The 144179-nt window shown below is 40.3% G+C and overlaps 1 protein-coding gene and 1 pseudogene across 1 annotated transcript; both read left to right on the forward strand.

Annotated features, from left to right (window-relative positions):
* The first annotated feature begins 24071 nt into the window (after positions 1-24071).
* On the forward strand, positions 24072-64434 carry fam83c (family with sequence similarity 83 member C). The gene is made up of 5 exons (XM_041783795.1): positions 24072-25014; positions 39781-39948; positions 42735-42859; positions 58729-58977; positions 59646-64434. The coding sequence occupies exons 1-5, from the start codon at positions 24505-24507 to the stop codon at positions 60460-60462; spliced, it is 1869 nt and encodes a 622-aa protein (XP_041639729.1). The 5' UTR covers positions 24072-24504; the 3' UTR covers positions 60463-64434.
* A 51562-nt stretch (positions 64435-115996) lies between these two features.
* Positions 115997-116883, forward strand: LOC121506745 (annotated as a pseudogene).
* Positions 116884-144179: the final 27296 nt, after the last annotated feature.

Here is a 144179-nt window from a genome sequence, read left to right on the forward strand (position 1 = left end):
CATGCCCCATCTCTCCAGGTACCTTCTCAGCTGACCCCTTAAAAAAACATACGGTCCAAAGATGTTCAACGATACCCAAAGACATTTAACGATATCCAAAGATGTTCAACAATACCCAAAGACATTCAGCGATACTTAAAGACATTCAACGAAACCCAAAGACATTCAACAGTATCCACAGATGTTCAACGATACCCAAAGATGTGCAGAAAAGAAATGGTCACAACGGAGTCCAACCTCTGGCCAACACTCAACATTGAGGCCTCACAAGAGTAAAGTAAGACCATGAGGACCAAGACTGAAAGACTGACTTTTATCCACATCCTCAGTTACCAAGAACGCCACACTGTGTTGCTCAGCAAGCCCATCGCGCAATGCAGAAGTCCAAGTCTGCAGTTGATCAGCTGATCGATGGATTACGCTGCTAAGGTAAGCTGCTCTACAACCTATGCTTTAAATATTACAAAATAATACCACAGTTAAATGTTTTTTTGTCAGGTAAAATTATGTTTTCTGATGTCTCTTTTGATAATAGCCGGATAGAGGAGATGTTAATATACTTTTTAATTCTGAAACTGTCATTCAAAGCAGCCTTTGATCAGTACCACAGAGCGGCATGTACAACAACCTTAAACCCACTTAGCCTGGTTTGATTTAAGTATCAGTTGAAATTGGTTCATTATCGGACAAAGTGTGTAAGAAACAATGAATGTTTTCAATCAACAAAGATGCAGCTGCCACGGTAGAAACGTAGTGTAGATAATCTGTGCGGGATGAATGAGTGCCTGCTGTATTTCTAAGTAGAAGTTATTGTATATTCTTTGCCTTTCATGTAATTGTGCACCAGATCAGCCCGTAATTTAAAAAATAAAAACATTTAGCAGCAGCTGGATTCAGTCACTATATATATCATTAATACAAAATGTAGAATTTAAATACCTTGTGCTCGAATGTCAAGTTCTGGACCCTAACTAGTCAACAGTACTACTAAATCCCCATGAGCATAGGTTTACACCCGAAAAAAGAAGTCTTATGCTTTAGGTACTCTTTACATCAGAGTAAAACCACCAGGAAAATTCAGGGACCTGCAGCACCGTAAGTTTTAGTGCAGCAAAGTTAACTATAATATTAATAGACAGTCAGTATGACTGCCATGGACTTTCTAGTACTATTCCAAACAGCATCTATAATCCTGAAATCACAGGTGATTTCTGTTTCTGCAGCCTTCACAGTCATCTATTGTTCCTGCTTCCAGCAAAAGAGAGAGATTAGAGAATCTCTTATGAAATTCAGTCATTCACAGCTCAGACGGCTCAGTTTCACACTGAGTCTGCCTTCATGATCATTATGTAACTTCAGCTCCTCTGACTTCACGGTGACGTCGACGTGTTTGCTGTTGTGTGAAGGTTTACACAAATGTTCAAACCTCCAATTTAACAACAAAAACTCACACTTCTACAAAACGGCAGTTTCATTTTTCTTGTGGACACGTTCACAGAGTGTGGACTTTGTAGTAGAGTAGAGTTACAGTGAGGGGGAGGATGAAGACAGAGGGAGAGGAGCAGCTTTGTCTCTCCCTGAGGTGGGGGTCATAGCAGCAGGTTTAACCTGATCTGTCAGAGCACGACACTTCTCCTCTGTCACCATGCCACACAAAGACATGTTAGCATTTCTGCACATTTGAGGATTCTACATGCCTTCATATGCACTTTAACCCTTTAACACCAACTAAATCAGTGTGGCAAGATTAAAGATTAAAAATTACATCAATTACAAATATCACACTTACTGGATGACTGCAAAAGCAGGGCCATAGCATTTATAAATTAGTGAGGTCTTTCTTCCTTAATAAATCATATTCAAACAATATTAAAGCCTGCAATAAACCTGCTAAATTTACACCTCCAAATGCAACCCAAGCTACACATCCAACACAAATTTACTTTATGTTTTTGTTTTTGCCAGCAATATTAATCATGGAGTAAAAGCAAACCAACACCTATATCATTTAGAGTTTTTACATATCAGCTGGTTTAGTGGTTGGTCAGTTTATTTTGCTTTGTAGAGCAGTGAGACCTCCTACAGGTGGCAGCATAATCTGTTAAAGGAGCATAAAAGTAATTCTTAATTGGTCAACAAAAGAATGACGGAGCGGGGTCAGCAGATGCTGAGGCGCAAAGTATGCAGAGGTCGCCAACTTTCTGCAGAGTCAGTCACTACGGACCTCCAAACTTCATGTGGCCTTCAGATTAGCTCAAGAACAGTGCATAGAGAGCTTCATGGAATGGGTTTCCATGGCCGAGCAGCTGCATCCAAGCCATACATCGCCAAGTGCAATGCAAAGCGTCGGATGCGGTGGTGTAAAGCACGCTGCCACTGGACTCTAGAGCAGTGGAGACACGTTCTCTGGAGAGATGAAATTCACTTCTCCATTGGCAATCTGATAGATGAGTCTGGGTTCAGCGGTTGCCAGGAGAACAGTACTTGTCTGACTGCATTGTGCCAAGTGTAAAGTTTGTTGGAGGGGAGATTATGGTGTGGGGTTGGTTGCTTTTCAGGAGCTGGGCTTGGCCCCTTAGTTCCAGTGAAAGGAACTCTGAATACTTCAGCATACCAAGAGATTTCGGACAATTCCATGCTCCCAACTATGTGGGAACAGTTTGGGGATGGCCCCTTCCTGTTCCAACATGACTGTGCACCAGTGCACAAAGCAAGGTCCATAAAGACATGGATGAGAGACTGGCTGGCCTGCACAGAGTCCTGACCTCAACCCGATAGAACACCTTTGGGTGAATTAGAGCAGAGACTGAGAGCCAGGCCTTCTCGTCCAACATCAGACATCAGACCTCACAAATGTGCTTCTGGAAGAATGGTCAAAAATTCCCATAAACACACTCCTAAACCTTGTGGAAAGCTTTTCCAGAAGAGTTGAAGCTGTTATAGCTACAAAGGGTGGACCGATGTCATATTAAACCCTATGGATTTAGAATGGGATGTCACTTAAGTTCATATGCGAGTCAAGGCAGGTTAGCGAATACTTTTGGCAGTATAGTGTATATTGAAACAGATAGCTTAATGGTATAAATGTACTGTACTATAATCATGAAAACTCCATGAAGTGATGATGTGTGTGCCACACAATGCAACAGAGAAAGCACAGCATACACACAGAGGGAGGATTAATGTGTCAGACTAGTTTTCTGCAGCTGCTTGAACAGAACAAAGAAAAGCTGCTGATGCAGCAGCTCCTCGTCTGAGTTTAACACAAAATGACACGAGCAACCACAGAGACAGAAAATAAAGGTGAAGTTATGACTGTAATTTTTCAAATCAATGCACATCTGAGTCAGCCTGTGAATAAAGTTTTCAATCCAAAAAAGTTTTAATGAGTCTTATAAATCATATTCTATCAGAATGAAGCAGAGCATAATTGATATGTAATGGCTCTGGGTTTTAATGGTGCAGGAAGTAGCCGATCTTTATAAGGCCAGAACATGAATCCTGTGTTTGTATAGTTTGGCACTGAGATTGACAGACGGTATTTAAAGTATCTGACTGACATCCAGAAGTGGGCGTTAACCTTCTGTAATCACTGTGAGGTTTCCTTCAGTGAGGGGACTTTGAGTCTGAGCATAGCTTAAGATCGAAGGCTGGGCTCAAAGACAAAAACACTTCTATTCAATAGCTGGAGGAAATTACTGATAAAGCAGCTTCTTTGTTTTCTTCTCTTACAAAAAGTGATTGCCAGCCAAGAGCAGCTCTTCGCCTTAAAGTTGTACCCTTGAAAAAGCGAGTCTTTGGGTGTAAGACCTTGCAAGGAAAATGACTAGTTTCTACCTACAGTATGTTGGCTCCTTTTAAGGCTGGGATCTTTGAAGGTTGCCAACCTTGGTTTAGGACTTGGCCTCACAGTAAAGTTGTAGAGTTGTGTTGTTAAAATATGCACAGAAAGCCTTGAGATCCAAGTGGTAACTTAATAAAACCTCATTGTTAGGCGACTGAAATAGGACACCAAAAGATTGCATGGTCTCCTCCTGGCTTTCTATCAGCAGAATTCATTGTTCAATCTTATACATTGCGGTCCAGGTCCTGAAGCAGCAAAGCAGCACCAGACCATCACCATCACAGCTGACCCTTCCCATCCCTGCTCTCCTGCATATGTCAGCATTAGACACACAGTCTTGCCAGCGTTACCCAAAAATGTGCTGAAGGACACCACGCTGAGGGTTGCGCTGGCAGTTGGAGTTGACCGCCCCCCTGATATTGGAGGTAAGGCCTGTCAATGAGTGTTTACTGCATGTGAGACTGACCCATCATCGGGCTTGACCTTGTTCATCGTAGTCTACACTCACAGGCATGAGTGAACTCACAAAGGAAGTGTTCTACACCAGACTCAACTCAGCCGTCCAGTCCCAAGGGATGATGTCTTGGTCATTCATAGTGACTTCAATACTACGAGGCTGCTCAGGGACTGCAGGGTTTTTAGGAGTGTCCAGGTCTTTAGTGGTGGCCATCGACTTCTGGTTTCATGCCTGAAATTTCATCTGAGATGCCCCAGGAAGGCTAACTCTGGTCGAATCAGACTGGGTGTCAGTCGCCTTGGACCACCAGAGGCTTCTCAAGATCCTGAGTCTCTCTGGGCTGACTTCAGGTCCAGTACCCTGGCTGCTACCAGTGAATGCAACCCAAACCTCAGCTTTCCAAAAAATGTAGTTAAGGAGGGGCAACGACCTCTTCACATAAGCCAGGTAGGTTTGGATGACTTTTTTTCCTTTGATGAATGAAATCATCATTAAAAACGGCACTTTGTATTTGCTTTAGTTATCTTTTTCTAGAATTAGAATTGTTTGATTATCTGAAATGTTTAAGTGCAGCAAATATATAAGAAAAAATAGGAATTCTGAAAGGGGCAAATAATTTTTCACAGCAGATCAACCCTTTCTCATTGGCTGGGGCAGGAAGAACTCTTTGATATATGACAGTCTTGAATGCGCTGACACCAGTTAGTTGAGTGCTGTCATGGCACCTTGGTGGTTGTCGGCTCTGGTTAGGATGACAGTTACGATCTGTTCAGCAGAGATAGGAGCAAACAAGTTCAAACCGTGCAAAACTGCCAAACTTTGTCGCATTACTAGTGCTTGAAGATTATTAGCGTGTTATGCTTTGTGATTCAGACCTTAAGACGGTGTGGTGTGTGGTGCCATGATAAAATCATAAATATATGTACAGATTTTCCTCAAAATCTCAAAACATTGCATTCCATTCCTCAGAAGTCTGATGTCAGCACTGGGAATGACGTCGCACCTGAGCAGTGTTAATTTTGTTGACTGAAACTATGACTTAAAATGTTCGTCGACAGCCTTTTTGTCCATGACAAAAACTAGACTAACAAAAATAGATCTGTGATGACTAAAACTGACAAAAGTAAGTTTAGATTTTGTCAAGATGGCTAAAACTAGACTAAAATATCTTAAATTTACATCAACTAAAACTGGACTAAAACTAAAAAGGGTAGATATGACTAAAATGGGACTAAAACTAACAGACATTTCGTCTAAAGACTACGACTAAAGTAAAAAAACCAAAATTAACACTGCACCCGAGTTGAATGCGTTCCATTTGCTGCAAGCTCATAAGAGCAAAGGTATGTTTTGTTTAATCCTGGAACTCGGCAATTCAAAGCCGCCAGTTGGATACGTCATCAAAAATGTACTCCGAACTTGAAATTCCAACTCAGAAAGTCAGCGCAACCTCTAGTACCCCCAGTCATGAACTCCTAGCAAATGGAACAAACTGAACTCAGGTGCAACATCATTCCCAGCCCTGATATCCAACTTCAGAGGTTCATGACAGACCCAGAAAACAACTGGACTTTTTTGAAACATGCTCACCTGCTACACCTGCTCCAGCATCCCTGATCAAAGTAATTTCTCTTTAAAGCACGGCTCTGTGCTCATGTTAAACAAGATAACGCAGAAGATGTGTCACACATTGCTGCTAGAATTATTCTCTGAGAATTCATGGTGTAATTGCTGTTTTTGTCAGCTGTAGTCAACAGTGCTGTGTAAACATATTTGAATGTTATACGAAAGAGGGAATGCTCTAAAACTTTGTAAATAAGTCAAAAGGCACAGCTTTAACTCTCCTCTTATCTTGATGTTGAACCTATCACTGCTTATACGCACCAGAGCACAGAGACACTGAGTCATCATGCAGTTATTTGGGGAAAAAACACCCCACTACATGCAAACTGGCCTTATTGCATTAAACATCCAATGATGAGGACAGTAAAATCATGGCATGACAAACTTTCCAGAAATTAGGAAACAATCCCTCCACTGTATGACTTAAAAATAAATAATGATAAATGATGTGTGAATAAGGTCAGAAACATGACTTTGACATTGCTATTAACCCATAACCAGAAGTTAAATCAGTCTAAGACACCCAGCTTTTTTATCAATGTGGCTTCTTAAGTGTGCAATGCAGTCAAGCATGAGATTCATAATCTAATACTGCCTATATTTCACTGTTTGCCATGGGCTAGTGTAAAATGAACCAAAGGCTGCAGTTTGAACACCACTGCTCTATCATCTTCTATGTCTGTAGAAAAACAGCAGAGAATCTTCAATAAAAGTTTACCATTAAAGCCACGGTAGTTGAGGGCTGGTTATTATTATAAAGACTCTGATTGTGACGTAACAAGGGGATTCTGAAACGATTTTGTGTTTCCAGACTATGGATGACTGGCTGGGTTTGCTTATTTCACACTGTATAGTTCAGTAGATACTAAGAATACCCAATTCTATGTGCAAAACCATGAAAATGTTGTTATTTTAAATAATAAGTGTCCTTTTTGAGTCTTGTATTCGGTGTAACAGCCATCACCTGGTAGAAACGTGTTATTCAGAGCAGGACTGACAGCTTCTCAAACAACAAAGACCAACCATCTGATAAAGGTGAAACGGCTTTTGTAAGACATCCATCATCCGTCTTATCTGTCAGCTCTGCCTCTTTCATAATCCCACTGTGTGTGTCATTTTCATTTGAATGTTTAAGACTGGAATGAGCCTCATGAACAACTTGAAGTCCTTCAGTCAGTGCCAGAGACGATGGTTTAGAGAACAATGCAGCAATTCAAGTTCACTGCCAGTCTGTTGAGTAATCACCTCAGTCAGCCTTTATACCTTTACTTTATTTATACCTGCTGCAGCTGTGATTGTATTTACAAATGATAATTCACCAATTAGACTTAATGATCCTGCAGACATCGTTAGATCACATTCATTTATAAGAGGAGCTCTTAAAGAAGAAATATTTCTTCATTGTTTTGACATCTTATGTTATTTCACAACACATGAGGAGATTTTATCAGAGCAGAGATGTTATCTATACTGATCCAAAAGTCAAAGAGAATTTATAGAGGGACTTTACCATCCTTATCTTTGTTACTGCTGACCTGGAGCTAATTCTTCCTCCAAAATAACCTCAGTGCAGCCGTAAATACTCCTTCTGTTTAGAAAAGCGCTTACTTAACTAAATCCTTTGGCTGACATCCTGCACATGTGCGTTTAGAGTACTTTTGGACCTGCTTTGGGATATTACTGGTCCTTGAGGTCAAATCAGGAGAACACCCTTATTGTTTCAGACCACAGTGATATTTTAGACAATAATGCTCGTCAATATTTATGGAAACAGTGCTTCTGCTTGTCCTGTTTTAAAGAGACAATGAAAGCAGGACGCATTGAGGGATCTATGAATACGTCTGTCTGCAGGCCCATGAATGTTTTTTCACAGGTGGCCAGATGGGGCCCATGGAAGTCTTTGGTTCAAATCTATACACTAGAATTCCCTCATGGATCACAAAAATAGAATATCACAAAAAAGTTAAAAAAAAAAAAAAAAAATCCTGTAATTTAATTCAGAAAGTTCCATTATTCTAGATTAATCGATGACCAATCTTTTTTTTTTTTTTTTTTTTTTTTTTAACCTCTTAAGACCCTGCATGCACATTTGAGGACATTACAGTCTGGCTAACAGATTTCAACTAGAAAACTGCCCAGAATGCCCAATGAAGTTAAAGTTATTTGCAGGAAATGCTGGGAGAATTTGCTGGTTGGGTTTTTCAGAGATTTGCTTAAAATTTCCCAAGTATTTTCATGAAAATTTTGCAGGTATTTTTATATATTTTGGAGAGTCTCAGCGGAACTTTGGGGGAAATTTGCTTTTGATTTTATTTGGATTGGGAGGTAACCTTGCAAAGCAGATAGATACGCCCATTTCAGTGTTTCTCACTGGCGAATCCATCTTGCAAAGCTCCCGTCTGAACAGTTTGGGCCCAGTTAGAAAGTGACAGGACCAATCAGCGTCGAGGGGCAGTACTTTTGTTGTGACATTGTGATGTGAGCATGCATCGGCCTCTTGTCGCTGCTTGCCAAGTGTAAGTTTCATCCAAACTTGACAACATTTCTTTGTTAAAAGAAGAATGAAGAACAGCAATGAGTTGTTTTCTTTTCAGAAACGACAAAATTCGTGTACTGGCACGTCTACAGTTGCCATGGTTAGTGGCGTTAATGCCGTTCTTTATGGAGTTTACTCCTTCGATAGAGGTGCAGCTCGGTAGCAGCTATGTCATGTATTTTGTTGCTTTGATTGGTCCGTAAAGATGTGACAGACAGAACGTTCATCCAATCACCCTCCGAGTTTTATTCAAAGGTTCTGCCCTTTCCTAAATGCTGTCCATGAGTGCTTTCCCAGATGGATGTGTGAAACACATCTATCTGGCATGCCAGGTTAATTTGGAGGGTGGTCCTTTGTCATTTTCAGGAATTTTCATGGGAGTTTCTGAGAATTTGGATGTTTCCGTCATTTTATGGAATTTTAGGAACTGTATACTAATTTTTTCTCATTTGCTTAAAATGTTAGGGGGAATTTGCTTGACTGTTTTTAGGAATTTACATGGAACTTTTGGTAGAAAGTTTTGAAATGTTTAGACTTTATGATAAAGTTTCATGGAAACACTTTGTGACTACTTGAAAAAATGTAGGGGTACTTTTTTAAGGGAATATTCTCTAACCTATATTTAAGAATTTTCATACAAAATTTAAGGATATTTCGTAGAGTTTTTACAGATGGATTTTGGAGGGCAAACTTTCCAAGAAATTCCCGTTTAAAGACAAGGCTGATGTTTTAACTTATTACATCCTTCTTATTCTAAGAAAGTGGGAGGAACTAAAGTGCATTTCAAACAAAATCTCAGGTTTTAGAACGTTAATCTTGATGTTCATTTATGCTCTCAGTACTAGGTTGAAGCTCCTTTTACATGATGTACTGCATCAACATGCCATAGAGCCAATCAGTCTGTGGCACTGCTGGGGTATTATGAAGCCCAGTTTCTTCTGTTAGCAGCCTTCAGCTCATCTGGATTGTCGAGTCTGCGGTCTCTCATCTTCCTCTTGACATTTCCCCAGAGATTCTCTTAGGGGTTCAGGTCAGAATCAAACACAGTAATACCACAGTCAGTGAACCAGTTTCTGGTAGTTTTGGCTTCAGTGTAGGCAGGTGAAAAGAGAATTAGTTTCTCCATGAAGACTCTCAGCAGATGGAAGCATATAGGTCTTAAATCTCTTGGTAGATGGCTGACAGTGTTGTCTCTTGACTTGATAAAGCACAGTAGACCAGCAGCATATGACATGGCACCTAAAACCATCACTGACTGTGGAAACTGAAAACACTGGACTTAAAGCACTGAAGGATTCTGGGCCTCTCTGAAGCTTCCTCTAGTCTAGTTTGCATGTCCTCTAGGACATGGTAGTCATACGCCCAGCCATGATCAGCTGACGGCCAGCTGATCTAAATTATCACTCCTACAGCCAATCACAGCTCTTTCTCTCAACACAGCGATAAATTCAAATATGACCTACTTCTCACTAATGCATTAATACTGATGCACCTCTGCTGCTACTGCTGGAAAATCTTAACCTCCTCCACCCCAGCCTCCTCTTTTATAGCATAAAGCATGTTGCACCCTGATGTAATTGCTATTGAACTATTTTTATGGTATTCAGTATGCATTGTCATAAATGTATCTATTCATATGGGGGTTCTAGCTTTGCCCTCCTAGGAAAGTCAAAGCATGTTGCTTAACTGACCCAGGGAGCATGTTTTGAGCAGAGCCAAGTAAAACTATATTCCCATTCTGCAATAAAATGGTGAAATGTATGATGAGACTGTTCCTGACTGAAATTTAGTTTCATCTGAAAAGAGGACTTTGAACCACTACGCAATGGTCCAGGTCTTTCTCTCCTTAGCTCAGGTGAAAAGCATCTGACATCCGTGGTTCACGATCAGCTCGACGCTAAGACCACAACACTTGTAGTCTGTTTCCTGGACCCATCTCTGTGGTGGCTCTTGATCCACTGACTCCAGTCTCAGTCCACTCCTTGTGAAGCTCGCTGAAGTTCTTGAATCTTTTTTGTTTGACAGTCCTCTGAAGGCTGAGCTCATTCCTGTTGCTTGTGCTCCTTTTTTTACCTCACTTTTCTCTTCCAGTCAAATTTCAATGAAAATGCTCTGATACAGCCTCTGAGAACAGCCTGTCCTTTCAGCACTGACCTTCTGTGGCTTACCCTCCCTGTTAAGGATGTCAGTGATTGTCTTCTGGACAAAAGTCAAGTCAGCAGACCGGGAGAAACCTTATCAAGTCCAGCTTAGTATAAACTGAATGACTGAACTGACATTGAGATTGTTTTTGTAATGCACACCTCTGCTGTTTATCACATTTTTACTGTGCTGATGAATGCTGAATGAACCAACTATGCAAATGTTTGTCAGAGTGTTGGTCTGGTAATGGTTTTGTCTGTAAAACCAATAAAGAGAATATTTAAAGAAATCTACAACTGTAGGTCTGCAGGTTTATCAGCTTAAAGAGGAGCAGTAGTTAAACTTCTGGATGAGATGTTTAAAACCAGTCCTTCCACTTCTTCTCCTGATACTGCTGTCATTTCTGCCTGCAGCATGAACCCTCCTCTCAGCTGCTGTCTTTAACTAATCTTCACCTCCATCTCACTGTTTTTCTGCCTCAGGAGTTCTACTATTTCTCACTCTCTGTTTGAAACTCTCTGACACTCATCTCTGTTGGTTTTTCATCCTGATGTTCAAGTACGGTGTGAATTCTCGAGTAGTGGAAAGTTACTGACTCACGTACTAAAACTCCAGAAGTTTTTATCAGATTTTTAGATATTCTCTGAGTATTTTGAGTGAAATCAAATCATTGCAAGCATTTTTCTTATATCTAGTAAAAAAAGAAAAAAAAACTCATTAAGCTAAATATATAAGTGACATATCAAGGTGCATAATCTTAATTCCTTTTGTATAACAGGTATGATTGTTTCGTACCATGCTCAGGCATAACTGCCTTCCTCACTGGGTCTGTTTTCATATTACTGATGTCATTCTGTGTCCAAACACTTGCATATTTACAGTCTAATACAGTAGTTGTATACAGAAGCTGGTTTGCAAATCCGGTAAAAAGACAACCATGGTAAACGTTTACATTAACATTTGTTCATGCTCCTTGTGGACATTGGAGTCCATCCTGCAGGCTGCTAAGAATGTTTTTTATTATTTTTAACAAAGCAAGCAATGACACTCCACCTACTTCCATGTCTACGGTGAAACTCAGAGCTTGAACTGGGTCCGTGCTGCAAAGATACCATGGGTTTTTGAAGAAACACCTTGTTAACTCTAATTGCTGATGAGTAACCTGTGCTTGAGCACGGTTGCCTTCACGTCTCCCCAGACCATACCTCACTAATCCTGCCTGGAAATAAACTCCTGTTCAAAATTTTAAGACCTGTGGAAAAATTGCAAGAGTTTACATTTCACTGTTGGATCTTTAGAAGGTTCTAAGTAGAGCTTCAAAATGCAAAAAGAAGAAATTGGAGTGTGACAAAAGAAAAATTGAGTAAGCAATTCATTGAAAACAACAATTAACTGAAATAGGCTGTTCATCAGCTGATCAAAAGTTAAGACAGCTCAAAAAAACTGAAAACCCCCTCAATACAGAAACAAAAGTTTCAGAAAAGGACTCAGTAATGAGTAGCTCCACTGTTCTTGTTGATCACTTCAAAAATTCGTTTCGGCATGCTTGATGTGAGTGTTTCCAGGGGGCTTCCCTTGCCATCCATCCCCAAATTTTCTTAACTGGATTTAGATCGGGGGAACATGCAGGATGGTCCATAAGGGTGACATTATTCTCCTGGAAGAAGTCCTTTGTCAGGCGGCCATTGTGAAGTGCAGCTTTGTCCTGTTGAAAAACCCAGTCATTACAACACAGAGGAGGGCCCTCAGTCATGAGGGATGCCGCCTGCAACATCTCAGCATAGCCAGCCACTGTTTGACGCTCCTGCACAACCTGAAGCTCCATTGTTCCATTGAAGGAAAGAGCACCCCAGATCATGATGGCGCCCTCTCCACTGTGCCCCGTAGAAAACATCTCAAGTGGGATCTCCTTGTCATGTCAGTAACATTGGAAGCCATCAGGACCATCAAGGTTACATTTTTTCCCATCAGAGATAAAACTTTCTTCCACCTTTCAATGTCCCATGTTTGGCGCTCCCTTGCAAAGTCCAAACTGGCAATTTCGTGGCCTTGAAGGAGACGAGGCCTTTGAAGATGTTTTTGTTTTTTAAGCCCTTCTCTCGCAGATGTCGTCTGATGGTTATTGGGCTGCAGTCGGCACCAGTAACGGCCTTAATTTGGGTCGAGGATCGTCCCGTGTCTTGACAGACAGCCAATCGGATCCTGTGATGTCAGTCCCAGCATAGACATTGACTTCTGAGGTAAACAGAACCCAGCAGAATTCCTGAAGGATGACTTGGTGCAGCACTATGGTCGTAGTTTCAAATCAATACATGGCAAATCAAGACAGACACACAGGCATACAGACTTGCCACCAATTATAGCAGTAAGATACACAAATAAATATTTGCCTCCATCCTGATTTTTCTTTTTTATTTTTGTGTATTTGTCACACTTAAATGTTTCAAACCATCAAACCAGTTTTGATATTAGACAAAGATAAGCTGAGTAAATACAAAATGCAGTTTTTGAATGATGGTTTTCTTTATCAAGGGAAAAAAAGCCATCCAAACCTACCTTGCCCTATGTGGAAAAAGCCATTGTCCCCCCTCGGTAAATCATGAACTAACTGAGACTACCTTCATTTTTTGTAAAGCTGAGTTGAATTTCTCTAGCTGCACCCTGGCCTGATAGCTGCTGTTAAATCCAGAATTCCTTAAGTAGAACCAGATAAGAAACAAAGTCATTGTATATCAGCCTGGAAAGGCTTACAAAGACATTTCTAAGGCTTCGGGAATCCAACCAACTGCAGTGACAACACTATCCACAAATAGGGAAAACTTGAAACAGTGGTGAACCTTCCTAGGAGTGACCAGTCTACCAAAATGACCAAAAGCTCATTGACGACTCATCCAGGAGGTCACAAAAGAACCCAGAACAAGATCTAAAGACCTGCAGGCTTCACCTGACCCAGTTAAGGTCAGTGTTCATGATTCAACAATAAGAATCTGATTCACTTCATTTAACTTGATACTTTAAGTAGATTTTTCATTATATGAGCATCTTCAGACTAGTTCTGATTGTGGGACCTCTTTTTGAGTATATCTACAGTTATGTATTAGTTCTCTTAATGAGGTGTAAGATCTGAGAACTTCCTCCGCCGCTGTCCTGCTTCCAGCTGTGGCTCACAGTCGTGACTCACTGGTTTCAACCAAATGCTCATTAAAGTGGAAATGCCTAGAAGTAGTTTCCATTATGACTCTGACTCAACGGTGACTTCCTCACAGCGCTCTGACAGCTGACTCACTTAAACACACAAACACTGACATGTGAGTATGATTCTCTAATTAATACACCTGCAAACAGGAAGTCATACCATATAAGAAAACTCACTTGTCTGATGTTGTTTTTCTGTCTACATAAATGTGTATAATGGAAGTTTTGGTTTCATTCTAACAGCTAAGATAAGAGCATTGGCTAACATAATCGATTTTCCTCATGTTGAACAAGATAACAGTGACAGAAACATTTAACTATAGAGAGTTCAAATAAAGGCATGAATAAGAAGATAAGGCAGTGAAGACAGATGGTTGCTTCTTATTAATTATTTAGGGTTTTTTATATTAAATGTTGATATTATCTGTCATTGATCTCCATAATTAACTCAGAAAATGAAATTTTATCCATATGTTGTCATCATATCTTGAAAACAAGACTGTATCTGTATTTGTTTCTCTTATCCCAGGATTTATCTTTATGCAATTACTCTAAATAAAGATCAATAGGTTTACAGTATGAAGGCTGATAAAGTGTTGTCAAACTGGTGCTTCTAGTTTTTAAAATAGTTTCCTGACGTCTTCAGTGCAGACAAAAGGCTCTTACCTGTCTGAACTCTAAACTTAAGATCACACGTCAATCAAAGTCTATGTGCCATCAAATGTTAATGTCTTCTTCGTTGGTGTTGAAAGATCAGCAGGACGCCTGCCACTCAGTTTTATTATCACTTATATAAACCAGCTGCTTCAATTACAGATCAGAGCACTGAAATTTGGCACCAGCGAGTGTTTTGATGTGTGCTTGTCGGAGCAAAATTTTGAAAAAATCGACCACAGTTCGAAAAAAATATCCGCCGTAATTTCACTCAGGGAAATTACGTTGCAGGTGTAGAAGCTTGCATTAACTCGCTACAGATACAAACTAGAATGGCAGTCTGAGGCGGCAGACCCACGCCTAAGCAGCGCCACAGAGGAACTCATGCTCCCATTGATTACTATGGTGTTCAAAATTCGAAGTGCAAGAAAAAACCGAACGGGTGCGTGGATCATCACCAAAATCTAATCGATTCTTCCCTGTCACTATCCCAATATTCCCTGAAAGTTTGGTGAAGATCCGACTTTCTGTTCTCGAGTTATCCTTTACGCATACAAACAAACAAACAAAGATACGGAACCCTTTACATAAACCCGTGCCGATTTCATCGGCGTGTGTAACATTAAACGTTTTGTGTGAAGTTTTTGCATGAAAAAAATTGCGTCTGGTGTGCGAGGACCTTAAGTTTATAAACTGGATTTTATATTTTGTAAATTATTCAATTTGATCACCCTAAAACCCAGAGAGTCTCCCCCATGGCAGGATGGTTTGACCCACACTGGCACATACCTGTCAATCACTGTATTCACAATCAGTCCATTCATATAAAGGTTCATGATTTATTTTTTGTGAAAAATGTTGATCTACAACTAAGCCCATGATTTCAGTTTGAGGAGAGATCTGTATTATGATCCCAAAATGGGGCACTATTTTACCTCCGCCAAGGAGGTTATGTGATCGGGTGGGTTTGTTAGTTTGTTAGCAACCTAACTCAAAAAGTCATGGACAGATTTTCATGAAACTTTCAGGAAATGTAAGAAATGGCATAAGAAAGAACAGATTAGATTTTGGGAGTGATCCGGATCACCATCTGGATGCAGGAATGTTTTTAAAGGATTCTTCACTATTGGGAGATAGGGCTAATGGCGGAGGTCTGCGCTCTCTGAGTGCTTTTTCTAGTTTTAATTGAGTTATTATTTTTTTTACAGGTCTTCAGTTCTTTCTAGTTCTGTTTTTATCTTCTGCAGCTGATCTGTGTTTTGCACACCGATGGTTTTAAATGGTTTTATGCCTGTCTAGTCACTGTTTTCACTACATTAGTTTGAAAACACACATTTAGTGATGAGAAGATTTGCCATGAATTTTGTCATGCATTTTTAACATTTAAATTGTTTGCTACAAAAAATCTAACATTTGAAATTTGAAAGTGTTTATCTATCAGACGTTTGTCACAGTGCTGTTTAATGTCTTTCTTTTTGGCCAAAAAAAACTTTGCATTGTTTAGGGGGTACTTGGCTAAAAAATATTTCACAGGGGGTACATCACTGAAAAAACGCTGAGAACCACTGATCTAGACTACACTGACAGCAAAATATTACATTTCTTAATCAATTTTAGTCCTGATTAAAACCATTAGATATTCACTTCTTGTAAGGAATTTATTGTTAGAAACAAAAGTTGGTGAATAATATTATTATTTTATTTTATTTTCAATGGCTGCAACATTCCCAAATTGGAGGATTACAAATTATCAAAATAAAGTAGAGAAAAAAAAATCTTTTTTTTTTTTCAAGGAAAGGGGATTTAAGTGACGTTGAACATAGCCTGGCTGTTGGTGATAGACGGGCTGGTCTGAGTATTTCAGAAACAGCTATTTTTATAACACTATCATCTCTGGGGTTTACAGGGAATGGTCCACAAAAGGGAAACTATCCAGTGAGCAGCAGTTGTGTGGATGAAAATGCTCTGTTGATGTCAGAGGAGAATGGACAGACTGGTCCAAGATGATAGAAAGGCAACAGCAACTCAGATCTCGTTACAACCAAGGTCTGCAGAATACTATCCAAGCACATCATGTTGAACCTTGAAGCGGATATACTACAGCAGCAAGAAAATTGGACAACTGGTCTGACCATAGAGAATCTCTGGGGAAATGTCAAAACAAAGATGAGAGATGCAGACTCAAGACGAGCTGAAGGCTGCTATCAAAGCAACATGGGCTTCATAACACCCCAGCAGTGCCACGGACTGATTTGCTCCATGCGTTGCATAGATGCAGTAGATCTTGCAAAAAGCAGCTCCAACCAGTCACTTAGTAATAATCGAATATTCTGAGATTGTGGATTTTCAGTTTTAATGAGCTGGAAGCCGTAATCATGAAAGCCCAATTAAAAAGTCCTGGCAGTTCAATGAACTGAAGAAATAAGGTCTAACTGGGGCAGAGAGTTGAAGAACTGCAGCAATACAGTTTGCACAGAAGAACAATAAAGAAGTTGCACATGCACTGATTACACAGTAAGCTTAAATTCAACACCTGCAATGGAAACAGTTTACCCTGAACATACATCCTTTGTTCATATAACCTTATTTCATGTCTTGAAATCTATCTGTGGCCTACATTCGCTGCATGGAGGATAAATGCAAACAAGGTTGGTTGGCAGAATAATACCATTTCCTTATCATCCTGTAGATAATGCTTAAGCACATGTTAACCTGCTGGTCCAGTGTGACCGCTCTCTTTCCATCCCACCTCATGACTGGGACAGATTATGACAGCGAAATCCCTCTTCCAATAAGCATCAGCCTTTGGTCTACACAGCCAGCCTGTTTTACTTATTCAAATACGGCGTGATGATGTCAAACAGCAGCTCATGCATGGCAGACGTGTTTGTCCTGAGCACCTCCACCTCACCCTGTTGGATAAATATGAAGTCACACGTTTACATGAGCCACTCACGGATGTTTACCACCAGTTACGGACATCAAACCCTCCTCTGCAAGCATATGGAGAAGCAGTCCTTATTTTATGACTCCTCTGTGAACGTTTGACCCCGTCACTCCACATTAACCCAGAAAACTAACGAGGACAGCGATATCAGAAACAACCTACATTTACCCATTAATTTTGTCATGTGACCCAGGGGAGAAGAGGCAGAGATGATGAACCCTTCAGCCTCTGTCAAACACTCTCTCACTGAGACACAGAGCATGTTTCATGGGCTTTGGAAGAAAATATAAATTGAAACCAGTTTGATTTGTCATCTTATTGAATTCAGATATCCCTACACTAAAACAGCTGGAATCCTTCATACTGTTGTGGGTGTCAAAAATGAAACCAGTGTGGTAATGCAGAGAAGTTCCAGGTCCTTGAGTGCCCACTTGAAGCAGGCAGAAAATCCCAGGATTTCTTATTAATACCCTTTAAGTTTGGACATAAATACTGTAATACTAACCTGACACGCCAGATGAATATGTTTCACACATCCATCTGGGAAAGCTTCAACGTTCAACGTTTGAGAAAAGGCAGAGGATTGAATAAAAAATTGGAGCGTGATTGGATGAACGTTCTGTCTGTCACATCTCTACGGGCCAATAAGAGCAACAAAACACGTGACGTAGCTGCTTTTGAGCTCCGCGTGCACAGCTAGTCAGGAATAACATGAAACATGGCGACTATAGACATGTAAGTACTTGACTTTTGTCGTTTTTGATAAGAAAACAACTCACTGCTGCTCTGTGTTCTTCTTTTCATGAAAACATGTCATCAAGTTCTGATGAAACTGGCGCTTTAGCAGCATCCACGCTAATCTCTTCCTCCATAGCTCACCAGCTCCTGCTGTTGTTTGTTTACGTAACAACGCTGCTGCGCCTGAAAGTACTGCCCCTCGTCGCTGATTGGTCCTGTCACTGTCTAACCGGGCCCAAACGGTTCAGATGGGAGCTTTGCAAGATGGATTCGCCAGTGAAAAACAAGGAAACGGGCGTATCCATCTTCTTTGCAAGGTTACTTTAATACCCTATCCAAGGATTTTCAAAAATGTCCATGATATCTCTTTAATTACTGCTATGAAAACCCTGCTGCATAAAATACATCTGTTTATAATAAATGCCTTCAGATTGTGTGTTTGTTTCCAGCAGCAGCACCACTGTCTGTGTTTGAAGATATTATAACAGCGATGACAGAACTACTCATTTGACAAATAAAGAACCTGTAAGAAAAGGGCGTACTTTAACACGGACTCACACTCACGTGCCACGTGATGGAAAAGCACCATGGCAGTGACACTCAACCTGTGGCCCTTTTGTGATTATTTGTGGCTCCTTTATGTCTTAATTTGAAATATTATTAAATATTATATTATGCAGTTTTTTGAAGATCTGCCCTTATGTGCCACTTTTCTCACAGTGTTAGCCACTTTAAGCCCATTTTTTCCACTTGTTATTATCACTTTTTACCAATTTTTGACACTTTTATCCTGCTTTTTGCCATATTTTCCCCCTTTTTGCCCATTTTCCCACCTTTTTTTCTGATTTGTGCCCATTTGAATCACTTTTCACTCATTTTTGCCACACTTTTGGTACTTTTGGACCATTTTTGCCACCTTTAACTCATGTTTTGGTCAATTCCCACCAATTTTTGCCACTTTTCTCTCAGTGTTTGCTGCTTTTTGACCATTTTTGCCACCTTTAACTGATTTTAATTGCCTCTTTTTACCACTTAGATTGTGGCTCTTGCAAATGTATTTTCAAAAATTTGGGTCTTTGGTTGAGCAGGGTTGAGTAACACTGATCTAGTTCTTACTGGTCTACTGACGTCATCTTTAAGTATTATTCAGGAAACACACCTGCTGCTGTTTTAAAGTTATTACCCAACTTGTGTTGAAACTGTATCTGGAGGCAGAGCAGATATAGCTCAGTGGCTGTAAAGTCTTGTAAACACATTGTTCTTCCATCACTGGTTTTCAAATCCCCTTCCTTTTCTTAGGAAGCTGTCAGTCACACTGTGCTGCTCTTTTCTTCAGAGAAACTGTCCAAACAGTCCTTATCAGCAGCCTTTGTTCCTCTGACAGTGATGGTTTCTGCTGAAGATGTAACATGACCTGCACTTGGCATCTGTGTCAAGCTTCACAGTAAGACAAACACAGCGATGGTTTAATGATCAGATCTTGTTAGCTAGTGTCAGGATGGTTGTCCAAATAGCCCTTTCTCTGTGTTGCATGCATTCTGATGCAACAATTGCTCATCTCTGTGTGTTTATTTACACACAGCACCACATCTCAAAAAAGAAGGGACAAGGCAACAACAGGCTCGAAAAGTAAGTTGTACTATTAAAAAACAGCTTGAGGAATATTTTGTAACTCTTTAGGTTAAGTGGCAACAAGTCAGTAACATGCAGTGTTGGGTAGCGTTACTTTTGAAACTAACTCATTAGAGATTACTGAGAAAAGTAACTTGTTACGTTACTGTGTTACCTACTTCTAAAACTAACATGTTACAGTACTTTTGCTTTACTAAATATTAAAACCCTTTGGACACTCGTTCCACTTGGCGGTTGTAAAAACAACAGATAAAGATCGCACGTCTGCATTTGAATGTGCAGACTGTAATGTCAATGTGCAGCCTAATTTACAGACCATAATCTGTATCTCTGCAGCCTGAGAACACGACTAACAGACAGGAAAACCTTTCCAGCTCTTTAACATGCTCACAATCTGACAACAAGCTGAATAGAAGCAGACAGAATCCCTCCAATGCTGTGTGTAATAACAGCGTGTAATTGTAACGGCTGCACAGCTGATTCAATAACAGCAAACTGAGCTCTTAAACTTACATTTCACCAGGATAGTGTTATTGTCCTTTTATCCAAAAATCCATCATAATGAGGATAATTCTACAGTGTCATGCTGTCCTCTGTCATCTCGCTGGTTCAACGAGCTAACAATGCGCTCATAATGGTACAGAATGTTTACCTTCTACTGGCACGGCGCTACGTGACTACAGGAAGAGAGAAGGACAAACAGCAGATGCTTCAAGGAGCTTCCTTTTTTCCTTCTCTCTTTTTGAAGCCACGGAAGAGAGAGGAAATTTGGGATTTTTCTTTCAGTAACGGATTACTTTTATGAAAATGTAACTAATAACAGGATTACTTGAATTGCAAAACTAACACGTTACTTTACTCATTACAATGAAAAAGTAATCTGAGTACTCTAACGGATTACTTTGTAATGTGTTACCCCCGACACTGGTAACATGAGTGGGTATAAAGGGTCATTTTAAAGAAGCAGAGTCTCTAAGAAGCAAAGATGAACAGAGGTTTACCAATCTGTGAAAAACGGCAAAGATTCTGAAGAAATCTCTGTTGGCAAAGACAAGGTTGAAGGTCAATTCTAGTGATTTTTGGGCCTTCAGGGCCAGCGCATTAAAAACAGCACGGTTCTGTACTAGTACGAGTCATAAAGGAAAAAATCCAGCAAAGAAGACCCAGGACTGTTCAGCAGGTAGAATCCTACATTAGAAATGAATGGGACAACATTCCTGTCTCAAAAACTCCTCACTCTTAGACATTTACAGACTGTTGTTAAAAGGAGAGGGGATGCTGTACAATGGTAAACACGGCCCTGTCCATACTTTTTTTGAGATGTGTGCTGCTTCCATCAAATCCAAAATGAGCTAATATTTTTCATGAAATGGTAAAATGTCTCACTTTCAACATCTGATATGTTGTTTATGTTCTATTGTGATTAAAATCTGGGTTTACGAGACTTGACTCATGCATCCCTATGGACCATAAGCCACCATTAATATCTGCCCTACACTGGAGTATTTCCTCTGCTGGTTGTGTTGTATTTTTTATGTTTTCCACAACTGTAGGCCAAGATCCGTTAGTGACGTTGGTTTCATGTTTTTCCTTTTGCTCTAACCTCCCAGACATTTTCTAACAGAGCATTCATGGAGCTCACAGGGGAGCTGAACCGTCCAAAAGTCAAACCAGGATGCAGAACAAAAGCTCTGGAAGTCTTTGATGCTCCCTGACTGAATAGATCAGCTCACCTCAGACCTGCTATTCAGTTTTCTGTCATTATCTGTCATTATTGTTCATTAAATAATGATCGCAGTGTGGGTGACTTTATATGACTGTTCAGTCTAGAACAGCTCCTGGGTCAAAGGTCATTTTTCTATTAACTTTCATATCCCAGCTCTGGTAAGAGTTGAATATTGCATATTGTTATGATGGTGCCAGTCCATCTCATGCCATCGTCAAGTATCTCCATTGCCCAGTTCAGACAGAATATCACAGTTCACATAGTCTAAGTGTCTCAAAGTCATTACTTTTGTTTTAAAGTTTTTGAATTAGTGATGTCTGAATATGAACTGTCTATCAAATGGTAGTTAAATGTAAAAATATATAATTAAGCTCCTAAATTAGAGAGTTTATGTCTGTGAGATATTTAAAAGAATAATGAGCACAGTGGGGGGATGCCAGGCTGAAAAGTGCTGTAATTTAGAAACAAAAACACAACAATAAGTGCTAAGACTGTAATCTCTGTCTGCCTGATGATTACTTGATCTGCTCATGACAGATGGAGGTGTGTGTGTGTCTGTGTGTGAGACAGAGAGAGTATTTGTTAAAGTAAGTCTTCTAATCATCTTATGCAGGAATTAGCCATCAGAAGAAGGGAACACTCATAAGGGGATAGACATGGTCAGTAATGACACTGCAATAGGCGGTGGCTTTTAAACAACGCTCCTTTGGTACTAAGGCACCCCACATTACCATCACTAGCAGTCTGAACCAATGATACAAAGCAGAATGATTCATGTGTTAATGTTGTCTCTTAAATTCCCCTACCGTCCAAATCTTGCAGCAAAAATCAAGACTCATCAGACAAGGCAATGTTTTTCCAGTCTTCTATTGCATTACTAAGGGATGAATGTGTGAGTGAGTGCCCTACAGCCCTTCTAGTGAGAGGGGTCTGCGCTAGACCGCAGGCTCTTGCAGACCACTGCTGTCAGACGCTGTAATTTCCTGGTACAATGTATCTCCCATTTTAGATTTTTTTTTTAAACTTAAAGACTTTGCAAAGTAAAATCCAAAATTAGTTTTTTAACAATAGATATGTTGGAATATGGTTGCTGTAAACATGTGAAAACACTGAGATCTATTTGGGATTGAATTTTGCATTTAGACTGTTGGAAAGTTTTTCACCTCTTTCCTGGCTGGGTTTCATGTGGGCGGGGCCAATATGTGGGCTCATGGGGAGTGACCCCGCCCCTCTAACACTACAATATAAAATCACAGAGCAGTTCTTCTCAGTCGTAAGCAAGCAGCAACAAGAGGCAAATATGGTGGAAGACATTAGCATGGATGCTGCTAAAGCTTACGTTTTATCAGAACTTGACGACATTTCTTTGTTAAAAGAAGAACAAAGAACAGCAGTGAGTTGTTTTCTTTACCAAGACGACAAAAGTCGTGTACTGACATGTCTACAGTCGCCATGGTTCTGGTTACACAGCTATCTGTGGAGCTTACTCCTTCGGTAGGGGCCTAGCTCTGTAGCGGCTACGTCACATGTTTTATTGCTCTGATTGGCCTGTAAAGATGCGACAGACAGAACTTTCATCCAGTCACCCTCCAAGTTTTTTTTTTTTTCAAAGGCTTTGCCCTTTCCCAAACGCTGTCTGTGAGTGGTGCCAGTTTAACACTTACCATGACCCAAAGCGAAAGTTTAATCCAATTTTATTTGGAATGTTTAAGAGTGTGTTTTTATTCTGACTGAAGCGGCGTCTTACCTACAATAAGGTATGGTCTGCAAGAGGTGGTGTCTGAGATCTGTGGTCTGCAGCCAGACTGTTTTTCCTCCAATGGACAACACATGATAGAGTTCCCTCTAGAGGTCACGCGTCCTTAGTGGAGAAAATGTAATAAAATGCTACATTCCCTTTGGTATAAAGTAAAATTTCCCTGACATCTTCTCTTGTGTGTCTTTGTGAAATAAATGTTTGAATGGTTATAATTCCCTGTCTGTTTTATCGCAGTTACAGTGGGTTTAATCACAGTTAACAAGTTAAAAAAGATTAACCTTAACCAGGGTTTCTAACTATTTCACTGTAAATGTATGACAACTATTGTGCACTGGTGCTTCATCACATATGGAGGTGCCCTTTTGATTATTTTTGCCCCTTTCCCCCAAACATCCTGAGACCTCCACTGACTGTACTGACCCATCACATTTGAATCACTGCTAAAGACCCAGCTTTTACCTCAAACTTGTGCTGTGTGCCTTTATGATGTTCATATGATGTTCATATGAGCTTTGTGTAATGCTGCTGCTCGTGTTGCCTGGTCGTTTTTTTACTGCTGCAGTGTCTTTGAGCATCCAAACTATGACATGACACCCACATCAGCTGTCTCCCCTCACTGATAGTTAATTCTTACATTTCTAACCAGCTGTAGCTTCTGTTGTGAGTTGGTAGGCTTGACAACGAGCAAGGAAGAAAGGGGGGAGGGAGGAAGTGGGAGGGGCCTGTCCACGTTGCAGACCAATGGCAGCACAGGTAGCGACAGGTGCGCACAAAGCACACGCCTCACACGTACGCGGATAGACAGAGCTGTAGAGAAAGGAGGAGGAGGTGTATGTGGAGCTGAAAGGCTCCTGGGACTCAGATCTGTCTGACAGGAGAGGGAATTAGAGAAGAGAGGACCATTACAGCAGCTCTCAGGGAAATACTGGCTGGATTATGAGCTGAAAGAGGGACAGACGTGGACAAAACCCGACCAGAAGGACTTTAGAGAGAGAGAGAGGCTCGGTGGAGAGTTAGAGACTTTAGAGAGATTTATTTGACTTCATAAAGACAGTTTGTGTGTTTAGCGAGCAGCTGCCTGTATTAATGCTCTCCTGTGTTTGTGTCGCTCAAAATGCATTTGCGATAATGTTTCCATGAACCATAGAAGGAAGTAGTTTGCATTGACAGGATATCCAGAGTCATATCGCTCGTTTTGTGGGAGTCATTTGAGTTTGTTACCGGGGGATCGGACACTTTGATCCGGGCACTATGATCAGCTCAGAGGGTTTACGGCCGGCCACCTCGGGCAGAAAGCCCCTGGGTAAGCTCGCCACCCGGCTGGAGGAGGTGAAGAACCCGTGGAGACAGGGCTCCACGCTGGAGCTGAGCCACAACGAGGCGGCCCGGCTGGCCACGGACGCGCTGCTGGAGCACGGAGAGAAGGAGTACCGCAGGGTTCTGGCCGAGGAGAGGGAGCTCAACTTTCTGTCCCCGCTGGAGATCCGGTACATCACCAAACATGCAGCCAAAGCGGGCGGATCAGAGAGCAACGGACTGGGACCAAACGACCGGGACTTCGGGGACGGGGACGCAGTGTCCGAGCTCACCTCCGGGACTTACTTCCCCATGATGTCCGACGAGGAGCCGCCGATGCTGGAGCTCGGATGGCCGGACTCCCCGGCGAGATACGGACCGTCAGAGACACAGATCTACTTCCAGAGAGACAAGTCCCACAATGTCAAAGACCTGATCAGATCTCTGATCAATAAAGCCAAAAAGGTAAGCCTAACAGGCTAATTATGTCGACCTTTGACCTCATCAGGTCACAGAAACTAAACAAATAGTAACTTTACTCATTTTACTGCAATGGTGCTGCTTTTTAGTCACTATCAAACTGAGATCGCCTTTGTCCCTGTAGACAGGGCCGGTTTTAGAGATTTTGAGGTCCCCAAAATAAAATAATAATAACACTCCTCATTTTGGCAAATGCACTCATGGCAAGAGAAGAAAATATTTTATATGATTATACATAGCCTAATATATCTGCACTGGTGGACTCAGAGCTGGGCAGGGGGGCATCCCCCCGCCCTGATGATGGGGAAAGAAAAACACAAACTAAAACAAACAACAACACTGAAACCCTGCTAACCCTTGCCCTCTTGGATGATGTTGTAGTGCAAACACATGGTGAGTGCCTGCTCAGTAGACAGAATGCACTCTTTCGTGCTTTCTGTGTGGAAAAAATGGACAATATGCCGTCTTTGTGGCCTTAGGCAGTAGTTCCCAAAGTGGGGGACCCCCTCGGGGGTTGTGAAAGCCTGTCAAAAAACAGAGTATTTTTTAAATGTATTTTCTTTTTTTTTTTTACATATTTTTTGTAGAAATTTGCATAAAGTTGGTTCAATTTAAACTGAAAACATGCTCATTTGGTTTATGTTTATGCTGAAATAAATGTAATGTTGAAAAAATCCTTACTTTGTTAGTCTGACCACAGCTATTCTTGAATTTGAAAGGCTGCCTTCATTACACTGCAACTCCCCTTCAGGACAGTGGGGGGCCTGGTCTCTGTCTCTGTTTTTTTTGGGTTGCAGGCTGAAAAGTTTGAGAACCCCTGCTCTTAGGGTCAAAGTGCCGACTTTGGTGCCCTGTAAGTGGACAGAATTTGACTAAATGCCCCCTATGTCGCCCTCCATATGGACAACATCAAACAAAGAGCCTTCTTTGACGCCCTGTAATTTGATAAAACTTGTCAGAGTGTATCCAGGGTGCCCCCTATATTGGACACAATTTGACAAGACACCCTCTTTGTACCCTTTTAGAGGAAAACGACTGGACAAAATGTCCCTGTTGTGTCTGCTAAGGGGTCAAAATCTGACAAAATGCTCTCTTTGGTGCCTTAAACAAGCACAACATTGACAAATGCGGTCTTGGTGACCTATAATTGGATAAAGTTTGATGAAGTGCATGGGGGGGGGGGCTGAAAATTTGACTAAATGATCACTCTGGTGTCCACTAAGTTGACAAAATTTGACAAAATGACCTCTCTGGTGTCCTGTTAATAGATAAAATTTGACAAATTCAACCAGGGTGCCCCCACCCCACTTGCTGCCATCCAGCAGGTGCCCTTTTTATTGTTTTCACCCCTGGCCCTCAAACATCCTGAGTCTGCCTCAGAGCACAGGACATACCCAAATGTGACATATGGTTAACCACACAGCCAACAGTACTCATCAGCTCTCAGCAGAGCATCATAACTCACCACATTGTGATGTTTTAACATGTCTCTCTTGGAGCTTTAAGGGGACTTGGACGTTGTTGTTGATGTCTTTGGATGATCAGAAACTATTATGATGCTATTTTTTGGCCTTGGCCTCTTGTTTACACTTGTAATCCATGCATTTATCACCTAGAGTCATTTCAGATGTGTACCTCCTGCACGCCTATGATGACTTTATCGTGAGGCTCCTTGGAGCATGAGGCCCCAGGAAATGTCCAACCTTTGCCTACTGATAAAACTGCCTCTATGTGTACACAATAAGCTTTACAGTACAGCAGGAAGTTACATCTTAATTAATCCATGTTTATGGCAGAGGCGGACTGAGGTGATAATTCAGGTCTGGAGTTTGACAACCATGTCCACATGAAGCACTCAGTGTAGGCTGACTGAGCCCCAGAATGCTTTGTGTTAGAGGTGAACACTAATCAGTAAATGCATATTACCAAGTGCTGTCATTATTGAAAAGACTTCTCAGTTCATAAAAGCCAGGAAGGATATGGAGGTGAGCAGAGCAAGCCTGCCACTGTGCATCCATGGATGGATTCAGTGGGGTTGTGCAGTTAGGATGGGGATGTACTAGCTCAGCTCAACAGAAAGACTGACGAAGCAACTGATTAAGCAAGTCCACAGTTATCCACATCTGTACATGTGTCACATTCACTTTAACCTTCACAAATATGCCTGTCAAAAGAGTTGGGACAGAGAAGGTCCATTTGAGAAGTCATAATTTAAACCTGTAGCTAAATATAACCAGTGTATTGGTTCAAAGAGTGATTGTGTAAGCTGGTGACCTACAGCTAAGTGGCTGTTTGTATCAGTTAAGTTTTTCACACAATACATATCTGATGATTTTGACAATAAAATGAAAACTAATAACTAATTATATCTTGCATCCTACAACAAAGAGAAGTGGACACTGATACCCACAACTCCACTATTGTGCCTTTCATCCAGAGCCACCATGTTTGTGTCCCATTTCTAGAGTCGTGGCAGACCACCAAAAGCAGATATTTGCACTGAACACACAGAAGAACGTGACCATGCTTTCACTGGGAATGATCAAACAAGTATGTCACGTTAGATGACACAGCCAAGCTAAAAAAAAGAAATGAAACAACTAGTTCATTGGAAAGGTGCAGGCTAAGTGTAACATGCTGTCTGAAATGCAACAGATAACTCAAATAAAAATGCAGTATGTTTGCATACTCGCTATGAGGCACAGTAATGATGCACAACACAACATTTTTGCCAGTTTCTTATACGCTGGGTTTTACTGCTTCTTTTTAGGTACCAACACAGATATTCAAATGTCATCCGGACTTAAAACTTAAGTCCTTAAATCACACAATTTAAAGTTTAAAGATCAAATCAACAATTTCAGTCCTCAAATTACACTTTTAACTTTATGGAATGAGAATGAAAAAAACAAAGACTTAAACTGGCACTGCTCTTTTGGAACTAAACCTCTGCTAATGTATTTATACATACCACCAGTATTTACACCCAATATAGACTAATATTTACATACCTTACAGGCTTCATGGGCTTATATTTACAGATTACCTAAGACCATACTTACAGCTGTTATAGCCCGATATATACAGCTGTTATAGGCCAAAATTTACAGCCTCTATGGGCATATACTTACTATTGATAAAGGCCAATATTCACAGCTGTTATTAGCCGATATATATACAGCTATTAAAGGCCAATATTCGATGCCTCCTTGGGCTAATATTAATGCATGATATTGGCCCATATGTACAGCTTTTATTGGCCAATATTTACAGCCTCTGTGGGCAAATGTTTCCAGATGATATTAGCCAATATTTACAGCTGTTATAGGCCCATTTTTTTAGCTGCTATAGACCCATGTTTACAGCCTTTATATGCCCATGTTTGCATCTTTTATAGGCCCATATTCAGCTTTTATAGGCCAGTTTTGATAGTCGATATAGGCCAGTGTTTACAGCTGTTATATACCCATATTTCCAGCTGATAAAGGTCAGTGTTTACAGCCGGTTTACTTGTTGAAAATATCTGCAGAAATATTTACAACTGCTAACACCCATAAATAACTTTCAAAGCCATTATATACTAATACAGATATTATGTTGATAGTATCGTTCATCCCTTCAACCCAGTAACATTGATAGATAGCACTGACAGCATTTCAAAAGATCAGTGCTTGAGTGTTGAGTGGTCTGTCCCTTGAGGGTTACCGTAGCTATCAAAAAGCACTTGTTGTTGCTGTAATCTTAGCTCACTGAGCTTGTACAGGAGTATGTATTTTATTTTGTATTTTGTTTAAGTTTGTTTAGTTAGAAAAATTTGGAAAGCTTGGTTACACATTCAGAACTAAATGAGGTGAAATATTGTAGCCTAAACCAGTGTGCACTGTCCATGAGTTAAGAGACATGTCTAGAATACTACTCTACTTACTAGAATGACTACATCAAGCACTCCAGTATTCATATCCCTCCCTAACGATTGATAAGATTTGAACTTAGTCTCCGAGGAACATCCGTTATTCTTAAACACAATCAGAGCCTTTCAGTGGGAAAAACAAACAACTTAATAAGACATTCTTTAATAGGGAGCATTTTCCAGCAGCCGTTACTACCTGTTTTGCAGCTCCAGGCTGAAACCATTTACTTGAGCTATTAAAACTCTTGCAGTACCCATGAGTCATTTAGAGTCCAACATGTAAAAACAGGGCTCAGGTTTACAAATAAGAAAACAACTTTTTACATGTGTTGGCAGGGGATTATGAAACAAAACGGTATGAGCCAAAACCACATGGTGACATTGGTCTGAAAAACATCATGACAGAGACTTCCTCTGCAGTCAGCTGATTGTTTTTTTTTTTGTTTTCCATCCTCCCCACCTGAGCCCATCAGTTCCTCCCTCTAGTGGTTTCCGCTCGGTTTGCTTACAAACAAATGCAGCAGGTCTGAATCTGCCCGCCCTCCTGTCGTGTTTGATCAGCTCTTATCTCCTGTGAGCGCCGAGGCTGACCGCCGGCAGACCGCTCTGTCATTCATTTAACAGACTGACCTCGCTCACAGGTGGGGAAAGTTTGTCTCTCTAATCAGCAGCTTAATAGTGGGAGGGATGACCACAGACAGATAATGAGACTAGAGATGGAGCTCTTCATTCAAGACTCCCTAACAGAAAAACACCACACCATGTTGTTTTCTCTGTCAGACTTTAGTTTCTCTGTAATTACTTTTTATTTTTACCTCTCTGAGGTATTTTGAATCTTTAGTCTCACAGTACCAAGTTTTACACTTCTAGGAAAAATCAAACAATGCCAACTCTATGGCAACAAAAATGAAGTCCTAGGAACCCAGTGCTGGGTAATTTTTGTTTTTTTATTACCAGCTAAAACCACTGCCCTTGGTTATATGCCTCTGTAATTTAAACACAGCCAGTGAAAGCAGAGTGGTGGATCAAAAAGAAGGGCTGCCCGGCTGTATTTCTTGTTTTGAACTGAGGACTGATCAAGAGAAGCGGCTCCAGATAAGGCATGTTTAAGAAACAGAAAACCAACATTTTTTTCATTCATAAATTTCTCATAACAAAGGAGAAGTGCACTTAAAGGGGCGTCATGTGCTCTGGATTGGTGCTAGAGCGCTACGCACACCATAGGCACTAATGCAACCTCACTCCATCAGAGATGCAGGATTCTGAACCTGATAACAAGCTGGATTATCCCTCTCCTCTTTAGCATGGCATCCATGGCCTCCAAAAAGAATTTCAAATTTTTACATCATCTGACCACAGAACAGTTTTCCATTTTGCCTCAGTCCATTTTAACTGAGCTTTGGCCCAGATAAGATGTCTGCGTTTCTGGATCCTGTTCACATCTGGCTTCTTCTTTACATGATAAAGCTTTTACGGTCATGTGTGGATGGTACAGCTGACTGTGTTGCTAGACAATGATTCCTGAGAGTGTTCCTGAGCCCATGCAGTGATTTCTAGTACAGAATCATATCTGCTTTCAATGTAGTGCCACCTGAAGGTCCAAAGATCACCAGCATTCAATACTGACCTTCAGCCTTTCCCCCTGTGCACAGAGATTTCTCCAGATTCTCTGAATCTTTCACTGCTATCATGGACTGTAGATGGTAGGATACTTGAGTTATTTGCAGTTTGACTCTGAGGAACATTTACCTGAAATTTCTCCACAATTTTTAGAAGCTGTTCTGTTCTGCAGATTGTTGAACCTCTTTTCATCTTTACTTCTGAGAGACTCTGCCTCTCTAAAATGCTCCTTTTAAGCCCGTTCATGTTACTGACCAGTTTCCAATTAACCTAAATAGTTTTAAAATGCTCCTCTAGTCTCTAGTTTTTCATTAGTGCTCAAATTACATTTCATTACCACTTACTTTTCCAGCCTTCTGTTGCCCTTTCCCTACTTTTTTGAAATGTGTTGTGACCATCAAATTCAAAATGAGCTAATATTTTTCTGAAATAGGTCAAATGCTCAGTTTCATGTTGTTTATTTCTATTGTGAATAAAATATGGGTTTGTGAGATTTGGAAATCATTGCACTTTTTATTTACACTTTACATGGTGCCCCAATTTTTTTTAAATTAGTGTCTCAAGGAGGCCAATCATGAGTCCTGAACATTTTGAATGAGGCTCCAAACGTAAAACAACTACCCGACTGTCTACTTCTATACTCCTCTCTTTGCTCTTCAGACATGTGATGTTCTGTTCATAAAATAAGGTCTGCATCATATCATCTAAAATGAGCCTAAAATATCAGCATATTTTATCTGCAAAAATCCAGTATTGTGCATCCCAACTTGCAGGTATCCTATGTCAGGAATTTTTCTCTTCCAAACTTTTGAGCTTCTTTCTATGATTATTGTTCGTCATTTTTACAAGCCTGACAGTCAGTTTGTGCCGTGCTGTTTCACATCTCTGCAGTGATTCTGTCACATATTGTAGTTTTTCTACACTTGCAGTTGTTTTAGCAACATATTAGCCTCATTCTAACAGTCTTTGGCCTACTGTGCATCCTTTTTGTATGTTTTTACATATTTTTGAGTTTATTTGTTGTCAGAAAAAAAGAAACATGCTTGGCAATGAAAAGCCTCATAGATATTTGCATCAGTAAAGGAAGCTTTTTGCTCGTAATGAGCCATCATCTGCAGAATATTCCTAAATGCGTGAATGTGACCTTAAATCTGGTCGCCGTGTCTCAAAAGAGTGTTGGCGAACCGTGTCCTGATCACTTCAGCGACCACATCACAGCTAAATAAGAGCTGCCGTGCTGTTGGCAGACAGTGGAGCACACGCTGCATGAGTCACTCTGCACAGACACTTCCTTGTTCTCAACGTGTAAATAGACGTGTTTTATATGCATGACGGCTGAGTCTGCTGCTGCTAAAAACTTAAAAACAGTGAGAAAATTCAAACCTGTTCTGTCCTGGAGACAGATCAGATACTAGCATGAATAGAGAAACGCACCAAAGTTTAGAGGCTGTTTTCTCCCTACAGAGCAGCAGCGTTGACCTCTTTCTCACGTGTTTGTGCTGAGTCAGCAGGTTTAAGATCAAATGACACTGAATGTAGATCATCAGTCAGTAGATCCTGTAGATAAAGAGCTTTCACCAGAGCTTCACGTGGTTCTCTCACTTCTCTTGGTTTAACTGGTGTCATTCAGGATTGTTTTATAGCAGTAGGAGCGATCTCGATGCTGAAAAGGAGACTTACAATAAGATTTAATGCTTCCTGCTGATGGGATATCAGCCCAACTTAGGCTCATTGCTTCTGCTGCTTTTCTGTCTCCTTTTATGAAAAATGAGCAGATATAAGTTGGCTCAGAGGTTTTTATAAGTATGTTTTTCATGGGCAGGCTGGTCTGTCTAAGTGCCTGTGGGCAGGAACATGTCAGTACATATGTCAGTGTTTGCACAGAGCCGTGTGTTCAAACACATTCTTGGTGCATATGTGTGAATACTAGCATTACATAACTCAGACCACATGGAGGACCCTGAAATTTCTAGACTTGATAGACTAAAATGTCTTCTTAAATGAGACCATTTGGGTTAATGCTGATTTAATGTCCACTTAGTAGCAAGGCTGCCCAAAGGGGGGGGTAAAGAGGAGAATATTGTGGAGCCAGTGGGGGGCTGAGGGAGGTCAGCAAAATCATGTTCCATTGAAAAGTTAAGCTGTGATAATATTTTAACCAGAATAATAACCAGTATTATCAAAGCAACAACTGTGATTTTTTATTCATATTATAGCTCATTATAGCCATTTTCATAATGTAAACCCCTTCTGATTAAACACAAAACCTTTTTATTAGTGATGTAGAGAATGTGGATTGGCAAATTGAAATAAGTTATTATGAAAGTAAGGTCTGAAGTGGCAAAAAATGGGCTAAAAGATGCAAAAATGACATTAATGATACTAAGATGGCTAAAGTTGGTGAAAGTTTTTAAACATGTGTTTTGCAACAAGCAAAAGTGGGAAAGAAGTGGCAGAAATAAGTCAAAAATGGCAGAAATGGACAAACACTTCTAAAAAGAAGTTGCAGGAATGGGCAAGAAGAGGCATAAAGAAGTGGAATGAATAGGCTTCAAGTTGCAAAAAACAAGGCAAAAATGGGCAAAGTTGCAAAAAATGGTGGCATCGATGGGCAAAGTGGGTACAAAGCGACAAAAAAATGGCGTAAAGTGGCAAAGCATGGGTGAAAAAGCGGTGAAAAAGGGCAAAACATGGCAAAATGTGGCAAAATGGGCAAAAGGTGGTAGAAATCTAAGAAAAACATCAGCAAAAATTGGTGAAAAACTGCAGAAATGGTCAAAAAATGTGAAAAGTAGGCAAATGTTTTATAAAAGATGTCAAACAGGAGACCCCCCAGGCAGAAAAAAGTTTAAAGAGGCATAAAAAAGAGGGAAAATGCAGTAAAAGAAATGTGTCCTTTATTGTTGTAAAGGGCAAAAACAGGATAAAACTGGAAATAAATTTCATAAAAGAGGTTAAAAATGGTTGAAAAAGCAGCAAAAAAATTGACATAAAGTGGGAAAAATGGACAGAAATGGCAATGGACAGTTAATATAGGCAAAAAAGTTGCAAAAAGCAGCAAAAATTGGTCAAAAGTGGCAAAAAGATGTGGCGATGTAGTTTAAATAGATCACAAATAAAGAATTTTGACTTCAGCACCCACTTTTCAGCTCTAACATGAAGTAACTAGCCGGGTTGCTAGCACCAATGCTACTGATCCAACACACATGCATTGACATCATCAATAAATCACACCTGGGGAGGCCCATCCTCTCAGACAGTTCTGTGGGCGGCCCTGACTCAGACCTTATGAAGGACCTTGAAGTTTAGGTGACAGTTTAGGTTAATGCAGATTTAATGTCCACTTAGTGGCATCTCTTATTGAAGTCTTTTCATCCTCCCTGAGGTATTGTGGGACTAATTGGATGAAACACTATTGAAAGAGGTTTTCCACATGCCAGCGCTGTTTATTAAATGTTTTTTTTCTGCCCATCAGCCTCCACGGTTGAGTCGTGGGGGTAATTAGGGGCATAACTGGGTTAGAGATTTCCTCACTGAGTATTTATCCTCTCATTAGGGCACACGTATCTCGTTTACTTTAACACTGTTCATTCAGCAGAACAGAGCAGAGTTTGTGTTTTTCATAATCTCATAAATCTAAAAAAAAAAATCCCATTAAAAGAGAAAAACAGAGCAGACTCTTGTTTTCTCCTGTGTGTGAAATACACTTTTGTAGGAATTTGTGCCACTTGGGTCAAAATTCACGCTCTAATTCTGAAGCTCATTAGGACTTAATGTCTAAACTTTATTAGTTTTAATCCTGTTAACATGCTGCAGTGTTGCTAATAAAGTTCTGCTTTTTCATATCCAAACTATCTGGCATACAGAGAAGCTTAATCCAGAGGGTTTTTTATATGTTAGAAAAAGTAATGAAGATGTGAAATAAAGTGTTTTCTATGTTGGTATGAGGAGGTATCAGGCGACATCAGGCTACAGGAGTTTTGATTAAATAATCCAGAAGAAATCAGATTTATGTCCTTTGCTCAGTACGGACCTTTGGCCCAGATTAGCTGCTGATTTGAGGAGTTTACAGGCTCACTGTTGACCTGTGCTGATGACGTTATCAGAGCAGACCTTGCTGCAGAGCAGCCGTAAACATGCTGACCACCTCAGCTCAGGTCAGACCAGATTCACCATGAGGCATGCTGATGCTCTGTGTTTAACAACTATGAAACCAGTCTGTCCCTACAGGAAGAACAGTACAGCACAGGCACTGACAGACAGTGTGTGCATGCAGATAAACAGTCAGAGATTCCTCAGAGATTTCTATTTGTTATCTTTGTCTCCATGATAATGTGTAACTTTAGGCTGTATGACTGCTGCATGAGGCTGATTCATCACTAGTTCCCATTATTAAAAAATGCTGCATGCATGTTTCTTGTCATCACCATTGCTGCATAAAACCACAATTCAGCTGCACATATAAACACAAAAATGCTTGTTATAGGTAAGATATCTTCTAAAATTAGTCATTTTTCATGGACACATTTATGTGTGCCCTGCTGACATGCAGGTTTCACCACACATAATGTGGTATAAAATGGCATGCTACCTCTGCTTATTTAGTAATCATGTTAAGTCATGTAAGTCATGTCTGGTACTGTAAAAATAATAATCTTGTTACTTGTGTTGCTTTATATTCTCCAATTTCCTATTGAATGGGAGCATGGAGAAAGCAAATCAGGCATCCCTTTAAATGCACGCTCACCTGCTGATTCAGGGGATGGATGCATTAGCGTGAGTCCACGGAGAAGGAAGAGGGAAACGGCAAGGTGGATCAAATTACTGCATCTTTAGATGTGTGGCGATATTCTGAACTCTACTTTGGATTTGTTTTACAAAAGGACAAGAATGTGACAGGGAAGTGTAAACTGAAACAACTCTCTACTGTTGTGAACTCTGCATTAAAATCTTTCCAAACACCTGCAGAGGCAGCAACACAAATCTAGAAAAGACCCCCTGAGTCTGAGCCAGGGTAGATAATCGATTAGACCGATACCCACCAGGCAGCCAAAGCTTGATTTTAAACAGCAGCAGCAGGTAACCACAAAAGCTGAGATAAAAAGGCCCTTTGGCAGCAGGTATCAGGAGGACATGCTACCTAATGTGACCTTGTTCTTGATGTATTTTCCTGTGAGATACTGTTTTGGTCTGATTTTCACCACTCTGACAGAGACTGTCTTTAGTTGACCTTGTTAACATGACTTGACTTAACATGACACATATTTGCTGCGCTGCGATCCGCCGACAAATCTCCCTCGCTAGTCAGAGCAGTTTCACTGCTCGCACTCCAGTTCAGCACCGGCGCGTCCCTGAAGCGCCACACTGGGGATATGCTGCAGGCCTGTTTTCAGTGCCAGCCGCTGCCAAACTGTGTCAGTCCCCATCGGTCAGAAAGCTCGAAAAAGGAAGTCAAAAACGCAAAGTATCTGGTACTTTCAAAACAAAACACAATACGCAGACTCCCGGTCATAAATCATCCCCATATCAACATCACGTCTCATCCTGCAGCGAGAGCAAAGGGTCACTAGGATGTCAGTGGGTCAGAGAGCTACAACAGCACCATCGATGAGGAAGAGTTTACTTTTGAGGAAATTTAGCCAACGTTTTTTTTTTTTTTTTGGCATAAAACCACAGATCCTTTAAGCAACATTAACCTTTTAACTTCCTTATGTACTCACCCATGGCATAAGCAATTATATCATGGACTCATGCTGTATGAACTCACAGTTTTCCCATGATCTCTGCCCACTGATCAGAGCCGCGTGTGTTGGCACAGCGCTCTAGACACGCTTCCAGTGGCCGGGGTCGCTTCCCTTTGGTCGCAGCAAAACCGTGGTGCTGTGGAGCACGGCGCAGACATTGTGTATAAAAATTGCGGGTAACTCCTCCCGGAGCACATTTTAGTGGTGTTTTAAATAATCATTTTCACGATGCATCACATCTGACTGTACGATGATGAACTCTGACCTCTCTGGTCTCTCAGTCTCTGTCACTGTTTGTGGCAGTAACGTGTTTCTATTTGACTGGTATCTTCTTATCATCGTGTAATTTTATTAATGCTTCAGGATGCTGAGGGCTTTTGAAAAATATGCTGCAGCAAAGATGTGAGGGTGCTGAATTTCAAACGAATCATTATTAAATATATAGCATGCACACATAGAATAGAGAAACAGAGCTCACCAAAATGGCGGTTGAATCGTAAAGCCTGTCGCTGCTCTTTAAAACTGTCAGGTCAATCAGTGAAGTTCGTGAAGTCCCCTGGTCTTCAGACACAGGCTGACCGCTGTCCTGTATGAGTGAGCCAAGCAGGAAATGCTTAAACTCAGAGTTCAGCATAGTTTCACCCGTGCAGTCTCTTTACTCTCTGTAGAAAAACTTTTTTATTTATTTAAACCTTTCATCACGACACTGCACCGCTACAACGCCTGCCATAATACCACAGTCAGTAGATGCGGGAAAACATAGGACGAATACCTAACAACATGACTGCATCACCTTTTGTCTCTTCCCTCATGATTTTCACACCTGTTGCATTATGACAATAGTGAAAACAAGTGCGTCGTGCTGCACAAATAACCAGCTGTGTAAAACACAGCAGGCTGTGGGACACAGCGCGATGTCCAGGCTTACACCATGGGCATGTACAGATACATATACAGCTACAACTGTCTGGAATTTCTTGTCATAACTAAAACAAGGTTCAGACAAACTCTTGGTCTGAGCCACACAAAACAACAAGACAGTGTTTCTGTTGCCAGTGTTTTGTTAATGTGGATGTGTGAAGGAGTTTGGCTGCAGTTTTGAGTGACTTATTTCTCTCCTGTGATCCTGTCCTATGGAAGAGAAAAGGTTTATTCAAATTTTGGGTCATTTTCAGCACTTTCAGCCATTAACATAACAGCTAATCATCGTTTTATAACGCCTGGAATCAAAGGTATTAAGGTGTTGGACAGTGTGGCCTCCACTTATTTAAGCGATGCTTTGATGGTGTCAATCATAAATATGTGGTCGTGTGATCCTAGTCTGACATGGTTTTAATTTCCAGTGACTTACAGTCACGTTCTGCTGTTTCTGGGTGTGTTCTGAGTAAATATCTGATGCTGATTCTCTGCCACTACTCTGAAAATGGGACACAAACAAAGCGACTCTGAATGAGCTGCACAATACTCGTCCAGTGACATTCAGCTAAGTTTACAGCATGCTGAGACATGCAGCTGTTGACATGTTAGAGTTGAAGTTGTTGGAGAGGTTGTCAGAATTTTCCATACTTCTACGTTTTTTCACTGTATTAAAATTTATTGTAGTATCAAACATAGGGACATCCTTGCAAAGCAGTTGCAAAGTTTAGAATCCAAGAAGACGAGGCTGATGTTTCAACATTTTTTGCCTTTATATCAATGCTGCATTAAATAGGTGTTTCTGGCTCTAGAAGTGGAGATGCTCAGCCAATAATTGAGTGATCTTTGGCTCCTGGCTGCTCCGGTAGCTATGTTTTCACTCACTTTAGTGAGATACTGAACCATGAAATTACTCCAGGAAGTGTCTTTGTGAGTGTTTACCTGGTGGAGGATTAGAGGGAGCTACCATCAGTGTTTCAACGTGTGTGTGATGGTGGAAGTGATTTGACTGTTTGAAAGACACTTAACAAGAACAGCTGATTTATTGTTTCCACAAAATATTCTCAGCAATATCAAGAGGTGGGCACAATCAGTTTATCAGTTAAAAAATGTAACTCTGTTTACCAGAAATCTACCAACAAAGAAATGAATGCAGAAAACCTTTATTGCTATGTTCAATTTAAAAACAAAATAGAGGAAATTCATAATGCAACAAAAAGGAGATTAAGCATGTTTAAAGGGATATTTCAGTATTTTTAAGTTGGGCCAAATGAGAAGTGGCATAAGCCTCCGGTGATTTTAGTGAGCACTGCTCCTTTAAAGGGGACATATGCAAAATTTTTTGAGGTTTTTCTAACAAAAATATGTGCCCCTGGCCTGTCCAAAATCCCCCAAGAACCAGAAAACTCCATTACCTCTTCCCCTCTAGTTCTCCACCTTTCAGAAAACGTGTGCTGAAACAAGTTGTTCTCAGATTTTACCCTCATGACCTTATGTGGGGAGTTAGCCCCACCCCCAGGATTGGTTGGCCCTCCTCGCCCCTGATCTTCCTCTCAGTTACAAGCTGAGATGCTGGATAGCTCAGTGGGTTACCCTGCTGACTTTGGTCTGGGAGATTGATGGTTTGAATCCCAGCCAGGTCCTTAACTTGGATAAAGGTGTCTGTAACATTGTAACATCAGGAGTGCCACATCCATTTCCTGAGAGGGGTGTGGTCAGGGGCGGAGTCAGACAGATCATCAACATTTAAAGCCACAGACACAATAACAGCTCATTCTGAGCAGGGCTGAAAAAGAGGAGTTTTTAGCCATACAAAAATCCTATACAAGAGTGTTTTTTCAGCATCAAACTTCACAGGCATGTTTTGGGGTCCTCTGAGATGTCTGAAACTCTGAAACTTGTATTAAAAGGGTAAAAGATGTCCCCTTTAAGAAGGACTTGCTGGTTGTACCAGCTAGGAATCTAGACTATACAGTGTAGCAGATGGGTGCAGTTTCTCTGTGGAATTTAGTGAGGTTTTGGATAAAATGGGCCACAAAAACATGTTTGAAGGCCTCTGGGTTTTTGTCACTACTTTGCAATACAGGCTTTGACTACCAGTTATGTGCTCTGTTATTACAAAATAGTGACAAAAACACAGAGGCTTTCTGGGAACAAAATAAAATGCATCAATCAAACCATCTGACGTATGACAATCATTAACAGTGTATTTGAGTGGTTTAGACAGTGTGCAAGTTTTTCTGTAATTTTTGGAAATTAAAAACTAAAATATACCCGACTTTGATGCCTTCGATTTCTGTTTTTGTTGCTGCAGTGCCGAAGCAGGTATCAGTGATTCTTGACTTTTGCTAGAATTGAGTCAAAGTTTGTCACCTGATCAGGTGACATCCCTAGCCTTTAACCCTTTCATGATCCAAAAACAGGAAATTTGAAGCAAAAAATGCAAACGAAAAGTGGCTTTTGATCAGATGTGCAGTGTCAGTGCTATGAAGAGGCCCAAACTCATGAAATCTTGATGAAACTTTGCATGCTAATGTCTCCTGTGTCTCCCTGCTGCTGTAGGTGATCGCCGTGGTGATGGACGTGTTTACAGACGTGGACCTGCTCTGTGACCTGATGGAGGCCTCCAACAAACGCAGAGTCCCCGTCTACATCCTGCTGGATGAGAAAAACCTGGACTACTTCACAGACATGTGCTCAGCGCTCGACATCCAAAACTCACACCTGAGTGTAAGTACGGAGCACACGGGGCTGAAACTGACACTGATATGTCATCATACATCTATGTCACAGAGAGATAAGAGTATTAATCCAGACTGAGTAAAACCAAAGGGATAAAGATGTTCATTCCCTGGCTCGATAACTGACCCTCACTGAAAGACTTCCAAAATCTTCACATATTCATTGAAACCATTTTGTTTCTGTAGTGTGTGGAGAGCAATGATGAGACAAAAAAACATACTTTAACAGATTCAGTCATCAACAGTCCATCTGATTCTAAATGTGGAAATTATACTAAATCTCTCAGAGAGTTTAGTCATAGACTTAAGAAAAAACAAACATGATGGACTCCTGTAAGACTGACAAAGATTATTTTGGCATAATTATGGTTAGAGATTCACAATTAATTGAATTCAATTGTGGTCGCAGTTTCAGCCAATTCAGAAGCATGACTTATGGTGATTATTTCCTTTTTACCCTTGAGCCCCGCATCGTTGTGTATGACAAGAAGAAACGTGTTATTTGAAGTCAAGTAACTTTTGAACCATAGATCTTAGCCATGTACTTGTCTTCCTTCTAAAAGCCCTCTGGTGTGTCGTTTTGATGACGCTGTACACATCTTTGCAGCTTTAACAGAACGGTTTCTAGCGAGCCTGGAACTTGGCTGACTTTCCAGGGTTTTTAAAGTTCAAATCCACACCCGTAACTCCAATAATGAGCATCTTTTAATCCATTTATAATCCATTTTTTCGATCGTTCCTGCAGAAAGCAGCTTAGCCCATTGCCATATTGTCTTTTTGTATCCCAGAATGCATTATGAATGGGCTGTGACAACCAATGGCAGGTTGTTCTGTCGTCACGTCAGGCTTTGCTGAACAGGGCATGTGCAAACACTTCGAAACTGTAGAAGAGAGCCTGAATGACTCATAATGGAGAGAAAAAGACACAGAACGGCTGTGATGTGTCCCTCTGTGTCTCTTTGAATAATGGCTCAAATTCCCAAAGCTCAAGGACTTTTTTTTTTTTAGTTACAAAAAAGTAAAAAAAATGTTAGACTTTTTGCCACAGAATGATATTTTTTGACTTTTTGGTCCAAACGAGATGGGAGAACAAATATGTAAAAAATGTCAGTAATGTTTGCCGTGTTACATAAAATCTTTGAGCTTTTTTCTGATTAGTTTTTCTTTTGTATTTATAGACCCATTATAAATAAATGCATTCATAAATTTGCATTACACCCCATTAAGATATATTTCAAATGTTCCTGGATCTTCTCTGAGAGCACCGACCTCCACCTGTAGGGAGGCTGCAGCACGAGAGACTCCTGCTGAATCATGTCATCATTTTGGCCAAAATCGTGCAGCCCTAGTGACCACCATCCCATTAGGTGTCATAACACCTCCTTAGAGCCCAGTATTTGATGTCCCTGAGCCTTCATCTTTGTTTCAGTCTGACTCAGCCTGGCAGAGCATTATCACAAACATATGAGTGTGATTGTGGTCTACCACAACGTGTGTCAGCCTGTTTGCTCACTTGACTTAAATCAAGCTTCATTAGTGTGAAACATCAGAATTACTCAGCCTATGATGCCTCTACTCCTGCTGCAGAGCAGCAGTAGTGACCTTTGAGCTTCAGGAGTCTACATCGTTTTCCCATATTAGTCTATTTAGTCATAGTGACGTTCTGATAACAGCAATTACAAGTAAAGAGCAAAGCAAACTGAGATATCATGATAGTAGTGTCTATTATATATTGGTTATTTAGGATAGCCAGTTAGCTCACATACTGTAAGTTTGAACTGAAAGTGAGTGTGCATTAAAGACACTTTGCAACCTCAGCAGTTTTTCTGATTCTACACTCAGCTTCTAGAAATCACACTGTGGTGTTAGAGGAGAGGAATTTGGAGATTGTAGCTATAATTTCTGTAAGAGTGAGATGTCTAGTGTCCAGATGTCTGCCTGCACCGGCAGCAGCTTTGGCAAGTTTATTACCCTCCTATTTGTTTTATAACTGTTTTAAGGGATAGACATTAGGGTGAAGCTGTAAGGTGCCTGCTTTGCTTAAGTGCCGTAAAGTAACCAACGTTTATTTCTTTATCTAATGAAAAGTAGATTACATTTTTCTTACTGGGTTGGTTTCCTATTACAGCGGCTGTACCAGTGATAAAGTCATCTTTTTGGTGGCTATCTGAGGCTGGTAGGCTCTTTGCCACTTCTGTCAGTTCTGAATTTCCATGGTCTACCCAACATAAAGCCACCATTATTTAAACTCACCATTATTAACCTTTGTTGGTGTCATAAATGTCGTGAAATTGGATTCAGGAGCAGCAGAGGCATAAATGTCAATAACATATATTAATCACTCTTCACTTAGTTGTTGTACGCCATTGGCCTTATTTGCAGGGGTTGAGCATGTAAAATTGATCCCATTTAAATTTAAAACAGATCCTTTATTTACATTAAGCTGCAAACCTCAAAGCTGTTGTTACTGGGGATCATGTCTTTAAAAGGCTGAGAAGCTTTGTATTGGAGGACATGTTTTTATCTAATGCTGCTTCATCTGCATCAGAAGCATCTGTATGAAACATTATAAATTGTTTATTTTACTGGATGTTTGCTCTTTGTCAATATGACGGTGCACATTTCAGATTATTGTTAAAGCAGCTGATGTTGGTCAAAAACTCATAATATTTGAAGTTCTTTTGCTTGTACTTTGGCTCATGTCAGAGCCTCTCTTTATGTCTCGCTATGTCTTGCTTTGTAAATAACTTGTGTGCGTTTGTGTGTTTTGTGCAGAACATGCGTATCCGCAGTGTCAATGGCGACACGTACTGCACCAAGAGCGGCAAAAAATTCACCGGTCAGGTCCTGGAGAAATTCATGATCATCGACTGTGAGGAGGTCATCGCCGGGTCATACAGGTTAGTAACACGCACACCTGCACACTTTCTGACAGTAATTCAGTCTGTCATTAACCCTTTACCTGCTCTGGTCACTCCTAGTTTAGTCTTTAACATACACACTGAGCTTATGATAAAGAAACTAAAGATAAGTGAACATTTATTATGGTTGCAATCAGAATGAAGCACGCAATATTAAATAGCATTGAAAATATTTGGACTACTTTCTATGGTAGACCCCGTAGAGCAGGGCTGTACAATTACAAATTCAGCTGGGCCAAATTTTAAAATCAAGAAATGTAGCTGGGCCAGACATGTTTGTCGCCCAGTAAGCAGCTAGTAATGTCAAATGTAGAACCAATACAGATCACTTGATGAAAAATCTGCTTTTCTCAGCTCTTTCAACAGCATTTCAAGTACATCTGCAGCTAGAATTTCAACGCTGCGTATGTTTGACGTGTCTGACGGGTACATTTCTAATAGCAGATGTCACATTTGATTTCATGTTGACATCATTTATCACCTCATCCACGATGGCCAACATACAATCTTTCACAGTTTCAGAGTCAGTAAATGGCCTTTTCTGCTTCGCCCAAATCCAGAAACAGGGAGAGAAGCTCTCTCTTGAGCTGTGCATGTACGCACCATTGTGGTACAGCTGCTGTTGTAAGATGCATTCAAACTTTGCACTTTTACCGCTCTCTCCTGTGTTCCATCTGGGAAGTTCGTCCAGAAAGTCAGGTGTTTCTCGATGTGGTGCCTTCGGATATTTCAATCAGTGCCCAGACACACTGATGGCAAATTAAATTCATAGGTCTGGCATTTGAGCTTGATGGTAAAATAATTTATTTGTCAGTCCACACAGGGTTAAATCAACAGTTTTCCTTGTCAGTTTTGCTCTCCAGATTTGAAAAGGATACGTTTTATACTCGGCATCTTGGGGCTACTTCTGTCAGCATCGCTAGCCACGCTTCAAAACAGCGCAGTGCATTGTAGGTAGACTGTTGCCAAGCTACACAGAGTGTTGCATTCACGGTCTGAAATACTGTGGGACTTTAAGAAAACTTGCAAAACAGGTTGCCCTCTGCATCTCTGGCATGACTACAGGCTGGGCCACTTGGGGGCTGGTTCTGGGCCGCATGTGGCCCCCAGGTCGCTAATTGAATTGGCCTGCTGTAGAGTAACTGCAGTGTTTACAACTTTTACAGAAGAATATTACTTTACTACTTCTGTTCAGTCGATGAACATTTTGAATATGTCTTCTGTAGATAAGGAGTGGCTTTTCAACTCTGCAGATGCACTTTAAACTGGGCATGTCTCTTTTTATGGCACAAGCACAAACCTGCAAAGACGAGAATTGAATGTTGAATTCCCACGAACACATGGAAAATAAATCATAAAGAGGTACCTTATACTGGAAGTTTTTCGCTTCTAATTTTTCTGGTGAAACTCTGAAATCAAAATATCACTGGCTGATAATCAGGGGCTGTAACACGATATGAAACTAGAGAAGACATCGAGACTGCGAAAGTGAGCAGTAATCTTACAGCAGCGTGTATTTGACATTTACTTTGCATCCTTTCCTGATAAGCAGGACGTAGAAGAGGAAACCAGCCAAGCTGCAATCATATTCAGTTTGCAAATGTTCCGATAAACTGTGAAACAATGCTGCTGTTGTGCAAAAAGAGAGTATGCTGCTGCTGCTGCCACTCATGAGGAGATGTTTGTGGTATTTGAAACTGTTTGAGAATACCTGACTAATACCTGTAATTAGAGCTACGCACTCGATGAGTCGGCCGGACTGTGGAAAGCCCTTCTGCACAGGCACGTTTAGTTTGTGTACAGTTCATTTTAAAGGAAAGAAAGGACAGCATGCACAACAAATTCATTTCACTACATTTAATTCTAACATTTCTCTACTTTTTCACTCTTCTTAACCTTTTATACAGCTGTTTGGATTGTTTAACATACTTAAAAATGTGACCATTCATCAGTCTTTACTGAATCTTTGGCTTCAATTAAAAACTGCTGAGTTTTTATTTGCCACTGAAAATACCGTGTTTCCAGAAAAGACCGTTTCATGATAAAAGCATTTCAGCAACATAATGCAAGGGGACTCTCATTCTGGAGAACTTGTTGGAAGTAACATGTTCATCATAGAAAAAAAAAAGTTTCAGTGGAGCTTCAATCAACAATGAGTGAGTTACAGTATAAACAGACACTTCTTTGACCATGATCAGAGGCACAGCCTGCTTCTTTGAAGCACTTGGACATAAAATGAGCAAATCATAACAAATTGTGACGACATTTTGTCTTGCTGTTTTTACGAATAAAATTAAACATAAAAAGGAAAATTAGCAGTTTACACATGAAGAGAGAGTCGCTTGCGCTCCAGCTTCTCCACAGGTAGAGATTGGTGCTTACAGAAAAGACCAGTAACGTACAAGTTGTTTCAATGGATCCATCGCCCAGGTAAATCCAAGCAAGAAACTGGAGCACACAAATCACTTAATGCAGTTTAATTGGATGCAAAGGACTAAAATTTTGACACGCACTTTGTCTTCATCAGAGTCAAAAAACGCGTCAAAACGTTAGTCCTTTGCCCCTGCATTAAGCAATTTGTGTGCTCCAGTTTCTTCCTTGAGTTTACCTGTGAGATAGATCCACTGAAACACCTTGTATGTGTTTACACAGCCTACATTTGTTTAAGCTGCTGTAATGGAAATGCAAAGTGCTACTGTGGGGGCCTGGAGCCAAACCAAGTTGATCCACTCCAGCAAAAAATGAAGCCTAAAGTAAGTTCATGCAGGACGCCGTAGTCATACGCCCATCTGTGATCGGCTGACGGCCAGCTGATCCTAATTATCGTCTGCCAGCTCCCACAGCCAATCACAGCTCTCTCTGTCAACACAGCGGTGTATTTAGATATGACGTACTTCTCACTAATCCCTGCTTGCATTAATGATGGCGCACCATGCTGCAGCTGCTGGGGCTGGCGCTAGCAAAGCTTAACCTCCTCCACCCCAGCCTCCTCCTTTATAGCTTAAAGTGTGTTGCACCCTTTAATTAGATCCATGGGTCTATGGATTTATGCTTTTGTACTAGTTTTATTGTATTCCGTTTACAGTGTAATATATGTGTCTATACATATACATATTTCTAGCCATGCACTTCCTGGAAAGTCAAAGTATGCTGCTTGACTGACCCTTGGAGCATCTTTTGAGCACAGCCTTCTCCACCAAGCAAAATTGTAAATCCATGTTGCAATAAAATGGTAAAATGTATGACTAGAGTGCTCCTGACTGAAGTTTGTGTCAAAGCTCCAGACAGTTCAGCAGAGATGCTGATGTTGCTGTCATCTCTAGGCATGGGTTTGAGTATTTGAGTACTTGAGTTCCCAGTGTGGCCATCATTTTTTCAAGTAATATATTCTTGAACTTTCTGGGTTCATCCACTCAAAATATTCTTTGTTAAAAATAATTGAATGTAACAACTAGTGGTACAAAGAGGTCTCTTCACATCTCGGGTTAAAGCAACATCAACTGTTACAGAGCTCAAAGGGTTAATTGTCAGCTCACACCTGCTCTGTGTTGTTTTGCTCTTTATTCCCACAGGGAGAAGTGTGCGCTTTACTCCTGTTGTGTGAGTTTGTGTGTAAGTGTGGGTGTAATGTACTGCTGAAGCTGCCAGACAAACAGAGCTGTGGGTTTTTAACAACTCAGTGTCACAGAGCAGGAGGAGAGAGTGACTCCTGAAGTGTCTCTTTCACTTCATGGTGTCATTTTGATTTCTGTCTCAGTGAGCAGATCAAACTTGACTCTCATTTCTGTCAAACTTTTGCTGTTTTAGCTTAACAAGAGTCCCACAGATTGAATTGTCTGCTTTTGTGTGTAAGCAGTTGCTGTCTTTTTGTTTTTCGGTTACATGTAAGTTACTGACAGTGAAGGATGGACACTGGTCTTGATGTTAGGCCCCAGTGCATTGTAGTGGACCATTTTGTTTTTGGTGTGTTTGGAAGTCATAGAGATAAAAGAAAGTAACTTGATAGAGCTGCGGTGACTCTGTCAAATGGGCTGGGTCGCCTTGAGGCCGCTCACTATCAGAGAAACTTGTGACTGAAAGACTGAAAGAAGTGTTTCTCCACTCGGTGAACTAGGAGCATGTCAAAGCCACGACTAATATGAAGTTGACCAAGCAAACTCCTCTTTGTTTGGTGTTTTCTTTGTGTACTTTTTCTTAAATGTCTTAAAGGAAAACTACACAAAGAGGCATTCACTGATAGCCTCTCTGTTTTAAACATCTCATAAAATCAAAGGTCAGCAATCAAAATGGTCACATTTCAAACCGTAACACCAGTGTTTGCACATGCTTGGGTTGCAATAAAATTGTATGCTTCATAAAATGATTTGCAAACATCTAAAAGTTACATTTCAAGCTTTGTACTGAATTTTCTGATAGGTGTTGTTATTTAGCACCCAGTGAGTGACATGTCCCTCTAGCTGTTCAGGCTGTAGCAGGACTAGGGCTACATGATATGATTTGAAAAATCTAAAAATCTAACATAAAATTCTATTACCAATTCTAATTAGAGATGTACTGGCTAAACATCAATTTCACCCAGCATTGGCCAGTATCGGCCCTTTTGACAGACATCAGCTAGTGGCGAATGCTGTAACATGAACAGATATCAGTAGCCGATGCACACCAAACAGATGATTCAGTGGCCTGGCCCAAGTTCAGTTTCTACTTCTGCATTTCATCTTAACATGGCACATGCATGGCTTTGTTAAAATGATGTTTTGGTATTTTTGAAGCTGGGGTGTAAAAGGTCCTTGGCAATGGTAGTGGCATTGGCCTGCAGTGATTTCAGTGTGCAATGCCCCTTTAAGGAGAGAAGGCTAGAGGCACCAGCAAGGAAGCTAGGCTATACAGTGCTACAGACGGGTACTTACTCTGTGTAATGTAGTGAGTTTTAGTTGAAATGGCTGTATGCAATATAGAAACATTTTAAAGAGTTTTGTTTTTCACCCAGAAAGCCTCTGTGTTTGTTCTGTTTGCAATGCAAGCCTCGTCTACTGGCTATGGACTCTTCTACAGAAGCAAACTAAACTAAAACAAATTATTTCAGCTCGGTTTTCCACTTCAACCGCTGACACACAGCTTTCATAGGTAGACATATCAAGTCAGCTGTAAGTAATCTAATTATCATCTATTAGAACAATTAAACAGCATCCATAAACTAACTTATGCTAGCCTTAAATCTAATGTCTTTTCCAAAGCGATTCTGAAGTCGCAGACAATTTCCAAAGTCGGAGTAAAATCATAAGAGTCTTGCAGCTCACTATTGGGATTTCAGTCATTAGGTGTAAGGTGGTCACAAAACTCAAGCCGAGCAGTTTTAAGGCAGTCTTTCTTCAGTCTTGGCATTATGACAGTGTCAAACATGTTTGATATTGTTGTAAGTCTTCAGCCTGGTCTTATGGAAATTGTCTTTTTAATGACATGACCATCATCAACAACCAATGTGTTGTGTGTAAGCACAATAAATCAGCTTATCTTTCAACACATGAACATGAGCGAACATCATATTGAAGCAGCTGAATGTCCACTCATAAGAGATGGAAAAACTTTTCAAAGTTAAAGCCCAATCAGTTTGTTTCTGTGGTGAGATGATCTGCATTTAAATGGCCCTTTTATTCTGAAGTGTTACTGAGATGATTCCAAAACATCAGATTATAAGAGATATTAACTCATACGCAATCTCCTTCTCCATGTTGTTCTCTGCCCAAAAGTTGTTGTTGGGAATTTCCACCAGATGCATGATGGGAAATAACCTCAAGGAGAATTTAGTCTTGTAGTTGGTGACCCTCCGTCTTTGCATAATCTTAGTCTGAGACTGAAGCAACTCCCTGACATATTTTCTTTAGCTGTGAGAGGGTCTCAGATGTTAGTCTTTTAAAAGTCTAAAAAGTTTTAGCAAAGTCCTCTCATGTAAGGCCAGCATGAGATGGGTTGATTTCTCCAGCTTGTCTTGGAAAGTTAAGAACGTCTGTAAAGCACCAGCTTTAGTAAAACAGGGAACTCTGGATGAGGAGTGATGCAGGCTGCAGGCATCCATGAACCATTATCCTCAATCATAAATGTTCTTAAGAAATGCTGGAACTAAGTCCCACTCATGACAGCAGTAGCTTGTTGGGTTTTTTGGGATCATAGTTCCCACACCAGGCACCCAGGATCTTTCCTCAGTCCCCACTAAATGTGGCGTGCTCTCATCTCTCTTTCCTCCCACTGAGTTTCCATCTGTAAAAGTTGTTTCTATGTGTACTCCAAGTCATGAAGGTATCCCTTCGTCCCCACAGTGAAAAGAACATCATCGCCACACATGAAGAAAGCTGATCAGGAAGAACAAGTTGACAAGATTTGCATCCCAAAATACTTCCAGGGGGAAAAATAAAATGCTTCACAGTTTTTTGATACCTCTTCTGCCAAGTACCTCATTAGACCCAACTTCAAAAACACAGGAATACCCCTTTAACAATAATTGCAGTCTCAAAGTCAATACAGGGGACAGAACAACACAGAGATCATGACTGCAACTTTACCAGCTTTTTCCTTGATTTGAATAGTTGTGGTCAGACACAGCCCTACTTTACTCATAATGCAACATGGTGCATGGATTTGCATCAATTCTCCACCCATGCTTGTGCTCATGCATGTGCAACCAAAGCATACCTACACCATCCATGCTAAGGCAGTTGGCTGCAAATTGCTCAAATACAGTACAGAGCACTGACTCTTCTAAAAAAAAAATAGACTCTGTGAGTCAAACATACTCGGGACAAGGCAGGTTGCTTAGTGTGAGTGCATGCAAAGGAATTCATTTTCAGCACACAGCTGACATGAATTCACCTCAAATGAAGTGTATGTTTGAATGTTTTGTTTTGAAGATTAAAGTGTAGTCAAGTCTAGTCAGTTTTATTTGTATCTCAGAGCACACATTTGCCTCCAGGGTCTGTACAGTCTGCATAGTACACAGCATCCTCTGTCCTCAGATGCCTGATTCACATAAGAGAAAACTCCCAAAAACATCCTTCAACACAAAAGAAATAATAAGCATAAAGATGGACAAACAACAAACAAGACATCAATGTTGTGTGCAGTAAAAAGAGCCAGCATAGTAAAATTAAAGGTGTGTCCTCGTCTTAGTTCACTTATCTTTCAGTGTGACACCTCGCTTTGTCTCTCTCCTGCTCTCATGACGTAACTCTATTCCTCATCACTCGGAAGTTTGCGATCTAAGCGGACAGCTGCAGCGGAGCATTTTTAACGATGAGCCCGGCGTGCTTTCAGGTGAATGTGCAGGGCGAGGCTGGGCCGACAACAGAAGAATGAAGGGCGAGGTCGGAGAAGGAGAAGTCTTATCATCTAATTCTTCCTCCTACACTGTCCGCAAACATTAATGTCATCTTAACAACCTGTTAGAAATGAAGTTTATACTCTGATACCTGGGAGTGGCTCCTCCTATATGTTGACAGCAATTAGTGCAATTAAGAAGCTAACATTGAGTCATGCTGATTTTTTAGGAGTTGATGAATAAAGCCTGTGTTATATTTGTTAATCATCAGACGCCTTCATCTGCTGGACTAGCTGGGGTTGATCAGACCCCGCTTTGTGTCCCAGCAGCTCATTGCACGCCCACTTTGAATATTTTTCTCTAGCTTCTGAGAAGTTCTTGGTGGTTCCTCTCCTACGAACTTCTGATGCTCAGAAGACAAGTGATCAGCATTCGGATCTCCCCTCTGCACAGGGGACAGTTTGGGGTGCTAGGCCCCAGCAAGGCAGGTTGGATGGACTTGGTAGGGCACCATTCACTACCTGGATCAAAACCTGGAGTCTGGCCGGTTCTCTCATCCGTGGCTCAGTCTGGATTTCTCTCTTTCTTTCTCTGACTAGAATTTCTGTGAAAAAAATAATCAGTGCAGGATAAAATACAACGCTTATTTCAAAAAAGTTGGGACACTGTGTAAATGTAAATAAAAACAGAATGCTTACACAGTTGGTTGTGCCACCAACAAATGTCAGCTGAAGCTGTATCTTTCGAAGAAGAAGCCATATGTGAACAGAAACGCTGCTGTCTTCTCTGGGCCAAAGCTCATTTAAAGTAAGCTAAGGCAAAATGGAAAACTGTTCTGTGGTCAGATGAATCAAAACTTGATACACTTTTTTGAAACCACGGACGCCGTGTCGAGGAGAGGGACCATCCAGCCATAAGAATCAGAATCAGCTTTAATGGCCGAGTATGCTTCAGCACAGGGGATTTGACTCTGTTTAGCTCTGCTCTCAGTGTACAGCAATTTAATATTAAATACAAAACATTAATAAAACTGGAGAAAGTCAAAAAAGTAAAGATTTATATACAAGCCCTTGTAGGCTTTTTTCTAGAATATACAAGTCTGTCTTCTAGATGTGCAAAGGATGTAAGGATGCTGATTGGATATGATCACAAGTATAAAGCCTGCATCTCTGATGGTACGGGGTTGCATTAGTGTCTATGGCCGTGATACTCAACGCATGGCTCTTGAGACACACGTGGCTCTTGTGTGATGATTTGTGGCTCTCCTACGTCTTCATTTTAAATATTTTTGGCCCAGACAACCTTGAAAAAGGTAAAATTTGACCTCAGAAATTACCCATTATAAGCTACATTAGTCAGTTTGTTTCCCACCTGGCTTTAATTGTCAAGCTTTATTTTTTAAATGTATATTTTCACTGCCCTTATTTGCATTTTTCCCCTGTTTTGCCACTTTTAATCTGTTTTTTCTGCATTTTAAGCCCATTTCTTCCTTTTTTATCCTTTTCTTTTTACCAGTTTTTGCGTCTTTTATCTTGCTTCTTGGGATTTGAATTTTTTCCCCCTTTTATTGCCATATCTCACCCATTTAAGCTGTCTTTTGCCATTGAATGCCACTTTTTTCCCATTTTTCTACTCTTGCTACTTTTTGCCAATTTCAGTCACTTTTCAGTATTTTTTTGCCAAATTTTTACCACTTTTGACCATTTTTGCCACCTGTAACTCATTTTTCTCTCCCTTTTCCTCAAATTTTTACCCATTTTCTGCAATTTTATGCCTGTTTTGCCCCCTTTCACCCATTTTTGCCTCTTATGGCTTTTGTAAAGGTATTTTCAACAATTTGGCTCTTTGGTTGTGCAGGGTTTAGTAGCACTGGTCTATGGTACGGGCAGCTCACACATCTGGAAAAGCACTAGCAATGCTGAAAGTAGATCTAGGCTTTAGAGCAACATATGCTCCCATCCGGACAACATCTCTGTCAGGGAAGACCTTGACCATTTCAGCAAGACAACTCTTAGCTACATACCACACAACAGCCTGGCTTCACAGGAGGAGAGGCCGGGTGCTGGACTGGTCCAGACCTTTAACTGGTAGAAAGCATTTTGAGCATCATAACACTAAAAATGCAGCAAAGAAGACCAAGCACTGTTGAGCACGTAGAACCCTACACCAGACAAGAACGGGACAACATTGCTCTCCTAAACCTCCAGCAGCTGGCCTGGACAGTTGTTAAAAGAAGAAGGGATGCTACACAATGGTAAACATGGCCCTGTCCCTACTTTTTTGAGCTGTGTTGCTGCCATCAATTTCAAAATGAGCTAATATTTTTCATGAAACGGTCAAATGTGCATTTAATTTCAAATGAACTTGTATATCACAGTCAACCATCCTTCTTGCAGGCCTGTAGGAGGCCGTCTCTTCTGATTCAGAGTAAATCAATCTGTTGATCATGGCTTCCTGCAGAGGCGTGCTCTGATCAGGTGCTCCTCAGGACATACCAGGGATTTCTCTTCAGCTGAATGGTGTCCAACATTTTTAAGCTCTGAGTGATTTATCACTCCCAAAGTCGTCCTGCAGGTTCCTTTAAGTTTAATTTGGCAGCAGTGAAACATGCTCTCTGTTTCAGCATGCAGCCCAGCACGCCTTAAATGACTTTAGTCTTTCTAATGTTTTTAATATTGATCATATTGTTGTGATTAGATTTTTTATTTTTAATCTTTTAATATTGAATGTGATTGTGCACGTCAATTAATTATAGAAAAGTACTTAACTGTTGAAAATGCAGTGAAATATCAATCATAGGGTATTGTGTTGTTCATAATTTAGCGTATTTTGGCACTGAGAGGTTCAAAATGAATCATTTAGCCTCGCTAAAATAGCACTTAAATATGCATAAAAATCTGAAGTAAATGTCAAATCATCTTAAACTCCATGTAAGAGGGTGTTAAAAACATTTCTTCTCCTGGAGTATCAACTTTCTAGGGCACGTTTAGGCCACTTTTATGACTTAAATGGTAACAATCAGAGTGTTATCTGAGGCTAATGTACATAATTAGCCATCCATGTTGGCAATTTATTGGACTATAATGATAGATCTTCTGGGAAACCATTAAATCGATCGATTCACAGTCCTGATAAACCCAAACTGGACTTTAGAAACCACCACCAGCCGTCCCAGTGTCCTTTTTTGAACCATGAAAGCTTAACGCCCTCCACAGCATTAATATTCTGTTGGCTGATAATCAGATGAGTCATGGCGGTGATTCAGAGCCGTCAGGGAAGCAGTCGATGTTCCGTTTTATCAGCTGGAGGTGGAAGGACATAAATTACACTCAGAGAACCTGCTGTGGTTTTATAACTTTACTACACATTCTCCACGGTAAGAGGACTGAGGAGTTTGCTGTTGCGTTGTACCAACAATGAAGATCTGTGTACCTTAATGAAATGAATCTGGATTACACCCCCATGAGCTGCTGAGAAGTTACATAACCAGCCACGCTGCCTTTACCTGCCACTGCATCGCCATTTTCAACAGACCCAGGCTCTGTACATTTAAGCTCCAGGTAGTGACAGCTCATGCTACTTATCCTACCACATGACCCCTCAGCGAGCCCCCAAACCAAACTAGCTTTCATCATGTAAATACAAATAGTAACCCATAATTTAATCTGCTTAACACATTGTCTAAGCCAACTAAGATTTTTACACATAAGATAGGGTTTTTTTTAGAAATGCATTTCATGATTCCTAAAAATCTTGGGTGTCTTCTTATATCAGGAAGGCTATTAAGAGGGTTAACACTAGGGCTGGGCATTAAATCACAAAGTAGATTAACTCGCAACAAGACCTGCTGCAATTTTCAAATCGCAGAAAGTGCAATATTTCCTAAACCTGAAATTTGTGTCAAAACACCGGTTTAGAACTTTTTTTTTTTTTGCAGCAGAGATGTTTTGCATTCCATATCATATAATCATTCTAGTGCCATATTTTCAAAATGGTATCCAAAAATCCTATTTTCTTAATTTTTGTATGTTTTTTTTTATTATTAAATTAGAGAATTATGTAAAAATCATCATTCCTTTTAATACAACAGTTCATATCAAATTTGCAAAATGAGAAAAAAATCATCTAAATAAGATATGTTTAAAAAAATTGTTCTGCCCTGGTTTAATCTAATATTGTGTGGGTACTAGTATAGCAGAATTATTGCTTGTTTTTTTTGTAAAATGCGTGAGATGAGGAATTAAATCGTTATCGCTATAATGGGTAAAAAAAAAAAAAAAAATCCCAATTAGATTATTTTCCTGAATTGCTCAGCCCTAGTTAACACTATCCCAGATGTCCTAATCATCTGATTCAGAGTGAGTTTGAGCTTTTGCTCACAGCTGGTTATTTTAGAGCCCCTGTGATAAAAACTAAGACTCCTGGTCTAATTTTCCCCCTGTACATTTCATTTACTAAACTGCAATTAACCCTTGGGTTGCTCTTCATGCACTGTTATTGTCTATTTGCACACATCTCTATTGCACTTTGCATTACAGTTTTCAGTCTGAGCTCTGGGCTGATTCTGTTGATTCTGTGTATATTGTTCTTTATAAATTGGTATTTTTATTGTGTCTGCCTTTTAGAGACACTGCAGACGTTGTACTGTACCGTCATTGTGAAGAGGGAGCTGAGCCGGAACGAAAAACTCTCAATTTACCGGCGGGTCTTCGTCCAGACCCTCACCTCTGGTCATGAACTCTGGGTAATGACAGAAAGAATAAAACTGTGGGTTCAAGCGATCAAAATGAGATTGCTCAGCAGGGTGGCTGGTCTCAGACTTTGAGACAGGGTGAGGAGCTCAGACATCCGGAGATATTTCGAAGTAGAGTCGCTGCACCTTCGCGCCTAAAGGAGCCAGCTGAGGTGGTTTGGGCATCTGATGAGAATGCCTCCTGGTTGCCTCCATGTGGAGGTCTTCTGGGCATGTCTAACTGGTAGGAGACCCCAGGGTAGACCCAGAACTTGCTGGAGTATTGGTTATCTTATCTGGCCTGGGAACACCTCAGAATCCTGCAGGAGTTTGCTGGGATAGATGTCTGGGTTGACTTGCTTCGCCACCACGACCTGGCCCCAAAAAAGCAGAAGAAAATGGATAGATGAAATTAAATCTAAAACTGTATATCCAAGGCTTTTCCTTTCATACTCTTCCTCCATAGAATCCTCTCATGTAACAGTCAGGCCTAGCTCTATATCAGGCCTCAGATTGGTATAAACTTCTCCCTAACTCTACCTGAGTCTCCCAGTCACTGGCTTTTTTCTGCACAGATTGGAGATTGTTCATTACACGGAGTAGAGCAGGAGGTTTCCCAGCCTGTTTCCTCTTCACTGTTCCTGATCAACACTTCACTACTCAGCGTGTGGGCAGTGTAAGAATCTAACAACATAATGATCACAGTAGCTTTTGTTCTTCAAGCACGTGCTTTAATAATGATGACTTTGTATTATTTTTGTTTTTGTCACTACTTATTAATTTAATTACGCTGTTAAAGCTGCAGAGTATCAGATTAACGTGGACACAAATGTACAGAATCATTCTGTAAACCTCTGTGGTAGCTTTGTGTGATTTATAATTCATGAAACTTCTGGATAAGCTCACTTCCATGTCTGTTTAAACACCTATTTCAACCTCAGTTTGAAACAGGTGGTTCTATACACCATCTCCATATGGGCCCCTCCTTAAATACCTTCTTTTCTCTAATTGGCCAACATCTGAAAATATTGAAAGTACATTTCTTAATTCTCAGGGGCCAAACAAACAGAACAACTCCCCATCCTCTGTCTCAACTTCAGCATCTCCTCCAGTGTCTCCTCTCTCACCCATTATTGTACTCTGTATCATCGAGTTGATTGGCCCTCATGGACAAAATCATTGGCTTATTCTCATTTATAAGGCTATACTAAGCATATTTCCATCATACTGGCGTAATTTTATTCATAGGAAAAGTTCTGGAAACTGCAGTCTTCGTTCTGTGACTCACTCACAAGACTTGTTTTTGCTCTTTTTGCCCAAAGTCCATGTTGAGATGGAAACAGGAGTTTTAGCTACATTGCTCTTCCGGCCTGGAATCTTCTGCAGGAAAACTGTCAGGGGGAGCTGGTCCCCACAATTTTTTTTAAATAGAAGATCTTGAAGGAAGATCCATCAGGTTGTAGAAGTTTTGACTGATGACTTGTGACTCAGGGTTTGGTTGATCTGTGTTTGTTGTGGTGTTTCTATGTGTAACAGTTCATGTATGTAATAGATTCTTAATCTCAAGGAGGTTTTTCCAGGTTAAATATAACTCCGACTCTTCTACTGTGAAGCCATGCTGTTGTGTGGTATTTGGTTTAGCATTGTCTTGCTGAAGTAGTCGAGGCTTTCTCTGAAAGAGACGTTCTCTGGATGGGAGCGTACATGTATGTTACTCCAAAACCTCTATTTACTTTTCAGCATTGATAGTTCCTCACCAGATGTGTGAGCTGTCCACGTCATAGGCACTAATGCAGCCCCATACCATCAGAGATGCAGGCTTTTCAAGCTGGATGGTCCCTCTACTCTTAGAAAGAATTTCCATTTTGAATCAACAGACCACAGAACAGTTTTCCATTTTGCCTCAGTTCATTTTAAATGAGCTTTGCCTCACGGAACATGGCGGTATTTCCTGGATGGTGTTTACATCTGGCTTCTTCTTTGCATGATACAGCTTTAACTTGTATCTGTGGATGGCACAGCCAACTGTGTTGACTGACGCTGATTTCTGGAAGTGTCCCTGAGCTCTTGCAGTGATGTCCAGCACAGAATCATGTCTGTTTTTAATGCAGTGGCCCCTGAGGGCCCCAAGATCACGCGCATCCAATATGGACCTTTGGCCTCGTCCCTCGCTCACAGAGACTCCCCCAGAGACTCTGCCTTTATAAAAATGCACCTTTTATACTCAGTCATGTTACTGACCTGCTGCCATTTAATCTCATTTGGTGCAGAATGCTCCTCCAGCTGTTTTTCATTAGTACCACCTACTTTTCTAGCCTTTTGTTGCCCTGTCCCAACTTTTTCAAGATGTGCTGCTGCCATCAAATCAAAATGAGCTGACATTTTCCATGAAATGTTAAAATGTCTGTTTCAACATCTCATATGTTGTATAAAATCTTTTGTGAATAAAATATGGGTTTGTGAGATTTGACAATCATTGCATTCTGTTTTTAGTTACATTTTACATCATGTCCCAACTTTTTGGGAATTGTGGGTCTAATTGCCATCTGGCATCTGAGACATGCAGGCTCACAAACATGTGGTGCTCATGATGCAACGGCCTCTACAGCACAGCTACAGTGGAGCTTTGACTCAGAAGTGTAATCAGGTTTGAAACCACCTCTTTAATGTCCCACTTAAAGGATTTAAAAAGATGTGATCCACTCTTAAATGCTCTCTTGAAGACCAAATTCATCACCACTTTGCATTTGTAATTTAATAAAATGAACTTTCCGACCACTGCCTCAGTGCTTCTGCTGCTCTGTGCTGTGGCTGATGAGTCACTCGTCTGGATGTAGTTCAGCCTGGTTTATTTTGTAGCTGAAGGTGTAGGGAGATAATTGTTTTTCATAATTTCTACCACACTCTCTCCCTGATGAGATGAGTCAGGAGTCTTGTTGCCCCCTGCACACTTTCTAAAGATGCTTCACACATATTAAACCGTGTTCCCGCTCAGTACACGCAGTGTACCGGCAGCAGAGTCATGCACAGACCTCGTTGTGTTTCCTTTTTGCTGTTCCTGATTAACACGTGCACGTGGGCAGTGTGAAAATTTAACAACATAATGATCAGATTAGATTTTGTTCCTGCAACGAGGTTTGAATAATTATTAGTTCTTGCTATTGTTTTTTGTAGTATTGCTATTAAAAAAGCTCCATGTTTGCAGTCATTGTGATTCACTGGTGTGGTCTGAAGCACCACTTTACTACTTCTAATGTATGTCAACAGGCTTCTTAAGCATGTTTGTGCTTTCTTCCATTTAAAGCCCAAATTGGAAAATTTTTCACTGTTACATTTGTAGTGGTTGAAAGATTTTACAAGTAGTTGAATTCCTTTAAAACATGGGTCCTGAATTCTCATTCAGGAGGTGTTGGTGAGTCCTGAAGCTGGACCAGGTGGAACCACTGGTTTAGACAGTGTGCAGGAGTTTTCCTTGCAATTTAAGATAAAGAGAAATTTAGAATTTTTTAAAATTTTTTGCTCCCGCAGTGCTGAAACAAGTATTGGTGTTGTTTGATTCTCCCTTGTGTCTGATCTAAGTTTGAAATCTGACAGCCCTACATCAAATAAAGTAAGCCACACACATCTCTACTGAATTTTTATCATATCATGCCGGTACAAAGTGTGCTCAGTGGGACATATAAGCTCAGTAAAGCTGATTACTCCCCTGCTGTCATCGTGCTGCTGTGAGGACACGTAGATCTCACAGATTGTTTCTATGACTCACTGGATTCTCACTCCTCTTCCTCTCCTCCTCCTCTCTAGTTTCACCTGGCTGTCAGCTCAGGTGCACAGCAACATGGTGATGCATTTCTCTGGCCGTATCGCCGACAGCTTCGACCGGGAGTTTCGCTGCCTGTATGCCGACTCGCAGATCATCGACTGCTTCTTCAACTCAGAGGAGGAAGGGATGCCTTATTACCCGTCATACCAACCCATGATGGGCCCCGGCATGGGCATGGGCATGGGCATGGGGATGGGCCCCGTCATGGGGCTGGACTTACTCTCTGACAGGTAAGCTGGAGACTGCATGCTGAAATATATTCTGTTTGTGTTTATGTTTCCTTTTCGAAGATACAGCCACTGGACTGTTGGATTTTTTTTTCTCTCCTCAAGTTCTCCACTCTCTTTTTAAAAAAAGCCTCTAAATGTGAAAGCAGAGTGTCTAAGGCCTTACTGATAGAGCTTAGTGCAGGTTCTCTCTGAGCCCATCGCTGCCCATCCCTTTAACTGTATTTATGACCCCTATGCGGATTAAAATCCAACAGTTTTTGATAAGTTGGCTTTGAGTTGTTGCATTCAAAGAAAACAGTAGATTTCTGTTATGTAGATGTACCATTTTTTAAATGATTCAAGAACCATGACCTGGACATTTTTGCCATAGGTCTGCACAGGGGGCTGCATGACAGTGCAGGGGTTAGCGCTGTTACCTCACAGCAAGAAGGTTCCTGATTCGCTTCCTGGTCAAAGCTTTTCGGTGCAGAGTTTGCATGTTCTATTTCGGCTTCCTCCCATCACTAAAGATATGCCCATTAGGTTAATTGGTGACTGTAAATTGGCCGTAGGTGTAAGTGTTGTGATATTTAACAGCTCAGCAGTGAATAAAAACAGATGGATTTAGGTTTTAGTTTCTATAAGATAGCACAATGTGCTGACACATTCTTTCCTCTCTCCTCCTGCAGGCAGAGGGACAGAGGCTGCTCTGAAAACTCCAGCAGCCAATCAAGTAACAGCGTGTCGAGCGTGAAGGCTGCACCAGGGATGACCCCTAACACGGTTTACAAGGTGACTCAGAGTCACGACAAGAAAGAGGCCAACAACAACTCCCACCTCAGCCCTGAGAGGAGAGACCGAGGAGGAGGACAGACCCCGACACCTCAGGGTCACATCACACCAGGATCACGAGGCTCTGCAAACGGAATGTCCAGTCACAGCCCGGCGATGGACCGACCGCCGCCCCCATACGGTCATCAAATGGGCATCGAGTGGAACAAGCCCAGCCCGGCAGACGTCATGCGCTCTAACATCGCAGGAACATCCACAAAGTTCCAGGCGCTGGGGTTGTATGACCACAAACCAAACATGTTTCATGGCGCCGGGATTGGTCCAGGCACCCCCAACTCAAACATGAACCCCAAACCACAGGCCCCCTCCCCCGTCGATGATGGCAAATTCAACCCCAAACAGAGGACTCCCTCCAACCCGTTCCTCAACAAACTCTCAGACTTTTTCCTTCCCCCTTCCAACAAAGATGCCTACAACTTTAGGAGATCCCCGTCCCCTCACGGCACTACAACCTGGGGGGGCCCAGACCTCTCCCAAACTGAGCCAGAGAGCCAGCAGAGCCCCCCGCCCCCACCCTCTCCGGTCACAGTGATGAACCGACAGGACCAGAAACGAATGACGCTGGGCCACAGTAAGCTGGATCTGGTCAACCAGTACAACAAGATGAAGTCCAAACAAGTGTACAGTCGCTTTGAGCTCAAGACATCTAACTAAACCCTGATGGAGTGTAAAAGTCCAGTTCAGACCAAAGATTCACAATACAAGCAGACCAATTTAGTCTATGTAAGGTGCTCAAATCAGGTTGGCTGATGGTGTCACCAGTGATTCATTTTGTCAAGTCACCAACAGCTGGTTTAAGATGTGTCATTTTTCAGCCAGTCAGGGTAATATTTCCAGCATCAAGCTCACAGCAGAAATTGATGTAAACCCCCTTGGTTTTCTGTTGATTCACCCACAGACAGCTCCGAAGCCTGGATCCTCACATGTTTCCATATTTCTGCTTTTTTGACTAAACCAGAACTGTATGCAACAAGCTATGGGTGGCTAAAAGACAGGCATAGAAAGCAGCAGCGGAAACTGTAGCTATGGAAACAATACATCTCCAGTTGCAGCGGTGTCAGCGGACAGGCTTTCAGGAAGTTGCAGGGCAACCTGCTGCAAGCGGTTACAAGTTTCAGCTGTTTACAAATCTTTGGTCTGAACTGGGTCAAAGGGCCACATTGAGAAAATCAGCTGAGATATCATGACTAAAGTTGGCAAATTATAAGAATAAAGTCAATATTTCAGGGATAAAGTAGCGATGGACAGAAAACCAGTATTGAAACTAAACTGTAAATTAACAACTTCTTGAAAGATTTTGAATTTGTTTTCATAAAATGACAACCCAACTGACCCAACCATTGGACTTCATTGTTTTATGACTTTATCCTCAAATCACTGGGACTTTTCTGACCTTAACTTGCTACCTTATTCTTGGCATATATAACTGTATTCTTGTAAAATAACTTGAAATCTCAAACTCTTTCGATGTGGTCCAAACAGTCCATCATACAAACTTTATATGGGAGGAAAGTCTTCTTAGAGACATTTTGTCTTCCTGCTGGAGGAAATCAAGTGATCACAGCCGTTTTAGCTCAGAGCTACTTTAGCTCAGTCTTTCTTTGTTCTTCTAGAAACCATATTGCCTACAGGATCATGTGAATGAGGAGGGTTTACAAACACTGCAAGGCTGTGACTCTGTGGGGTCTGAGTTTACATAAAACATGAATAACTTCATTCACTTACCTCTCTAAACCCTAAAAATGAACATGGATCTTTGAGATTAACCTTGGTTTCTATTGCTGAATAATTTGGCACAGTTGTCAACCTCTAAATCTGAATCAGGCGACAAGAAAGTAAAGAGCTGGACTAACTTTTCTCTTGCAACAACACATTCAGTCATAGGTGTTAGGCATGTGAGTGTAGGAGGATTCATCACAGGCCCGATGTGCCACAACCCGGGGCTAGAGAGGGCCCAGAGTCAAGCTTGACACGTCGGCACACATTGACAAGGTCGAGCTCAGCGGTACCTCTTTTGTTTGGGCCTCTTAACCACTGGAAAAACACAGGGAGACCACCTGGGGCTTTTAGGCCTTTGGGACATCCACAGCAGGACCAGGGGCTTTAGGCAATATCTGCTACCTATTACCTGCCCACAGATAGGCCTTTTAGACTGGCTCCGTGCAGGTTCCGGTTCCTAAACCTAAATTTGAACCGTGAAAAAATTGGTTCTGAAGCTGAGAAGTTGGTTCTCAGCTGGCACCAAAAATAGGTGGTTCTGTCTTTGGAACCGTGACATCATCAGTGGGCGTATCACATTCTAGGTTGTGAAGAAGAGCAGAAAATGAAGAAGTGGTCTGCTGGGGAGGCAAAATGTTTGGTTGTGATGTGGGCATTGACAGAATTCCAGGTGAAGCTGGAGAGTAGAACAAGGAAGAGCAGGTTTTATGCAGAACTTGTGGAAGAGATGGCAAAGGCTGGGTTCACCTGAACACCAGAACAAATAATAAAGTCAAGAAACTGAAGAAGGATTACCGGGACAGCATTAAAGTAGAGCAGGATGTGGTGACACATATGCATCATGTCCTCCCTCTTTGGTTCTGCTTAAACTGGTGTGAACACGGGCCAGTTTGCCAGAAAGCACCAAGGTTCTAAGACTCCAAAATGGAACTAGAGCCAGACCAGAACTGCGTCCATCTTAAAACACCCACAGTAACATAGGCAATTGGTTCCCAACCCTGTACAGTAAGCTGGATCTGGTGAACCAGTACAACAAGATGAAGTCTAAACAAGTTAAGCTCAAGACCTCCAACTAAAACTTTTTTTACATTTTTATAGACTGATGGTTGAGTGTAAAAAGCCCATGTCAGACCAAATATTCACAATGCAACCAAACCAGTGCAGACCATTTAAGGGAACCAGGTCAGCTGATGGCGTTGTCTGTGATTCATTTTGTCAAGTTGGCAGCAGCTGGTTTAGTTGTGTTAATTGTTTTAACAGCCAATCAGGGCCCAGAGAAGAACAGTTTTGGCTCACCTGTCACCAAGAAGTGCACATTATTGTCCACCAATCTACTGGTTAATTACAGCCATGGTAGTTAGTGTTTGCTCGGATCATTAGAGATGACAACGATTCCTCTAAATTGTGAAACTACTCCAGGAATTACCAGGAGAAATTGACTAACGCTGGGATATTTCTGTCCACAAGCTCACTGCATAACCACTGAAATAGTTCATAGAAACATCCAGAAGGCTTTTGGTATGACAAACATTGGTAGACAATATATTCTTATGGTTTTATCTATGAAATAGTTGAAACTGCTGCTGATTTTTGACAGTCTAGTAATTCCTCACAGACCTAGGCTTTTCTTCACTGTAACCTAAAGGTGTGGTTATTTTTTCGACCAATCTTATGCAAGGACATCTAGAGCATGACAGGGGTTGTGTTAATCCTCCTTCCTGCCCAACGGTGCCCTCAGGTTTCTCAATTTCTTGCCCCACATGGCTAAATCTTATGCACAGTACTGTATGTCAGTCAAAACTTGAGCTGCCAAGCCCACAAAGTCTTGAAAATTTGTCTGAACTGCAAACCTTTTAATGTCATCCTGTTTGCCTGTGTAACAACAGATCCGAGTTAGTCCAACAGGTGACTTCCTCTGCTATGACCAGTAGCAGATATTAAACAGGGACGATGTTTATCCTACTCTGATATTAAACTGATGCATTTGTGCATCCCTGTTTAAAGGCCATGATTTAAAACAACCCAAGAAAATAAGGAAGGCATCTCCTCTCTTCTTTCTGTCATTCTTCTTGGATTAAATCAGTCCTGTAACACTCCTGTATTATAGTGTATATAACATGTGCCTTGATCCTTCTGCCTTAAAGTTTACAGTCACGTTTTAAGCACACATAATGCCTCCAGCGAGATCAGGCGAGTGCTAACAAAGGTGGACACATGCCTGTTATAAACCTGCTGTAACTACAGGGAACAAAGCTCTTTCTAAATGACAGCAGAAGCAGAATAATCACATTCCTGGTGCTGTTTGTTTCTACTATTCTGGAAATGAAACTTAAATGTAGAAACAGAAGGGCTATCGGTCTGGAAAACTCTCACTATGAGTACATTAAGTTGTTCATTATAAAGGAATGGTGATCATATTGTAGATTTTTTTACAATGAACTGCATTTTTTGGATGTGTACATTTGTACAGCCAGTTTAAACAAACTTCAGTTAAGACTGTGTGTATTGTCATGTACATTTTTTTAGTCTCTGACTCGTATTTTGTGCTGAATGGAGCTGATGTGCAGCAGATTTTTTACAGCACCACAGGGCTCCAAAAACTGATTTTTGCTGAAGCAATAAGAACTGATGATGTGATCAATAATTCTGATGTACTGTATGTGTTTGTCTGTTTGGTTAAATGCTCTTTTTGTTGTTGATTTTTTTTTGTGAACTTCAATCAGCTCGACAGCGTGCAGGCATCGGCTGATCCGTGCCTCGTGTTCCTCTGAGTGACGGACTGTGCATCATTTTGTACATAAAACATGAAATGACTGTCAGGAGTTTGGGATTTTGTTAAAGATGTTCTGATTTGTTTTTCACTGTTATTTGCTGGAGAATGTGAACTTTTCTGTGAACATTTGTAAAAAGAACTTTAGGATTTAATAAAAAAAAAGTTGAAGTTAAGAGGTGTCAAAAGAGTTTCTGTTGCTTTGTATCAGTTAAAAAGAAACTAGATATGTATGTCTTAGTGAAGTTTCGAATTGCCAGACCTTAAATGTAAAACCCCAATGTCAAAAATTTGGAAGAGAGTGTATTATGTAAATAAAAACAGAACGCAATGATAGTCAAATCTCATAAACCAATATTTTATTCACAATAGAACATTAAAAAAATGCATCAGATGTTAAAACGGAGACATTTTACCAACCTAGTTCATTTTGAATCTGAAAAGTAGGTACATGTTTACTGTTATGAAGCCTCTCTTCTTTTAACAACAGTCTGTAAATGTCTGGGAAGTGAAGAGACCAACTGCTGGAGTTTTGGGAGAGGAATATTGTCCCATTCTTGTCTGATGTAGGATTGCACATGCACAACAGTCCTGGGTCTTCTTGGTTGGATTTTTCATGTTACGATGCTTCAAATGTTTTCTATTGGTGAAAAGTCTGGACTGCAGGTAGACCAGTTCAGTACTTGGACTCTTTTCCTGTGAAGCCATGCTGTTGTGATCCATTTTGCTTCAGTCCGTTTTTAATGAGCTCTGGCCCAGAGGAGATGGCAACATTTCTGGATCCTGTTCGCATGGCTTCTTTAAATGATACAGCCTTAACTTTCGTTTGTGGATGACATGGTGAACTGTGTTGACAGACAATAGTTTCTAGAATATTTCTTGATCCCATGCAGTAATTTCCAGTACAGAATCATGCCTGTTGTCAATGCAGGGCCACCTGAGGGCCAGAATATCATGGACATTCAATACATTCAACCTTGTCCCTTGTGTGCAGCTCTTTCTTTATCTGAATCTTTTGATGATATTAAGGACAGTAGATGGTGGGATGTTTGAAGTTCCATCATTTTACATTGAGGAACATTGTTCAGAAATTGCTCAACAATTTTTAGATGCATTCTTTCCTCTGCCCATCTTTACTTCTGAGAGACTCTGCCTCTCTAAAATGCCCCTTTTATATCCAGTCATGTTACTGACCTGTTGCAAAATACTCCTCCAGCTGTTTTTTTCAATAGTACCACTTACTTTTCCAGCCTTTTGTTGCCCTGTCCCTACTTTTTGAGATGAGTTGCTCCTATCAAATTCAAAATGAGCAGATATTTTTCTCACAAGAAGGTAAAATGTCTCAGTTTCAACATCTCTTATGTTGTTTATGTTCTATTGTGAGTAAAATATGGATTTATCATATTTGACAATCACTGCAATCTGCTTTTATTCACATTTTACACAGTGCCCCGAACTGTGGTTGTAGAAGACACTGATGCAAGGATATAGTTAAGTTTTGTCTTGCTTCACTTTAAACTGGATTGGCCTATGACTTCCTGGGTCAAGGCACTAGGTGCCTTCAAGTTGTGTCTGATTTTGAGATGCTGAAAAAAAGGGGAAATTTTGGAGATTAAGCTTGGTGCTTCACTTGTAAACGATGCAAAATGGCCAACAGTCTATAAATCTTACAAGGTTCTGATGCCTCTGTTCTTCCAGACTGCAAACACCTGATCTAGATGTCTCACCTTAAATGAATGGTTGTGGCTTATAATTGGATGAAAAGTCAAGTTTTTCTTAAATCTTCCATGTAAGCAACTTTCAGATGAGTCTCATAAAATATAAATGAGTGACACTGAGATCTACTGGCTGCTTATCGGACAGTAATGTCAGTATGTGTGCTGGCTGTGTTGACCAGTATGAAAGTCACTCACATAGACCATAGTCATCACTTTTCCTCACTGAGCTACTGTACAGTATCTCTTCCTGTCAGGAAGTCAGGCCTGAGGCTGGGTCACAGACCAACACATGAACAATGAGACAGAATAAAACACTCAGAGGACTGATAAACGTGTCCCAGAAGACCCAGTGCTGGACAATGATGTCACAAAACACCGGAAAGCTTTTATTCATGGTAGAAAACCTCAAATAGAAAGATTCTCAGGACTTGAACAGGCCAGTCTACGCCACCAAAACCTAAGATACTCACTCACTTGAAAAATGATGATATACATCTTATTTCAGGATACATAAAGTAAGAAAATATTTAGTTTTTGCATTCTTGTCACATTTAAATGTTTCAGACCATCAAATTGAGTAGGGAGGCTTCTAGGAGGCATCTGTGAGAACTGGTAATGGGTCTTTCACCAATGTGGAGGAATTTCAGCCCACTCGTCTTTGCAGAATTGTTTAAACTCAGCCATATTGGAGGATGTTCCAGCATGAACAGCCTGCCGTTGCATCTCAACCAGATTCAAGTCCAGGCTTTGACTAGGCCACTCCTACACTGCTTGTTCTTCATCCATTCAGAGGTGGACTTGCTGGTGTGTTTGGGATCATTGTCCTGCTGCATAACCCAAGTGCTCTTGAGCTTCAGGGCACAAACTGATGGCTGGATGTTCACCTTCAGGATTTTCTGGTAGACAGCAGAATTCATGGTTCCATCATTTATGGCAAGTGGTCCAGGTCCTGAAGCAGCAAAGCAGCCCAAGACCATTAAACTGCCACCATCATGTTTGACTGTTAGCATGATGCTCTTTTTAATCAAATGCACACACCTTTGAAAATGTTCACTTTTTATCTCAATCCACAGAATATTTTCCCAGAAGTCTTGGTGTCATAAAGATGTTTTTAGTCAATGTGAGTCAAGCCTTTGTGCTCTTTAGGTCAGCAGTGGTTTTGGCCTTGGAACTCTTTGTAACCCTTTCCATAGTGATAGATGTCACTGACTTTGTTTCTCATCTGTTCTTTAATTTCTTGGGATGTGTTGCTTTCTGAGATCTTGTAGCCTGCTTCACTTTGTCAGGCAGGTTCTATTTAAGGGATTTCTGAATTCAACAGGTCTGGCAGTAATCAGGATGTAGGTGTTGATACTGAAACTGAACTCAGCTTTCTAAAAAATGTGGTTAATCACAGTTAATTCATGATTTAACAAGGGGGGCAATTACTTTTTCACATGGGGCCAGGTGGGTTTAAATAGCTTTTTTCCTCGATTAATGAAATCATCATTTAAAAACTGCATTTTGTATTTACTCATGTTATCTTTGTCTGGAAAATAAGAAAATAGGAGGGGCTAATACATTTCACAGCGCTGTTTAAATGTAAATCTAAACTCCAAACAGTGACCAACTCCATTTAGCCCGACCTGAGGAGCATCTTAAAGCAGATGTTTGCGTGAGCTGGTGTTAGGATTGTTTTAGTAGAAGTGGTTTACTTCCAAACATTTCTGGCTCATTCAAAAAGGAGTCTCCCTGAACAGTTGAGCCCTAAACCAACAAGCCCCATGTGAACACCTGGTTACTGGTTTGCCAGGCACGCATGCTATTTGTGGTGTAGTCCTGGTTACAGGAGGCCTTGTTGTCTTTGGGTCGACATGGTTACAGGTTTACAGGTTAGCTGCTCGTTGTTTACGAGCTCAAAGCTTACTGGGTTTTTTTGTCCTCCTGTGTGTGCTGCATTCCTCCTCACAGTCAGAGTTTGTTTTGTTTAGACCTGGGTGTGACGACCGGTTGATTTTGAGCTTTTACATACCTTTAATTCTTTACTGTGGAGTCTGATAAACATGATGAAGAAACAAACACTGGCTTTGCATGGACAGCGAACTACTGAGGGGATGATGTCCAGTGTTTGGGTTGTAACACAATAGATTATAATCCTGTCAGAATTTCATGAAATTCATCAGAGTTAATCAAACTGTTTTTTATTCAAGTGTTTGATTGCTTCTGCAGTCTTCTCTGCAGCTACCTCAGGTTAAAGGTGAACTCTAGAGAACATCTTTTTTGATGAAGTACATTTTTATGGATGACTAAGTGGGACAAGTTGAACAGGACTGCATGAATCAGAGAGTGTGTTGCAATTGTATTGTCTTTAACATGACCCTGTCTCAAACATTGCTCAGTTTGTTGTTCACTTCATGTTTCACCTTCTGTGTTATTTTAATTCCCAAAAATAAATAGCTGATGTTAAATATACTGGGGTTCTTCCCGAGACTGATGTGCTCAGAGTTAGTCCTCTTGAGTGGACAGTTATGTCTCCATGAGGCCTAAAATACCCAATTTTTGGACCTTAACTTTCTTCCCCCAACATGTGTTTGAGTTTATCCTTAGTCAGAGTGGATACGTTAGCTAAATTTGAAGAAACCGCCTGATAGATTTCTTAAGATATTCCGTTCAAAACCCATGAATCATTGACCTCAACCTACACCAAATCTATTTGACTTGACTCTTCAATCAAAGTGGACATTTATGTCAGAGCCAGAGTGGACGTTTTCCCTTCTTTTGATGAAAATGCCTCAAAGTTTGAGAGATTTCTCATTCACAGCAAGTTTAGAGTATTGAGCCCAGTGACCAGGACCTTTATGAAACTAACAGTTCAGTCATGTCAAAGTAGACACGTCAGAGTAGACATACTGGTATGTCCAGAGTTGAAGGAAAAAGGCCTCAAGGCATTCAAGAGGTTACACATTCAATGTCAAGGCACGATTATGAAATACCATGACCTTGACCTTAAACCTTTAAATTCTAATCAGTTCATCCTTGAGTCAGAGTGAGCATTTGTGCAAACGTATGTAAGCGTTTTTGATGAGTCTTATTTATAGGAATGACCTCGACAGAAAAACAGAATGTTATTCAGGTTAAAACACTGGCCTTAAAATCAAATGAAGTTATTTTTTTCTAACACCTTGAGGTTTCTTACCTTTGTAAACATGATTCAGTGGATAGGTGAGATAAATAATGAGGAGTTTGTTAATGTGCTGCCATCATGGCCTTCATGGTGGATATTAAAAAGATGTGTAACCTTGAATGATGGTCTGAGAGAGTTATTAAAACACTTGAGTAAGCAGAGACACAAAGCTTTAGAGTCCGCTCTGTGTCTGAAGGCAGTTTGTAGGGCAGACGCTGTAACACAAGCTGCCCGGCTCATGTTTAAGACTTGACCACTCTTACTGGATTTAGTGTCAGTCAGCTACAGAGAGGAACTCCTGTGGACTTTATGCTTTAAAGTTTACACACAACAAGTCATCCTCTTCCAGTATAGTGGAACAGGTTAGCAGGTCCACTGAAACTCTGCTCACCTTGAGTCTGAGCAGGTAAAAATGGGCTAAAGACAAAGCTCCTGTTATGCCGAATCCAGGCCATGTGGACTTACGTCAATCCATCACCTACACCACATATCCCATACTGGTTCATGGGGAACTGGAGCTGATCTCAGCTGTCACTGGGAGAGAGGAAGGGTACAACCTGGACTGGTCACCAGTCAGTCACAGGGCTGACAACAGAGACAGTTTAGCATCACAAGTCTTCCCAACAAACATGTCTTTGGACTGTGAAGGAACCATGCATGGGAGAAACAAGCTTGATTCAAGTATTTATAAAAATATTTCATTTCTAGCATAACATTTATCTTTACTGTCACCTAGTTCTTTCCCAGGATTGAAATTTTAGGTCAACATTGAGAAAGTGTCACTAACATCATCACTCAGTGCTGAGATACATTACAGACAGAGTAGTTTAAACCAGGTGAAAGGTCTCTGCAGGCCTTAAACCAAGCATCCACACCTGCGGGATTCCCTTCGGCCGTGTAACCCGACACAGGTCCTCATCAGTCAGCTGAAGATCAGGTCTGGTTTAACGGCAGTTCAGGAATTAAAGCAGGACGAGATTCTTTCTTCAGACTGACATGAGAAAGTCAGAAAACAGGTGTTTTTGGAGTTTAAGTTGTTTCTGTGAATGGAAGAAAACAGCAGCTCTTTTTTTAATAGCATAAATGTTTCAAATCTATCGTGATTGAAAATAAACTAAACAAAGAAAAAGGACACATGCAGAAATGTCATACTCTGATTTTGTGTTTGTTTTATATTCATTGCAAAAATGTTGAGTAAAAGATAAAATGGAGTCCCCATGCACTTAAATGGCTTGGAGGTCCCTTCACCCCCTAAAGGGAAGAAAAGACATGGTTCATCCACTCAACAGAGCTCTACATACAGGTAGGTTTTTGCACAAGCCTATCCCAACTACTAATAGCCTATGGAGAAACAGAAGACATAATCTTAACTTTAGTCTTTCCTGCTTTGTGTGGTTGAGAGTACATACTGGATTGTCCAGACTCCATCTCTGTCTTCAGGTGGATGCATCTTGCAAAGCTTCAAGCTGATATATTCATGTCCATTCATAGAATTAAAAGGCCAGTCAGAGTCATTTAAGGCGAAAGGGGCAGATACAGGTGTAGTTTAGTTGAAGTGACGGTAATCCTGCAAACAATGGCAGTTGGTGAAGAGATTGGTGTGGATGCAGCCAAAGCAGCTCTTAAGGAGGGATAAAAAGAAGAACTTTCTGGAGCCCAGCCAAACTGAAGGTAGTCTTGAATGATGGTCTGAGAGAAACTGAGGGCCCATGGTGGTCAGCAAAACCATACTCACAGTAAAACTAAGCTGTAATAACCATTTTGTATCTTTCAACCTGAAAAATAACCACTCTTATCAAATCAACAAAACATGAATTTCATTTATCAATGCTTTAGTACAATCTAGGCTTTTAAAAAAATGTAAAGTCCTTTGATTAAAATAGAATTACCTTTTTATTAGTGATGTTAACAATGTGGATGGATGCACTGATTTATTAGGAAAGTAAGGTCAGACTTTATAGTTAGGTCATGATGTGCACAAATGTCAGGATTACAGAACATAAAATAGAAGAAAGTGAGACAACTATTCTGGAAATGTAGTGAATAATCAAGTAATTGTAAATTAAGGCAGAAACATGGGTGAAAAGGAACAAGACTGGGTTAAAAATAGTAAAAAAAAAAAAAAAAGAAAAGAAAAAAGAAGAAAAATGGCACAATTGGATTAAAATTGGCCAAAAAAGGGCAAAAGGGGGCAAAAATGGGTAGAGTGGGGGGAAAAAATGCAGAAATCGGTGAAAAATGACAAAATGGGATGAAGTTGTAAAAGTAATTGAAAAGTGGTTTAAATGACAAAAAAACGGTTGAAGAGTGGCAAAAATGACAAAAGTGTCAAGAGACGGGCAGAAAGTGGCAAAAATGGGTTAAATGCAGCAAAGTGGCAAGAAGCACAGTGGGCAAAACTACAAATAAATGCTGCAGAAATTGGCCAAAGAAAAGGGGCAAAAAGTGGTTAAAAATGACAAAAAAAGGTCAAAAAAGGGGAAAAAATGTTAAAAATGGCTCATGTTGAGAAAAAAAAAAACCCAAAACATTTTAATAAAAAAGCTGCAAAAAAGGCAAAAGCAGCAAAAATTGGCAAAATTTGTCCAAATGTGGAAACAAAGGGCATAAAAGGACAAAAGGTGGTTAAAGTCTGCAGAAAGTTGCAAAAGATGTGGCAGATGGGGCAAAAATGGGCAAAAAGAGTAATTAACGTAAAGTTGCAAAAATGGGTCAAAATGGGCAAAAAGTGCTAATCCTTCACCAAAAACTGGGAAGAAATGGACAGAAAGTGTCAAAAAAAGGACAAAAACAGCAAGAAACGGGCACAGTGGGGAAAAGTTACAAAAGAATGTTGAAGAAATAGACAAAACAGAGGAAGAAAGTAGTTAAAAATTAGCAGAAATGGGTGAAAAAAGGTTGTCAAAAATGGGCATAAAGCAACAAAAACGTGCAAAATTTGACAATAGCGGCAAAAAATGGCAAAAGACAATTAAAGTAGTCAAAAAGTTTCAAAAAGATGTTGCAGAGAGGAGTAAAAAGTGGCAAAACAAAACAAAACAAAACAAACAAACAAAAAAACAACAACAAAAGAAATAGCCAAAATTGGTTAAAAAAGAGTCAGAAACTGTTGAAAACGGGCAAAAATTGTGGCAAAATAAAAAAAAAAAAAAATCAACAATAAGCAGCAAATATAAGTAAAAGTGGCAAGAAGATGTGACAGTTATAGTTGAAAAAAAAGTACTTTAAGAGGTTAAAAAGTACCACAAATAAATAATTCAAACATCAGAACCCAGTAATAGCTTGGCACACTTTTCAGCTCCAAAATGAGGTAACTGTTAGCAAGTATGCCAGCACCAATGCTACTGATCCAGTACCCATACTGGTATCATCATTAGATCAAAACTGAGGAGGGCTCATGCTCTGGGTTTATCAGGGGTCCAGACAATTCTGTGTGGGCCTGGATTAAGCTACAGCAGCAGTTTGATAAGAGCTGGACATTTCTTTAACAGAAGAGCAAAGGACTTTACTGAAAGCTTTTTATGGTGGAAAAGGTGATTCTTCTATTCTCCTGACTGGCTTGATCAAGATTCACAAACTGGCTCCACTGATAGTGAAGAGTCATGCACCAACATGACAAAGACTGTCTGCCAAGCTGGTGTTATGTAGGGCGGGGCACATGCCTACCATGTCATATGTTTTACTGCTCTGAAACATTTCAGTTTACTGTTTACCTCAATCTGACGAACAACACTGCTGACGGCTTTGACAGGCAGCTACGCTGCAGACGCAGCAGTCTGATCATCACTCTGCAGAGGTGGCTCTCCACCACGCATCCAAACAGAGGTGTCAAAAGTATCCACATTTATTACTCAGGTAGAAGGACAGATACTAGGGTTTAAAAAGACTTTCATAGAAGTTGAAGAATCAACTCAAATTTTTTACTCAAGTAAAAGTATAAAAGTACTGGTTTCAAAACTACTTAAAGTATAAAAGTAAAAGTAATGTAAGGGGGAAAAAATGCCATTAAGGACAAAAGCTTAGGCCGCACCACAGGGGCCTACAGGGCACTACCCCGCCTCCTGAAAACAACATTTTTCTGAAGGCCATAATGACTATAATGTTATATTAAAATGTTAATGTTGAAAAATTTGGGATGCACCTGTTTCAGCTGTATTTATGCCCATTGAAAATGAACGCATTTTAATACAATGCAAATACATTCAAGAACCATATATGTGTACTACTGAGCATTAACACGTTTCATGGAGCAGAAGATATGATGACTAGTTGCCTATAAGTATTGGTCTTCCAGGCTACCAGCCTCCTCGCTGGTACTCGGATGGGACATTTCGCTCCAGTTCTCTTTAGTCTCTGCCACGGAAATCTTCGTACTAGGCTACATACGTTTGTTATTTCCTTGCTGGAGTGTGACGTGATTTGTGTCACACTCCAGCAAGGAAATGTGCGCAGGTGCGATGGATCGCGTACAAACCAATAGGGTGTCAGAATGGTATTTTGTTTATACTTCTCAACCAACCACAATCAAATTCACTCTATCTGGATGGCGCAATTTATCTGGATAGTTTTGGGGGTTTTTTATTTGTGTATTTTTCAAGCCGGAATGAAAAGAAGCTGAAATGAAACAGGAGTATTTTTAAAATGTAAGGAGTAGAAAGTACAGGTAATTGCTTGAAAGTGTAAGAAGTAGAAGTAAAAAGTAGGCTGAAAAATAATTACTCCAGTAAAGTATAGATACCCAAAATTTCTACTTAAGAAAGGTCACGAAGTATTTGTACTTAGTTACTTGACACCTCTGCATCCAAATGAATTCAAAGTGTCTAATGGACACTTTAATCAGAGTCACACCTGCACTGGTAGCAGTCAGCAAATGGGATATGGTGTTTATGTGCCATGGTATCCTGTTTCATTTTTTACTTCTCCAGGTAGCTGAACCAGGTTTCTTAAAACCAGATTAAGGGCATATCCTGGTTTTAAAAATGTTTACATGCACCAACAGAAACACTGTCATTTTTAGTAAAAGACAGGTGAAACCTGGAGAGACTCCGCTGAGAAAATCTTCCTGGATTATCTGACTGTAAACACTACATGGTGTCCCAGTTGGATGCAGTCGCAGCATTTCCTGCTGCGACACAGAGGATCTCATTGTTGATGTTATCTTCAGGATGCAGCGTTCTTCCGGCCTCAGAGCTATTTTCTGCTGAATGAATGAGTGTGAGTGTACAGTATCAGAGCTCGGGTGTTGCTGCTTGTTCTTGGGAGTTGGTGCACGTGATAAAATTAGTCTTTGTGTATATCTTTGAGTGTCCTTGGAGGTCTTTGTGTTGGACTGTGCTGAAATGAAAAATACTCTGTTTTTTCTGTTTATTTTACATAATATGGTCTGCATCTGTGGGATTTTCTCCTCTGTGCTTGATCTAAGTATGTTTGTGTTTATGTTTGTGAGAGCAGGAGGCCTGGGGTATTGTCCTCTCAGCGGTCTGAGACAGGTTAAAACTTTCTAATCTGGATTAAGCTCACACGCTCACTCTGTCTGCCAACAGATTATAGTTTTACTCCTACCAGAGAAGGCAGAAAAACAACACAAGAATCAAACAAACATTGGGTGACTCAGCTGTTGCAACGCTATTCTTGGAGAGTTTTAGTTACTAATGATTTCAGCAGGTTTCAGAATAAATCCAGTTTACTGCTTAATGGCATCAGAGAACGCTTGACCCCAAAGTCAGGTTCATTTGATCAGTGCAAGCACAACTGAACTGTTAGCTGCAGCATTAGCGCATTCATACTCAAGTACAGTCAGTGGAAGATGTGAAGACAACTGTGCTCAAACAAGGAAGTAGTGTCGATGGTATTAACGTAAGATAACGTGCATCCTGATTCCATATAAGTTGGGGCGCTTTGTAAAATGTAAAAGAAAATAGAATGCAGTGATTGCAAAAGTTCATAAATCCATATTTTATTCACATTTATTCGCCCGTTTCCTTGTTTCTCACTGGCGAATCCATCTTGCAAAGCTCCCGTCTGATCCGTTTGGGCCCTGTTAGAAAGTGACAGGACCAATCAGTGACGAGGGGCTGTACTCTCAGGCGTGACGGAATCATGAGATAAGCAAGCAGCAACAAGAGCCGGTGCAATTATGGCTGAAGAGTTTAGCGCAGATGCTGCTAAAGCACCACTTTTATCAGAACTTCACAACATTTCTTCATTAAAAGAACAAATAACAGCATTGTTTTTTTTTCTTTTCAAAAACGACAAAGGTCGTGTACTAACATGTCAATAGTCGCCATGGTTCTCATCATTCCTCGGTAGCTACGCATGCGAACCTTGATAGCGGCTACATCACGTGTTTTGTTGCTCTGATTAAAGATGTGACAGACAGAACGTTCATCCAATCACACTCCGAGTTTTTTTCAAATCCCCTGCCCTTTCCCAAACGCTAAGTATTGAAGGTTTTCCTGATGGATGTGTTAGACAAATCCATCTGGCTTGTCAGGTTAGTGTTTGCCATCATGTGAGCTTGAATGCCCATTGAGGTCAGGAAGTTGGGGATAGCTGTTTGGAATGAATGGGAGAAAGTTAGTATTTTACAGCTCTAAATGGACCTGTACACTGCATTTATCATCAGAAAATTCACAAAAATTGAGAACGTTCCCGACACTTTACAAAAAAAGTGATTTTAACACAGTTTAACCGGTGTGGCAGCGATCAACATCACAATACTCAGTCCTGTGAACCTCCCAACTCTAGCATTGTCTAGTTAGATGAGGGGAGACAAACATCTCAAGGAATCTTGTATTGAGCTAAGAGGCAAGCTTAGCCCCTTTAAAATATAAAAAAATCCTCATTTTGTCGTAAACATGCTTCAGTTGGAACTGTGATATACTATCAACCGAATAAAACTTGTGAGGTAAGAGACCAAGTAATGATGTGCTACAAAACATCTTTTACTGCTAGCTCCCATTTGATTACCAGTTTCCTTTCCTCCATTAGCTATTGAAAACACCACCAAAAACACCAACTTTACCAGCTTCCTAACCATCCAGTCGGACAGATACTAAAGCGTGCGGTAAGCAGAGAGGAGGTGGGATTGCTCTGCTAGTTAATAACAGATGGTGTAACCCTTAGCATGCTACCATTAAGGAGAGAATATGCAACAAGGATAATGAACTCTTAGCAGTCAGTTTAAGACCATATTACCTACTGAGGGAATTCGTCGTGGTGGTCGCCATTGTTGTGTACATTCCTCCGTCTGCCCATGCTGACTCAGCCTGTGACGTAGTACACATGGTTATCGCGAGACTACAGGCGAAATACCCAGACTCTTTCGTTTTCGTCTCAGGAGATTTTAACCATGTCTCCCTCTCTGACATTCTGCCCACTTTTAAACAGTTTGTTAACTGCACTACGAGAGGAGATAAGAAATCCATCATCGGAGCCCAGCAGGACAAAATTCAGCAAGTGGCTGAGGTGAGAATGCTCAATAAACTGAACTCAAAAATAAACAGCCCGTCACACCCACTCCACGATCTTGGGGTGTTTCGACAGAGCACCTTCAGTCACAGGCTGATCCCCCCAAGGTGCAAGACTGAACGTTACCGGAAGTCTTTTCTGCCAGCAGCCATCAGACTCTTTAATGTGCAGTAGCATCCTTTCTATGTGCTACTATGATTATTGTATACATGGTTTTTAAGGAGTTTTTAGGTTTGACATTTTTCAAATAGTTTAGCTCCGTCTCTTGATCTTTTTATCACTGTATTACAGAAAACTCTGTTTGCACACCGTGCTTTTTGCACTGTAGGATTTTATTAGCTATATGGTGTATATGTGTTTGTGCAAGAACATATGTATGGATGTATGTGTGTTTGTATGTGTGCGTGTGTGTAGGCTACTTTTATTTATGAATGTATGTCAGTACATGCGTTTATGTGTGTTTCTGTGATGATGGGCTATCTGATTGTTTTTGCTGCTGTAACAAAAGCAATTTCCTGGAAAAGGATTAATAAAGTTTCTATCTATCTATTGTTTTGTAATCCACATTAAAGAGTGCTTTCGCACCTAACCTGTTTGGTTCAGTTAAAACAAACTCCAGTTCGTTTGCAGAGTTAGTTTGGTTCATTTTTGCTGATGTAAAAGCAGACCACTGAACTCTGTTGCTACCAAACAACCGCACAGAGACTGCTTGAATAGGCGGGTCTTGCATTCACACTCTGGCGTAATGCGTTTGTGGTGAGAACACAAACTGAACTCGACCTGGCCTAACACAGGAAGTATGGAGCTTTTTTGGATTAAACCAGCTGTAGCCAGAGCGAAATGTCTCTAGAAACACTGACAGACCTGAAAGAGCCTCATAAGTAATTGCTTTATCCTCCTCTCATCAGGCTGCTGTCTCTGTGAGAAATATTATAAAGTTAATGGACCCCAGTTGTTCCTAACATAAATCTTTACCTGGATTTATAATTATTGGTTTACTTTTGGATAAATAACATGATCTGAGATCAATTAATGAGCTGCTCACTCAACACACAATCACAGATGCACACACAGATTGTGTAACCTTGCAAAGCTAATGGATTTTACAAACTCCATCTCTGTCATGAGGGGAATCCATCTTGAAAAACTCCAATCCACGTTTGTGCTGAATGCAATGCTGTTTGGACCAATCAGTGTTGATTGAGGAGAACGAGGGGGTAGCTATGGGTGGGGTTTAGTAGTACTGTACGCTACTTGCAATGGCTGTCTCCAGTGTGGTCCTTAGCATGTGTAGCCAGTAATACAGGCTATCAAACAAGAGACATTATACAAAAACACTTTTTCCTGCTTAAGTCATGTTCTGTGCCTTTAAGAGTGTTGGCAGGTCAACCAATGAGGGGTGAGAGGGCGGAAAGGGGGAGAGAAAAAAGATAAGATGGACAACGCGAGGCTGTGGGACAAGTAGCAACCTGAGACTATTTTGAAGTGGAAAATGTGATGAGTGACCGCGGTAACGTGTAGTTGCGGGTAAAGTCTCGGTTAGTGCGCTGACTCGTTCCGTAAGTGCTGGAAGAGGACCCACGAGCCGAGGAGGACCAGGTCTGCAAACTACTGTTAGCCGTGGCTAAGCTACATTCTCCTCACAAGGAAGTGGCGCAGTTGTTCAGTTCAAGTCCGTTTAGGTGAGGCAGAAGCCTTTTAGAGAAGGAGCAAAAGTTAAAGTTAAGCCAGGTTGTAGTCTCGTTCCTGAGGACATTCTTCTACGGGGTAACTCTGCTATCAGGAGAATTGGAGCGCAAGGGTTTTGGACGTGACTTTGACGCTGAGGACAGCGGCGGTTTCCTTTGATGAACACTTTCCCCTCACTCTCTCTCTCTGCTCGGGAGATTCCGCCCTCTGCCTTCCTTCTGCCCACGTACCGGATGTTCTACAAAGGTTGTGAGGAAACAAAACTGACAATATTACCCTGCCACCTTGAAGCATTAAACACGCAGGGAAAACAACAGAGCATCTGTGAAGCCGGTTCTGAACTGGGGTCTTACTAAGGGAATAGATGGACTGTTCTGTTGTAAAGATACTGTTTAATCACTGCTAAGAGTTCCAATCACTCAATTATTTAGTTGAGGTGATTCCTGCAGCTAAATAACTGCTTTTGTCTGCAGTTTTTAAAATAATACATTCACTTATATTCGTTTGTTTACATTTTCTTTGTGATATCAACATCACGGGGGGTTTACAGTCCCCACCGGTAAAGTCATTACTTAAGGGTTATATGTCAAAGCCCCGTTAAGAGTAGGCAGTGTTAGAGGTATCGCCAGATACAGATGTAGGCCTAAAGGTTTTCCTACTTGGCTGTGTTTGCAGAGAATTGTTAAGTCTCTTAATAAAATAAATTTTGAGTTCCTACTCTACATTTTTATTTCTTACTCTCATTTTAATAAATGGTTAAGTTTCCAGTACGAAGTTGGAGTTAACTGCCTTAATTCTTGGTTAAAATAGGAGTCATCCCCCGGGATAGGGGTAGTTTAATCCTACAGCTTTCGGGAGGGATAGGAGGGTGGTTAGGGATTATTAATCACTCCATTTACTATTATTCAGGTATAGTTCTGCCTGTTATACCTGGATATGGTTTTAGTATAGCATCATTTTTACCAGAACCGGATTGTTTCTGCATGAAATAAAGAATAAAAACAACACTAAAAGCTTTTCATACGTCAGCGAGGTTTTTGCTCTTCTGCTGACTTGCTTTGGCATGAGGTTTGAAGAGTTATGTGATGGTGCTTAGCTGTTGTGTGAGTGGTTGTAAACAGTGGCTGCCATCTGAGTGATTAGCTCGGACGTAGCCACAGTGGCAGTTTTGTCAAAACTGGACAACATTTCTTTATTGAAACAAGGGCAGAGAGACACACTGAAAGCTTTTCATGATGGAAATGATGTTTTTCGCTCTTCTTCTGGTCTGCTTTGGCATAAGTTTATGATCATTACGGGTTGGGTTTGATGGTGTATACAATGGCTGCTGCCACGGCAGCTGTTAGCTCGGATGTAGCTGTAAGAAAGCAGCAAAGAAGACAGTTCTGCTCGTCACTTGACCGGCTTTAGCATCAGTTCTATTCACTGTAAAGCTCCGCCATTTGCTATCTACACCAGTCGATCTGGTGTGTCAGGTTATGATTTGGATCAGATCAGCTAACCAGAGGTGTAAAAAATGCCTTAAATTTACGTTTAAAACATCAAGGGGCTGCTGTTGCTCAGGTTAAGTAAGTCATCTTGCAGTCTGAAGGTTGGGGGTTCAATCCCCTGCTGCTGCAGTCACAATTTTGATGTGTCCTTGACACTTAACCCCAGTTTGTGTGTGTGTGTGTATGGATGATTGACTGAGATAAGCTGATTGGTGGCTAATTCACCAGAGCAAACTCTGCCATCCATGTGTGGATGTGGAACAAATAGAGTGAAAGGGTATGAATGGGTAGGTGTGACCTGTGGTGTTAAAGCTCTCTGGGTAGTCAGACGACTATAAAAATGCATTATACAAGCTCAAAGCCTTTTTACCGTTTACAGAATGAAGAGCCTTTTAGGAGCAAAACAATCAGCTTTACTGAGCTGAGCCAAATGATCTGGATTTCCAAAAAGAGAAGGATTTCCCAGGCTGGACCAACGTTGGCTGAGGAAACATTGGTAAGATCAGATTTTACTGAGCTAAACCATGACAAAACTGTACTGAACCAAACCAGACCACTCTTTGAAAATGAACACAAGTGCTGTGACACCACTCGTCCAGGCTTCAGACATCAGCTCAACTCCTGAATTAATTCTCAATTAATTTCTTTCTGCTGCCGTTTCTGAGTCTGTTTTATTGCCTGAATATTTCAGTGTTTCGGGACAGAAAAGTAGCTTAAGAATTGAAAATAATTTCATTTTTGCACTTTCAATGCTTGGCATAGTCATAAACAGCTCAAACATGGGCCTTCTTGATTGCATTTCTCTATGCAGAAATCACTTCATGATGTTTGGATGGACAAACAAATACAGTACAGTGACATCTGTATGTTTGATTACAGCCTTCTACCTGGATCTGGTCTACCCTCCAGTGCTGATTTTGACAACTATATTTAATTTTAGTCTTAGTCGTGGTCTTTAGATTAAATGTCTTTTAGTTTTAGTCACATTTTAGTCATTTCTACTCTTTTTAGTTTTAGTCTAGTTTTAGTTCATTAAAGGTCCTCACATTTTAGTTTTTACTTTTAGTCCAAGCATTTATTCTCTTGCCTGAATCTGGTACCAAACCATCCTAGTGTGTTCTTTACCCCCTGCCAGACCTGGGGTTCCTGCTTTCTACAGTTGAGAGCATACGCACGAGAACATGTTTCTGCTGAGGGGTGCTGCAAGGTAAAAGTGCGTGCATTACTGTTTATGTGCAGGTGCTTACACACCTTCATTCAATTAAGGTGACAACTTCAGATACTGCCATAACAAGATGCAGTCGTTAGCGGGTTTAATATTTTTGAAATGCTGTTTACATTGCTAGACCATAAATGTTCTTAACTTTACACACCTGAATCAAGCAAAAACATTGTTCCTTAATTTTTCTGCAAAGGCATGAACACGGTGCAACAAAAGACTACACAAAAACCAAAGCTCAATTCCCTGACATTTTCCATAAACACCACATACACCAGCCACGTTGTTCAAGTCCATGCAAGTCCCTCACACACAACTCGTACCATAAAACACATTTTTAACAACTAAAACCACCAAAGACACAAACCAACAGTGCATCTGTTACCGTGCACTTCTTCTGTGTTTAAAAAAAGCCACTAGATGTGCCCTTCACATGCATGTTCGAACGGTTTTATTTGGCTCTGATCCACAAGTAAACTGTGCCAAAATCCAGTATAGCCAAAATTATAACAAACGTATATCTACAGCAAAATATAACTGTGAGCTAACTTACTTCAACTGATGACTTCGTAGGTGGCCGTGCGCTCCACACAGATTTGTGTCAAAGGCGCAGTGTCCGACTCGTTCAAAACGTCCTGATGGACATGTGCAGAGCCATGTGTGTCAGTCTTTTTTGGTGCTCCTTAACCAGGTTTTCAACGCCTAAGTGGGGAGACTGACCTCTCAGAAGAGGCCACAGACACGTGCAGGCAGAGGCAAAGATCTGCTAACTTTTCCACCTCTCTCAGCAGCTCCTTAGTTTGTGGATGCAGGCCACCCAGAAAACCTTCAACACCAGTGGCTGTTTTTAATCCCTTTTCTTTCGTAAGATCTCGCAGAAGAGTGAGTTGCAAGCAGGCAAGACTTGTCGATGCACTTTGACCTGATGTGATGACATTTGTTGTCAGGTTGGAGAAAATAATTTATTGAAATAGAATAATATAATATTTAGAATATGTCTGATTCAATTCTGACAGGAAATGTATGACACACTGTTGTAAAAAAGAGGCTAAACATTTTAAAGTTGTAATTGTTTACACATTGTGTGCTCATACTGCCTGCCAACAGGGGGTGCTGCAGCACCCTCAGCACCCACCTTCCATGGTTGAGAGACAGAAGAGCTTGCATTTTGATAGATATGATGGATTTTGAAATCTTAGTTACATTTTAGTCTAGTTTTAGTCATCTTGACGAAACTAAACTTAGTTTAAGTCAGTTTCAGTCATCAAAGATCTATTTTTGGCTACTCTTAGTCTAGTTTTTCTCATGGGAAAAAGGTTGTCGACGAACTATTTAATTAATAGTTTAGTCAATGAAATTAACACTTCCCTCCAGCATTGTCAGTTGTAATGATTAGTCAGGTGACAGAACCGTCTTTCTGTCGGTCAAGTCACAGCACAAATTTCTGGCTTTGTGATCAACTTATCTGAGTCAATGGCCATTGAGTAGACAAAAATGATAGAGTAGTCTGATTTCTGCATGAAGCCAACCTTTTGTAAAGACCTGACACTCCTGCTGTCTCAAGGTTTTAAAGAAAAGGAATTCAAGTGAGCCCAGCTGTATGTTTGAGAATGCACTGGGTGCGCTCGCCTGGCAGACTGTGGTTATTCTTTGTCACAGAAGAATGTATTACTGCTTTTTGAAAGAAGGATCAAAGACAAACAGAGCCTGTTGAAAGGCTTTAAGCACCAAACAAACAGTATCAGCCACGTGGGGGAGGAATGAAATGTATGGAGTCATTATTGTTGCCAAACAAGAAACATTTTAATGTTGTTAGAGGCTGACTTATTTGGGGCTCAAACTTTTCATTAAACCTGCCCTCGTGGTCAAAAACCATCTCCCTATGCTTAGATTTTTTCTGTTTGTGCTCAGAATGTCTGCTTGCTCTCAGATCTTTACACCGCGTTCCACATTATTATGCAAATGATATTTTTCTCTGATTTCCTAAATATTAATGCAAATGACAGTCAGAATATTTTTCAAGTCATCAGCCATTAGAGCATAATTCAAATGTTTTTGAACAAACTTCATAATGACAAAAATTATTTTTTGAAAAATAAAAACCTCAAAATGCACTGTTCCACATTATTAAGCACAACAGCTTTTTAAAACATTTTATAGGTTGTAAAGAACTGAAAATGGTCATTTGTAGAAATTGCAGCATCAGGGGGTCATATTTACTGAAATCAAAGCTATTTCAATCAAAAACATCTTAACAGGACAAGTTGCATGTTAACATAGGAGCCCTTCTTTGATATCACTTTCACTATTCTTGCATCCATTGAACTTGTGCGTTTTTGGAGAGTTTCTGCTAGAATTTTTTTGCAGGATGTCAGAATATCCTCCCAGAGCTGCTGTTTTGATGTGAACTGCCTCCCACCCTCATAGATCTTTAGCTTGAGGATGCTCCAAAGGTTCTCAGTAGGGTTGAGGTCAGGGGAGGATGGGGGCCACACCATGAGTTTCTCTCCTTTTATGCCCATAGCAGCGAATGACACAGAGGTATTCTTTGCAGCATGAGATGGAGCATTGTCATGCATGAAGAAAATTTTGCTACAGAAGGCACGATTCTCTTTTTGTACCATGGAAGAAAGTTGTCAGTCAGAAACTCTATATACTTTGCTGAGGTCATTTTCACACCTTCAGGGACCCTAAAGGGGCCTATCAGCTCTCTCCTCATGATTCCGGCCCAAACATGACTCCGCCCCCTCCTTGTTGACGTCCCAGCCTCATTGGGACATGGTGGCCATCCACCAACCATCCACTACTCCTCCTCTGGACCATCCAGGGTTGCACGGCACTCATCAGTCAACAAGACTGTTTGAAAATGAGTCTTTATGTATTTCTGGGCCCACTGCAACCGTTTCTGCTTGTGAGCATTGCTTAGGGGTGGCTGAATAGTAGGTTTATACACAACTGCAAGCCTCTGGAGGATCCTACACCTTGAGGTTGGTGGGACTCCAGAGGCACCAGCAGCTTCAAATACCTGTTTGCTGCTTTGTAATGGCATTTTAGCAGCTGCTCTCTTAATCTGATGCATTTGTCCATCAGAAACCTTCCTCATTATGCCTTTATCTGCACAAACCCGTCTGTGCTCTGAATCAGCCACAAATTTCTTCACAGTACGATGATCATGCTTAATTTTTTTCCTGAAATATCAAATGTTTTCATTCCTTGTCCAAGGCATTACACTATTTGACACTTTTCAGCAGCAGAGAGATCCTTTTTCTTTCCCATACTGCTGAAACCTGTGGCCTGCTTAATAATGTGGAACATGTGGAAAAGTGCATTTCGAGGTTTTTATTTAAAAAAAAATAATAGTTATCATTATGAAGTTTGTTCAAAAACATTTGGATTATACTCTAACTGCTAATGACTTGAAAAATATTATGACTATCATTTGCATTGATATTTAGAGAATCAGAGAAAAATGTCATTTGCATAATAATGTGGAATGCGGTGTAGTTGGTTGCTCAAATTTTCTGCTCTTATGTTCAAACCCCTCTACTCTCATTTAGGTTGCATTTGGGAACTTGGTTCAACCAACCAATAGGAAAAGGGTGTAGGGCTAAGCAGTCATGTTAGCTTCACCTATTGTTGCTGCAAAGTTCTCCATGAGACATTGACCTCTCAATAATTTTTGCTGATATCTGATATTCCCAAACACATTTCAACCAATACAAATATGGATATATAAACTTAACACTAAAGGTAAGGAACTTTGTGTTTGGACGATTATTTCTTTGTTGCAACAATGCTTCTTTGTAATAAACCTTGTACCGTTGTAAAGCCTGCTTATTTCCCCTTTTAAATAGTGCCACATTTGTAAGGAACATGCATCTGTGGGATGAGCAGCAGAGCTAAGTGGTTGAGCTCATGAAATAATTGACCGAATCTCCTCTACAAATGCCAAACAGCTTATTCTGCCGGTGAATCTTGTTTGGTGGATTGGATGATTGAAGTCTGAAGAAACAAAACATCAGCAATCTATTCATTTAACAAACAGGAGCCTCAGTAGCATGTGAAAGAACCATACACAGCCACAACAGTCTGGAATCCCCTACTCTGGTCACCAGACTGGTCACGCACTGCTATGGTATGCTATCCCATTCTTCAACCAGCATTTGTCGTAAGTCAGCCAATGTGGTTGTGTCGGTCACTCTGGCACGAACAGCACACCCAAGCTGATCCCACAAGTGTTCAATGTGGTTGAGGCCAGGACTGCTGACAGGCTAGTCCCTCCTCTCAACTCCAAAATTCTGGAGTCGGTCATTGACAGGTCATCTTGGAGGATAGCATTTGGTCCCAGACCATATGTCATCATTGCATTGATCGCCTCCAGCAGGGGTGGACTGGCCATCTGGCATACCGGGCATCTTCCCGGTGGGCCGTCGACCCAATGTGGGCCGTGCCGGTCCGCTATGTTTTTTTTTTTTAATTATTAATTTGACATGGTCTGTCAGACGGCCTATGTGGGGCGGTGCAAGTTTCTTCATTTTCTAAATTCCCTCCAGTTGGGCCTGCCAGCCACTCATCATTGGCTACAGAGGGCTAGCAGTGTGTTGCCAGCGGCCATCAACACATATTATTGGTCCATTGTTTGTCATTGTCAATCAATCATGGGCTGACAGGCTCTGAGAGCCCTGACAGTGCTGTCAATCATTACACGAGCCAGGCTGGGCGGGACCTCATGGGCAGGACGGGCAAACTGTTTGCTATTTGCTAACTAGCCAGGAAAAATGAAAATGGACAGGATGAAAAAACACCCAGGTGGCTCTGGGAAACAGTGAACCAAAAAGCTAAAATCTCATGAGGTTGAGGCTGATAAATGTGCAAAATTGGCTGACCTATTTGGTGCTGCTGTCACCACCCCAGCAACAGCAGGTGCTGCTGCACCGGGAGACGAGCGAGGAGGGGGTCAGACTCAGCAGTGGGAGTCAGTGGTAATAAAGTCTGTGATCCGCGATGATGAGCGAATTGAGGCAGACATGGTAAGTGACATTAGCCTGGGGTTGGCCAGGCTACATTTTTGAGACATGTCCAAAACAAAGTAAAAAAATGTTTTTTTCATTGAATGTGATGTTACCTTTATTGATAAAGTCAAGCAGTCATTTTTTCATGCAGGGCTTTACCTGCAAAGTGGCCCATGAAACAATAGAGTGTAGTATTTAGTCTGTTTATAGCGGCCGATCCATCCAAAATTATTGCCGCTGCAGGGTAAACATGGGAGTCAAAGTAATGACGCGCACTCGCTACTTTATCGCACCAACCCCAGTTTATTTACATAACGCTTACCATTGAACAACTTTATCAAACAAAAACCCGATAATAGGTCAAATTCTTACCAAGAATGTGCGATCAACAAAATCTGTCAAGCAAATTTTATACATTTCTTTATCACTTTTTTCCCCTAAATTGAACAATTCCAATGGACTATAATACTGTTTGTGCACAGCTCTGTCCAAAGGTTGTATTTTTCTTTTGCACAATGCTGTGAAGAAATTAAAATTGTAAAGAGCATTATGCAGTAAAAATTTGAATGGTATGTATTCAGTGTCTTGTGCCCAGTTACCTCATTAAATGCAGTAATTTGCAGTTTTTTAACTGTAGTATTTAAATGGCTGTGCAAATAGTTTTTTTGCATTGGAAAACAAGTAGATTGCATGAGAGAAGACACCACGAGATTTGGGGACTTCTACGTGGTGTCCGCTGATACTGTAGTGGGCTGGTCTGGACAGAAAATGCCAGGGCTGAATTTTTGTCCCAGTCCACCCCTTCTTACTGCATTTTTTTATGCATTTGTATTTTCAGTAGATTTATGAAATTGAATTGTATCTCCCCTTGCAGGACCCCCCCCCCCCCCGGACCTTGCCCTTGCTAGACTAATGACACATGTTGTCTTTTCTATGTATCAACAGGCACACAGAAAACTGTGTCATGCACCGATGTTGGTGTTGGCACCTCAACAGCTTCCGTCACATCAGAACAACCATTCTTCTCCTCCACACCAATCTAGAGGCCATGTAAGAGACCACGATTACAAATAGAGGATGACAATCCTTTAGAAGGCAGCTCCATCTCACAAATTGTGGATCCACATGATTCCACCTATGCTCCAGAAGACTCAGTCACAGTGCTCAGTGAGACCACAAAAGCTGGTGGTTCCTCCACTACTTCTACAGTCTTCTGGCATCTTTCCTCTTGAGAAGGTCAGCATTTGAAGGAAACCTCACCAACTCTGATGTCCCGACCCTGTCAGTAGACACCACAGCCATCCTAGATGACTTTGTGAGGTTTAACCTGTCGCTGCTCCAAGTCCTACGTTTTATCAAGTAGCTCCATGAGGTTTCTAACCTTGCAAAGTAGATGGATTCCTTGTTTTTCACTGGCAAATCCATCTTGCAAAGCTCCCATCTGAACCGTTTGGGCCCGGTTAGAAAGTGACAGGACCAATCAGCTACGAGGGGCAGTACTTTCAGGCGCAGCAGGGTCGTAACGTAAACAAGCAGCAGCAAGAGCTGGTGCAGTTATGGAGGAAGAGAATAACATGGATGCTGCTAAAGAGCCAGTTTTATCAGAACTTGACGACATGTCTTCGTTAATAAAAGAACAAAGAACAGCAGTGAGTTGTTTTCTTTTCAAAAACGACAAAAGTTGAGTACTTACATGTCTATAGTTACTCATGTCTATAGTTGCCATGTTTCACTTTATTCTTCAGTGGCTGCGCACACACAGCTTGCTAGCGGCTACGTCACGTGCTCTGTTGCGCTGATTGGCCCGTAGAGATGTGACAGACAGAACGCTCACCCAATCATACTCCGAGGATTTTTCAAATCCTCTGCCTTTTCTCAAACGTTTCCTATTGAAGCTTTCCCAGATGGATGTGTGAAACACATCCATCTGGCGTGTCAGGTTATGAGGTTTCTGCATGTACCTCAGAATTAGTTTTATGTCTAAAGTAAGTATTTTGTATTTTAAAACACTCTTAATGTGCCAGTTAGTCATGTAAAATGTGTTCATTTATCCATCATGAATATATCAACATATATACACTTTTGGATATGTATTTCTCAGCACACACAGACAAGGAACCATATATGGTTGCTATGGTGACCTTGATTTGCAGCTTTAATAATGAAAAGAAAATTAAGTGGCTTAAGTAAAAATGTGTAGGCTTTACATTTTTAATTTCCAAGTATTTCAGTTAAAACCCTTCAAAAAAGGAAATCCTGATCCTCAACATCTTTACTGAATCACATTTCCATGCATCAAGAATTCTTTTTTTTTTTTTTTTTTATTGTTTATTTACACATTCAAAAGTGAAAAGTTACAGTAAAATTATTTACAAGGGAAACAACAAAAAAGCTTTCGCAGCTTTTTGCCCAAATACTTTTTGAGCCTTTTCAGAGGATTCCTGCTGACTTTCTGGACTTTTTCCTCTAAAACGACTTCTTCCTCAACAACGTCTTCTTCCTTCCTGTCATAGGAAGATGTCAGCAGCTCTTCAGCTTCGATCTGTGCTGGTTGAAGGCTGACAGCTTCTTCCTCGCTGTCGTTGGCGGATGTCGTAAGCTCCTCAGCTTCTTTCTGAGCCACTTGATGGCTGACAGCTTCGTCCTTGCTGTCTCTGGAAGACGACGTCAGCTCCTCAGTTTCTACCTGAGCCGGCTGATGGCTCACAGCTTCATCCTCTCCAGCACTCTCAGGGGTTTTAGCTCCATCAGGCATGATTGAAACGCCGTCAAAGGAGCCAGGAGAGGCTGATTGTGCCGCAAGGTTTGTGTAATCGCTGTCCTCATCCTGATCTTCCTCAGCTCCATCGCGAAGAGGCACTTCCTTTTCTGAGGTGTCCGTCTGTCTGGGGATCATTTTTTCATATGCATCGCACACATATGCACTGTTGTCCCTGTTCTTCTCAAGGTACACCATAGAAATGAATGGGTGCATTAAGGCCTCTTTGGGGGTTAGCCTTAGGTCAGGGTCTGTACGAAGGAGACCTTTGAGGAGGCCCGCGAACGCTCTGCGATCCTTAACCTCGATGGACTCCCCTTCAACTGGGCGGTGTGTAACAATCTCATTGAGATTTTTACAGATCGAGAGTGGAATCTCGGTTTCTCCTGGCTGGAGCCCAGTCTCCCTCTTGTACTCCACTGGAGTCTTCAACCACCATCTTTGGTAGTTCCAGTTCTGGCCCATCTTGAAGTACTTCTTGGTGAACAGCCCCGCATATAAAAGGTGGTCAGCTGGCTGCCCCAAGACATCGATAATGGCCTTAATCAGCTGGTACTCACAGTCGACCAAAAAGAGGTTGCTGCAGAAGTACAGAGCAGCAAGAATGCATCCTAGGCTCCATATGTCAATGGCCTCTGTGAAAGGGAGACCTAGGAGCACTTCAGGCGCCCTGTAGTCAATAACCTGAACGGTCTGACCAGCCTTCACCTCAGAGGTCTTCAGGGACAAACCAAAGTCAATAATCTTCACCCTGAAGGGCTCGTTCTCCTGGTTGACCAGCATGATGTTATCCAGCTTGAGGTCAGCATGGATGACTCCGATCCCTTTAAGCGCGTCCAAGGCTGTGAGCAGCTGACCCGCAATTGGCCGAATCTCATTGAGAGACAACGGCTTAAAATTTCCGTCTCTCAGGAGCTGGCAGAGATTTCTGTCCAGCATTTCAAAGGCGAGACAGGGCGAACCTCTGTGCTGGAAACTCTCAAAAAACTGAACAACGCTGGTCTTCATGGGGTCAAGAACGCTGATGACTTCAAGCATCTTGACCTCTCTTTCTGCATCTTTCCTGTCCTCAGGCTTGAATATTTTCAGGGCGACATCCTTCTTTGTGAATAACTCCACAGTTTTGGCGACTTCGCCGAAGGCTCCTCTGCCCAAGTAGTCCTGGACGACATATAGACTTGAACTACTGCGCAGTATCTCGTTAAACCGAACTAAAGACATTTTGTCAAAAAGCAAAGAAGCTTTCTAAAGAAACTCGGCACAACGTGTCTTCAACTGACTCTGGTGGAGAATCGTCTGCAACTGAGGGTTTAACTGAACAGTGAGCCTCTTTGAATCAATGGCATTCTAACCTCCATTATGACATCGTAATTGTTCCATACAGTTCCGTTCTATGGCTGAGTTACCATGACGACCTTGACTTGTTTGAATAAAGCTGTTAGCATTAATTTTAGCCATTCTCCTATTAGCAATCTTAAACCATGATCTGATTCTTTAGCATATATTATCTGAGTCACAGTTTTGATGGAACACTTTTGAAAAACTTGAAGCAGTTGTTGCAGATGAGAAGTTTTCAGTGCTCTTCATTTCATACAGAAACGTGGTCCAGTTGTGATAAAACTACCACTATACACAGCTACATCCACGCCAATCGCTACAACAGCGGCAGCCATTGCTGTCGGCTTCCAGTACAACTGAACTACACATATTGCTACCGCCTCGTTCTCCTCAAATGACGCTCATTGGTCCGGTATGTTCTCCAACCTGGCACAAACGTTTCTGACTTATTCTTTGTTTGATGGTTCTGCCCTATGAAAGTCATGAAATCTGGACAATCCATCAGCTTTGCAAGGGCACCAGACATATTTCAGCAACCCCAATTTTTTAACCACTTTTTGCCCATCTCTGCTACAACACAACTATTTGCCTACAATAGCAGCCTTTTACCGTTTTTGGCCCAATTTTGCCACTTAACACTGATTTTTTTCCACATTTTTAGCACTTTTTTCACTTTACTCTGGTTTTTGTCCTTTCTCAGCCATATCTGTCACTAATTTTGGATCACTTTTGCCTACTATAGCTATTTGTTCCCAAATTTTGTCTATTTTTGCCAGTTTTTCCTGCATTTAATCCGTTTTTGCCCCTTTCTGACAATTTCTTGCCACTTTAAAGGGGACATATTATGGAAAATCCACTTTTTGAAGGCTTTTATATGTACTGTTTGGTATTTGGCTTCCCTCCAAGCCCACTGACAGTGAGATTTTACAACCACCTCATTGTTTCGTGAGCTGCTTGAAGAGAAATCCCTGTGGTAAAACGGGCAAATTAGGATTCTGATATACTGTTACGTAACAGTGTATCAGAATCTGCATAAGCCAACCCCTCCTGAGTATCTCTACCTGGTCTCAACCCACAGCGTCGGAAGAAAAAAAATTCTCAGGATCCACCATCTTGGATTTCTCCGTTGCGGAAGAAGTTTGACCGCGACATGAGTGCTAGAAAAACGTACAACTGTTCGGTTTTGGTTTGTATAAACCCACACATTTCATTACACAGGCTGCCAGGCTCACAGCAACAAATGGATGTGTGGATTCATTTCATTTTCGATGGAAATGTCCCAGACAGAGTGGGGAAAAATTTGTATGTCTGTGCACACCATTTCAGACCTGACAACTTCTCAAATCTGGGACTACCATAACCTGTCCCAACGTGGTCGGGTCAGGCCCGGACAGAATGTTATGTTTGAGCTGTTGCCATCAACCCATTAACTAATGAAAAAATGTGAATTGTGTGGTATATAAATTTATAATTATAATCATTTATTGTCGTTTGCTCTCACATTCTTATACCCACCACCTCATCCTCACAGGATAGATAGAAATTTATTTTGAATATGTAAAACAGAGTGCAAAGTGGTCATGTAAGAAAGAAAATAATGCTCATAGACAAAATAAAAATAGATAAATAAATACAGTGCTAAGCAATTGTCACATGTAACAATTGGATTTACACATCCAAAAAAGTGTGGGAGGAAGTAAACACTTAATTAATCCCATCCCTTATCCATAATTCACTCATTTTCTTTTTTCAAAATTATAAATTCATTACAGATTTGATTTCCTTTTTCAAATATATAGGCTATTCATGTGAATTTATGCCTGTATACACAAAACCATACAAACTGAATTGCTTTTCTAAATATTAAATCTGAAATATTAATTGGGCCGTCAACCCAACGTTGGCTGTGCCGTGCGGGTCCGCTACGTTTATTTATTTATTCATTTATTTTATTATTTTGACATGGTCTATCAGACGGCCTATGTGGGGCGGTGCAAGTTTCTTCATTTTCTAAATTCCCTCCAGTTGGGCCTGCCAGCCACTCATCATTGGCTACAGAGGGCTAGCAGTGTGTGTTGCCAGCGGCCATCGACACATATTATTGGTCCATTGTTTGTCATTGTCAATCAATCATGGGCTGACAGGCTCTGAGAGCCCTGCTGTCAATCATTACACGAGCCAGGCTGGGGCAGAACCTCATGGGCGGGACGGGCAAACTGTTCACTATTTTCTAACTAGCCAGGAAAAATGAAAATGGACAGGATGAAAAAACACCCGGGTGGTGCTGAGAAACAGCGACCAAAAAGCTAAAATCTCTTGAGGTTGAGGCTGATAAATGTGCAAAATTGGCTGACCTATTTGGTGCTGCTGTCACCACCCCAGCAACAGCGGGTGCTGCTGCGCTGGGAGACGAGCGAGGAGGGGGTCAGACTCAGCAGTGGGAGTCAGTGGTGGTAAAGTCCGTGATCGGCAATGATGAGCGAGTGGAGGCAGACATGGTAAGTAACGTTGAGTAGCAGAGAAAAACTGTAGATGAGAGTCACCATGAAACTTTATCATTATAATATAACGTGTACATGACTGTACATGAGTGTCCTCATGTCTTCTGCTGTAAATTGGTAATAGTGGTGTGTGTGAAATCAACAAGTCACTTATTTTTCCATTCATCTGGGTGAGATAATTTCCTGTCTCTGTTTAATGTTGTTAATGAAACTACATATGGTCATATCCACCTGCTTGACCAGAAAATAGCAGAAAGCAGCTCAAGGGATTTTCTAAGTTTTATGTCATTCAAATTAACTTTACAAAGTGAATGAAACAGAGAAAGGTGTATGAAGGTAGCCTGTCGACCCTTGACATGTGATTTTAATTTACAAATCACTGCAATAGGGTGCTTATGTGCTTTAAACATACATACAACAGCACACACGTGTCTGTATACATACATATATAGGCTATATATATATATATATTAGGGCTGTCAAAGTTAACGCGATAAGATCGTTTTAACTCAAATTACTTTTAACGCCGCTCGCACGATTAACGCATGCGTGTTCTGTGTGACCCTCGACCCACCCCGTATTTTGCCACATCAGGAAGTGACGCCGTCGTGATGCAGTACAAGCGAGCAGAAATGGATAAAGGACAGACTTTTGAATACAGGTTCAGCTTTCATATCATGCCAGATAAAACTGAAGTTATTTTCTCTTACTGTCGACATGAACTGAGTTATCAGGAGTTTGTACTAGTAGAGTCTTAAACACCCCGTACCACTCGCTAGCCCAGCACACAGCTAAAGCAGAGAGCTGCCCCCCCTCACCATGCTGGATTGTTTACGCTCAGACAACTGCAAGCAGTGATGGACTCACTATCTGGCATAGCGGGCATTTCCTGGTGGGTCGATGCACTTTTGGGCCTGTATGATTTATTCATTTATTTATATCTGCTATGAACCAGCACTACAGCTGCACTGCCCCTTTATATTGACCATTGACTGGCCTGATCACGTCTCATAAGGGTCCGTTTACTCCCGCTCCCATGCCGACCCAGCTCCTGCTTGAAAGTGAAAGTATTCAGACAAAACGAAACTTACTGAAACAATCGACTGGAACAGTAAATAATGCCAAATTAAAAAAAAAACAACAAAAAAAAAAACAATCAAGATGCTGCAAAAGTGTCAAAGACTGCAGTCCTTATAGGAGGGTCTGACGCTGGTGAATATAGGCCTACAGCTGCATCATGATGAGGAGGAGGAGACAGAGCAGCAGAGGCTGGTGTGTAATGGGAGCAGAGGTTACAGGTGAGCCTGAGAGTGAAGAAGCTCTGTAGAGTATCATAAGCTAAAAGGCATTATTAGACTGTGGGTCCCCTTTATTTATGAAGAAAAAAATGCTTGAGTAATCTGTAGTGTAATTCTCTGACTGTATTTAGTCTTTTTGTATCATCCTGTTGTGAGTCCTGTTGCGGGATGATTGTGAGCCTTTTTTTCCCCCACGTGAGACCAAAATTCTCTGCTTTAGTGTGAAGGATCCAGGAATGATCTTTGAGTGATTTGAACATCACTGACCATGCTCTTTATGTCAGCGTGTGATGATTAGATCTGTTATTCTGTGTTAAGCTGCTGAGAACAGAGGAGTTAACTTCTACAGGTCTGTGGTATTATTCAGTAATATTACATTAAGGTCAGTATCTTTATCTATTGTGGCTTGATGGGCTTGAGTTTACCATGTTATGCTCTCAGAAGATTTATAGAGCATTCTAGGGCTGACAGCTTTAATTCGCTTAGTCGATTAATTGGTCGAAAAGCTTTAGTTCGACTAAGATCACCCTGGTCGGCCAATCGCCCCCCCCCCCAAGACGCTGGTCTGTGGGCAAAAGCCTGTGAGCAGCTGACTAAGGGAGACGTGCTGCTGGGATCAGGAGCAACGCAGTTCTAGGAATTACAGGTAGAGAAGTACACAAAGCAACCAGATTGGGATATTTTCTGACATTTTACATTACTAACGGTCAGAAACAAAACAACTCTTCACAAAGTTGCAGGCTGTTTGTATTGAAGTGGCGCTGCTGAGTCTCTCTGCTCTGCCCTTCCTCACTGCATCAACTCCCACTGTCAGTTTAATTCACCTGTCGGAAAATAGGCTGCGTAGTATCATCTCTATATATAATTCCCTTTACAATGTTTACGTTAGCGTTAGCTTCTCTTACAGACACACCGAAAGGAGAGGTGATAAAAGGCGATGTCTGCTGATCATTGAGTCCCAACGAGCGAACTTTTTCCCTCTCACCTCCGTAAATAAACGCTGCATGCTGTCTGCTTTATGCTCGTCAATGACAGCATGGGCTGGACCAAGTGATCCTGTTAATAGTTACCATTATAAATGAATGAAAAACCATGATCTGAGGTTATTTTGTAGGCTGTCAGAGTTTAAAGAGTTACCGCGCCAGGATCAGAGGCAGCTGCGCGCTGATCGTCTCTCAGTTAATGATATTATATAGTAAGACGTGAAGAGCCGAAAAGATACATTAATGCTTCAAAAGGCTTGTTATGTTCATTTTAGGATCATTTAGAGTACCAAGCAGGTGCAGTGAGGAGCCTGGATGGACTGAATTAGTCCCTAACAAGGTAAATTTTTTTAATGAATGAATTTTTTTTTTTTTTTTTTTTTTTTACCTTAATGACCAATCGATTAATTGGTGCCTGGGTGCGATTTTGGTCGACCACGTTTTTCTTTGGTTGACTGCAGCCCTAGAGCATTCAGTATCTTTGAGATTAGACAAGAAAATTTTCTAGACATTATCTGTTGTGTTTTTTGGGTTGTTGACATGAACAAAGACTCGCATAAAAAAAGTATCGTTGTTCACTCATGTTAATAAGGGTATTTAAATCTTGAGAAATAGTCCTGTAACGGGCATTTAGAACAGACAAAAAAGTGCGATTAATTTGCGATTAATCACGAGTTAACTATGGAATTTGTGAGATTAATCCCGATTAAAAATTTTAATCTATTGACAGCCCTAATATATATATATATATATATATATATATATATATATATATATATATTTATATGTGTGTGTAGAGGGCAGTCGTTATGCATATTTTTAACAAAATATGGAGACTTTAGATACTTTGTTCTCAAGCGTCGAGGCTCAGACTCTAACTGAGAAGTAGAACTAGTAAATACTGGGGATGTCAAATGATAACTTTTTATTTACAATTACTTTTAGTATTAGAATAGTTCATTCCCCATTTTTTCATTTAAAACTGTTTTTGTGTAACCCTGGGGTGTTGTAGCATCTTAAACTAAGGTTTTTGAGATCCTGTTTAATACAAACCTGCTTCGAATTTAAAGAGAATTAAGGGGCCCAAAAGGAAAATAAGAATGACAAACTCTTTCAGTCATAATAGGGTCTTGCACCCTAGGTGCTTGGGCTCTACTAAACAGCTTCATGTTAATCAAAGATAATGACTTAAACTTAACCACTAAATAAAGCATGTGATTAAACTGAATGCACTCAATTAATCGCAATTAATGCATTAATGCTTACAGCCCTACCAAACACACAAGCATTTGTTTAAATGGTCAATAAAGAGGTCTTAGATACAGTTAATCTTTAAGTATCTTGCATACTCATCTTACAATGTAAAAGTACAGATGAAATACAGATTTCCACATAAAAACACCACGCCACTGATGTCTCACATGCCTGTATATCAAAGACAGACAGTTTTGAATAGATATCAGCATCCTTTGTTGCTGTCTCACTGGTTGTGTGTGTTATGTTTCTCTCTTCCCTCTAAACCAGGAGCCACTTATATCCAAGCTGTGGAGGACACCTGCTGGACAAACTAACAACTCCCTGCTGCTGCTCATCTGTCTCTGCTTCACAAAGTAGTTAGTGAGCACTGTTGGAGAGGAGGGGATAGATACACCCCGAAGTATAGACCATGGTGAATTTTAATCTGATTGTGTTACAGCTAACTTTTAATTCTTCATAAAACTACATCACTGAATCACATAATTGAAAAGATATGTTTACTTTCTACAAATGTGAGCATAGATATTCACTCAGTCATGCCGAGTGAAGCAACTGTGAGTTTCTTAGTCTGTTGGTGTCTTTAAAAGGACTTAAAATAAAAAATGTAATAATATTTAGCTAGATACACTTGGTGTTTTATCTTTACTTTGCTTTAGCAATGACTAGAGTGTTCTTGTAAATATGCTTGCTTATATGTAATGTGATGTATGTTGCTGGAGGACATCTCTAGAGGGCACCAGAGAGCGTAGGCCTTATAAAACTAACTGACATGTGAGATGTAAACTACAACCATGGAGACACCCAAGAGAGTCACTATGATGTTAACTCTGGCTGTTGAAATAACAGAATAGTAATGTAGTAATGTCAGATCAGCTCAGACTGATGACTTGTCAGAACACACTGTCCTCACTTCATTTTTCCAACATTTTCCTCCTCTAGGAATCACTCACTTTCACTGTTGAAGAAAACTCAGATTAAATCTGGACTAGAGTTCACCGGAAGGCATGTGGGAGACTCCATGGTCAAGTGGAAAAAAGTTCTTTTGTCTCATGCGACCAAAATGGAGCTTGTTGGCCTTCAGACAAGTAGTCAAACACTGCACACCACCACGAATACATCATCCCCACTGTGAAGCACGGTGGTGGCAGCATCATGCTGTGCGGATACTTCTCAGCAGCCAGCACTGGAAAGCTTGTAAAGGTAGAGAGTAAAATAAATGTGGCAAAATCTAAGAAAATCCTGGATAACGATCTTATTAAGGCAGCAAAAAAACTGCAACTTGGGAGATTTATTTTCCAGCATGACAGTATGCCGAAGCCTACAGCGAAAGCTACACAGAAATGGTTCAAAGACAACAAAGTGAATGTTCTGGAGTGAAAGAGTCAAAGCCCAGACGTCAATCCAATAGAGAGTTAGTGGCTAGACTTGACAAGGGCTGTTCACACCCAATCACTGTGTAACCTGAAAGGACTTCAGGAGTTTTGTTAAGAAGAATGAGGGAAAACTGACTGACTGAGTCCTGTCCGCACAGACTCAGTACTGTGAATACAGCCAAAGGTGGATCTAGTAAATACCGACTTGCTGGCTCATGCAGTCACTTATTTTATATGACATATTTTTGTGTAATTGACATAACTTTGTAATAATCTGTTTTAACTTTTACACTGACATGTTTTTGTCATTAAAAAAGGAAAAAATAAAAAAAAAAACAAATCATACTGACAATGATTTATTTAAAGAATCAGTAAAAGGTTAACATATCTAAGGGGATCAATCATTTTCATTGGCACCTTTTCTGAATACACTATATAAAACCAAGTATACTTACTCTGTGAAGTCACGCAAAATTAAGATCATTTTATAAGGAATAATATTAAGTTTTATGTTTTTATTTGTGGTCTTGTATAATAAATACTGTTTCAAGCTAGTAAGAGCTTTGTGTAACCTTGCACATAATGAAACCAAAAACAAAAGTATTTATTATTATTATTATTATTACTATTATTATTATTATTATTATTATTATTATTATAATTAGTGGATCATTGCATCTCTACTTTTTATATTAAAGCAGACTCCTCTCTAAATTTCCTGCTGGAGATGCTTATATTACTAAGAGAGAGTCTTAACTAAGTTAGCAAAATCACAGCTTTTGTCTCTTTCTGTGCAGGACTGAGGAAGGATTTCAAATATGTAGGATGAGAATGAGGGAAATCTGTGCAGACAATCAGATGGAGATACATGATTGGTTATCAGTATTGACTGCCTGTTTTTTTCAGACAGGCTGTCCTGGTTTTATATCACACTGACTGGCTTAGCTTTCAGTCTGTTCTAGTCTTATACAACTTAACCCTCAGGCATCACTTTAATTTACGACCCTTTAAAGTCATTAAGGACAAAAATGTCCACTTCCAAAAATATTGACTTTGATGCATTATTAATTTTTGTGTAACATCCGATTTAAAATGTATTACTCTTTCGAGTCAATAAAAGGAACCCTGCATGATCAGACAAGTTCATCTTGTTGGATAGATATTTGTATCTCTCATATACATATTGAACTAAAAAACTCACAAGATATCTGCATTTTGAGTCATTTGAGTTTATCCACCTTATTCCTGTGGCCGCTACTGTAAATCTGAATATGGGCGAAACTTCCAGTGCTAAAGCAGTAGTACATTAAATACATGTATTCTAGCACATCAAAACACAATTCTTTCAAGGGCTTACTGAAGTCAGCAGTGGTTGTTCTGAAATAAATATTTGTTGCATTCAATACTGCTTCATTTTTGTTAACTCAATAAAGTTAAATGAGCTGAAAGTTTTAAATAATATTTTCTGTAATGCTCAGTACCTGTTGCTTCGTCCGTGGTACTAATTACGTGACAAAGTTAAATATATGTCTTTAACAACAGTGTTTTAAACATGCTGTCGACTGTTTAAGTGCATTTGGGATGTAATTCTTTCAATATTAATTCATCATTAATTCAAAACTTGACATTTGCCAAACTGAAGAACTGACAACTTGAGTCATGGATAGTTTTATCAATATAATTCCCACATTTAAGAGGGATTAGTTTGTGAAATAAGGATTTCAGCAACCCCACAAACTAGAAATGTTATCTGAAGGTGGTGCCCAAACTTATTTAACAAAACAAGATAATAATCACGTTTCACATTTCTGTTCTATCCAAAGTCTCATTTAGATAGACAGGACCAGAAGTTGGGCCCATATTTCACGCAAAGAATCATGGGGACTAGGAATAAGGTGGATAAACTCACCAGGAGACCACTGTGTTTTGGTCCGCGCTGGCGCCCTGACATCACAGTTCCTCTGTGATCCTCACCGTTCCAATGCAGTACCCTGTTTCAGACTGGCAGCCAGTGTTAGGGCTGCAACTCAGAAACGCAGCACGTCACGCATGGAGAATTCTAAAATTTAAGGTCTCTTCCATTTTATATTTTCACCATATTTTCACCATCTGAAAAATGGTTACTGCTTAGCAACGAAGAGGAGCTCTGCAGGACCGTGACGTCACACTATCAGCGCCGATCAAAACACGGCGGTCTCCTGCTGAGTTTATGAGCTGAAATGTACTCAAAATGCAAATATGTGGGATATTTAGTGAGGTTTTTATTTTAATATACATTTGAGACATACAAATATCTATATAACAAGATGAACTTGTCTGATCATGCAGGGTCAGGGTTCCTAAGGTTGATCAAATCTTTTGATCAACCTTAGTTCTGATCAAAACAATCAAAGGCAGAGGCTTTGAAAAAAAGTGTAAGTGTGATTGGATGAACTGATGTCACATCTTTACGGGCCAATCAGAGCGACAAAACACTTGATGTAGCCACTATCGAGCTGCGCATGCACAGCTACCAAGGATTAACGCGAAACATGACGACTATAGACATGTAAGTACTCGACTTTTGTCGTTTTTGAAAAGAAAACAACTCACTGCTGTTTTTTGTTCTTCTTTTAATGAAGAAATGTTGTCAAGTTCTGATAAAACTGGCACTTTAGCAGCATCCATGCTAATGTCTTCCGCCATATCTGCACCGGCCTCTTGTTGCTGCTTGTTTACGTCACAACTCCTCCGCTCCTGGAAGTACTGCCCCTCGTCACTGATGGATCCTGTCACTTTCTAACCGGGCCCAAACAGTTCAGACAGGAGCTTAACAAGATGGATTCGCCAGTGAAAAACAAGGAAATGGGTGTATTCATCTGCTTTGCAAGGTTAGAGTGGACCCATTTCTGATAACTTGTGTAATTGTCTTTAATATCCAAAGCAGAATTAACTACTTTTTTAATCCTCAGGTACAACAAAATTAACCTGCAGAGAAGCCGGATAACATTGAACATGGCACACAACCAAAGATCCGCTGTGCCACACTGGCACATAGAAATACACCCCACACACAGAAGCAGCACATACACACAAGCAACATATGTGGTGGAGCAGAGGTTTATGTTGAATTTCAGTGTTGGGCTTGGTTTCGCACTGGTTTTGGGCTGGTTTTTATTGGCCATTGGGCTAGACTTGTCACCCAGACCTGGCAACCCTCATGAAGAGGCACTTTACTGCAGAAAAGGTTCTGGACAAAATCTTGCGGCCTGTAACTCCGAATGAAAGCCAGGACAGTTAAACATCCTCACCCTCAGAGGGAGAGTCAATTCTGCTTCCTCTTCTTCCTCTCCTAACCTTTCCACTGAGAGTGGAGAGGGCACCACAGAGTGGACTACAAAAAGTGGCCAAGTCTGGTTGTCTTCAAATTCAGAGACTACACTCACTATGTTCCTGCCAATGGAAGTTTGATTCCAGCGGTTGACATGGTATGCTATTACTCTAGATTAAATTTAAAATGATGAGAAAAAGTCAAAACTTGTTATTATTAACAGCAGATCATAGAATCTGTGTGTTTATGTGGCAAAGAGAGAGAATCTCTTTGTTGTTAAATCCAATAATGAGGTGTAATTTTTACACATTCATTGATATGAGGCATAAGGCATACTGTAGAGACAGTCATGATTCTCTGTTACTGTCTTAAATACTACATCAATAGGAGGGTTAACAGAAGCCTCTCCTCAATGCAAAACACATAAAAGTACCCTTGGAGTTTTCAAAAAAGCACCTGAAGAACTCTCAGACTGTGAGAAACAAGATTCTCTGGTCTGATGAAACCCATATTGAACTGTTCGGCCTCTATTCTTAATGTTAGGTCTTGAGTAAACCAGGTACGGTTCATTCCCTTCCCAATACCTTCCCAGCAGTGAAGCATGGTGGAGGCTGTTTGTAAGCTGTTAGGCACTGGCAAAAAAAGATTTGGCACATTTTTCATGGGTGCAATCTACATACTCAGCTCTGCTGCTCATCCCATAAATGCATGTTCCTCACAAATTTGGCACCATTTTAAAGGGTAATAAACAGGCCTTCCAATGGTGTAAGATTTATTGCCAAGAAGCACTGTTACAACAAAGAAATAATATACCAAACACAAATTTGCTTACTTTTTGTGCTAAGTTTAACCCTTTCATGCATAGTTATTTTTCAGTTATTTTTTTTCATGCCTAAAGAGTTATAAAAACACTTAGGAAAAACATCCTGACTGAGGTTGTCATAATTCATGCATGAAAGAGTTAAGCACTTCAAAAAAGGACTTCCTGTTTCATGGTGAGTAATGCTTTGTGATGGGGACAGCTATAGTCACAGACCTTTTATTGTCACAATAGCATGGAGACATTAGTTAAACTGAGCAATCTTACATTGTATAGTGACGCGGTTTCTTTAAAACAAAGAATTTCTTCTTTTGTAGATTTGACGGTGGGATGATGTTGCACATGGAGGAGCAAATTTATTCAGATGAAATGTTTGATGCATGAGCACGCACATCTTAGTGTTTTAATGTTTGTGTGCACAAATAACTTTAACTCTCCGATCAGAGTAAATTTAATCAGATTTTGAAAAATTGTGCATGTAACCACAGCTAATCAGAGAGATGACAGCTGAGGAAACACAGGTAAGATCAGAGTTTAAATGTGCAACACCACAGCGAGCTGTACTAAGCCATTATAGACCGTTTAGTGGGAACGAAGCTTACACAAGTGTTGTGTCATTCTGCTAACCCAGACTTAGGACGGATGCTTTTTTTTTCATGTCTACCTGTTGTTGGTTTTCTTTTCTTTTTTTCTTTTTTTTTTTAAGATATAGTTCCTGGTCTTTTCAAACCCTTATTTCTAGAAGAAGACAGTATATAGAATCAGAAACAGGTATGATGAGGGTTAGAGGTGGCAAAGCAGGTAGAAAAATTGGTGGATTAGGTTTTAAGTGACAAAGCTGGCTTAATAGTGGAAGGAATGGGCCGAAATGGTGGTAAAATGTGATGAGCAAGTGACAAATTTAGTCTAAGTTACAAAACAGGGCATAAAAAGTGGTAAAATGGGTAAACAATGGCAACATTAGATTAAAAGTGGCTTAAAAGGTGGTGAATCGGGATTAAAAACTGGCAAAAACGGGCAGGCTTAGGCAGAAAAATAGGAAGAAAGTGGCAGAAATGAGTAAGCAAATAAAAAGAAATGAGCAAACATTGGTTGTAAAACATGGTAAAAAGGAGTCACTAATTGTGATAATGGGTCTTCAGAGGCAACAATAGGCACATAGTGGCAAGTATTGGTAAAAACAGCAGGAACTGCCAGATCACACGATTGCATAAAGCCTATTACTGAGATGAAAACTCACTAAAAAAAATCTGTTCTTAGGTCTGGTAGGGTCATCAGAGAAAAATCAATACTCCTCAATTTGCAGAGCTCTGATTGGTTGTAAGTGTAACCTCCTGGTTTTATGTGACAGTCTGACCTGGTTTTATGTCATTGCACTCTAAACTATTTGCTTCAGTCTGTTGTCATCTTCACACCAGTGTTAATTTCGTCAACTAAAAGTAAACTAAACTGAAAAGCATAGGAGTGTGACTAAAACTAAAAACATTTCATTTAAAGACTAAAACTAAGACTAAATTTAAAAATAGCTGTCAAAATTAATACAGCTTGACATATTCAAGCTTTTAGCCTGATAGACTGAGCGTGTTTTGACTGTAGAATTTAAAGTAAATACCTGGCTAAAAAGTTGCCAATAATGTCCTGTAAAATTGCTGTTAGTTACTGTAAAATAAATTACAGTAATTTACAGCAATTCATTTACAGTTAAATATTGTATTAGAATTAAAGGAATTACAGCTGTTTATTGTAGTTGTTTAACAGAAACATTTAACTGCAATCCAATTTACAGCATGTTATTGTATTGAATTCAAATTACAGAATTTACCTGGCAACTCAAGTGTCCAGGTAATAACTGTTAAATATTCCCTTTACAGCATGTTGCTGTAGGAAATTTTGCAGTTAAATTTTGTTTTAACATTAGCTTTGCAAAGTTTACCTGCAAACAAAGAAAACAGGACAAAGACATTGAACTTAAAATCCTAACTGCATCAACACTGCAGTCTGAAGTCACCTTTCCTTGTAAAAAACAGAGTCAAAGCTGCAATAAACACAAGACATTTATTGAAATTTAATAGTTTTCATTACATGCTAAAATTGTTCAAACCTGAGTTATAACTCATACATCAGCAGGAGAGACATAACCGTCTGATCACCTGTAGAGACGCACAGGTGAAAGACTCAACCTCGTCACGTAGTTGGAGAGCGATGGGAGATTGATCGCTTGTATATTGACAAGCTGCTGCTGATGACAAAATGTTAAAAAGGCAAAAAAGGAACACTTTGTCACATGTTGTCAATTGGAAACTCTAGTTAACAGTATTGTGTTATCTTGTAAGGAGTTTACTGTGTGCTTTTAAAGAGATGGTTGCCAGCACAGAGATGAAGCTGTTCAAGGGTAACCAAAATGGAAAATGATCCAAATGTTCCCTGATGGATCTAGAGCAAGAAAACTTCAGGTATGCCATGTTTACAGTGAGGTCCATGAGTCTGAGTCTTAAAATTAACTGTTCAAGAAACCATGGAAATGCTTTGTTAAATTATAAAGTTTCGGTGAGCAGGTGGTGGTTAAAGGCGCTCCCCAGGTTCGAATCTGGCCTGAGGCCCTTTACTGCATGTCTCACCCCCACTCTTGACCCTGTTTCTGACTCCATCCACAGTCCTCCTCTATCTAATAAAGGCACAAAATAGCCCAAAAATAAATCTTAAAAAAAAAAAGATTATCAAGTTTCTTTGATACAGTGTAGGGGTCCAAACTATGGCCCGGGGGCCAAATACAACCTGTGTTCTATTTCTGATTGGCCCAAAGCAAGTTCTAAATATAAAACTAAATTTGGTCCACATTAGAACCTACAGCATGTGCTTGATGGTATTACTCTTCCTATTCTTAGCACAAGGCAGTGCTACTAGGCTAATTCTATAGTCAAACATTTTCACAAGAAGCATTCATTGATACTTTTTCCTGACTAAAATAAGATAACACTGTAAATGGTGGATCTATTTGCTACCAAAATTAAAAAATGGCATCTTGATTCATGACGCCCTGTTTGCTTATGACAGCTAATAGCAGCACCGTTTCAGGGATAGAGCCGGTGGTAGCCAGGGCTGACCAGTGTCCCTGAAATCTGATTGGCCTCCCCAAAATCCTTAAAATGAACTAAATGTCCATTCAAGCAATCCCAATCATAAATGATATCTTAAACTTCATCTGACTGGTTTTACCAACTTAACTATTCTGGAGGTGAGGTTTATCAAAGTGGCCCAACCATCCTTTGTATTTTGGCTGACTTCTCCATAGAGGGAGAGGAGAAAATGTAGCCATATATGTTTAAGCATCCAGTAACAATAATTTCCATATTAGTAAGGAAGGTACCACGTTGTGTAACATTATGTAAAAAGTAGTCATTCTGTCAGTTTTGTTGTTTATTTATTGTCCCCATTCTCCATTTTGATTTTGCTTGATTGTCTTAAAAATATATACTTTTATTTCAAGCATTAGGTAAGATTATTTGCTATTCTGAGACTAAAATGATTTAGTCCAATGTTTTTTGGGAAAAAAAAAAAACATGCAGTTAAATCAATTATTTTTAGGTTTTCACCTGGTCTTGTTCTGTATGTGTCCCCCAGTCCAAAAGTTTGGACACCCCTGATGTAGAGGAATTGGCTTTTTCACTGTATGTCAGTCTTCAGACATGACTGTGTAACAACCATTTCGTTCTATCTCTTCCAGTACTGCTGAAATTTGGGCTCCTGCTCTGGTTCAAAGAGGTCCACCTCCCTGCTGCTTCAAACTTTGGTGCTATAAGTGGCCCACTTGTGCAGTGAGGAGGAGGAGATACAGCACATTTCCACTTAGGATGTCTGTGATGCACAGTAAACATCCCTCATCTCCAAGGTTCAAGGTCTTAAAGGTTGTGCTGTTGTTGGATATTTAAAACATAACTCTTAAATTACCTTCAGGATTAATTGAGTATCTATATACCTTCAACCTGTAATACTGAATTTCCAGATGTCCTGGAATTCCTGGAAATTGTTATCAGGAAATCTGTTTTGATGTCAGGGACAGTCAGTGGGTTTACTTGTTTTACCCCATTTTCAAAAAAATAAGGTCACCATTTTTGTTTATTGTCAAGAGAAGGAGCTTTATAATAGCCTTTACTTTGAATACTGGCTGAATACAAGATGTTGAAGTACGTCTAAAAGCTAAAGAGGTTAGGAATCCAATGAAGTGAAGCAGTGGGGCAGCAGTATGCTGATACATGTCATTTTAAAGGGAAACTTCAACATTTTGGCAAATTTGCCCATTGCCATAATTCCTATAGTCTTAGGAATAGGTTTGTTTCCTTAAGTTGTTGGTGCAAGCTGTTTCTAGACCTGGGCGGACTGATATACCACCTGCGCAGCTAACGCTATGGAAACAGACTTTTTTTTTCGGAGATGTTTTAAAGCTAATGCAAAGCCGTAAATATCAAGTAACTGTGTCACTCCGCCCAGTGGTTTACTCTGAAAGTAGTTCTGAGTATTTGCTTCATGTTCCTTAATGTTTTACTTAAGCATACGTTATTATTTCATAGCGTGGTGAATGTGAAGGTCACAACTTGTCCACGAGAGCGTTTTGGAGTTGAGTTGAGTTGGTACAGCAGCTCTGAACTCAGCAGCGCCGATCTAAAAATAGCTTGCACAGACAACTAAAGGTAACGAACCTATCACTAAGACTACAGGAATTATGGCAATGGGCAAATTTGCCAAAATGTTGTAGTATCCCTTTGAGTGCCCTGTTATGGAATGGAACTTGTGTCAGAAAGATTTAAACAAAACTTTTTTTGGTATCAAACAACAATAAAAATTTGAGAACAAATAAAAAGATTTTATTCAAGCAAATAGAAAAAAAAAAGTTCACATCAGGAGTACAAACTGAAATAGCAAACAAATTATTAGTCATTAAAATCTGAACATCCGTCTTTCCTAAGAATAACTGTTTTTTTTCTCTCCCAGTAATCAGACTTTTGCTCTCACTCCTCAGCCTGATCCTTCCTGATTCTTCTTTTCTTGAGTTTTTGCTTTCAGTTCTGACACAAATGTCTCAATCCCTATCAGCAAACAAGTTTTTTGAGTGACAGCTCAGTCAATCCAGATGCTCCAAAAGCTGTTGTTCAGTTCACATCTGGAAAATTAAAGAAGAAATGCGGTGGAATATAGTCTTTAACTTCAGTTTGACTGAATCGTTTATGCTTGATGAAGTAACTATTGATTAAACATTCAAAGTAATTCCTGCAATAGCTAGTAAACTGGCATTAAATTGTTTGTCCCAGAGTCGTCAATGGTGAAGAGAAGTGACTCTGCACTCCATTACTGTTCCTTGTCAACTGGACACAAAGATCTAAATTTAAATTTGACAATCTTTATAGAGACCAGGACACAAGGCCTTGGATTTTTAGGGGGGGCGGGGGGGTGCAGCTTAAACTTTTTTTAGAATTCAGTTTAAAATGTGCAAATTTAATTTCAAACACTGTATTTCAGATCCAGTTTAGATGATTCAAATTTAAACTAAATGAGACAGATATCAAGTGTTCATTTCAATTATAAAATTCAAAGGCAAATCAAATTCAGATGAAAAAAATTTAACTTCAGGTTCTGCTGACACATTTCTGCTCATACAGCTGTAATATTAAAAAAGGCCGAACTAAAACAACAAATTTCATCTAAACTTTGGTGTCAGAGTGAAGTCAGGCTGCTGTTAACAGAGGGAAGGAGTCGTGTTGGTTGACCAGGATGCTGAGGTTGTCCTTCATGTATGAAAAATGACTCTCCAAATCTGTTAGCGGTGCATGTTTTGAGAAAACAAGATTAATAAACGGCTCCTTCACAGGATGATAACATGGGTAATCATCTTCATGCCGAAGACCAATCCAATAGTGAGTCTCATAGTCCCCTACTTCACAGCCATTCAAGGATGTATATATACTGATTTGACTTAACTTGAAAGTCTTGTATTTCTCAATCAAATGATCCAGGTCCGTCAGATACAAGTCGATAGCAGCTGAGATGACACGAACATATCCTAGTTGAGGTCTACCACTCTGCGTACCCAGTCGAGCCTCATGGATCAACATCTGGACGTGGAAGGAGGCTCCGTTGATCCAGATCTTGAAGCCACGAGTGCTCATCTGCCCGTCATGCAGGAGGGAGTTTCTGAGGATGGTGAGATGGTTGCTCAGCTGGGCTTCAAGTCTCCGTAGTTCCTCTTCAACTCATCTGTCATTGTTCATGTATATGCGATGGCGCTTCACATACTCTGACATGGTGTCCCGGACAGCCGAGGCTTTCTCTTCCCCAAAAGGTGGGGAAGATGGGAGTAAGCACTGGGCTGCAAGGAGGATTGACACAGCCCTGGTCAAGCTCTGGACGTTTTTGCTGGCATAAAATTGTCGTCATAAAAAAATAGGGGTAGACACAAAAAAAAAGTGCATCTGCCTATGACTGCAGCTAAAATTTAGGCATGACATTCCCAGAATTCACTTTAGAAACTGATTTATTCATTCTCAAAATTTTAGAAATTATGTAAAGGAAGAGAGTTTTATTACTATTGTCATTTACTGTATTTGTGACATTAAAATATTGATTCAAATGAAAACAGAATGGATCTGACAACACTGGATTTTATTCATATATGTCATTTTATTACAGTGAATAATAGTGATGAAAAGAAAAACAACTCATTAAAACTAGCACAATTTTTTTTTTATTTCAGCAGTTCTCAACTGGTCAAATGTCAGGACCCACCATGATATCCATATAGCAGATCATAAACCAAAGTTCCAATGTTCTGTAATCATATGTAAGTGTTTAAATGGAAAATGGTGCAGTATGGATTAGAAAGGAAACACAAGATGTCATGAAACAAAGGGACTGAGACATGCCCTTCAAAAATAAAAGCACATCATAGGTTTTTTTGTCTTGTGTTTTTTTCAAGGCACACCTTTTGTGACCCCCGACCCGCCAGTTGAGAATCAATGCTTTATAGATCACACAGTGAAGAAGCTGGTATTAGTTTAAAGCTAACAGATATTAAAGTAGAAACTGTTTTTGCCTTGTCAGAGTGTCTGCTGTCTGCCAATAGAAGGAGATTTTTTTTCTTATTAACTTGCTAAGGAAAAACACCAAAACAGATTTTTTCTTAGAGCAGAGAGTTTCATAAAGCAGCACATTACCACTACATAACAAGAACTTCCTATGCCACTTTAGAGTAAAATCAAAGTTAGTCATGTAAAGCTCTTCTTCAAAGTATCAAAAAACAGACTGAATCAAAGATGTGTGCACAAGTGTCAAAGCAAATGATGAAGGTTTACATCAACATTTCCATCCGTTGAACAGTCCTGTCACCTTGTTGGATGAATCTATTAAAAGCCCAACATACTGAAACTTCAGCATCATTTCTGTAAAGCTGTATGTACAGTTGAATTATCAAGTATGACTGCACCAAAGCAGCAAATCTAAGAGACAAATGGATATCAGGCTGCTGACGGCAGAGTGAATGGGTGATGTTGGTTAATCAGGACAGTCAGGGTGGTCTTGATGTTTGAGAAATGTCCCCTCATGCCTGACATTGGTTCATACGTGGTAAAAACATGATTTATATAAGACTTAATCACCTCGTTACTTACACAGGCGCCAATATCACAACATCGACTTGCCCTACAATCTAACTCAGAGTTACTTACAAAACAAATGGTGTAGTATGCTACAGTTCTAGTTTTACTCAACCAGAAAGTCTTGTATTCCTCAACCAAACGATCCAGGTCTGTCAGATACAAGTCAATAGCAGCTGAGATTGAATGAACATAGTCTGATTGAGGTCTACCACTCTGCGTACCCAGTCGAGCCTGATGGATCAACATCTGGATGTGGAAGGAGGCTCCGTTGACCCAGATCTTGAAGCCACGGGTGCTCATCTGCCCGTCATGCAGGAGGGAGTTTCTGAGGGTGGTGAGATGGTTGCTCAGCTGGGCTTCAAGTCTCCGTAGTTCCTCTCCAAGTACTCTGTCATTTTTCATGAACATGCGATGGCGCTTTATAGACTCTGACATGGTGTCCCGGACAGCCGAGGCTTTCTCTTCTCCAAAAACACGTCGGAACATGTCGTATGAATCATCTCTGTGAGGCATACCCTTAATGATGAGCTCAATGATCATGGAAATCACCAACGCTCCAAGTCCAACAGCATTTGGGACGGCACTGAACCCTGCCAAACTAGATCCCAGCCTGTCGATGAAGTCTGGCACGATATCTACCTGCAGATTAGTGAAGGTCTGCAGCTCAGTGGTGGAGTTGATACCTGAATATTTCAGCAGGGACTCGTCTATGCCTATGTCTGGGAGGAGGCATGGTTCATGTAGAGCTGCTCCATACATTTCAAGAGCATATCTGTCATAGTCCTCTTGTGAGAGTCCACCACCCATGTTTGAGAGGATAACAGTTCAGATGTAGTAAGAGAACAGACTGAATACCAGGCAATTCACAGTAAATACAACACCAGGTCAGCCTGTCGGATAAAACCAGAAAGACAACACTGACAACCAATCAGCGCTCTGCAAAGTGGGGAGTATTTGTTGACTCTTAAATGTCCCTTTGACCAGGGTTAAAATACACACTTCTGTTCGCTGTATATCCTGTGGCAGCCAGATTACGGCACCATGAAATAATATTTGCTCCCTTCTTGATTTCATCTTCTTTTGTTGCACATTTGCCACACATAATGTTTCAGACCATCAAACTATTTTGATGTTAGACAAAGATAACCTGAGTAAATACTAAATACAGTATTTAAATGATTTCATCTATTTATTGAAAAAAGCCATCCACACCGACTTTTCCCTCAGTGGAAAAGTCTTTCCTCCCAAACCTTAAACCTGGTTGTTCCACTCTTGGCAGCAAAATCTATCAGCAAGCAATTGTGATAAGTGCCAGTGTGTCTTTCACATGGAGGAATTTTGTCTTGCTCTTTGCAGGATTGTTTTAAATCAGCATGAATGGTCTCTTTAAGATCATGCCACAGCACCTCAATCAGATTTAAGTCCAGACCTTGAGTAGGCCACGCCAGAACCTTCCTTTTTTTAAGATTTATTTTTGGACTTTCTAAGGCCTTTATAGGCAGGACAGTGTACAGCAGGGGTCACCAAGTACATTTGCACAAGGGCCAGATTTAGTCGTGACAGAATCTCTGGGGGCCGGACTTCAAAATAAAGAAAATTAAATCAATATTTTGCTCCGATTTACATTATTTTTTTAGTATTTGTATTTTCTTTCAAATCCCTGAGAATGGACCCCTGAAAATCCAGAAAATAGATCCTCCCCAGTTGCAAATAAGGACAATATTAACTCATTTTTGACAATTTTTAATGACTTTTCACTGCTTCATTTGACCATTTCCGCAACCTTTTTTTGTCCACTCTTGACCTATTTTATATTTGTTGCCACTTTTTGCCCATTTTGCCAGTCTTTAATCCCCTTTTAGCCACCTTCCTTCCAATAATAGCCCGTGTGCCACTTTTTAACCCCTTTCTCACTACTTTCACTACTCCACGGCTATGTTTGCTATAATTTTGCCACTTTTAACTCATTTTTTATATTTTATGCCCATCTAACCCAATTTTTCTTCAGTCTTTAATCCTTTTCCCTAATTTTCTTTCATGTTTTATCACCTTTGTGCCAGTATTGTTGCAACTTTTCATCGGTTGTACTACTTTTTATCCCTTTTTCATAATTTTTTTCCACCATTTTTGCCCCTTTTAACCCATTTTTGATACCTGTTGCCCCTTTCTTCCTCTTTTACCCATTTTTGCCACTCTTTTCACCACTTTAACAGTCAATTTTTGTCCCTTTGTGCCACTCCACAACCCATTTTGACAGTTATCACCCATTTTTGCCACTCTACACCACCAGGTGCCTCAAAAAAGCAACCAGCATCTCTAAAGACCCCACACATCCGTGCCATCACCTGCCATCACTTGCACACTGTTTGCACAATGTGTAATTATATGTGTAGCTTTTAATTATCTTTATTTTTTAATCTATTTATACTTTTTAAATCTATTTCCGACTATCTCTTTTTAATATTGCATTGTTGTACAGAGCCATAACAAAATTTTGTTGCACAGTACTTTTATTCTGCAATGACAGTAAAGGTTTATTCTATTCTATTTTACCCCATTTCACCACTTTTTCTGGCCCTTTTTGCAACATTTCCGCCAGTCTGACTATTTTTTAAAATACAGTTTTTAGATATTTACTAATAATGGCTGACAAGGGAATTTCAAACAGATCAAATATTATGTCGTTCTAAAACTTTTTCAATGTTAATCATTTTGATTTAACAGCTGTAGCCAAAAGATACCCATAAAACCACATCTTCTTTTTTGCCTTTTCTGAATTTAATGATCTTCTGGGGGCCGGATAGGGAGCTTTGGGGGGCCTGATATGGCCCCCAGGCTCACAGTTTCTGATTAGTGGTGTACAGAATTGGAAACAGGGATGAGAGAGCTGAAGAGAGCCATGCGACAAAGTGCCAAAGGCCAGATTCAAACCTGGGCCAACTACAAACATGGGGCGCAACTTAAACCACTAGGTCACCTGTGCCCCTTATATATTTTTTAATCCAATCAGAGATGGACTTGCTGGTGTGTTTCAGACCATTTCCCCTGCTGCCTGAGCTTGAGGCTGGACACCCTCCTTCAGCATTTTCTGCAAGACAGCAGAATTCATGCTTCCATCAATTACATCAAGTAGTCCAGGTCCTGAAGCAGCAAAGTGTCCCCAGACCATCACACTGTCACCACCATGTTTGACTGTTGGTATTATATACTTCTCTTTTGATGAAATGCTGGGTTAGTTTTAGTCCAGATGTAACAGGGCACACCTTGTGGTCAGTCCACCAAGTATTTTTCCAAATGTCTTGGTATCATCAAGATGTCTTTAGTAGGGGTGACCTGGAATGGTCGGCGATCCTACAGTTTGATTCAGAGGAGTCTGATTTGACTATGAACATCATAGTCGAATGTTGTCATGTAACTAAGATTGTACCATTCTGACTACATGGGGGTGATAAAGAAAATAAAATGAGATAATATAAGAAGGATGCGTCGTGGAGGAAGAGGCGGAGAAGGAGAGAACCGGGAAAGGAGCAGGTGGACCTAAGAGATTAGGGCCTGAAATAAAAAATAACAAACTGAACTGTTAAAAAATGACCAAAAGTAAAAATAAGCAGCAGTTTACAGAAGACATTCAACAGTGTCCTGGTTGGATTCCCTGCGTGGAGGCTGGAGCGCGTATCAGGGAGCAGGAAAAGGATTACTTCCCTGGTGGGAATATGCTTGGATCTTTGTGAGATCGTCTCTTTTTTGTTATTTTTTTTACCTGGTATACCAGTATTAGCGATTGATCGCATATTTTTGTGTTTTGTTTTTTTTTTTTTTTGCTGTGTAGATTTATCGTGTTTTTCCTTCATTTCCTTTTGGATTATAGACTATATTGCGTTTGCGTGCATCACAAACTTTAAAAGACTAAAAAGACACTTAAAAGTGCTTGAAGTGGTACAGGTTTGTTTTTTTGTTAGATTGGGACTTTAATTTATAAAGACTGTGTTTAAATCATTGTCTTTATTGTGATCTACTTTGTTTTAACTTAACGTACGACATGTGCATTCATTCTGGTGGAGGTGTTAATTAAATATGTGACGCTCTGAATTTATGACGTTCTCTTGAGAGCTTTATTGGTTATATTTGTTCAGAATTGTTTCCTTCATTGTCAAATATTAATTGAATATGAAGGTTTTCTATTTTCCTTAAACGTCTCCCCTTGTGTGTGTGTTTAATTCTGACTTGAGGAAAGTTAAGTGTTACACCTGGGTTAACGGTGTGTGTGTAGCATTTGGCTCTATGGAAACTAGCTTAGCTGTAGCGTGTGTTTAAGTCAGTACTTCCAGTGGAAAAGTTTACTTCCCTGTTCTTTTTGTCCCTTATCCTGAGGAAGGAAAAGTAATGCTTGTGTTTTCAAGACAGAGAGCTCACGCTCCAGTGCTCGGCCATGATGTTTGTGTGCGCATCGGTGCCTGCGTTAGTTTCTGTGGGTCTGCAGAGGCTCTGTCACAGGATGCTGATGTGCTTACGTCCCGTCACATCGTCCGCTGAACTTTTCCAACCTTAATCAACAAGTTGTCAGCTGTAAACCTTAGTCCTGTGTTAGAGTCGGCACCGACCCATTTTTGGTTTTAAATGCATAAAACTACCACATAAATTTGTTTATTGCATCAAGGCTTCTTTACTTTGTCAGGAACCTCTATTTCAACAAAACAATAAAAAATAAATAAATTCACCAAATTATGAAACGCTCTGGTTGAAATTATGGCCCTTGTCTTGTTAAGGTCACTGTCGACCAGGTTAGAAAACTAAAAATATAAAGCAATAATTAGAGCCAAAACTGAAATCATAAGTGCACTGTCAGCCAACACACTGAGAAGCCAGCTCCTCTTCCAATCATATGAGATTTAGTGGATTCTCATTTTGCCTTGTTTTCCCCTGCACAAAAAAAAAACAAAACAAAGACAGTCATGTCCAGACATGTGAGGTCAATTCATAGAGTTGGTGACTTGCAGAGTGCAAATCTCCAATTTGCAATCTGCAAAAATGAGAGGAGGATTTACAGTGGGCCAAGTTCTGGACAGTATTTTTTTGGTGAAAATGAGGGAGCGGACGCAGAGCAGTACAGCGATATGGATGAGCAGGTTTCTGAGGAAGAAGACGATGTAGAGCATGGGTGGGATCTGGGTGTGATTTCAGGGACTTGTTGGGCTGATAAAATATGAACGTTTTCTTTGTCTATAGCTCACCTGTTTCTCCGTCTGTGAATGTCTCCTTTAGGGCCCTATGAAATCCATCTTATTTTTTTGCCAAATTCCATTTTAATATTTTGGAATTCCGTTTTTTAACTTTTCCTCTAATTTTACCATAAAAAAGAGTGCCCTGTTTATGTAAATGAATCAAATGTTCACTAATTAAATAGAAACAACCTCATCTTAAAACTTATTGATAAAGGGCCACAGTTGGCCCATGAGCCACAGATTTGATAACCCTGACATAGAATAACTATAACCAGTGTAACAGTCAGATATTTCCAACATAAGACACATCCATGTTTATAATCACATCCTGACTGATGTTTATAATGTAAATAAAGAAATCCTTCTGTTCCTTCTGTTCTCTCAGACAGTGATAGTACTTTAATAAGAAGGTCACATTAAAGTTAAATGGTTAAAAGTAAACCTGTTACCTAAACTTTTCTTACTCTCACAGTCCGTAACAGCGCATGCAGTCTGATGCTGCATTGTGTTTTACTCCTGACTGTAACTTTTCTCTCCTCATCTCCCTCCATCCTAGCTGTCCGTCTGTCTGCTTCATATTAGACTGAGTTAATGCAGACATGTACTGGCTCGTTAAGCAACCAAAGGGAACTACAGTATCTACAAGAGGAATTATTAAGCTAATTGATACTCAAATAGAACATCATTTAGACTGCAGGACTTCAAGTCCATCTGACTTGAGTTTGAAGCCCTCGAGGGGTGAGTAGGTGAGAGGTGTGTCTGTGCCTTGTGCAGAGTCTCTCTCCATGACTCTCAGGTGTCATGGAGTAAATATATATGGGTTGAAATGACCCGTAACACCATAGATGACATTATAGTTAATAATATTAAAATGAAAAAAATCTGAAACAAATTTATTTAAGAGATGTGTTCTAATACCCCTCAGTAATGGTCAGGTAACACAACAACCTTTATTTATTTACATGACTCCCTTGAGGTTCATTTTACGACTTTTTAAAATTGAAATCGAGGGGTACACTGACAAAGAAAGGTCCAGAGGCCCACACAAATATATTAAAACCAATATTTTCATAGATAATGAAGCCTAACAAGGTAACCAAGAGATGAGAAACAAATTGGATGATAGTTGTTTCTAGTGTTATTTACAGCTGATTTAAGACACAGGTCAAAACCGACCCGTTAACATATGATTGAGTTGTAAAAGCTAACACAGGAGCAGAGCAAAAGTAACGTGTGATTTAAATTCTCAGTCACTGGTTCAGGCACACTGCCCGCCACTGTCCTGGATGCTGCATGGATTGAGACTGGAGGACTGTTGCATCCCTATAATAATAATACTAGTTGCTACGTTTGTGACACGCTAAACTAAGACAATAAGGGTAGATCTTGTGAACTGCTGTTTCCTGTGTTTCCCGGTGTGAGTGGTGTGGAGGAGATGGAGCGGTGGAAAGGCAGAGTGGCCCTGGTGACTGGCGCCTCTGTGGGAAATGGGGCTGCTGTAGCTCGGGCACTGGTCCAGCAGGGCATGAGGGTTGTTGGATGTCCTAGGAGTGTCGACAAAATAGAGAAATTGGCAGCAGAATGTCAGAGTGCAGGCTAAAGCGGCACACTGATCCCTTACAAAATGCTGCACAAGGGCGTGGACGTGTGCATCAACAATGCTGGACTGGCCCACAACAAGCCCCTGCTCAGCAGAAAGATGGAGGGCTGGAGAAACATGATTGATGTGAATGTGTTAGCCCTGTCGATCTGCACCCATGAGGCCTACAAATGAATGAAGGAGGACACATCATCAATATTAACAGTACCGGTGGGCACAGGGTGGTACCGAGTGCTGATGAGCATTTCTACTGTGCCACCAAATGTGTGGTGGCTGTGACGGCTTTGACTGAGGGGATACGGCAAGAGCTCCGCGAAGCAAACACCCACATCAGAGCCACATGTGTATGTCCTGGACTGGTGGAGACAAAGTTTGCCTTCTGGCACCACAACAGTGATCCAGAGAAAGCAGCTGCTGAGTATCAAAGTATAAAATGTTTGAAAGATGAAGACATAGCCAGTGCAGTCACATTCATCATCGGTGCCCCTCCTCACGTCCAGATTGGAGATGTACAGATGAGGCCGGTGGAGCAGGTGTCACAGCAGCGAGACAGGAAGCTGCAGGAGGAGCACACAGACAGCAGCCACGGTAACTCTTTAGTGACCTCTGCTGGGCGAGGGAAGCAGGGTGAGGGGACAACAACAAATCAACTACAGCTACACTGGATCTGCAGAGACGTGGTCAGAGAGAGCCTTGAGGAGGCTGAGCGGAGGAAATGAAGGGCGTGGACTTTGTAAAACCACTATGTAAAAATACTACTGGATCCTGTTTTCAATGAGTCCTGGTCCTAAACTGAGCTGAAACTCCAAACTACAGTAGGAACAAAAAAAGAGAGGCCGGAGCTGCTGCGCTAAATGGTCATCTGCACGACCATCACTTCAGAGGAAAGAGTACGCCATTGATTGCACATGTTCTTTGTTTAGTTTTTGTAGGTTATATGACCTATCTTGTTAAAATTACATGAAAAATTAATTGATGTTTTATGAAAAATTACAATTTTTCTTTTGTTTAACATTTTTATAAATATTTTAACTTCAGCCATAGCTAGATGTGGTCTCATACTCACTAACCATAAACAAACTTTACCATACTCACTGTAACTCACCATCAGATAGTCCAGCGTGGCACCTTCGCACATAACACATCAGTCAACCAGTTTTCAACCCCATCTGAGGAATCAGGAACACACTGATACCGTTCTCTGTCTCTACAACCCACGTTTCTGCCTGTGTACGTTCAGTTATTCTGCACTTTGGATTCATTAATGAGTCGTGACAAGAGAAAACACTGCCAACTTCTGTAGGGAGAAGAGAAACTAACTCCATGCACATGTATACCCCAGAAATATGTACCCTTCAGTGGAAATTTCTCCTTAAAGGAATAAATAAAAATGGATTGCTCTGAAAAAAAAGAAAAAAAAGTAACACAGTTACTGAGTAACGTGTTACTCCCAACACTGGTAAGGTTGAGCTGTTGATCTAGTTCAAAGACACATGAAACAGCATACACACATGCAGACACACGTGCACACATACAAACACTAGCTTAAAACGGCCTAATAAGCTCAATAACACAAGCACAAAAACTAATGAAATGACAGGCTTTTCATGCACAGGCCTATAATGGGGAAATGTCTGATTTTAGTAATGAACATTAAAAATGACAGATTTTACTATTTTTCTCAATAATGAAACCACAACATTTTTCAGACATCAAGACCAACCTGACTGTCCTGATCAACCAACATGATTCATTCACTCTGCCATCAGCAGCCTGACGCCTCTTTGGTTTAGTGAAGTCCTGTTGTATCAGAGTACTTCCTTTTGTATTACGCTAAAGCCATGAAGGGAAAAATATCAGGATATAATGACAAATATTGTAAGAGAAGAATGGTAATTTTTAGCAGATTGTTATTTTGAGAGCCTCAGTGTAGCAGCTTTGCAAGTTAGACAGGTAAAGGAACTATTAACTTTTGCTAGAATTATTTAAATTTGATATCATCGTATTTTAAGTACAATTTTTTTTTTTAAGCTGTGTGTAGTAATATTCTGTCCATCCCATTGTACCTTTGTTTTAAATGATCTTGCCTGAGCCTACGACATGAGCTGATTAAGTTTTTGTAATAACTATGTTGCCCTGTTTTTTAAAGTAGGTGTTCAACTGAACTGCAATAATCTGAATGGCATGGCATGGTAAGTGCTGAGGAAAAAATATGTTGCTGTATTTAGGGTTTCTTTCCTTTTATGATTCCTGCAGATGTTTAAGTAACTCCAAAAAAAGTGAGATTAAAACATTTTCTAAAAATACTGGCTTAATGTTTGATCATTTTTACAAAATTCAACTTTCATTAATAGGGCTGCAACAACGAATCGATAAAATTAATAAAAATCAATAATTGAAAAAGTTGGCAACGAATTTATGTGTTGATTCGCTGTGTCACATGATTATGGCGTGACGCGGAGCTGTTTACGTCACACGCAGACGGCTGATAAACTTTCCTTTGGCTTGGTTTAGTACTTTTCTGATTATAGTCCGGTGATTAGTGGTTATATTTATCATCAGCTGTCTCATGATGGAGATGAGACGCCAGCAATCTAAAAATAGCTCACTGTCGTAAAAACTCCGGTGGAACTTGAGTTTCGTTTCTGTTAAGATATAAGACTGGATAAAAACAATTGTGCTGGACTGCTAGGCGTTCATTTAATCCATGAAGTTTGCCTCACTTTGTGTTCTAAATGTTCGCTAAAACAGGAGAGAGGAGGAAAAGCTTGAGCTGCAGTCACATGGCTGTTTGGTGTGTGTGTGTCTGTGTGACAGAGAGAGTTTGTGTGACCATGAGTGAATGCAGGTCGGTCTGACAACAAGCATCAACGAACTAACGTTAGCTTGTTGAATACATGAGTGACAAATGTTTAGAAGTTACCATAATATCAATAACTTTAAGAGGCTGAGGCTTACCTGTGGCTTCTCTGGGATAAAATAATTGCAAGAGGGCGTAATAAAAGCAGAATCCCACTATAAGAGTCTGTCATTCAAATCATATCCTCAGGCTGTTGTCATTAGTATGATCTTAAAGTGTTTATATATGTTTGAAAGGAGGGACGCAAAGTGACAACAGAAAATATTTTAATTTCTAAAAATAATTAGATTTTTTTGTGTTTATTCTGTAGAATTTTCAAATTATTTAATTTAACAGAACTCAAAAAATGTTTTGTTTTAGTTTTTTAGAGTAAAGAAATTTAAACTCTGACATTATTTTGACAGCTTTGGAATATCAATGTTAAATTTTTAAATTAGGGACCCCACCCCCTGGGAAATGGCATGTTTAATTTTCCCTTGTGTTCTGGTAAGCGTTAACCTGACACGCCAGATGAATTTGTTTCACACATCCATCTGGGAAAGCTTTAATAGGGAACGTTTGAGAAAAGGAAGAGGATTTGAAAAAAACTCTGAGTGTACTTGGATGAACGTTCTGTCACATCTCTACGGGCCAAACAGAGCAACAAAACACGTGACGTAGCAGCTATCGAGTGGCGCCTGCGCTGCTACCAAGGATTAACGCGAAACACGGTGACTATAGACATGTAAGTACTCGACTTTTGTCGTTTTTGAAAAGAAAACAACTCACTGCTGTTCTTTGTTCTCCTTAAAATGAAGACGTCATCAAGTTCTGATAAAACTGGTGCTTTAGCAGCATCCACGCTAATCTCTTCCTCCATAACTGCACCAGCTCTTGCTGCTGCTTGTTTACGTCACGACACTGCTGTGCCTGAAAGTACTGCCCCTCATCGCTGACTGGTCCTGTCACTGGCTAACCAGACCCAAACGGTTCAGATGGGAGCTTTGTAAGATGGATTCGCCAGTGAAAAACAAGGAAACAGGCGTATCCATCTGCTTTGCAAGGTTAGGTTAGAGTGGAAAGAGCTCCTGTACACTAAATGTTTAGATAGTTGTGTCTCCTTTGAAGGATGTTTAAAGTCAAGTCAGCATATATGATGTTGAATATATTAAATGTTTGTTTATGGTTTCTGTTAAAATAAATGGTTCAAACACGTAATACAAGTGCTTTCTGATCAACATTTTAATGATCTGTGAAAAGTGATACTTAAATGTCAGGTCTGGCATGTTTAAAGGTCCCATGCACCTAATTTTGATTGCACTAAATATGAATTAGAGTGTTAATACAAGTTGTGTACTGAGAGAAAGTGATGTATTGACTAGTTTTAGTTGAAATATATGTCAATAGATTGTCTCTCCCAATACACTGTTAAGCCCTAAGCCATTTTCACTCAAAAACGCTGAGTTGAATTAACTCAGTTTTTGTAACCTGTACTCAATACTTATTACAAACAATTGACGTCTTGGCCACAGCTAAAGGGCGCAATTTACTGTAGTTTACTTGATTTAAAAGGAACCCTGCATGATCAGACAAGTTCATATTGTTGGATAGATATTTGTATCTCTTAAATGTATATTGAACTAACAAACTTACTAGATATCTGCATTTTTAGTTAATTTTAGCTCATAAACTCACCAGAACGCTGCCATGTGTTGGTCTGCGCTGATAGTGTGACGTCACACTTCTGCAGCGCTCCCTATGAGCGGTCCTCGTTGTTCCTATGCAGTAACCGTTTTTCAGAGGGTTTTTCTGCTTGCAGCTGTTGCTGACATGAGTTTGCTGTGTGCTGGTTTTGTCTCCCTGCTGCCAAAGCAGGCTGCCAATCGGAAAGAGCAATTCTAAATAAAAACGGCAGGGGGCGCTGTGGAACTGTGACGTCAAAAACATGGCTGCATCCTGGTGAGTTTATAAACTCAAATTACAAAAATGCAGATATCTAGTGAGTTTTTCCAGTTCAGTATACTTATAAGAGATACAAAAATCTATCCAAAAAGATGAACTTGTCTGATCATGCAGGGTTCCTTTTAAACAAATTAAATTCTGTTTACTTAAGAATTCAAAACATCTATTTCAACTCTATTTTTATGAGCTGATAGGACTCATTTTAGTTTTAAGTGAACAGTACTCAAACAATTCAAGTGTTTTTGTTCTAACTCAAATTATTTGAGTTATGACAAATCTGCAGTTTTCTCAGAATGCCTTTGGTCAGTAAACCTTCATGCAGTCTGTTTGCTGCTGCTGTCTTTGCCAGAATACTCTTGAAAAAGAGATTATTAATCTCAATGAGGTTTGTTCCTGGTTAAATAAAGGTTAAATAAAATACATTTTAAAAAATGCACCACAAGTGAAGTTGGTGTCTCATAGATGTCCCGCCTATAGCGGCAATGTTAATGTTATTTATGTCAGTGAATGTTGGATGGCACATTGACATTAGAAAAAATTCAGTTGATCGCCAACTCACTGCTGCAAATGATTGCACAAGTTAGTCACCCTCAGGTGAAATGATAAAGAAACCTTTTTCAGTGAGTACTATTTGACATTTTAAGGTAATCAGTAACCTATGATATTTTGAGTTCTATGAACTTATCTGTGTTTACAATGCACTAAAAATATTAAGTACTGCACACTCAAAGGAGATGATGTAGCCTCAGTCCTGCAAACTTAAATTAACATTTGAATCTGAGGTTTGAGCACTTACAATAATTGATTTTAAACTAGAAGTGAATACTTAAATAGTTCATTTAGAACAAGTACTGCACACTTAAACAAGTTCTTTTAACTCATAAAAGTCAAGTGTAGTTTACTTGTTATTTTTGAAGTTTCCATATTTTTTTAAGGAAGCTCAACTAATTTTGTTTCACAGTGTACAGAGTGGTTAGAAGGGGAGAAAGATGTGGGATTTATGAAAACAGTGAATGCTGTGAGACTGTACCTACCTCAATAGGAACCTGAATGTCACAGAAGAACTGAGATGCATTGACAAGAAATGTTTGAGTATATAATTTGAAGTTAATTAAAACTTTCAGAGAGGCAATTTGGAGAGAAACCAGACTGGACCCTGTCCTTATTGCTCCTGCTTTTACTTGTTTTACACAGGTCATATATTGTTACCGTTGCCTTCACTCCTGAGATGCATAACAATGCACCAAATCTGACATTTTTAGTTATTTTAGTAGTTTTGAGCTTGTGTCCTTCTCAGGCCCATTCCAATGAAAATGACAATAAGACCTTTGTTAAAGAGATGAAGCAGCAGGTCCACAAGCTGCAGTTTCAGATGTTTGTGGCTGACCCTTTCCCATGGTCTGTCACAGTAAAGGGAAAAAAGACGAACACAATTTTGCAGAAGTAACTTATTCCAGAAGTAATTTGGCCTGAGTCAGGTCCAAGATTGTTTAAGTCACAAAGGCATGATCATAAATCAGCCAGTCATCTAGTGCTCTTATGTTACATAGTTGGCTGATAGCATTATCTGTATGTCAAAAGGACATCTATTATCATAACCCAGTCTGACGAATGCATAAGAAATATCATATACTCTATATTTGATTCAGTTTTTCTGTTTACTGGAAAACTTTCACAAGCGTTATATTAAGGTCTTCAGCAGCTGCAAATGACAGGACATGATTTCTCCAACTACTGTGTTTACAAGAAAGAGATGGAAAAACAAACGAGCTGAGAAGATAAGTGAAATAACTGTTTCACCTTTCAAAAGTTAGTCAAATGTTTAATTTGATTCAAAACAGAATTTTATTGATCAGTACATCATCATTTCATAGGAAGCTCCACTTCATTACTTTGGAGCAAAATCAAAGGAACACATTACTATCAATGTAACAGTTCAAAAACAGAAGGAATCAAAAATGTGAGCAAATCAGTTTACATAGAAAATGATGCAGATTTGTCAGTAGTCCTGTCTGGATTCATTCAAAAAGAAAGACCACACTTTCCAAAAATCTCAATTCTTGTAGAGTTGTATTCATAGTTTTAACATTGAAGCTGACTCAGCTACAGCAGTAAATCTGATCTAAATATCAGTGTCATGGTGACGTCAGGCTGCTGATGGTAGAGTGAATGAATCATGTTGGTTGATCAGGACGGTCAGGTTGGTCTTTGTGTCTGAAAAATGACTCTTCAAGCCTAGGATCGGTTCATAATTAGAGAAAACAACATTCATAAAAGCCTCATTCAGTCTTGTACCCTCACAGAGGTCAAACATAGTCTTCCTCCAATCTTCTTTCTTACATTGACGCTCAAAATTTTTAATATAACAATACTTGTTGCAATATCTATCATAGCACTTGACCTCTTTCTCTATACTGATATAACGTGACATAAAAGCCTTGTAATTCTCAGTCAGAGTATCTAAGTTCATCAGGTACAAGTCGATAGCAGCTGAGATTGAATGAACATAGCCTGATTGAGGTCTACCACTCTGAACACCCAGTCGAGCCTCATGGATCATCATCTGGACGTGGAAGGCGGCTCCGTTGACCCAGATCATGAAGCCACGAGTGCTCATCTGCTCGTCATGCAGCAGGGAGTTTCTGAGGATGGTGAGATGGTTGCTCAGCTGGGCTTCGAGTCTCCGCAGTTCCTCTTCCAGTCGTCTGTCATCGTTCATGTATATGCGATGGCGCTTCACATACTCTGACATGGTGTCCCGGACGGCCGAGGCTTTCTCTTCACCAAAAATACGTCTGAACATGTCGTATGAATTATCTTTTTGAGGCACACTCTTGACGATGAGCTCGATGATCATGGAAATCATCAACGCTCCAAGTCCAACAGCATTTGGGACGGCATTGAACGCTGCCAAACTAGATCCCAGCCTGTCGATGAAGTCTGGCACCATTTCAACCTGCAGATTAGTGAAGGCCTGCAGCTCAGCAGTGGAGTTGATTCCTGAATATTTCAGCAGGGACTCGTCTATGTTGACATCTGGGAAGAGGCATGGTTCCTGCAGAGCAAATTTGTAAAAATCAAGAGCAAATCCGTCATACTCCTCTTTTGAGTAATCACCACCCATGATTTTCCTTCTCAGTCTGTGAGGATAATAGCTTAGAAGAGAACAGACTGAAGACCAGACAGTTCAGAGTGTAATGACATAAAACCAGAACAGCCTGTCAAATAAAGCCAGGAGGACAACACTGATAACAAATCAGAGCTCTGCTAAAAGAGGAGTAATTGTTGACTCTCCTCTGATGTCCCCTTTGTCCAAGGTTAAAATAAACGTGCTCCTGGTATCTCCATGTTTAATCATCAAATGTCTGCAAGGTTTTATTCCCAGTGTGTACGCTGAGAAAATCTTTCACCTGTAAACCTGAATATCAATGGCATGCCTAAGTATTAAACCCAAACACAACATTTACCCAAACGTCGTAAGACATCATAGTAACCAACAGGAACCCAGCAGTTAAGTTAGAGGTTAAAACAACAAAAGGAGGGTAGAGGCTGTAACGTTATAGAGGAAATAAAACATAAAATTGAAACCAGAAGAACAGGAATGGGACGAATACAAACTCAAAACTGGGGCTGCCAGTGCATTAGCATTAGTTGAAATCAACGCTGCCAATAAGAGAGGATAAAATGGAGAGCTTTGAGGGGCCCAGCCAAACTGGGGGCCCACGTACATCAGCAAAATCATGGTTCATTTTAAACTTAAGCTGTCATGATGTTTTTTTAACCTGAACAATAACCACTCTTGTCAAAGCAACAAAATGAATTTATTTATGCTGTAGCACAATGTAGCATTTTCCAATTGGAAACCCTTTTTCATAAATCACATTACCTTTTTATTAGTGAGGTTAACAAAAGTGGATGGGCACACTGTTTAGGAGAGTAAGATCAGACTTCATAGCTAGGTAATAATGTGCACAAATGTCAGGATACCAGAAATTAAAGTGGAAAAATCTGAGACAGCTGTTTTGGTTAAAAAAAGAAAAGAGAATGATTGTGAAAAGAGACAAAATGGGTGAAAGTGGCAAGAATTGGTTAAAATAGCAACAAAATTGGCATGAAAGGGAAACAAGTGGCAAAAACTGGCAAAAAGAGGCATAAATGGATTAAAAGTCACAAACAATATCATGGAATGCATTAAAGGTGTATGGTATAAAGAAATGGAAAAAATGGAACAAAAGTTTAAAAAACATTACAAAAATGAAACAAAAGTGGCAACAATGGGACATAAGTGGCAAAAAAAGGCTGGCAACATTTGACAAAAATTGGCAAAAATAGGGGATAACTGTTGAAAAGTGGCTAATGAAGGCAACGTTGAAAAGAGCTCTTTCAGAAGAGTGCAGCAATTGGTATAAAAAAAATGCAAATATTGACAAAAAGTGTACAAAAACAGATGGGTTTGAAAAATTACAGAAATGGCTGAAAAAGGGTAAAATCTGTACAGTAGTGTCAAAAATGTTTCATAAAACTAGCAACAACAAAATAAAAGGTCCCAGACAATGCAAGTATGGGCAAAAATTGATTTTCAAAAACAGCTGGCAGAAGTGGCTTAAAAGGGGCAAAAATGGGCTAAAAGGGTTGACAGGATTATTGTTTAAATAAAATGGACAAAAAGCTGCAAAAATGTAACCTTGCAAAGCAGATGGATTCACCTGTTTCCCTATTTCTCACAGGCAAATCCGTCTGGGAAAGCTCCCATCTGAACCGTTTGGGCCCGGTTAGAAAGTGACAGGACCAATCAGCGCCGTAAATGTGACATATGGGTTAAAAGATTTAAATGATTGCACAAGTTAGTCACCCTCAGGTGAAATGGTAACTTAAAGAAACCTTTTTCAGTGAGTACTATTTGACATTTTAAGGTAATCAGTTACCTATGATATTTTGAGTTCTATGAACTTATCCGTGTTTAAGGGGCACTAAGAATATGAAGTATAGCACACTCAAGGGAGATGATTTAGCCTCAGTCCTGCAAACTTAAATTAACATTTCAATCTCATGTCTGAACACTTAGAAGAATTAATTTTAAACTAGAAGTGAATACTTAAATAGTTCATTTAGAACAAGTACTGCACACAAAAAACAAGTTCTTTTAACTCACAAAAGTCAAGTCTAGTTTACTTGTTACTTTTGAAGTTTCCATATTTTTTTAAGGAAGCTCAACTCATTTTGTTTTGCAGTGTACAGAGTGGTTAGAAGGGGAGAAAGATGTGGGATTTATGAAAACAGTGAATGTCGTGAGAAATGGACTGTACCCAGTGGTACAAAAAGTCCTTGAAAGCCATACTTGAGTGAAAGTAAAGATATCTCACTTAAAATGTACTCAGGTAAAAGTGAAAGTCACCCATTAAAAAAATCACTTGAGTAAAAGTCTTAAAGTAGCTCATATTAAATAAATTTAAGTATCAAAAGTAAAAGTACAAAGAAACAAAACAGCTAGAAATAGTTGTTCTCTAGCAAGCTTTATTTAGTTAAATTTTCCCTCCCTCCCTCAGCTCCCTTCACCTCTTGCTTCCTCTCTCCCTCCCTCCTTCTCCTCTTCCTCCCTTCCTCCCTCTTTTTCTCCCCCCTGCTCCCTCCCTTCCTTTAAGTAAAGTCCACAGGTTTGCGGTTCATCTTCAGCAGAAGTTAGTTTTCAAAATTGCGAGAGTTCAGCCTTGTTCTTTGTGGGCTGAAGACAAGTCCTGCAATCAGTGCCGTAACCAGGATTTGACAAATACCGAGGTCAAAATTTGGTGATCCAAGGGCAGCGTTGACATAAAAGGCAGAGGCAGGAGATGGGGGCAGCCAGTCACCATCCACAAAGACTCACTGAAATTACATGAATGTAATGGGTTATTGCAGGCCTGTACTCCATCAGATATTTCTATTTATATGGTTTGTGTGTGTGTGTGTGTGGGTGTGTGTGGTCTAATTCATCTAAATGTCCTTACATATGCAATGTTTCAAATGTAGTCTAGATGTAACAGGGCATAAAGCAAAAAGATTTTGAGCCTGAAAAGTTGTCTAAAAGAGAATGTGTAACTGTGTGATAAAAAATACCTGAATTTATGCATGGCTCCTGAGCCTTGTCTCCCTCAGTGCTGCTCTCCCTCTCTTGTCCCTGTGAGTCTGTTTCACTCTCTCCCTCAGCCTCCTGTTCTGTGTCTCCCTGCTGTTGATCTGTGTATCAACACTTCTGCCTCCACCCTGTTCTCTTTCCATTCCTTCATCCACTGTCTGTCCCTGTCTTTCCTCACTTGTCTCTCCTGCCAAATTGTAAGGAGGATCATTAAAGGTAGAATTTTACACTTAAATGTAATAAAAATCAAACTTATGTTATGTAAATGTTTTTCTGAGTACAGTATCAACACAGTGAATTAAAACCTTGGTACGCTGTAGTTTTGTTTATATGGGATGTTTATAACTCTGTCCGGACCGGATTGGGGCGGTAACCTTCTCCTCTGGCACACACCCCTCTCCCCCTAGATGCGCCCCCAGGGGCAGCAGTGCTGCTGCAGGTAAATGTTTCACCCAAACAGCTGAGAGGAGTGTAAATGGCAGACTCCAGTCCAAAGCGGCCAACCGAAGGCCTGTCACCAACTTCCCCACCAGGAAACCCTCTGACAAAGCGAGAGGAAAAACTAGAGTTAATATCGGACTTGCTTTTCCTCGGTGGCGAGCCCTATGTGATGCTGAAAAGCTCTCGCATGACTCAGAACTGGCTTTGCTTCTTGTGGATGCGTAAGTAGGCTACATCTTTTCATTCATTGTGCGCATTGTCTCAACGTTTGTCCAGTGTTGATTTATTGACACAGCACTATTCTTATGGTTGGTGCTAATGTTAGCCTGCTGCTAATAAATGGAGGCTGCAGACGGAGGTAGCTTTACTCAAATCAGGTAGTGTCTCAAATTTGGTTTATCTCAGATCACCCAAGTCTTGTTTGAAGCTGATGTTTTCATGTTTAATTGATGCTACAACATAACCGGCCAGGATAAGAAGAGCTCGTGAAATGGTTTACTGCAGCTGAAAAAAGATACTAGCAGTAAAGGTTGCCTTGAACGTTACATATAAACTTGTATATGATCGGTGTTTAGGATCAACAGAAGCTAAAGTGGCTAAAGGGGAAGGCTTCAAAGTGGCGGAGGTGTGTCAAAAACTCCTCTTTGTTCACATTTTCAAGGCTTTGCTCTCCTACGACACCTAGTTGAAAAAAAATCTCATAGTCTACCTTTAAGTAAAATGAAACGCACCCTTTATATCAACATTGAGACACATTTAAATAATTCAAATACTAAATAGTGAGAACTCAAATACAAACAGCACAAGAGTGAAAGTAAAATTTAAGTTATACAGTGATACTATTACTCTCATAGTCTGTATGTTGTTTAATTTAGGCTATATAAGTTCCATTATGATTGCCAAAGAAAACCTCTGTGGTCATTACATTGTTTGAACTGGATCAGAGGACAGTATCGTTAGTTTAACATCAGTGTGTATGGTACAAGGATAATCCTGTCCATGGTGGGGAACTGTGGGCAGCACTTGACTTCTCACTCACCACTTTTCTTTTTTTTCCTCCCCCTCTCATCCTCTTCCTGTCCCGTTTTTTTCCCAAAGGGGAGCAAGGTTTGGGTAAATTTCTTCATCTCTGTGAACATAATAATCACCTGAAGATGCAGTCAATATGGAGTAACATAAACACAGTCCACAGCGGTATTATACCGACAACGTTAACGTTTATTTCATTCAAGTTACACCCGTATAATTTATGGATGTTTTTGAGGTTTGTGCAGGGAGGGGGAAAGTAGCATTAGTACAGCTAAAAACCATCACCCTTATGGGAGGCTAATGTACATTTCCTTTTTTCATTTTAAGTGTAAAGATTTTGTATTATGCAAAACAGAATGCAACAATAATTCAGATTAATAACACAAATTTAAAAATTACCAAATGTCAAAATGTATTACCTATTCTGATTGTAGAATCATCTTTGGTCCATGTAGTTCTGAATTTTGGGAGGAGAATCGCTGCAGCAATCAACTCAGGGTCTGTTATCATGTGGCCAAAGCGGTTCTTTATGCCCTCTTGTAATGCTTCAACCAAAGGCTTGCAGTACTGTGGCAACTTGGCCCGGTCCAACTTGGTAGTCAACAGGCTAATAGTCGGAAGCAGCCATCCCATCTGGGCATGTGTTTCTGCTTGCAAGACATTGATTGCCTGGGCAACCAGGCTCATGGTGGTGGCATACTCTGTGAGGAAGGCGAGTTCAGCTGGATTGAACCTGTTAGGAAAGAAACAAAACATCACTGGGTTTTACTACTCAGCATAAGCATTTTATCCAACTCATCAACGGCTTAGAAAATATACAAGGCATTGTTTTACATCATTTTGGAGCCAATTCTGGGGTTGTCTATCACTCGTATAGTGGTTTAGTTTTTTTGGGCCATAAATATTTTTACCACTTGAGGGCAGTAGGTTAGTGAAATGTGAACAGGATATGTAATGATTTGGTAAAGGGGTCAAGATGTTCTTAAATGCAAATAATGCATTTTTAAAAATATTAAGTTATAGTAAATATTGTGTTTGTTAACACAATACGAGCCAGGAACGTTCCATACACTGAAACCATGACAAAGGCATTACAATACATTAAAATTAAATAAAAGAAACACAGGAAATAATAATTCAAACTTACATTGGAACCTTCAAGTCTGTGCAGACAGCTCTCATGGCTCCATCTCCCTTGTCTTTCATTATCCTGAGCAGCCTCTCCACAGCCATGAACAATGACTTCCATCAGGTGGCATTTGGGCGTAGCAGCTGGAGGGAACAGGAGTCTTCCACGGCTTTGGCTGCTTGAGTGGATCTCTTCTGCATTTGTTCCACAGGGCATGACACTTGCTGAATGTTGAGCGATACACTTTTTTGTATGCATCATTAGCGGTTGCTCTCGCAGCATCGACAGCAGAGACCAAGTTGAGCAGATGACAAGCACAGCGTTGATTGAAATTTTGAAAGAAGTAGATGCAATGTCCTGCATGTTTTTAGACTGAAAATTATCTCCCTCTTTCATTGTTTTTCCTTGGAGCTGACATTGTCTGCAATTACTGACAACCATGCATATACTGAGGCACTGGGCATTAGAAGATTTTGAAAATACTAAACCTCCCAATAAGCCATGTGACATTTTCCTTAACTACCTGTCACCTTTCAGCACTCACCTCAGCAACAGAGCTGTCTCCACTGCCCCTGCCTCTGACTCACTCTCAGTCTCAACCACCTATATCAGGAGACATGGAGATGCACTGTGCATTCTTTCATATTTATAATTGAAATAAACTTAATGTAGATTGTTCATATGAAGATTTCTGTGATGTAGCTAAGTCATGTTATCAGCATATCAAATACACTGGTAGTATAGCAGCCTAATAATTATGTAGGATACATTAGAAATGGGCCACCTCCCTAAAACATGACTGAACAGTTTGACAGTTCAGAAATTGTCAAATGAGTGTTCAAACCTGGAGTTTTTTTTAATGGAGAAGGGAATAACGTCATGAGAGAGGAAAAAACTGAGTAAAAAAGACCCTCAATATGTTTAGAACAACAAATGAACTTCCTTCTGTTGATTCTTGTTTTTATAACATCACAGTTCCAACCCTCATCCTTTATCTGGGCCCAGGACCGGCAAAAATGACTCAAGAGAGATACTACTTTTTCATAAGTTTAGTTTTCTTAACTTTGGTCTAGTTTTGAAACTTATGGTCCATTTAAGAGCCTACAACAATTCACAGTGAGATATGAACATTTTTAAAGCTTGAGCTAAAGCAGTAAATCTGATCTAAATATCAGTGTCAGGGTGACGTCAGGCTGCTGATGGTAGAGTGAATGAATCATGTTGGTGGATCAGGACGGTCAGGTTGGTCTTTGTGTTTGAAAAATGACTCTTCAAGCCTAAGATCGGTTCAAAGTTAGAGAAAACAACATTCATAAAAGCCTCATTCAGTCTTTTACCCTCACAGGGGTAAAACTTCTGACTAAAATCTCTCTTCTCACATCGCCGCTCAAAATTTTGAATAAAACAATACCTAGGGCAAACTAATTCATCGCACAAGTAGGTTGTCCCTATACTGATGTAACGTGAAATAAAAGCCTTGTATTTCTCAATCAAAGTGTCTAGGTTTGTCAGGTACAAGTCGATAGCAGCTGAGATTGAATGAACATAGCCTGATTGAGGTCTACCACTCTGAACACCCAGTCGAGCCTCATGGATCATCATCTGGACGTGGAAGGCGGCTCCGTTGACCCAGATCATGAAGCCTCGAGTGCTCATTTGCTTGTCGTGCAGCAGGGAGTTTCTGAGGATGGTGAGATGGTTGCTCAGCTGGGCTTCAAGTTTCCGCAGTTCCTCTCCAAGTCGTCCGTCATCGTTCATGTATATGCGGTGGCGCTTCACATACTCTGACATGGTGTCCCGGACGGCCGAGGCTTTCTCTTCACCAAAAATACGTCTGAACATGTCGTATGAATTATCTTTTTGAGGCACACTCTTGACGATGAGCTCAATGATCATGGAAATCATCAACGCTCCAAGTCCAACAGCATTTGGGACGGCATTGAACGCTGCCAAACTAGATCCCAGCCTGTCGATGAAGTCTGGCACCATTTCAACCTGCAGATTAGTGAAGGTCTGCAGCTCAGCGTTGGAGTTGATTCCTGAATATTTCAGCAGGGACTCATCTATGTTGACATCTGGGAGGAGGCATGGTTCCTGCAGAGCAAATTGGTATAAAGCAAAAGCAACTCTGTCATATTCCACTTTTGAGACTTTTGAGTAATCACCACCCATGATTTCCTTCTAAGTCAGTGAGGATCAACGGTCAATGGCTCAATACTGCAGTACTTTAAAAAATATAGATATTAAATAAGTACTTTAACAGAAAGTCTTTCAGTGCTCCTCTTCAGACTGCTTACAGTAATTCTCCTCTGTCTGTTGTGCTGTGACAGAGCTGCTGCCCTGCTTTCTGTGTCATGTGGCTGTGGAGACCAATCAGGAGTAGCAAACAGAGACAGCAGCAGCACTCCTGAGCGAGCACACAAACAGCACTTTAACTCTGGAGAGGACGGCAGAAAGAAAACTGCTGCTTTGTGGTGTTGCTTCACACAGAAACACAGACGAGTGAATGCTTCTGTAATCATTTTTCATTTCAACGTTTTAAAATGGCTGATACAAGAAAATGACCTGAGTCTACTCTGCTTGACCCAAGTCTACTACGCAGAATCTCAGGACTATAGACATCCTTGCCTGGTCATCCTAGTATACATAAAAAAAAAAATCACAGTTTGTACTCGATCTGCTTGCTCCCTAACCTTCAAGGCCACCCATGAGGGGGGCTTTCTGGGGCCCAGACCAACAGGGGTCTCATGGAGGTCAGCAAAATCATGATCGACAATAAAGTGGATCTGTAACCTGAATGATCACCAGTCTTATCAAAGTATAAGAAAAGATTTTTTTATTCATGCTGTAGCAAATATAACCGTTTTCAAACTGTACAGTCATGGACAATAGTATTGGCACCCCTGGAATTTTTCCAGAAAATTGTTGCAATTGCAAATATTTTTGGTCTACACATGTTTATTTCATTTATGTACATTGGAACAACACAAAAAAGCAGAAGAAAAAAAGACAAATTGACATAATTTTACAAAAAACTGATAAAATGGTTAGGACAAAATGATTCGCACCCTTTTAAAACTGTGGGTAAATCATTTTATTTCAAGCATGTGATGTTCATTTAAACTCACCTGTGGCAGTAACAGGTGCTGGAAAACTAGAAATCAGACCAGAAGCCAGTTACAGCGTATAAATACTGACTCAACCTTTGTGTTGTGTGCCTGTGTGTGTCACACCAAGCATGGAGAAGAGAAAGAAGAGCCCAGAATTGTCTGAGGACTTAGGAAGCAAAATTGTGGAAAAATATGAACAATCTCAAGGTTACAAGACCATCTCCAGAGATTTTGAAATTCCTTTATCCACTGTGCGTAATATAATCAAGACGTTTATAACCCACGGAACTGTGGCTGATCTCCCGAATGTGGATGAAAGAGAAAAATTGACAAAAGAATGCAATGCAGGATAGTTTAAAAGGTGGATAAACATCCTCAGCCAGCTTCCACACAATTTCAAGCTGTCCTGCAGACTCAGGGTGCAAAAGTGTCAGCTCGAACCATACTTCGTAATCTGAATGAGATGAAGTGCTATGGCAGGAGACCGAGGAGAACCCCACTGCTGACAAAGAGACATAAAAAAGCCAGACTGGAGTTTGCAAAAATGCACCTGAGTAAGCCTCAATCCTTCTGGGAGAACATTTTGTGGACAGATGAGACTAAGGTAGAGCTTTTTGGAAAAGCATGTCATTCTACTGTTTACAGAAAACAGAATGAGGCCTACAAAGAAAAGAACACAGTACCTACAGTCAAACATGGTGGAGGTTCAACGATGTTTTGGGGATACTTTGCTGCCTCTGTTACTGGGTGCCTTGACTGTGTGCAAGGAATCATGAAATCTGGAGACTATCAAAAGATTTTGTCTGCAATGTAGGGCCTAGTGTCAGAAAGCTGGGTCTGCAGTAGAGGTGATGGGTGTTCCAGCGAGACAATGACCCAAAACATACCTCAAAAAGTACCAAGAAATGGTTGGAGACAAAGCGCTGGAGGGTTTGGAAGTGGCCAGCAATGAGTCCGGATCTAAATTCCGTTGAACACCTATGGAGAGATCTCAAAACTGCTGTTGCATGAAGCACCCTTCAAATCTGAGACACCTGGAGCAGTTTGCAAAAAAAGAGTGGTCCAAAATTCCATTTGAGAGGTGTAAGAAGCTTGTAGAAGGTTATAGGAAGAGATTGGTTTCAGTTATTTCTTCCCAAGGGTGTGCAACCAAATATTAAGCTTCTGCTTTTTTGTGTTGTTCCAATGCACATAAAGGAAATAAATGTGTGTAAACCAAAAAAAACCTTTATAATGGTATCAATTTCTGGGAGAAATGGTGTATTCTCTGGAAAATTTCCAGGGGTGCCAATACTTTCATCCACGACTGTATGTTAGACCACTTGAAATCAGAAAAAAATGCCTGATGTGAATAAAAATGCTTCATATAAACACTTCATTCGGCACCACAGCTGTGATCACACAGACACCAACACAACATAAAATTGTGATATGTGTTAAAAGGATTTTTGAATTGTAGAGCTGCTTGTAGCCTAGGCAAAAACAAAGAGGTGAGGTTAGCAGGGCTCCACTTCAGCCTACCTCCCATCTTTCACCTGCAACACTATTAGGCCTCACAGCGTTTTGAGCCAATCAACAATGAGCAACCTGGCACACTGTAGGCATGTCTAGAGTGCTGTACAGCTCTACACAGCTTAAAGACCCTGTAAATTGAAAATAGATCTGTGTTTAGGTTTGTTGTATGATAGGTCACTTTGTTATGAACCCCCAGGTCAAATTTCAGCCAAATAAAATATGTCTTAGTTGATCAAATTAAGCTTGAAAATCATAAAAAATGAGGCAGGAAAATCTGCTCCAGGATGGTGTGGGCGTGTCTGTTGAATGAGCTGAAGCCACGCCCACTGAGGAGAAACACAATCCTCTCTACTTAAAAAAATGCTATGATCTGAACTGAGGAAAGCACTCAAGCCATTAGCCTGCCCCTTGACCTTTTGTTGATCTTTGAGGAAGAGACAAAGTCTGTTTTCAGGCTCAAATCTGTTATGATGCTTTCAATGATCCATAGGCCAATGTAGCTGATAGATTTGGATAATTTACCTCACAATGAACAGAAAAACAGCATTTAACTGACTGTTAACTCAATAAAGGCAGTGACATCAGCTAACAGACTGGACTGAGATGAACTGCTCTGTGATTTTATATTGTAGTGTTAGGGGGGCGGGGTCAGTCCCACTGTGGGCTCGTGACATCATGAGCCCACATGGCAAGGAGGATAGAGGCTGTAACATGTGATAGAGGAAATAAAACATGAAACTGAAACCAGAAGAACAGGAATGGGACGAATAAGAACTCTAAACTGGGGCTGCCAGTTCTAATAAATTAGTTGGAATCAACGCTGCCCATAAAAGAGGATAAAATGGAGAGCTTTGAGGGGCCCAGCCTAACTGGGGGCCCATATACATCAGCAAAATCATGGTTCATTTGAAACTTAAGCTGTCATGATATTTTATAGCCTGAACAATAATCACTCTTGTCAAAGCAACAAAATGAATTTATGCTGTAGCACAATGTAGCATTTTCCAATTGTCAGCCCTTTTTCATAAATCACATTACCTTTTTATTAGTGAGGTTAACAATGTGGATGGGCACACTGAACTAAATGATTAGGAGAGTAATATCAGACTTCATAGCAGGGTAATAATGTGCACAAATGTCATGATACCAGAAATTAAAGTAGAAAAATCTGAGACAACTCTTTAGGTAAAGAATAGCATGACTGTAAAAGGAGAAAAATGGGTGAAATGTGGCAAGAATAGGTTAAAAATAGTAACAAAATTAGCATTAAAGGGCAAAAAGTGGACAAAAATTGATGAAAAGAGGTAGAAATGGATAAAAAGTCCCAAACAAGATCAAAAATGGCAAAAACAGGGCTACGATGGCAAAAAGAAATGGCAAAAATGGGCCAAAAGTTGCAAAAATGGGTGAAAAGTGGAAAAAAGGGTTGAAGCAAAAAAAAATTGGCAAAAATGGGGGTAAACTGGCAAAGAGTGACTAATGAAGGCAACATTGCAACAAGATATTACAGAAGTGTTCAACAATTGGCAAGAAAAACGCGAATATGGACAAAAAGTGTACAAAAAAAAAACAACGCAGAAATGGTTTTAAAAAAGTGGCAGAAATGGCTTAAAAAGGGCAAAATCTAGATAGTAGGGTCAAAATGTTTCATAAAACTTGTCAAAAAAGGTTACAAAAAATGCAAATATGAGTAAAACTGATTTAATAAACAGCTGGCAGAAGCAGGTGAAAGGAGGCGAAAATTGGATAAAAGGTTTGAAAGGAAAATTGTTTGAAAAAAAGTGGCAAAATGGGAAAAAACATCAAAAATTGGTTAAAAGTTGCAAAAATATTTGGCAATAATGGTGGAAAAAGTATTGAAAGTGGTTCAAAAGTATCACAAATAAATAATTCCAACATCAATACATGAAAATAGTTGAAACATTCTAACATAAAGTAACACAGCCATGATGCTAGCACTAATGCTACTGATCTAACACATGCATTGACACCATTAATAAATCACAACTGGGGAGGGGCCATTTTCTCCATTTTTCAGAGGCCTTCTGTGGACAGGCCTGGTCACAGTTAAATAAGATCCATTCATGTTTTTTTAACTGCATTGATCTCATGCCTTTGGCTGCATGTCCAAAATCTCCTTTTTTTCAGGACCTCATTTCCAGAGAGCTTTTCGCTTGCTCTTATTGTGCTGAGTTCCAAAAAATGAACCCCACCTTCCTCTATAGAATCTGTAGGTCTATGTGTTCATATTCATGTATTTCAAGGAAATATAACACAGAAAAAAGCCCTGAAACAGGCAGCAGCTGTAGACATGAAAACAACCCTATATATAAGATGAAGAGAGATGAGTCAGGTTGGTCTTCTTCAGGTACAGAGTGGTGTAGAATGAGTCCTGAAGTGCGGAAGTGAGCTTTTCAGTACTTTAGCGGTTGCCTTGACTGAAATTCTCTTTGATGGAGTTTCCTAACCTTGCAAAGCAGATGGATACGCCCGTTTCCTTGTTTCTCACTGGCGAATCCATCTTGCAAAGCTTCCACCTGAACCGTTTGGGCCCAGTTAGAAAGTGACAGGACCAATCAGCTACGAGGGGCAGTACCTTCAGGCGCAGCAGAGTCGTGACGTAAACAAGCAGCAGCAAGAGCTGGTGCAGTTATGGAGGAAGAGATTAGCGTGGATGCTGATAGAGCGCTAGTTTTATCAGAACTTGAACAAAGAACAGCAGTGAGTTGTTTTCCTTTCAAAAATGACAACAGTCGAGCACTTACATGTCTATATTCGCCATGTTTCGCATTATTCATCAGTAGCTGCACACCCGCAGCTTGCTAGCAGCTATGTCACATGCTTTGTTGCTCTGATTGGCCCGTAGAGATGTAACGGACAGAACGTCCACCCAATCATACTCTGAGGATTTTTCAAAGCCTCTGCCTTTTCTCAAACATTTTCTATTGAAGCTTTCCCAGATGGATGTGTGAAACACATGACATTAGCTTTTTACTTTCATCAGTAATATATATGAACCAAATATGATGCTTATATTATTAGATCATCATTATGAACTAAACATGTATGTTTTATAAACCTTACTTGGAGACTAATCTTGAGATTGAGATTTATTTATTTATTTATTTATTTTTAAATGGGACAATATGTATTAATGAACATTTGCATGTAAATACATGGGATTATAGCTCAGTGGCTAATTTCCATCCCGAGTCCTATTAGCAGGTTGGTGTCAATACATAGAACAAAAACATACATCAATAATAGGAATAAAACACACAGACCATATTAAAAAACAAGCATAATACATAAACTATAGACAATCCAAATGACATACAGTCCAAAGATAAAAATGAACTGGGAATTGGGGGACCATGGTAATTATACTCAGTGAATTTATAAAGTGCTGGAGTGCTAATTAAAGTGCCATAATGCTAAAGTGCAGAGTGCTAGCTGCCTGGGAGCTCAGGTCCTCGTTATATAAAGTAAAGTAAAGTTGTACTTTATACATCCCCGTAGGGAAATTCATAGTTTACACTGTTTTGTTGCTTTTTACATATTACACACATATACAGTGATTATATTGCACATTGCCGAAAGTGTTGCACTGAAGTATAAGATGTATGTTACATAGCACATACTCTACTGTCCAAGATTATAAGTGCCAAGTTGAATATAGTATTATATGATGCCCATAGCACAGGGTTGCACATGCAGATGTGTGAGTAGATATTGCACAAGAAAAAAGCATACATAGATGTTTAACGTAAGCACTAATTCACAAAAATTGCATACATAGATGTACTGATGTATGTAACAGTGGACAATTATAGATGGTGCCTCAACACACTGAGCCCGTTAGACATACATACAAAATTGGACACAATTGTGATCACAGATCTGGTTATCTAACAGCTATGCTCTAAGGTGCTTGGAAAAGGAAGCCAGTGTCGGGAGTTCATGTATTGTACTTGGTTTTTTGGTTCCAGGTCTGGGCTGTGTGAAAACAGAATACTGCTTGACCAGAGGCACTTTTTCGAAACAGTACAACGCAGTCACCTCCGAGGGCTGCTCAGGTTGATCTACTTGAGTTTCTTTTTACGAACTGTTGAAGTGGTGGTGGAGCTTGATCATGTAAGATTTTATAGACAACTACAGAATCAGAATATTTTAACTTGTTGTCCCAGTTTAGACGGTCATGCTTTCCAGTATCAGGCAGTGGTGCTACAATTAGGTTTATTATCCGAAACTTTTAATGCCTGTTTATAGACCGTTTCAACTGGCTTCAGGGTTGTTTTACAGGCAGTTGCCCAGCTGGTCAAGCAGTAAGACGTGCGGCATAATCATAGCATCAAAATATAACTTGGCTGACTCAGGGGTTAAGTTGTTTCTAACAAATCTAAAGTTGGACAGGTTAAATTTCATTCTATCAACAATCCTTTTTACCTGCTGTTTAAAATTCAGTCTTATTTTAAGCAATGATCCAAAAACCCACTGAAAAATTCCACAGGCTTGCTGCTGAGGGAACCCATGCAACGCTAACTCCAGAGTTTTATCTACAAAATGTCATCATGACCGCACCACTCTACTGTCAGAAGTCCTGCCACTTCTTTATTTTGATTTGCAAGTGAGGGAGAATTTGACGACCGCAGCACTGTTCAGAAAGTTGAATGGTTTTCAATTGAGTGCTTTAAGCGCGGCGACAATGACAGCTAATGCTCAGGGCGCTTTTTCCACCCAGAGCGCTGAGTGCCCAGATTGCTAGACTACACTGGTTTTGCATTAAAAATAAGAGCTCTCAGCGCTAAAAGGTCCTATTTGTCTCTTTTAACACACTTGTTAAACCACAACAGGGTCTCCCTGCAGCCACATTAATGAAAATAAGTTTACCACTGCTCATCAGACATTTATACATAAAGCCCTAGATTATTACTGGTGGGCATTTTTGCCTCTTGTATATGGCCATTGGTTTGTGACCACAAAAACCCAGAAAACTGCATTTTTCAAGCTCTAGAGGAAACAAAAAATTTGAGACTAACATCGAGAGTACAAGACAAAGGCAAACACTAAGTTGAGAGTTTGGGGGGTTAGGAGAGACTGTAAACTGTGGTGAACCGAGAGTGCATGAGGAGTTTTTTAAACGTGGATATTTCTGGGAAGTTGTTCCTAGTCCTGAAGGCTGTGTCTCTGTTGATAAGGAGTCTAGTGTTGGGCATAGTGAAAAAGCCATTGTCTGAGGACCAGGGTTGGTGTTTATGGGTGAAGGAGGTTGGAGAGGTACTGAGGGGCAAAAGCATGGAGGGATTTGTAAGTAAGAAGGAGGACTTCCTATTCAACTCTGCAAAGGTGAGTGGGACAAAATTCTTCCATGGCAATGTGAAAGACCTATTGCCAGATATGGCAAATGCTTGCAGTTACTGCCACCAAGGGCAGAACAAGCAGGTTTTAGCTTTAGGTTGTAATGACTTTTTTACGTTTAGATGGCTTTTGTCCCTCACTAAATGAAAGCGTCACTGAAAAACTGCACTTGTGTGAAGCATAATTGCTAATTTTTTTTAGGAAGAATTGACTTCTTAAATCTATTTTGCAATTTTCAGTGGAAATGCACCCAATCTTTTAACTATGTTGTAAGAAATTTGTGCAACATTTAATCAAAATATTGGGTAAAATGTACACAATCAAAGTAAGTGCATTTATTACCTAATTTTTATGAGCAGATTCTAAAGGTTGTTTTTATAGTACACACAGGGAATCTTCTTCACAAGAGGAGAAGGAAAGACAACCAGAGAAGATGATGGCTTTAGTCACAACTGTTTCAGCTTTTTATTACGATGTTTCATTCATCAAATCAGTCTTTGATAATGCAGTATATCATTCTTTTGGGAAAAAAAAAAAAATGGTCACTTTCTCAAATTAATCAAAACAGCATTTAAAAAATGCAGGTACAGGTGTAATATAGGAATGAATGTAATATTGAAGATGACTGAGCTGAAGCAGCAAATCTAATCTAAACATCAGTGTCAGAGTGGCATCAGGCTGCTGATGGTAGAGTGAATGAGTCACGTTGGTTGATCAGGATGGTCAGGTTGGTCTTGATCTCTGAAAAATGAGCTTTCAGGCCTGAGTTTGGTTCATATGAGGACACAAGATTCATAAAAGCCCGATTCAGCATTGTCCCATCACAGAAACTAGCTTTCCTCTGATGAACTTCTTCACATCTCTGCTCAGGATTTTCAATCACACAAAACTTGTGGCATACTTTACCACTGCAGTTATTCTTTGACTTTATCATGATATTACTTGGCTTGATAGTTTTGTATGTCTCAGTCAAACGCTCCAGGTCAATCAAATACTCATCCATGGCTGCAGAGATGGCATGAATATAGTCTGATTGAGGTCTACCACTCTGAATCTTCAGTCGAGCCTCATGGATCAACATCTGGACGTGGAAGGAAGCTCCGTTGACCCAGATCTTGAAGCCTCGAGTGTTTATCTGCTCATCATGCAGCATTGAGTTTTTGAGGATGGTGAGATGGTGGCTCAGCTGGGCTTCAAGTCTCCGTAGTTCCTTTCCAAGTTGTCTCTTGTTTTTCAGGAACATGCGATGACGCTTTATAGACTCTGTCATCGTGTCTCGGACAGCCGAGGCTTTCTCTTCACCAAAAACACGTCGGAACATGTCGTATGAATCATCTCTTTGAGGGATACCCTTAATGATGAGCTCCAGGATCATGGAAATCACCAACGCTCCAAGTCCAACAGCATTTGGGACCAATGTCAACGGAGCCAAACCAGAACCCAGTCTGTCCACAAAGTCTGGTAGGATATCTACCTGTAGATTAGTGAAGGTCTGCAGCTCAGCGTTGGAGGTAATCCCTGAATATTTTAGCAAGGACTCATCAATGCTGATGTCAGGGAGGAGGCATGGGCTCTCTAGAGCTGTTTCAAAAAAATCAAGAGCAAACCTGTGATAGTCTGCTCCTGAGTATCCATTACCCATGATGGACTGAGACCAGCACAAACTGAACACCAGGCAACTCCCAGTGCAATAATGTTAGACCAGGTCAGCCTGTCAAATATAACCAGCGGGACAACACAGATAACCAATCAGAGCTCTGTAAAGTTAGGGGTATTTGTTGACTCTTCTCTAATGTCCCCTCTGACCAAGTTTAAACACTTGAGCTTGCTGTATCTCCATGTTTGATTTGCTTGTCTAATCCAAACCACATGTGTAGTCTGAATGTTTATATTATGACCCTTGATACTGTTGTTTGTGAGATCAGGAAGAGGTGCCATAATGATGTTTTTGGTAACAAGTGAGCAGATGAAAAAGGACAGAGACTTTTGATGGCAAGTTTATCTTTAAGTTCATGCCAGATGAGACTGAAGTTATTTGTTCTCACTGTTGACGTGAACTGAGTTACCCAGAGTTCATAGGGATTTAAATACCCTGCACCACTTGCTGGGTGAGCACGTTGCCACTGTGGAGAGATTGGTTGTTATGTGTTAAGCTGCTGAGAAAAAAAAGAGGAGATAACTTCTAGAGGTCTGAAATTGGACACTAGACTGTGGTATTGTTCAATTATGTTACATTAAGGCCAGTATCACCATCTGTTGTGGCTTATTGGGCTTCAGTTTACGGTGTTATGCTCTCTATTTTTGAGCACTCAGCATCTTTAAGATTAATCTAGAGAATTCTTTTGGACATTAACTGTCATTTGGATTATTGCCATGAACAATCATTTACATAAAGAAAGCACTTTTTACACTCATGTGTTGATAAAGGTATCTAAATCTTGAGAAATATTCCTGTCTGGTAACATATAAAACAGATACAACTGATACACACGTGAACAAAATTGTTGGTGCCCCTCTGTTAATGAAAGAAAAACCCACAATGGTCACAGAAATAACTTGAATCTGACAAAAGTGATAATAAATAAAAATTCAATGAAAATTAACCAATGAAAATCAGACATTGCTTTTGAATTGTGGTTCAACAGAATTATTTTAAACAACAAACTTTTCAACAGGATTCAAATCTGGACTTTGACTTGGCCAGTCCATCAGTTCCAGTACTCCAGATTCCTTCTTCTTGGTCCTATAGTCTCTGTTATCACAGCTTTAAAGTCTGCTTGAGGTCCTTGCCTTGTTGGTATATGAACCCACGACCAATCAGATTCAGTCCAGAAGGGATTCCATGATGCACCAAGATATTATGGTAGATGTTCTTGTTCATGATACTGTTGATTTTCACTAATTTGCCCATGCCATTTCCACAAAAGGAACCCCATACCATAATGGAGTCTCCACCGTGTTTCACTGTGGGTGCATCTGGCATCAAAACATTCTCGAGCTTTTCTGAAAACACAAACATGACAATGCTGACTGAAGAGTTCAAAGTTGGATTTGTCCATCTAAAGTACCTTCTTCCAGTAAATAACAGTCCAGTGTTTCGCTCCCTGGCAAATCTGAGGATGTTTTCCGGCCTTTATAATGGCTTCTCAGCAGCTACTCTTCCCTTTTAGCCCTGTTCCATCATTAGTCTGCTTATGGTCATTCTGGAGACTTTCTCAGACGTTGATCTAGAAGCATTCGTCTCTGCCTGAAGATCAGCAGTGGGCTTCCTTCTGTCTCTGGTATTTAAAGACCCCTACAGTGAAAGCCAAACTTTTTTTTTAACACACTAGATATGTTGGAATATTGTTGTTGTAAACATGTGAAAACACTGAGATCTACATGTGACTGAATTCGGGATTTGGACTGTTCGAAAGTTTTTAACCACTTCCCTGGCTTAGTTTAATTTAGGCGGGGCAAATGTGTGGGCTCATGATGTCACAAGCCCACAGTAGGGAATGACCCCGTCCCTCTAACACCACAATTTAAAATCACAGAGCAGTTCATCTCAGTCTGTTGTTAGCTGATGCCACTGCCTTTATTGATCATTAACAGTCAGTTAAATGCTGTTTTTTTTTTGTTCATTGTGAGGTAAATTATCCAAATCTATCAGCCACAGTGGTCTATGGATCATTGAAAGCATCAACAGAGATTTGACCGCGTGTGCCAATTAGCTGGATGCCCGCGCCGCCCCGTTCACCCCAGGCAGGTGGTGCAAAACTTTACCCTCAGTCCAGGACAAACCAGCTGAAACCTGACCTCAACAGCAAGGCGCACGGCAGTCTCTCTAACGCAGGTAGGCACTGTCCTCTGTTTCTACTCTACGTCTGTCTAAACTTTGGCGGCAGACATTACTCACTCTGCATCTGTCCTTCCTGCAGTTGTTAGCCATTAGCGTAAGCCTGAGCGCAGGCCCCAGTTAAAACACTTCTGACACCAGTGTATCGTCTGCACTACTTGTGGAAGTACCAGAGAGTTTATCTCTTTGCAGGACGGCTTTATTTTCTTGTAACTCTGCATACAAAATGCACTAAATGGGGCTACTGTTCCAGCCGTAACCTAGCCAACTCAAACTCTCTCTCAGCCCTCTAACAACAACACAGGGGCTCACCACTTCCCACAACCTCACAGCTTCACACGTCTGCAGCCAATCAGTGTGCTACATTCATGTGGTCTTAAAGCAATAGTAACCTCAACATAAACATACATCATGAACATCCACATTGCATAACTAAGGGTCATTACAATATGTTTAGCGTGGATTTTTTGGGTTAGCAAACGTTTAGATTGATTAAAGTTGCCATATGCACTGATGTAACACTGATGTAATTTAATTATTATTATTATTATTTTTAAATCAGTGGAATAAGGAGTCATCCTCATTTTCCCAAACTGTCCAATAGCTGGGCGCAAAAATAGCCAGTCTGTCACTACACATCTCTGACCTGATTTTAAGTGTGAAAGCAACATCTCTCCTTCAA

Source organism: Cheilinus undulatus, linkage group 3 (assembly GCF_018320785.1).
Source record: "Cheilinus undulatus linkage group 3, ASM1832078v1, whole genome shotgun sequence".
NCBI lineage: Eukaryota > Metazoa > Chordata > Actinopteri > Labriformes > Labridae > Cheilinus > Cheilinus undulatus.

Bases quoted from the DNA above. Each gene is read 5' to 3' on its own strand.
- fam83c (XM_041783795.1), top strand. From the start codon at position 24,505: ATGATCAGCTCAGAGGGTTTACGGCCGGCCACCTCGGGCAGAAAGCCC. The intron at 25,015-39,780 runs GTAAGCCTAACA...CTGCTGCTGTAG, and splicing joins TGATCAATAAAGCCAAAAAG to GTGATCGCCGTGGTGATGGA. The intron at 39,949-42,734 runs GTAAGTACGGAG...TGTTTTGTGCAG, and splicing joins TCCAAAACTCACACCTGAGT to AACATGCGTATCCGCAGTGT.